Genomic DNA, 121,896 nt, shown 5'->3' on the forward strand with positions numbered 1-121,896 from the left:
TGTTAAAACAGTTTAGCTTGTTCCCCAATCTATACTTTTCCCTCCTAAGCAGGTTCCCTTGGCATAGCCTTCCCTGGAAGTCTAACAGTTATTGAAGCAAAAATCTTAGTCATTTGTGATTCCACCTTTTCCTTCATTCCTATATCCAGGTGACTATCAAGTCCTACTGATCTGTTATACACAATTATCTTGAAATTCCCATCTTCCCACCTCTGCACTGTTATCACGTTGGTTTGAGCCACAGTTGACTCTTTCTTAACCAACTGTAAGAGCTTCAGAGCCAGTGTCCATTTTCTTTCTTCCCCTCAATGCATTCCTCTTGGAAAAATGAACTTGACATTGAAATGATGTCACTGCACTCATTAAGGTCCTTCAGTGGCTTTTCTTCACACTTAAACACTAAATTTGTGGTCTACAAGGCCCCACCTTTTTCTCTGATGCCATCAAGCACCCCTCTCCCTCTGTACCCCCCTCAGAGGATCTTCTTTCTGTTCTTAACTGCTCAGAGTTCTTTCCACCTCAGAAACTTAGTACATACTGTTGCCTTGAGACAAGCCTGGATCTCTGAACTGTTTTTGTTCTTGGGTCTCCTTGTTACTAAAGCTTCAGAAAAACAGATATTAAGAACAGAGGTTGGGGGACTTCCCTGGTGGTCAGGTGACTAAGGTTTCAAGCTTCCAGAGCAGGGAACCAGGTTTGATCCCAGGTCAGGGAACTAGATCCTGCATGCTGCAACTGAAGATCCCTCATGCCACAGTGAAGACTGAATATCCTGCGTTCTGCAACTAAGACCCAGCTCCGCCAAATTAAAAAAGAGGTTGGGCATCCAATATGTGGATTATTGGCATGTCTAGATGAAAGTTCCAGAACAAATAGAAGACAAGCATTATTTATAGAATGACTTTTTCTTGAGCTAAAGGAAAATGTTGATCTTCAGATAAAAAGATCCCACTGTGGTCAAAACAAAAATAACAAAAATTGTTCAATACTCGGATGACATTTTGAATTTTAAAGATAGAGAACACAGATTTTCAAGGAGAGAAAGAAAAGATTACTTACAAAGGCACAAAATCATCTTAGTGTGTATCACACAGTAATGTGATACACTGGATAGTATATATAATATGCTGAGGAGAAAAGGACATACGTGTTCACTAATTTTATATCAGCCATATGTATGAGCCACAGAAATAATCCTTGTTTATATATGGGCTTTGAAGAGTCCAAAGCTCTGAAGAATTGATTTGATAGAAATAACTAAAAGATGATTCAAAATAAAAAGTTTTGAATTAGAGCTGCATGGTAGAAGTCCTGATGGTGAATATGGAAATAAAATACAGGAGCAAGTGTAACTATTTAAATAAGGCTCAAAAGCACTGCAGATGTTAAAAATAATTAAAGATTTAACCTACTTTATTTTTAAAAGATATCCTTTTCCATAAAAATTTTGTTCAGTAATCCCAGATAGTGTTACCATTAATAGGAAGTGGCTGTGGGAGGAATAAGAAAAACAAAACATGAAAGGAGGGAATCATTAGCTGTAGTTTTGAGATAATACTTGTTTAAATATTTTGGAATGCAAAAATGGCTATTAGAATTTAAAGGTCACTTTTCAAATCAATCAAAAGCAAGGCACAACCCCTAAGGCAGAGACAGAAAACATGAAAATGGCTATCAAACAAAAGCTTAGAGTAAGACAATTCACATAGAAATAAACATCAACCATGCTGATATGCAAAAATGGGTTAAATGTATTGGATGATAAGGAATCTTATGTTTTTAAATCTGATTATCTAGAAGAACTTGGAAAAGAAAACTAAATAAAGCCCAAATGTAGCAGAAGGAAGAAAATAATAATAGAAATTAGAGCAAAAGTAAATTATGTAGAGATAGGAAAACAATAGAAAAGGCCAACAAAACTAAGAGTTGGTTTTATGAAAAGATATTGAATTGAAAGTCACTCAGTCATGTCCGACTCTTTGCAACCCCATGGACTATACAGTCCGTGGAATTCTCCAGGCCAGAATACTGGCGTGGGTAGCCTTTCCCTTCTCCAGGGGATCTTTCCAACCCAGGGATCAAACCCAGGTCTCCCCCATTGCAGGCAGATTCTTTACCAGCTGAGCCACAAGGGAAGCCCATGAAAAGGTAAACAATTGGCAAACCATTAGCTAGACTAACCAAGAAAAAAAAAAAGAGGCAAATCAATAAAATTATAAATGATAGAGGAGACAATGCAACTGATACCACAAAAATAGAAAAGATCATAAGAAACTACTATGAACAACTATATGCCAACAAAACTGTGCAACCCAGAAGACATGGATAAAGTCCTAGAAATATGGAACCTACCAAAACTGAATCAGGAAGAGAGAGAAAATCCGAACAGGCCAATAGTGAGTAAGGAGATTGAGTCGAGGGGTGGGGGTTGGGGGGAATGCCCAAAAAAGAAAAGCCCAGGTCCAGATGCCTTCACTGGTGAATTTTACCAAACATTTAAAGAAGGATAAATGCCAATCCTCAAACTTCCAACATTTGAAGAGGAGGGAACACTCCCAAACTCACAAGGCCAGAATTTCCCTGATACCAAAGCCATATAAGGACACTGCAAGAATTGCAGGCCAATATCTCTGATGACTGGAGGTGCAAAAATTCTAAAGAAAATATTAGCAAACTGAATTCAGCACATTAAAAGGATCACACACCATGATCAAGTAGGATTCAGCCCTGGGATGCAAGAATTGTTCAAAGTCAAATTGATAGGTATAGAAGAAGCATTTGGCAAAATTCAACATCCATTCATGATTAAAAACTCAAATTAGAAATAGAAGGAACATACATAGTAAAAGTTATAAATGACAAACCCACAGCCAACATCATACTCAGTGGTGAAAGGTTGGAAGCTTTTCCTCTAATACCTGTATCAGGAATAAGACAAGGGTGCCCACTCTTAACCATTCGTATTCAACATAGTATAGAAGCAGTTAGCAAGAAAAAGAAGTAAAAAGCATTAGAATTGGAAAGGAAGAAGTAAAATTGTCTCTATTTTCAGAAGACATAATACTATATATTAAAAATTCTAAAGACTGCACCAAAAACCTGTTAGATCTAATCAACTAATTTAGTAGAGTTGCATGATACAGAACCAACATATAGAGATCAGTAGAATTTCTATACACTAACAATAAATTATCTGAAAAAGAAACAAAACAATCCTATGTACAGTAACATCAAAAACCAATGAAACACTTAGGACTAAATTTAACCTAAAAGAAGCAGAAGAGATTGAGAAGAGATGGCAAGAATACACAGAAGAACTATACAAAAAAGGTCTTAAAGACCAGGATAACAATGAGGGTGTGGTCACTCACCTTGAGCCAGACATCCTGGAGTGTGAAGTCAAGTGGACCTTAGGAAGCATTACTACAAAGCTGGAGGTGATAGAATTCCAGCTGAGCTATTTAAAATCCTGAAAGAGATGATTCTGTTAAAGCACTGCACTCAGTATGTCAGCAAGTTTGGAAAATTCAGCAGTGGACCCAGGACTGGAAAAGGTCAGTTTTCATTCCAATCCCAAAGAAGGGCAGTGCCAAAGAATGTAGAAACTACCATATAATTGAACTTATTTCATATGCTAGTGAGATTATGTTCAAAATTCTTCAAGCTAGGCTTCAGCAGTGTGTGAATTGACAACTTTCAGATGTATAAGCTGGGTTTAGAAAAGGCAGAGGAACAAGAGATCAAAGTGCCAACATTTGTTGGATCATAGAGAAAGCAAGGGAATTCCAGAAAAACATCTGCATCATTGATTCCACAATAGCCTTTGACTGTGTGGATCACAACAAACTGGACAGTTCTTCAAGAGATGGGAATACCAGACCACCTTACCTGTCTCCTGAGAAACCTGTATGCGGGGGTGGGTCAAGAAGTAGCTGTTAGAACCAGACGTGGAACAACTGACTGGTTCAAAACTGGGAAAGGATTATGTCAAGGCTGTATATAGTCACCCTGCTTATTTAACATATATGCAGTATACATCAGGAGAAATGCCAGGCTGGATGAATCATAAGCTGAAATCAAGATTGTTGGGAGAAATATCACCAACTTCAGTTATGCAGATGATATCACTCTAATGGCAGAAAGTAAAGAGGAACTAAAGAGCCTCTTAGTGAAGGTGAAAGAGGAAAGTGAAAAAGCTGGCTTGAAACTGAACATTCAAAAAACTAAGATCATGGCATCACTTCATTTAAAATAGATGGGGAAACAATGGAAACAGTGACCAGCTTTATTTTCTTGGGCTCCAAAATCACTGCAGACAATGACTGCAGCCATGAAATTAAAAGACGCTTGCTCCTTGGAAGGAAAGCTATGACAAACCTAGACAGCATGTTAAAAAGTAGAGACATCACTTTGATGACAAAGGTCTGTATAGTCAAAGATATTATTTTTCCAGTAGTCATGTCTGGATGTTAGAGTTGGGCCATAAAGAAGGCTGAGCACCAAAGAATGATGCTTTTGAATTGTGGTGCTGGAGAAGACTCTTGAGAGTCCCTTGGATTGCAAGGAGATCAAACCAATCAATCCTAAAGGAAATCAACCCTGAAAATTCATTGGAAGGACTGAAGCTGAAGTTCCAAAACTTTGGCCACCTGATGTGAAGACCTGACTCATTGGAAAAGACATTGATACTGAGGAAAATTGAAGGCAAAAAGAGAAGAGGGCAGTAGAGGATGAGATGGTTAGATAGTATCACTGACTCTGTGGATATGAATTTGAGCAAACTGTGGGAGATAGTGAAGGACAGGGAAGGCTGGCACGCTGCAGTCCATGGGGTTGCAAAGAGTTGGACACGACTGAACTATTGAACAACACGATTTAACCAAGGAGGTGAAAAATCTCTATTCTGAAAACTGAGCCATTGATCAAGGAAATTGAAGATGCAAAAAATTGGATAGATAGCCCATGTTCATGGATTGGAAAAATTGATATTGTTAAAATGTCCATGCTACTCAAAGCCACTTCACTTAAAGAGCCTCTTGATAAGGGTGAAAGAAGACAGTGAAAAAGCTGGTTTGAAACTCAACACCCAAAAAACTAAGATCATGGCATTGATCCCATCACTTCATAGCAAATAGATGGGGAAAAAGTGGAAGCAGTGACAGATTTTATTTTCTTTGACACCAAAGTCACTCCAAATTTCATGACTGCAGCCATGGAATTCAAAGACACTTGCTCCTTGGAAGGAAAGTTATGACAAACCTAGACAGCATATTAAAAAGCAGAGACATCCCTTTGCCGAAAATGTTTTTGTCCAACTCTGTGAAACACCGTAGACTGCAGTATGCAAGGCTTCCCTGTCCTTCACTATCTCCCACAAAGGTGTGCATAGTCAAAGCTGTGGTTTTTTCCAGTAGTCACGTATGGATGTGAGCGTTGGACCATAAAAAAGGCTGAGCATTGAAGAATGACGCTTTTGAATTGTGGTGCTGGAGAAGACTCTTGAGAGTCCCTTGGACTGCAAGGAGATCAAATCAATCAATCCTAAAGGAAATCAGTCCTGAGTATTCATTGGAAGGACTGTTGCTGAAGCTCCAATACTTTGGCCACTTGATGCGAAGAGCCCACTCACTGGAAAAGACCCTGATGCTAGGGAAGATTGAAGTCAAAAGGAGAAGAAGACAGCAGAGGATGAGATGATTTGTTAGCATCACTGGCTCAGTGGACATGAATTTGAGCAAACTCCAGAAAATCGTGGAGGACAGGGGAGCCTGACATGCTGCAGTCCATGGGGTTGCAAAGAGTAGGACATTACTTAACAACTGAACAACAACAACTGAAAGCCATCTGTAGCTTCAGTCAATCCCTATCAAAATTAGTACGTCCCTTTTTTTTGTTTTTTAATAGAAATAGAACAAAAAACCCTAAAATTCACGTAGAACCACAAAAGACCTTGAATAGCCAAAGCAATTCTAAGAAAGAAGAACAAAGCTGGAAGCAGCACACTTCCTGACTTCAAGCGTTATTTCAAAGCTATCAAAACAGTATATTACTGGCACAAGAACAGACACATAGACCAATGGAATAGAATCAAGAGCCCAAAGAATGAAACTAGACCCCCATCTTATACCACTCACAAAATCAATTCAAAGTGAATTAAAGACTTAAATGTTAAGACCTGAAACCACAAAAATAGGGGAAAATTTATTGACATGGGTCTTGTCAATAATTTTTTAATATGACAACCTAAAGCACATGCAACAAAATTAAAAATAAGTGGGACTCCATCAAACTAAAAACCTTCTGCACAGCAAAATAAATGATCAGCAGAGTGAAAGGGCAACCAGCTGAATAGGAGAAATTATTTGGAAACCACACATCTGATAAAGGGGTTAATATTCCGTAATATATGAGGAACTTAATAGTAAAAATTCAATCCAGTTTTAAAAATGGGCTTTTCTGATAAGCGGCCTGAGATCACCTCTAAAAATAGTGCACTATTCACTCCACCCAGAAAACTCCACAAAACCATGCAAATCAAGAGGTTCAAATCTTCGTATTCACTTTAAGAACGTTCATGAAACTGCCCAGGCCATAAAGGGTATGCATATCCAAAAAGTCACCAAGTATCTGAAGGGTGTCACTGCATCGTTACAACGGTGGCGTTGGTAGGTGTGCAGGCCAAACAGTGCAGCTGGATGCAGGGTTGGTGGCCCAAAAAGAGTGCTGAATTTTTACTGCACATGCTCAAAAATGAAGAGTGTAATGCCGAATTTAAGGGCTTAGATGTAGATTCTGTGGTCAGTGAGCACACCCAGGTGAACAAAGCCCCCAAGATGCGGCACAGGACTTAACAGAGCTCACGGTTGGACCAACCCCTACATGAGCTCTCCCTGCCACAATGAGATGAGATGAAAAAGAATAGATTATTCCTAAACCAGAAGAGGAGGTTGCGCAGAAGAAAAAGAGATCCCAGAAGAAACTGAAGAAACAAAAACTCATGGCCCGGGAATAAATGCCGCAAAAAATAAATGCAAATAAAAGTTTTAAAAAAAAGGGCAAAGGGCCTGAATACTTTTCCAAAGAAGGTATTCAGATGGCCAATAAATACATAATAAGGTACTAAACATCACTAATTATTAGAGAAATGCACACCAAAACCACAGTGAGATACCAACAGTTCACACCTATTGGAATGGTTGTCATCAAAGAGACAAGAGATAAGTTTTGGCAAAGTTGTGGAGAAAAGGGAAGCCCTGTGCACTGTTAGTGGGGAATGTAAAACAGTATGGAGGTGCCTCAAAAAGTTAAAAATAGAACTGTCATAATATATATACACACCCACATATAACTGAAAGCATTTATATAATTATCCTGAAGAGATATCAGCATGCCAATGTTATTGGAGCACTATCTACAGTAACCAGGACATGGACAGAACCTGTGTCCATCGACAAGGAATGAATGGATAACAATGGATGAATGGGTAGATACATGTTGAATATATATATATATGATGGAATACTATGTAGTTATAGAAAGAAGGGAATCCTGGCACTTGTGACAACATGGATGGACTTTTAGGACATTATGATGAGTGACATGTCAGTGAAAGACAAATGCTACACTATCTCACTTATATGTGGAATCTAAAAAATCTCATAGAAAGTGATCAGATTTGTTGTTACCAAAGGTGGGGAAATGTGAAAGTGGTCAGAGGAACAATCTTCCAGTTATAAGTTCTAGTGCTATAATATACAACATGATGAGTACAGTTAACAATACTGTATTGTATATTTCAAAGTTTCTAAAAGAGCCGATGGTGGAATTTCCAAGTGGTCCAGTGGCTAAGAGTCTGCGCTCCCAATGCAGGGGGCCCTGGTTCAATCCCTGCTCAGGGAATGAGATCCCTTATCCTGCAACTAAGAGTTTGCATGCCACAACTAAAGATCCTGCATGCCACAGTGAGAACTGAAGATCCTGAGTGCTGCAACTAAGACCTGGTACTGCAAAATAAATATATATATATATATTTTAAAAAGAGTGTATGATAATAGATAAAGAGAACAGACTTGTGGTTGTCAAGGGGTCAGGGAGGGAAAGATTGGGACCTTGGGATTAGCAGATGCAAACTATTATATATAGAATAAACAAGGTCCTACTGTATATAGCACAGGGAACTATATTCAATATACTATGATTAAACCATAATGGGAAAGAATATGAAAAAATACCTATTTCTAACTGAATCACTTTGCTGTACAGCAGAAATTAACACATTATAAATCAGGTCTACTTCAAAAATTGTTTAGAAGTCAGAAAGCTAAAAGTGTTTAAAATTCAAAGGTTGAAAAACAAAATACTAATAAAATTAGAATACAAACAATTGAAATAAATCTTTTTAAACTTACAAAAAAAAAAAAAAAAAGAGTAGGGATGTCCTTGGTGGTCCAGTGTCCATACTCCCAATGCAAGAGGCGTATGTTCAATCCCTGGTTGTGGTACTAGATCCCACGTGCTATAACTAATGATCCTGCACACTGCAAAGAAGATCGAAGATCCTGAGTGTTGCAACTAAGACCTGGTACAGCCAAATAAACATCTTTTTTAAAAGAAAGGAGTAGATAGTAAGTTTTTGTCTCTAGGGGAAAAACTTTTTTTTAACTATGTTATATAACTGATGGATATTAACTAAACATACATGGTAATCATTTTACAATATATACAGATATCAAACCATTATGTTGCACACTTCAAGTTTATATAATGTTATTAGTCAATTACATCTCAATTAAAACTGAAAAAAATTAAACCTAATTATAAGTTGCTTAAAAACAGTCCTGCATGAGGACTAAAAATAAAAAGAGAAACAAAGCGAGAGCTCAGAGAGTACTAATCAGATGAAATGAAATTCATCAGGAAGCAATAAAATTATTCAGGAAGCAATAAAAGTTAATTTTAGTTTCTGTGTACAGTTAGAAATGGCAATATGAGAATCTTTCAGTGAGTAACACAATGTTGAGCTATGGAAAAGCTATATTAGAAACAAGGGTAATCTGACAGATGTATAATATTAGTGGGAACCATGAAGAAGACCTTTTCTGATGGACTGAGCAAGTCCATCAAAGATAAGTGAGGTGTCTGGGGAAAAACCCTGGACAGGTACCAGGCTTCTGCTTTTGGGTTGAATGCCATAACGTCAACGTTCACTTCCTCTCGATTAATGCAAAATAAAAGAATTTTAAAAGTTCCAAATCATGTGACAGAGTAATGAAGCCAGCTTTTAAGGCCAAACTTGTTTTTCATCTCTTTTAAAACAAGAATATTTTAAAACTGGGAAAGTACACATTGCGTATGAGAACTGATGATTCAAAGGGTAAGATCATTTGAACTACATTTGGTAGGGGAGGGATCTGCCAGGGAGGGGAGGAAAGAATGTCCCCTTCATGCCCATTTTTTAGAATTATGTCAGTACTGGAAAGCTTAGATCAGCTTCTCCTGATACCTCTCAACCCACCATGAGCACACCGGCAGAAGAGACTGGTCTAGCATGACTACAGGTCCTGCTAACTCAGACTCCCCCCTGCCATTCCTAATGCTTTATCTTCTCTCCTTTTCTCCCTTCTCTTGGGGCTGGGGAGCAAAAAAGTCTAAGAACAGCTCACTCTCCACGAAGCCCTTTGCAGAACCAGGGTATCATTCCCATGATGGGGAGTCCCATCATCACCCCATGGTGCCTGCGAGAGCCCATCAGTTCATGACACCTTTTGGTTGCTTGCTGGGCCATGAGCTAGCCATGTTTGTGACTGACCAATATTAAACCTCCCTGCATTCCTAATTTTTTTTTTTTTGGTCTTAGGTTTTACTGGTAGCATTTTATTGGGATTTCAGTACCTTCATTAGTCTAGAGTTGGGTTATCTTGGTCAGGTTTGATACCAGAATTTAACCACTTTATAAAAATGCACCGACCTAAAATCTTTTTGTATTCATCTTATCTTTCCATGACTCTAAAAGTGCTTCCCATTAGCTGCAGGAAGGGGAGGCAGGTACAGATACTGACACCTTTCAGCCTCCAGAGGCCTGTGTGGCTGAAGCCCCACACAATGAGTTCCCACTGCAGCAGTCTTGATGCTTCAGCCCAGACTGATAAATATTTTTGTTTCTGTGAGCCATGCCGTGAAAAGTTTGCAAAACACCATATAGTAGCAGGGTATCTAATCAGTGATACCCACCAGGATTCTTGGCCTTCCCCAATCAATAGAAATTGACGAGAGAGGGCAGATAAATTCAAGCAGGGCTTTAATGGGGCCCCCGTACCCCTGAGTATGTGTGAGGCGGTGATCTCGTTTCTTATTTGGGGTCAGGCTAGGGGGTGGCTTAGGTGGTTTGCCCACCTCTCTGTGATGCTCAGTGCAGGTGGCATCGCAGTGGTCTGCTTTTGCTCAGACACCCAGGTTTTTGCTCCTAGCTTTTCAGAAATGACAGTTGGGTTTTTTGGTCTCTGTATCATTTGGGTCCAGAATTTGCCCCAACTGCACACAGTTATTTTTAGTCCCATATAATTTCTTTGTATTTTTTAGCTGGTGGGGAGGTGTGTTCACATGCAAGCTTTGCAGCACTGCAGCGAAGAGTCCCAGGCCTGTCTCAAAAAGTAAAAAAGCATCAACTGGCTGTACTCTGTATCTACTTTGGGGATTGAGAACTGCCTCTGGGACTTGCTATTTAAAAACACCCTCTTACACTGTTGGTGGGAATGTAAACTAGTACAGCCACTATGGACTACAGTGTGGAGAGTCCTTAAAAAACTGGAAATAGAACTGCCGTATGACCCAACAATCCCACTGCTGGGCATACACACCAAGGAAACCAGAATTGAAAGAGACACATGTACCCCAATGTCCATTGCAGCACTGTTTATAGTAGCCAGGACATGGAAGCAACCTAGATGTCCATCAGCAGACAGATAAGAAAGCTGTGGTACATATACACAATGGAGTATTACTCAGCCATTAAAAAGAATACATTTGAATCAGTTCTAATGAGGTGGATGAAACTGGAGCCTATTATACAGAGTGAAGTAAGCCAGAGAGAAAAACACCAATACAGTATATTAATGCATATATATGGAATTTATAAACATGGTAACGATAACCCTGTATGCAAGACAGCAAAAGAGACACAGATGTATAGAACAGTCTTTTGGACTCTGGGAGAGGGCAAGGGCGGGATGATATGGGAGAATGGTATTGAAACATGTAAATTATCACATGTGAAATGAATCGCCAGTCCAGGTTCAATGCATGAGACAGGGTGCTCAGGGCTGGTGCACTGGGATGACCCAGGGGGATGGGATGGGGAGGGGGGTGGGAGGGGGGTTCAGGATGGGGAACACATGTACACCCATGGCTGGTTCATGTCAATGTATGGCAAAACCAATACAATACTGTAAAGTAAAAAAAAAAATTTTTTTTAAGGAAAAAAGTTAATGTAGAAAAATAAATAAAACAGACCTGGCCATTTCCCGTCTTTTTTTGACAAAGTCTGGAGCTTTCAGGTGCTCTGGTCCTGACAGGCGCCTGATTGGGGGGTGGGGCCTGGTTAGCCCAATTCAGCAACAGGTGAACTTCATGTACTTCCTGTTGTGTTTTCCTCCTGGTTGGCGGCCACAGGCACAGGGCTCCTCTCCAGCTCTCCTGCTTGAGGCTTTAAGTGCATCTTTGCTTGACTTGTAAACTCAAGCTTGTATTTAAAACTGGAAGCTTGGGACTTCCCTGGAGGACTTTGCCTTTCAAGGCAAGGGGTGCAGTTTCTAATCCCTCATCAAGGAACTAAGATCCCACATGAATCCAGCCCAAGTCAACCAAAAGCTAAAACAGAGGCAATATTGTAAAAAGTTAAAAAAAAAAAAAAAAGACTTTTAAAATGGTCCACGGTAGAATAAATAAACTTGAAAGCTTATTGAGAGTGTTCTGTTTCCCAAATATATAACCCTGTTCTCTCCAAACTGGTGCATCTTTTGCCCTCTTATTGACACGAGCTTAAGAAATTGTTTTTTTCCCGCAACTGAAATATTAAAGAATTCACCTGTAAAATCACCTAGGACCCAGCACCCCCTCCCTTTTAAAAAGCTGTCGTTCCTTCGATATTTAAGTAATATTCTTTTACTTTCCTGTTTGTTGGCTTACTAAAGCCTTGGAGACAGATCCCTGAGATAGTAATAAAAGTTAATCTTCCTTGAGTGCTTCTTGGGTGTCCTTTGTTTCACACAGGGTGAAAGTGAAGTGAAAGTTGCTCAGTCGTGTCCGACTCTGACTTCATGGACTATACAGTCGATGGAATACTCCAGGCCAGAATACTGGAGTGGGTAGCCAGTTCCCTTCTCCAGGGGATCTTCCCAACCCAGGGACTGGACCCAGGTCTCCCAAGGGAGGCAGATTCTTTACCAGCCCTCACACAGGGTGACTTCATCTAATTCTGAGAACCACGGAATCCCAAGTTTCAAGTGAGAAACCAGAGGTTTCCAAACGTTGAAAACTTAAAAGAACCCTACGGCGCTTCAACGACAAAAAATTACACATCCGGGCCAAAACTTGGTCCATGACACCCCAGCCTGTGATCTGCGGTGATCACGAGTGTCCAAGACACGTGGGGAGGACTTCCAGGTGAGGGTCAGGTGGGAGGAAAGTGGGGACTAGGAGCCATACCAGAAGGTGGAGGTCGGAGAGGATGTGGTCAGGAGACCAGGACGGCGGGAGGCGGGGTGGGGAGGGAATGGGGGTGGGCTGGGGGATTTGGGGCGGGGGTGTGAGCTCAGGGACTCTTCCTAATCCTCAAGGCCATGAGATGGACTCTGGGCAAAGTGGGAGTCGGAGGACAAGGGCTTTCCAGGCGGCCACTCCGAGCCGCGCGGACTCGCTTGTGGGGTCTCCGGAAGCTCGCATGGACCCGGGAGCGAGCCACGTGACCCCGCAGCTCCGCCCCCCGACCCCCCAGCCCCCACTGCCCCCGCCTCCAGGACGCCGTGCGCAGGGCGGCGGCGGTTGTCCGGCCGTTGGCGTCCGTGTGGTTTTTGGAAGTCTCGGGGGTTCAGCGGTCTGGGGTTGGGCGGCTCGGGGCGGTGCGGCCGCCGGAGCGCGCCCCCGGCGGCGTCCGGGAGGGAGCGCGGCGTGTCGCCCGCTGTTCGCGGCGGTGCGTGGCCGGAGCTTGGCTCGCGGACTGCGCGGCGCTGACCCGGGAGGAGGCGCGGCCCACCTCGGACCCCAGCCCTGCAGGTTTTCGCTTCCAGAGCTCGTGGCGAGGGAGTAGCGACAAGGAGAGGAGGACTGGGGCGAGGCCGGGGCGGTGCCCGTTTCTCCAGGGCGAGTCCGCCGGGCGGCCGGCGAGGCGCGGGGAAGATGCTCCAGGTCCTGGTGCTTAAGGTGAGCGAGCGCGAAGCCCCGGGCCCGGCCGTTCACCCGCTCCCGTGCAGGGGCTGCCCCGTGGGGACCCTTCCGGAGGGGCTCCTCCTGGACCCTTAATTTCAGATTAACAACGAGAAATTTTCGTTCAAGGGTGCTCCATGCAATATTTGGGACGTACTTAATAAAGTTATTCGTTGTTTCTCCGAAATTCAGATTGAACTAGGTGTCTTGTATTCAGAACCTGGGGGGAGGGACGGAGTCTGACACCTTCTCCCACGCACCTGGTCCGGGATCGGCGCAGGGTAAGCCACCGTCCCCTCTGCCCCGCGTCCGCAGTGTGTAGACCTGTTCCTTTCCCGCCTCCGGCGGGCCCCCATCCCCGTTGGACAGGGGACTCTGAAAGCTGCAGGCTGTGACTTCACTAAGGTGATAGAAACAGCTCTTCTGCTGGCTGAGTGTATGACTTAAGTACTGTCAGTGAAATCTACAAACAATGTCAAGAGTAGTTTTCCTACTGTAGCTGCTTACCAGGGGCTTGCTTTGCCCACTGGAGGCTGGATTGAGATTGAAGCAATAGCTGTCCAGGGACTTCTCACGACAGCATGACCAAAAGTGGACCAAGTGCCATGTAGTCTGGCATTTTTATGATGTTTTAAAATTAACATCTTAATTTTTATAACATGTTGAAAAGTGAACTTGACCGAAACATCTGAAGTTATTATGCAACTACTGTATATACTCAGGGGAATTGAACATGAATTGATGATTAATGATGAGTCCAGTTACTGATGTTCTAAATTATGCTTAACCCACTCCTGTTACTGAATGTGGGAAAAGACACTCATTACATAGTTACTCAGATAAATGAAGGCAAAGGAAAACGACGGGTAGGAAAGATAAGTTACTATTCCTGAGAAATAATAACACACTTTAATTAAATTAAATCATATTAATTTAATGGTGTGAGGTATTTCTCATGCCGGGTAGCTAATTCTACTTTTACTTGAGTAAAAGCAAAGTATTCAAGTTTGAATGGTAGAGGTAAGGAGAAGAAAGTGGACCAAAATTTTACATAGATAATATTTTTTGAAGGGCTTCCCTGGTGCCTCAAATGGTAAAGAATCTGCCTGCAATGTGGGAGACGTGGGTTCAGTACCTGGGTCAGGATTTATCTAATGGAAATTATGTAGACATGCAAGGGAAAAAAATTGTGTAAGGTGATGATTGAGTTTGGGCAGCTTTGCCAGTGGCACTGGCGGGAAGCAGGAGGCCTTGACCTTGGTGTAAGAGGTGGATGGGATGACCCTGAGTGATGGGATGACCCTGAGGGATGGGATGGGGAGGGAGGTGGGAGGGGGGTTCAGGATGGGGAACACATGTAAACCCATGGCTGATTCATGTCAATGTATGGCAAAAACCACTACAATATTATAAAATAATTAGCCTCCAATTAAAATAAATTAATTCATTAAAAAACGAGTTGGGGGTGGGGGGAATTGTGAGCCCAGCCCGGAAAGTAAGCACAGGGAAAAAGTTGCAGTTTGATGCAGTTGTTCTGGCTGGTAAAACTGACCCTTTGTACATTTTTTAGGTTCTAGCAGCAGATTTTTTTTGGTTTATAGTATTTTATTAGTTTGCAGATTTTTTGTTTACATTTTTACACATATTTGCATGTTTCTTTATGCATGCTAAGTCACTTCAGTTATGTCTGACTCTTTGCGACCCTAGGGACTATAGCCCACCAGCCTCCTCTGTCCATGGGATTCTCCGGGCAAGAATACTGGAGTGGGTTATCATGTCCTGCTCCAGAGGATCTTTCCCACCCAGGGATCAAGCTCACATCTCCTGCGACTCCTGTTTTGCAGGCTTTACCACTGAGCCAATGGGGAAGCCCATATTTCTTTATTTTATAGAATTGTTGACTTCTTTTGTTGAACCATTTGAGAATTAGTTGTGAACTCTAAATACTTACGCATGTGTTTCTTAAAAACAGAAGAGTTTCTCTTACATAACCATAGTATAATTACCACACTTGAGAAATGTAATGTTGATACAACAATACTGCCTAATACAAAGTCCATACTCAAATTTCTCCAGTTGTTCAGGTAATATATTTTATAACTTGTTTTCTCTGATCCAGGATCCAATAAAATATTATACCTTACATTTAGTTGCCATGACCTTTTAGTCTCCTTTATTTAGGGTTAGTTCTCTGGCTTTTTTGTACCTTTGATGTCATTGAACCTTACAGAGTTACTCCTGCTAGGCTTTGCAAAATATCCTTCAAGTTGAATTTGTCTGTCAGCTTCCTCATGATGGTGTTCAGGCTGGACGTTTTTAGTAAAAAATACTGCATCACATCAGAGGATAAGAAGTTCTTTTTTATCATGAAAAAATCGTTGCTTTTCAGTAAAAATAATTTAAAAATGTAACTTTTATCAGGAAATACTTTAGACATATAAAAAAGCATAGAAACTATTATAAACACCTGGACATCTGCTTTGCCAAATTTTAACATTTTGCCATATTTCCCTTGCATCTTTTTTACTCGTAAAATGGTTTATTATTTTTAATGTAGAATTCTGTGATATTTTGAAGAGTGCATAGTCATGTAATCACCGCCCTGACCAACATGCAGAGCAGGTTCTTCACACGCTGCAATTGTCTCGTGCTCCTTTGTATCGTTCCTTTTCCCCACCTCTCGTCCTTGGCAACCACTGATCTGTCTTCTGTCCTTGTTAATTTTGCCTTTTTCAGAATGTCATAAAAATGAGATTGTGCACATGGAATCACAGTGGTATGTAACCTTTGAGTTCGGCCGCTTTGACTTACCGTAAGGCATTAGAGGCTTATCTACATTGTGGCACTTTTTAGGGTTGAGTAGTATTCTGTTGTATGGATGTGACTGTTTATATAATCACCAGTTGAAGGCTCCTTGAGTTGTTTCTAAATCATGTTTCCATGTGCTTGTTTTTCCCATGCATCTGTCTTTTTTTTGTCAAGTATCTGTTCAGATCTGCCCATTCTGACATGGCGGTTTGTTTTCTCATTGACTTTAAAGAGTTCTTTACGTATTCTGGATAAAGTTCTTTGGATATGTGACTTGTAAATATTGCCCCAGTTTGTGGCTTATCTCTTTATTCCTCTAACAATGTCTTTCAAAGAGCTTTAAATTTAAAAGAAGGTTTAAATTCGGATTAAGTCTAGTTTATCAATTTTTGCGTATACAAATTATACTTTTGGTGTTTTATCTAAGAAATCTTTGCCTAACCCACAGTCACAAAGATTTCACCCTATATTTTCCTCAAAAAAAATTTATAGTCTTAAGTTTTACATTTAGATAAATGATCCCTCAGAGTTAATTTTTATATACGTTATGAGGAATGGATCAAGGTTCATTTTTTTTGCATATATATCTAATTATTTCAGCATCATTTGTTGACAAAAGCTATCCTTCTTCCATTGAATTGCCTGTGTGCCATTTTTGAAAATCAGTTGAGCACATATGTGTGATTCTGTTTCTGTTCTGTTGATTTATATATTTGTGAATTCTCCAGTACCACACAGTTCTGATTGCTCCAGCTTTATATTAAGCCTCAAAATCAGATAGTGTGAGTGTTCCAACTGTGTTGTTCTTTTTCAGAATTATAGGCACTGTTCTAGTTCCACTGGCCTTTCAATAAGAATTTCAGAAATAGTTCATTGATTTCTTAACTCATTTTGAGGGGAAATCAGAATCTTAACATTCCACGAATACAGTATATCTGCATTACAGGCCTTCTTTGATTTATGTCATCAGTGTTTTGTAACTTCTAGCATACAAATTTTGTTAGATTTCTTTGTAGGTAATTCCTGCTTTTTGGTGCTGTTGCAAATGGCACTGTTTTTAATATTTAAATTTCCAGTTTTTAATGTAGACATACAGTTGCATTTATTATATGACCTTGTACCTTGAAACCTTGTTAAAGTCACTTACTAGTTCTAGTATATTTCTTGTAGGCTCCGTAGAATTTTCTCCGTATGTATTCTTATTATGAATAGAGACACTTATCTTTCTTCTTTCTGACTTCCCTAACAATGTTTATTTTGTAATTACTTATTTTTAGCTGTCCTGGGTCTCCACTGCTGCATGGGCTTTGCTCTAGCTATGGCGAGCAGAGGCCCCTCTAGTTGGGATACGGTGGCTTCTTTTGTTGAGGACCATGGACTGTAGAGTGCCTGGGCTCAGTTGCTGTGGTACATGAGCTCAGTTGCTCCACGGGGTGTGGGATCCTCCCGGATCAGGGATCAAACCCATGTCGTCTGCACTGGCAGGTGAATTCTTTACCACTGAGCCACCAGGGAAGCCCACGTCTTTTTCTTGTCTCACTGTATAAGTAGGACTTTCAGCACAGTGTTACTGAGTAGGCATGGTAAACACATCACTAATACATTTTTGTTTTCTTTTAATTTTCAGTTCTAAAATTGCTGTTTTCCAAAGGTTTCTTTAATTTTTTTAAAAGTTTTCTTTTGTGAGATTCTTCTTTAAATAAAAAAAACCTCTCTACAGCAGTCTTGTCTTTTAAGTCTTTGAACATGGTATTATAGTAACTGCTTTTAAGTCCTTGCCTATACAACTTCAGGGGCTTCCTAGGTGGCACTAATGGTAAAGAACCAACCTACCAAAGCAGGAGATGTAAGAGATGTGGGTTCGATCTCTGGGCTGGAAAGATCCTCTAGAGGAGGGCATGGCAATCAACTCCAGCATTCTTGCCTGGAGAATCCCATGGACAGGGGAGCCTAGAGGGCCACAGTCCATAGGGTGCAGAGAGCCAGACACGACTGAAGAGACTTAGCACTCATGCATGCTGTTCACTTTGCCATCTGGGCAGTCTTGGGTTCAGTTTCTGTTGGCTGCTGTTTGCTTGGCCTTGCAGCACATGCTCATTTCTTTGCTTGTCTAATATTGTTCATGCCACACTGGGGGTTGTGATAGGGAGCCGCTGTATAATCAGTCTTCGCTTTGAGAGGCTTGGTTTATAGTACTTTGGAGACCTCTTAAGATGAGCTTAAGATGGCGGAGTAGGAGGACATGCTCTCACCTCCTCTTGTGAGAACTCCAAAATTGGAACTCGCTGCTGAACAACCATCAACAGGAGAATGTTGGATCCCACCAAAAAAAGATACCCACTTCCAAGGGCAAAGAAGGAGGCCCAACAAGACTTTCAGTTCAGTTCAGTCGCTCAGTCGTGTCCGACTCTTTGTGATCCCATGAATCACAGCACACCACGCCTCCCTGTCCATCACCAACTCCCAGAGTTTACCCAAACTCATGTCCATCGAGCCAGTGATGCCATCCAGCCATCTCATCCTCTGTCGTCCCTTCTCCTCCTGCCTCCAATCCCTCCCAACATCAGGGTCTTTTCTAGTGAGTCAACTCTTTGTATCAGGTGGCCAAAGTATTGGAGTTTCAGCCTCAGCATTAGTCCTTCCAATGAACACCCAGGACTGATCTCCTTTAGAATGGACTGGTTGGATCTCCTTGCAGTCCAAGGAACTCTCAAAAGTCTTCTCCAGCATCACAGTTCAAAAGCATCAATTCTTCGGCGCTCAGCTTTCTTCACAGTCCAATTCTCATATCCATACACGACCACTGGAAAAACCATAGCCTTGGCTAGACGGACCTTTGTTGGCAAAGTAACGTCTCCGCTTGTGAATCTGCTGTCTAGGTTGGTCATAACTTTCCTTCCAAGGAGTAAGCATCTTTTAATTTCATGCCTGCAATCACCATGGGCAGTGATTTTGGAGCCCAAACAAATAAAGCCTGACACTGTTTCCATTGTTTCTCCATCTATTTCCCATGAAGTGATGGGACCAGATGCCATGATCTTACTTTTCTGAATGTTGGATTTTAAGCCATCTTTTTCACTCTCCTCTTTTACTTTCATTGAAAGGCTCTTTAGTTCTTCTTTGCTTTCTGCCATAAATGTGGTGCCATCTGCATATCTGAGGTTATTGATATTTCTCCTGGCAATCTTGATTCCAGCTTGTGCTTCATCCACCCCAGCATTTCTCATGATGTACTCTGCATATAAGTTAAATAAGCAGGGTGACAATATACAGCCTTGATGGACCCCATTCCCAATATGGAACCAGTCTGTTGTTCCATGTCCAGTTCTAACTGTTGCTTCCTGACCTGTGTATAGATTTCTCAGTCTGTTGAAGAATTTTCCACGGTTTGTGGGATCCACACAGTCAAAGGCTTTGGCATAGTCAATAAAGCAGAAGTAGATGTTTTTCTAGAACTCTCTTGCTTTTTTGATGATCCAACAGATTTTGGCAATTTGATCTCTAGTTCGTCTGCCTTTTCTAAATTCAGCTTGAACTCTGGAAGTTCACAATTCACGTACTGTTCATGCCTGGCTTGGACAGTTTTGAGCATTAAGTACTTTGCTAGCATGTGAGATGAGTGCAATTGTGCAGTAGTTTGAACATTCTTTGGCATTACTGAGCATGACCCCACCCATCAGAGCAAGACCCAGATTCCCCCACAGCCAGTCCCTCCCGTCAGAAAGCTTCCACAAGCCTCTTATCCTCTTTCATCAGAAGGCAGACAGAATGAAAACCACAATCACAGAAAACTAACCAAACTTATCACATGGATCACAGCCTTGTCTAACTCAGTGAAACTATGAGCCATGCCATGTAGGGCCACCCAGGACAGATGGGTCATGGTGGAGGGTTCTGACAAAACATGGTCCCTGGAGAAGGGAATAGTAAACCACTCTAGTATTCTTGCCTTGAGAACCCCATGAACAGTATGAAAAGGCAAAAAGACATGACACTGAAAGATGAACTCCCTAGGTCAGTAGGTGCCCAATGTGCTACTAGAAGGAAGAGTGGAGGAACAGCTCCAGAAGGAATGACGAGGCTGAGCCAAAGCAGAAACAGTGCCCAGTTGTGAATGTGACTGGTGATGGAAGTAAAGTCCGATGCTGTAAAAAACAATATTCCATAGGAACCTGGAATGTTAGGTCCGTGAACCAAGGTAAGTTGGAAATGGTCAAACAAGAGATGGCAAAAGTGAACAGAGACATTTTAGGATCAATGAACTAAAATGGACTAGAATGGAAGAATTTAATTCATATGACCATTATATCTACTGCTGTGGGCAAGAATCCCTTATTAGAAATGGAGGAGCCTTCATAGTCAACAGAAAAGTCCAAAATGCAGTGCTTGGATGCAATCTCAAAAATAACGGAATGATCTCTGTTTGTTTCCAAGGCAAACCACTCAATATAGTAATCCAAGTCTATGCCCCAATCACTAATGCCAAGGAAGCTGAAGTTGAACAGTTCTATGATGACCTACAAGACCTTCTAGAAATAACACCGAAAAAAGATGTCCTCTTCATCATAGAATACTAGAACGCAAAAGTAGGATATCAAGAGATACCTAGAGTAACAGGCAAGTTTGGCCTTGAGGTACAAAATGAAGCAGGGCAAAGGCTAACAATTTTGCCAAGATTATGCCCTGGTCATAGCAAACACCCTCTTCCAACAGCACAAGAGACGACTTTACACATGGGTCACCAGATGGTCAATACTGAAATCAGATTGATTATATTCTTTGCAGCTAAAGATGGAGAAGCTCTATACAGTCCGCAAAAACAAGGCCGGGAACTGACTGTGGCTGAGATCATGAACTCCTTACTGCCAAATTCAGAGTCAACCTGAAGAAGGTAGGGAAAACCACGAGGCCATTCAGGTAGGACCTTAATCAAATCATTTACGATTATACAGTGGATGTGACAAATAGATTCAAGGAATTAGATCTAACAGAGCACCTGAAGAACTATGGATGGAGGTTTGTAACATTGTACAGGGGGTGGTGATCAAAACCATCCCCAAGAAAAAGAAATGCAAAAAGGCGAAATAGTTGTCTGAGGAGGCCTTACGAATAGCTGAGAAAAGAAGAGAAGTGAAAAGCAAAGGAGAAAAGGAAAGATACATCCATCTGAATGCAGAGTTCCAAAGAATTGCAAGGAGAGATAAGAAAGCCTTCCTAAATAATCAATGCAAAGGAATGGAGGAAAACAGTAGAATGGGAAAGACTAGAAATTTCTTCAAGAAAATTAGAGATATCAAGGGAACATTTCATGCAAAGATGGGCATAATAAAGGACAGAAACAGTATGGACCTAATAGAAGCAGAAGATATTAAGAAGAGGTGGCAAGTGTAATTATTTTATAAAAGTCAGTCTCTAAGTCTTATTTGTAAGAGGACAAAGATCATGTTTATCTTGCTTAAAACTGCACCTTTCAACCAAGGGGTTGAGGGGGCAGGAGTCAATAAATACTTTTTGCATGAATTAATAAACTGAAAGAAAAAATGTGTCTTTAGATATATTTTCAACAATAAATTAACACTAAAAAAAAAAAAAAGAGGTGGCAAGAGTACACAGAACTATACCAAAAATATCTTAATGACCCAGGTAACCATGATGGTGTGATCACTCAGCTAGAGCCAGACATCCTGGAGTCTGAAGTCAAGTGGGCCTTAGGAAGCATCACTGCAAACAAAGCTAGTGGAGGTGATGGAATTCAAGTTGAGCTATTTCAAATCCTAAAAGATGATGCTGTCAAAGTGCTGCACTCAATACCTCAGCTAATTTGGAAAACACAGCGGTGGCCACAGGACTGGAAAAGGTCAGTTTTTTCATTCCAGTCCTGAAGAAAGGCAATGCCAAAGAACGTTCAAACTACCATGCAGTTGCACTCATCTCACACGCTAGCAAAATAATGCTCAAAATTCTCCAAGCCAAACTTCAGCAGTACATGAACCAAGAACTTCCACGTGTTCAAGCTGGATTCAGAAAAGGCAGAGGAACCAGAGATCAAATTGCCAACATCTGTTGGATCATAGTAAAAGCAAGAGAATTACAGAAAAACATCTACTTCTCCATTGACTACACTAAAAGCCTCTGACTGTGTGGATCACAACAAACTTTGGAAAATTTTTTAAGAGATGGGAATATCAGACTGCCTTACCTGCCTCCAGAGACACCTGTAGGCAGGTCAAGAAGCAACTGGTTCAAAACTGGGAAAGGAATATGTCAAGGCTGTATATTGTCATCCTGCTTATTTAATTTATATGCAGAGTACATCATGCAAAATGCTGGGCTGCCTAAAGCTCAAGCTGGAATCAAGATTGCTGGGAGAAATATCCATAACCTCAGATACGCAGATGACACCACCCTTATGGCAGAAAGCGAAGAGGACTAAAGAGTCTCTTGATGAAAGACAAAGAGGAGAGTGAAAAAGCTGGCTTAAAACTCAGCATTCGAGAAACTAAGGTCATGGCATCTGGTCCCATCACTTCATGGGAAATAGATGGGGAAACAATGAAAACAGTGACAGACATTATTTTCTTGGGCTCCAAAATCATTGCAGATGGTGACTGTAGCCATGAAATTAAAAGACACTTGCTCCTTGGAAGAAAAGCTGTGACAAACCTAGACAGCATATTAAGAAGCAGAGACATTACTTTGCCAACAAAAGTCCATCTAGTCAAAGCTGTAGTTTTTCTAGTAGTTGTGTATGGATGTAAGAGTTGGACTCTAAAGAAAGCTGGGCTTTCTTAGAGTTGGACTCTAAAGAAGAATTGATGCTTTTGAACTGTGGTGTTGGAGAAGACTCTTGAGAGTCCCTTGGGCTGCAGGGACATCAAATCAGTCAATCCTAAAAGAAATCAGTCCTGAATATTCATTGGAAGGACTGATGCTAAAGCTGAAACTCCAATACTTTGGCCACCTGAGGTGAAGAACTGACTCATTTGAAAAGACCCTGATGCTGGGAAGATTGAAGGCAGAAGGGAGAGGGGACAACAGAGGATGAGATGGTTGGATGATATCACTGACCCAATGGACAGGAGTTTAGCAAGCTCTGGGAGTTGGTGATGGACAGGGAAGCCTGGCATGCTGCAGTCCATGGGATCACAAAGTCGGACACTACTGAGCATCTGAACTGACTGACTGCTTTTCCCCTTGATGACAGAGCATGTTGTCTTTGTCCTGAAACATGCTCTTTATTTCTCAGGCCTAACACTTCAGGGGTTCTGTGAGGGAGCCTGAGGTGTTTACTGAGCCTCCTTAACTTGGTAGGACTCCTGCTCCAAACTCCATTTTCCTGTGATGAATGTCAGAGAGAATCAAAGCTTGTGGTTCTTCACCGACTCCGTTGTGTCTGACTCTTTGCAACCCCATGGACTGCAGCATGCCAGGCTTCCCTGTCCTTTACTGTCTTTTTCTTTTATTTCAATTTCATTTTATTTTCTCCTATTTTTCTTTTTCTCACAATTTCTTTTATTTTTCATCTAATGATGAAAATCTTGTTTTTTAATGACACTAATAGATGATATCTATTCTTATTCTCTGAACAGAGAAGTCTGACTTTCATTCGTATCCCTTCTACCCCATTCTTGGCTTCCTCTGTAGGTAATAATTTGTTTTTGTTTTTTTTTTAATTTGCCACCATTTGTTTCTTTGAAAGTGAGCAGAATATATATGCATTCGTATTTTCTTCTCTTTCTTACAAAAGAGATGGAATACCGAAAACATTGTCTTGAACCTTGCTTTTGTATTTTATTATCAATATTTTCAAAATACTGATCGAAGATTTTGGTCTTTGCTTTTTGAATCACAGTAGACAATTTAAAATTACAAAAAATCAATAGAGTTACTTACATATTATTGGTTACATGTTTTACATTTTTGTGTTTACATCTTTCATCTTTTTTTCCCAGTTTTATTGAAGTATAGTTGACATATCATGTTGTATAAGTTCAAGGTATACAAGGTGATAATTTAATATACATATATATTGAAGGTCTTTTATCTTCTGTCTAACCCTTTAAGACAGAGGTACTCATCAAGAATTTGTTAAAGGACTTAATTTTGAAACAGTTGCTGTGATTCTGAGGTTTTATAGTTCCACTTTTAAATGATGGATTGTTTTGTTTGTCTTTTGAAATTTTTACAGATTGAAGATCCAGGTTGCTTCTGGGTTGTTATAAAAGGATGTAATCCCTTTTTAGATGATGAAGTTGACTATCAAAAACTAAATAGTGCCATGAATGACTTCTATAATAGCATGTGTCAAGATATAGAAATAAAACCACTAAAGTTGGAAGAAGGGCAGGTATGTATCTGAATGTGCTTTGAACACTGTGTCTTGAAATACTACTCGAAATGTAGATTGTTTTGACAGCTAAGTTGGCATTTCAGTTTGCTTATAATTACTGTTTTGTATTAGGTTCTTTTGATTGCATAAGTCAGGCTAGTCACGAAAGGTAGCAGTTACATTAGGTTCACGTGGGGCAACAGGAGACGGAGTGTCATGTAAACCCAGTCATTGGGGCCACTGTCCTGGGGCTGGGAACCAGAGGATTATTCTAGATCCATCACGGGAACTTAGCGGAGACAGCTTGGAATTTCCAGTCTGGTGCTGCAGTGAACATTGGGGTACATGTATCTTTTCAAATTATGGTTTTCTCTGGATATAAGCCCAGGAGTGGGATTGCTGGATCATATGGTAGCTCTATTTTTAGTTTTTAGGGAGCCTCCATACTGTTCTCACAGTGGCTGTTACCATGTACATTCCCACCAACAGTGGGAGAGTTCCCTTTTCTCCACACCCTTTCCAGCATTTATTATCTTTAGATTTTTCAGAGATGGCCATTCTGACCAGGGTGAGGTGATATCTTACTGTAGTTTTGATTTGTATCTCTCTAATAATTAGTGGTGTTGAGGATCTTTTCATGTGCTTTTTAATCATCTATGTATATTCTTTGGGAAAAGTCTGTTTAGATCTGCTCACTCTTTGATTGGATTGTTTGTTTTTTGATATTGAGCTGCATGAGCTGTTTGTATATTTTGGAGATTAATCCCTCATCGGTTGCTTTGTTTGCAAATATTTTCTCCGATTCTGAGGGTCGTCTTCTCATTTTGTTTATGGTTTCCCATAGCTCAGTTGGTAAAGAATCTGCCTGCAATGCAGGAGGCCCTGGTTCACTTCCTGGGTCAGGAAGATCTGCTGGAAAAGGGATAGGCTTCTCACTCTAGTGTTCTTGGGCTTCCTTTGTGGCTCAGCTGGTAAAGAATCTGCCTGCAATGCAGGAGACCTGGGTTTGATCCCTGGGTTGGGAAGATCTCCTGGAGAAGAGAAGGGCTACCCACTCCAGTATTCTGGCCAGGAGAATTCCACAGACTGTATAGTTAACGGGGTTGCAAAGAGTCGGACACAGTGAGCAACTTTCACTTTCACTTTTCTTTGCAAAAGCTTTTACCTTTAACTAGGTCTATTTGTTTGTTTTTATTTTTGTTACTCTAGGAGGTGTATTAAAAAAGATCTTGCTGTGTTCTATGTCAGAGACTGTTATGCCTGTGTTCTCCTCTAAGAGTTTTATAGTATCTGGTCTTACATTTAGGTCTTTAATCCATTTTGAGTTTGTTTTTGTGTGTGGTATTAGGGAGTGTTTTAATTTCATTCTTTTACGTGTAGCTGTCCAGTTTGGCCAGCACCACTTATTGAAGAGACTGTCTTTCCTCCATTGTATAATCTTATTTCCTTTGTCATGGATTAGGTGACTAGCTGCATGGGTTTGTATCTGAACTTTCCATCCTGTTCCATTGATCTATATTCCTGATTTTTTCTTTCTTTCTTTCTTTTTGGCGCCAGTTCCAAACGGTTTTGATGACTGGCTTTGCAGTATAATTTGAAGTCAGAGAGCCTAATTCCTCCAGCTTTATTTTTCTTTCTTAAGATCGACTTGGCTATTCATGGTCTTTTGTGTTTCCATGCAAATTGTAAAATTTTTTGTTCTAATTCTGTGAAAAATGCCATTGGTAATTTGATAGGGATTGCATTGAATCTGTAGTTTGCTTTGGGTAGTATGGTCATTTTCACAATATTGATTCTTCTAATCCAAGAACGTGGCATATCTCTCCATCTGTTTGTGTCATCTTTGATTTCTTTTATCAGTATCTTACAGTTTTCTGAGTATGACTAGAGAATTTAACACTAAAGTTTTCTTTTTGTTTTGTAGGTTTGTGTGGTTTATTGTCAGGAACTAAAGTGCTGGTGCAGGGCAGTTATTAAGTCAATTGTGTCTTCAGCAGACCATTACCTCGCAGAGTGTTTCCTTGTGGATTTTGCCAGATACATTCCAGTGAAATCCAGAAAGTAAGTACATATTTATTTTGCTTTATGCTCTTTGGGGGGACAAATGTCAGTTTTGAAGGAGGGTGTTAATTTTCAAAGAAAGGGATGAGAGGTCATAAACTGGAAATTTGTAGCTTCAAGAAGAGCAGAATTGCAGGTTCCAGTTTTATGAGCAGTGAATGGATGAGCAGGTGGGGGGGATGAGGGGTCAGCAGGCGGCTCCGGCCCTCCTTCCACCATCCTTCCTGGAAAGGGCAGGTGCTCTTGGCCAGCCATTTGCCTGGCCTGGTGTGACCTGTCCCCTGCTCAAGTGATAGAGTGGGACCTTTAGGAAGACCTCTGTTTACTACACAGAGGATGGTTTGCTGGCACGGCTCCAGATTACAGAGAGAAGCACATGTGTCCCTGGTTGTCCCACTTAGCAGAGTGAGGGTGTGACTGTCACAGAGTGGCCCTCGCAGATTCCAGGACCACGCGTTGCAGTTCCCTAGAAAACACTCTCAGCAAGTCAGTCTTGGTGTTTTTGGTAATTTTTTCATGGTTCCTGCCCCAGTGTCAGCAGGTGTCAGTTTAATAAATAAGTAAACGTGAGGACTCTTCTTCCGAAAGAGAAGAACAGTCCCAGCTACAGGAGAGGTGACACCCTGACAGGGAGTCTGTACTAGGAGGCTGCTCCCAAACGGGAGGCTGGCCAGTGCTCACGGGAATGGCGATGCCTATCCGGCTTGTGGTTCTGCACCTTTATAACCGTCAGTTCAGTTCAGTCGCTCAGTTGAGGCCAACTCTTTGCATCCCCATGGACTGCAGCAGGCCAGGCTTCCCTGTCCATCACCAACTCCCGGAGCTTACTCAAACTCATGTCCATCAAGTTGGTGATGCCACCCAACCGTCTCATCCAGCCATCTCACTTTATAGCCATACTGGTTATTAAAAATAACGTGATAATTAACGGCTTGGGAGATTTCCTATTAGCATTTGAGTTTTAAAATTTAGTTTGCTTTTGGCAAGAGAATTGTTTGATTAGAGTAAGGAAGCCTGGAGAGGCAGTTAGTGCAGTCACTTTCTCTCAACTGTTTGAGACGAGGTGGCCAGGCTGCCCACACATGGCCCTGAGAACATGTTGATGTCGAAACTATATGCAAATGCTCTGTCATTTTCATGAAGGAGAATGGAAATAAAGACGTGCAACAACTTACTTAGCAAACTGTAGTCCATCAGCTCTTTCGTGCAGAGCTGACAAACAGTGATTCTGAAAACATCTGCTTATTTACAGAAACTTAAAGGTAATTCTGGTTGTGGATTGAAATTGAAAATTTTAAATCTTAAATAAAATTTGCTTCCAGGTTTGTTTGTAATTACCCAATGTTTCTCAATCTAAGGAGGCAGTATTTTTCTAATCCCTCCCTGCTGCCATGCCGTGAAATTTTAATGCCAAAGATTACTGAGTATCTTTTAGGTACTGTATGTATTTATATACTTCATGTATTTTTGTGCTTTATACATAGAAAAGTAAGGTTTTGTTCCCTTAGCCCCCAAGAACCAGTTTTCACCTTGTTGGGCAAATGTCTCCAAGCATTTGCTGTTGTTGGTGGCTGTATTAGAAATAGAATCAGATTTTGTGTGTTTTACATTAAGTATGTTAATTATATAGGTGGACTTTAAAGAAATATGTTATATATATATATTTTTTAATCATGAAACTGTTTTTGTTTCACTGTTAAGCATCCGAGTTGCCATAGAAACTTTTATGCGGCTTCCCTACAGAGCAAAAAAATTCAGACTGTACTGCACAAAACCTGTCACATTGCACATTAACTTCTGTGAAGACAGTGCTGAAATTGTGTAAGTACAGCTTCTAATGTATCCTGAATCATTAGTAAAAGTCTTAAATTGAGTGTAGGAAGTTTATGTGAAATCAAGTCTTTATGAGAAGTCCTAAAACGATTTCAAAGGTCTCTCTGTCCTTCAGGAGGGATCTTCTGAATCAACCTGTCAAACCTGGCCGTGCAGCCATGTCCAGAGGCTGCAGTGTAGCGGGGTTTAGAGTAAGACCCAAGCTCTGTTTCTTTTTTTTTTTACAAAAAAGGGCAAGTTAACTGTAAAGAGAAACATGGATACATCAGATCATGGAGCATTAGCGAAAAGTCCAGGCATCCTTCTCCCGCCCTGTTTCTTCCCTCCTGCCCTCCCTCCTAAGAAGCCTCTGTGACCTTTTCAGGCTCTGAATTGGCAGACCTTTGTTGGTGCTTTTATGCATAGTCACATTGACGGAGCTTTTAATGAAAATTAGAACGCACTGTCTTATTGGCGAATTTACCAGCTGGCTTAGTATCTTATTGGTGTGGATCCCAAGGCAGCTGCAAGAGTGATGTTTTCATCAGACCAAGGGAACTACAGGTGATGAGGGCTGGGGCTATGGAGATGGGCGGGTCTCCACAGACCTCACAAAAGCATTGGTAATGGAGGCGGCCTCCAAGCTGAGAGAGAACTTAGAACGCAGTATCACCAGGCCATGCAAGCTGAATCAGAACTGTGCTTCCTCCTGTAGCTTTATCCCCCACAAAGCCACAGTGATGGAGGAGGGGGGAAGACAGTGCAAGGGCGGGGGGTGGGAGGGTGCTGCCCCCAGGACCTCAGGTAGTGCCCATTCAAGACAGCAAAGATCACAGTCATAACCCTGACACAGCACTGCCCAGTGCAGGAACCCATCCCATACAAACACTGGCAGTGTGGGCAGAACACAAGATAGGGGGTGTGTGTGTGAGAGAGATACATGTGTACACATGCGCATGCGTGCATGTATATATCTCTACATCAATGTACAGTGCAGGATTGTTTGGAAACAACCTAGCTGGCTATCAAGAGAGGAATGGTTAGGGGCAGCTAATATGCCAATTATATGCCCCCAGGAGAAAGACTGAGAGTAGAAGGGAGTACATGTATTGGCAAAGAGCTTCAACAAACATTCTTAAGGTAAATTCACCAATAAGACAGTGCACTCTAATTTTCACCAGTTTAGTTTAGATGAAATAACTCAGGAGCAGCCAGATGGAAGAGATGCATGGGGCAGGGTCTGGGGAAAGGGGCTGCCTTCTCTCCAGGGACATCTGTTCCCCCACACTTCTAAGTGTTCACCAGCCCAGAAGCTCCCAACCTAGTCCATTTTTAGTGTTTATGGAGGCTTCATTACCTAGTCATGATTGATTAAATCATTGGCCTTTGACAGTTGATTCAACCTCCAGTACCCCTCCCCTCCCCAGAGGTCCAGGGAGTGGGATTGAAAGTTGCAACCCTCTAATCACACGGTTGGTTCCCCTGGCAACCAGCCCTCCTGTCTAAGTTATGTAGGCACTTTCTACAGGTCACCTCAGTAACATAGCAAAAGACACCTTTTATTACTCTCATCACTGAGCTCTGTGCCAGAAACAGTGACAGTGACCAAGTTAATATTTCTTACTATAAATCACAATATCACACAGAGAAAAGGACAAGATGATGGGGAGAGATGGGGCACAGTGAAAGGGAGTTGTCAGAGTGAGGAGTACTGTGAGACAGCAGGGCCTGGGCCCCCCATGGCCACTCTTGGAACTTTGGTTTAACCAACACGGAGGGAGCCCTCGCTCTGCCAGTGTGTGCTGAGCATTCCTCACCCAACTCATTCCCTGTTCCGGGGAGCTAGCACCCTGGCTGGGGAGACGGATGTTGCAGGTAAATGGGACAGTGGCGTTGGGATGGATGATGCCGTGGAGGTGGGCACAGTTGCGCAGGAAGCCCCACAAAGGGCCCATTCGCAGTGAGTCTCTACACTGGCGCAGGAGGTGGTGGGAGAGAAGCCTATTGCAGGGTGCAGCTGGGGTCATCACCCCAGGTCAGAGCTAGACTCCCCAGTTCCTGCATCATATGTTCCGTGTGTAATGTCCGAAACACCCACTGTGTAATTTCAAAGTGATGTCAGCATGACTAGCCTTGGCTTTAATTTAATGAGATTGCCTTTGTTCTCTTCCAGACGGGCCAAGAAGTGGGACAGTGCAGCTGTTCAGTACTTCCAGAACATCCTGAAAGGTAAGGCAAGCGCATGACCACAGCTGCCTGCTTTGAACTGACCCCCAGGGGGGTTTCACCCTCTGTCGGGGAAGGGGTTTGAGATGCGCATGTCTCGCTGTTTGACCTTCCCCCTCAGGGGGATTCATAAGTCACAGGGAGCTTTTTCCACCCCAAGTATCACAGTGACTCTGTACCCTTGGAACTTGAGCGATGGATGTGGACATCAGTAATTGGTAAGTGAAATCAGCCAGGAATTGTGTAGGTGAGGCACCCTTCCACGGTGATTGCCTTTTTCTTAGTCTGTATAAAACTGCAGCGCTGCAAAATAATATACATGCATTTCATTGAACCAGCAATGATGAAAAGCCTATTTTTTAGCAGGCAAAGGGTAGTAAGTGGGTACTTACTGTGTGATCCCCATCCTTGCTAATGAAGATGTATAGAATGTCTCAGCACCTGTTTAGTGTGCTCTCTGTTTAAATCGTTGGCTGTAAATTAGACTCTTTTGTGGCATCTGTCCTAAGCCCTGGCAGCCTGAGCCAAGTAACTGGGCGGCCTCTAGGGTCATGCTGAGGAGTAGTGGGTGTGCAGTGGCTGGGCTACATCCTGATGCCTGCTGGGGCCCTGGCCCCTCTCCTTCACTGCCCTGCTGTCCGGGTGAAGGAGCAGCCAGAGGCATTGTTCCTGGAGAAATGGGAGGTGGGGGCACCTCTGGTTTTGTAGTTCGGGCCCTTGTGAGCCCACAGGGGCCCTGAGAGACTCAGACTTGGAGGAGGCAGAGTACTGGTGTTGGGCACTGTTCTGCTACCTCTGAGCAGCCTTCTGAGAGCCTGGTCTCCTCGCCTGTAGAGTGATAGCAGCACCACCTCAAAGGCTTGTGGTGAGAGGGAAGTGGAACACACTGGTGGACTGAGCAGCGTGCCTGGCGGAACCCACACGCGGAGCTGCTCTTCAGGCGTTCGGAGGGTGGGATGACTCGGGGGGAAGACTCTGGCTGGGCCTGTGGGCTTGGGGATCACTGGAAAAGAAGAGGGGCCCAGAGCTGTGTTCGAGGTGCTGTCACACGGTGGCCGGAGGAGGATGGGGGCTGAGGGGACAGAGGACACTTGGCAGACTTTGCCTGGGGAGGCTTCACCGTGGCTCGCCTGCCGCCAGACCCCTTCTGAGGGAGGAAGCTGTCGGACATTGTGGCTCTGGGCAGTCATGAGTAGTTAACAGAGGTTAACAGGCGAGGAACAGTCACAGTCATTTCACCCATTCTTATTATTTTGGCCTTGAGGCGTGGCATGCGGGATCTTAGTTCCCCGACCAGGATTCAGACCTGCAGTGGAGGTGCGGAGTCTTAACCACTGGACCCCCAGGAAAGTCCCTCAAGCATGCTTTTAACATCATCTTCTTCATGTTTTCATTTATGCTATTTAGCAACTACCCAGGTAGAAGCCAAATTGTGTGCTGTGGAAGAAGATACTTTTGAGGTTTACCTTTACGTAACTCTGAAAAATGAAAAGGTAAGTGAAAGAATTGTATTTTTAAAGTACTTTATTATTATTAAAATGCTGTTTTATTTTTTTTTTTAATGCTGTTTTAATAAAACAGTGCACACAAGAAAAACAGTGTCATTCCCACTTGCTCTTACTGCAGGCGGTTACAGAGCAGAGGCATGCTCGGCAGAGAGGACTGACAGTGGGTGCGTGAGGCCAAAAGTGCTGGGAAGGAAAATGGGGCCAGCAGTTCTTTCCAGCTCCTAAAGGAAGCACAGGGATGTGTCCAGGGCGTTCTCTTTCTCTCTCTTTTTTAAACTTGTTTTCTTTCGCACAGAATTTTTAGGAGACATGCACGCTGATCCTTTTATTGTCAGTATCTGTTAGGTAGCTAGAACAGGGAAGAGGAGTCCAAAATGGCGGTGGCTACAGACCAGGGAGGGGAAAGCCGCGAAAATGACACAAACGGAGGTCCACGACCGGAGTGAGGACCTCAGGTAAAGCAGACACCACTCCTGGCTGGCCCCATTTACATAGAGCAGGCCCAGGGAGAGAGAAACATATAAATAGAAGAGCCAAAGCTAGCTCGCTCGCTCTCCCGCACTGGGGAACTCAGATGGAGCGGGTCGACGTGCCCTCACGTCTCGAATATGGGTTTTCCTGCTATCTTCTAAATAAAATAGAGCTGTAACACTGATTTGTCTAAGAGCTATAACACGGTCCATTTGAGACCTGAGAGCTATAACATGGTCTATCCAAGACCTGAGAGTTGTGACTCGCCGAGGGGGCTTTAATGTCCGTCACTCCAAATCTTTGTTGTGACTAGACAAAGAATTGAGAAACGTACACTTGCGGGACAGTATCCTTCCGTTGTCTGGATATACTACAGTGTTTATCCATTCGCTTGTTGATGGACATTTGAGTTGTGGCCTCTGTGGGGCAAGTGCAAATTAAACTCCTGTGACGATTCATGTGCAAGTCTTCCCTGGACCTGTGCTTTCATTTTCCTTGGGTAAATACCCAGGAGTCACCCTTCTGGGTAGTTTTATAAGTGTTAAGAGACTACCATACTGTTTTCCAGAGTGACCGTTGTACAGTCCCATCAGCAATGAGAGTTACGCTTCCTCCACGTCCTCTCCGTTCCTTTTATGGTCGTTCTCTTTGGTGTGTAGTGGTCTCTCATTGTAGTTGGTCTGCACTTCCCTAATGCACTTTCCTTCTTGGAGAAGGAAGTGGCAACCCACTGCAGTACCCTTGCCTGGAAAATCCCATGGACAGAGGAGCCTGGTATGCCACAGTCTATGGCGTTGCAAAGAGTCGGACACGACTGAGCGACTTGACTCACTCACTCAATGACGTAACGGTCTTGAGTGTCTTTTCACATGCTGTTTGCAATCCATATGTCTTTAATGAGGTATTCAGATCTTTTACCCATTTATTTTCATTTTCTCCTTTTTAAAATTTTTTATCCTTTTTTAAAATTGAGGTATAATTGATGTACAACATTATATGAGTTGCAAGTGTACAGCACAGTGACTTAATACTTGTACATATGCATTGCACAGTGTCTAGTTAACATCCACCACACAGTGACAGAACTTTTTTCTTGTTCTCATCAGAAGATTTAGCAACTTTCAATTATGCGATACAGTATTGCTAACTGTAGCCAGCTTGCTGTACATCATAGGCCCGTTTATTTCATAATGGAAAGCTTTCACCTTTTGACTCCCTTCTCCCATTTCACCACCTTCTCTCTCTGTTCCCCCACGCCCAGCTCTGGCAGTCACCGGTGCATTCTCTCTCTCTGAGCTTGCTTTGCTTTGTATTTAGATTCCACATAGAAGTGGAGATTATGTAGCTTTTGTCTTTCTCTGACTTATGTCATATAGCGTTATGTCCTTAAGGTCAGTATATGTTGTCACAGATGTAAAGATTTCATTCTTTTTGTGGCCAAATAATATCCCACTGTGTATATATGTATATACACCACATTTTTTTAATCCATTCATTCACTGATGAATACTTAATTGTTTCCATAATTTTGGCTATTGTAAATAATACTGCAGTGAACACGGAGATGCATGTGTCTTTTCTTTTTTTTTTTTTAATAGTTTTTTATTTTTTTAATTTTAAAATCTTTAATTCTTACATGTGTTCCCAAACATGAAACCCCCTCCCACCTCCCTCCCCATAACATCTCTGTGGGTCATCCCCATGCACCAGCCCCAAGCATGCTGTATCCTGCGTCAGACATAGACTGGCGATTCAATTCTTACATGATAGTATACATGATAGAATGCCATTCTCCCAAATCATCCCACCCTCTCCCTCTCCCTCTGAGTCCAAAAGTCCGTTATACACAGCTGTGTCTTTTTTCCTGTCTTGCATACAGGGTCGTCATTGCCATCTTTCTAAATTCCATATATATGTGCTAGTATACTGTATTGGTGTTTTTCTTTCTGGCTTACTTCACTCTGTATAATCGGCTCCAGTTTCATCCATCTCATCAGAACTGATTCAAATGAATTCTTTTTAACGGCTGAGTAATACTCCATTGTGTATATGTACCACAGCTTTCTTATCCATTCATCTGCTGATGGACATCTAGGTTGTTTCCATGTCCTGGCTATTATAAACAGTGCTGCGATGAACACTGGGGTACATGTGTCTCTTTCAATTCTGGTTTCCTTGGTGTGTATGCCCAGCAGTGGGATTGCTGGGTTATAAGGGAGTTCTATTTGCAATTTTTTAAGGAATCTCCACACTGTTCTCCATAGTGGCTGTACTAGTTTGCATTCCCACCAACAGTGTAGGAGGGTTCCCTTTTCTCCACACCCTCTCCAGCATTTATTGCTTGCAGATTTTTGGATCGCAGCCATTCTGACTGGTGTGAAGTGGTACCTCATTGTGGTTTTGATTTGCATTTCTCTGCTAATGAGTGATGTTGAGCATCTTTTCATGTGTTTGTTAGCCATCCGTATGTCTTCTTTGGAGAAATGTCTATTTAGTTCTTTGGCCCATTTTTTGATTGGGTTGTTTATTTTTCTGGAATTGAGCTGCATAAGTTGCTTGTATATTTTTGAGATTAGTTGTTTGTCAGTTGCTTCATTTGCTATTATTTTCTCCCATTCAGAAGGCTGTCTTTTCACCTTGCTTATATTTTCCTTTGTTGTGCAGAAGCTTTGAATTTTAATTAGATCCCATTTGTTTATTTTTGCTTTTATTTCCAGAATTCTGGGAGGTGGATCATAGAGGATCCTGCTGTGATTTATGTCAGAGAGTGTTTTGCCTATGTTCTCCTCTAGGAGTTTTATAGTTTCTGGTCTTACATTCAGATCTTTAATCCATTTTGAGTTTATTTTTGTGTGCGGTGTTAGAAAGTGATCTAGTTTCATTCTTTTACAAGTGGTTGACCAGTTTTCCCAGCACCACTTGTTAAAGAGATTGTCTTTACTCCATTGTATATTCTTGCCTCCTTTGTCAAAGATAAGGTGTCCATATGTGTGTGGATTTATCTCTGGGCTTTCTATTTTGTTCCATTGATCTATATTTCTGTCTTTGTGCCAGTACCATACTGTTTTGATGACTGTGGCTTTGTAGTAGAGCCTGAAGTCAGGCAAGCTGATTCCTCCAGTTCCATTCTTCTTTCTCAAGATTGCTTTGGCAATTCGAGGTTTTTTGTATTTCCATACAAATCTTGAAATTATTTGTTCTAGTTCTGTGAAAAATATGGCTGGTAGCTTGATAGGGATTGCATTGAATTTGTAAATTGCTTTGGGTAGTATACTCATTTTCACTATATTGATTCTTCCGATCCATGAACATGGTATATTTCTCCATTTATTAGTGTTCTCTTTGATTTCTTTCATCAGTGTTTTATCATTTTCTATATATAGGTCTTTAGTTTCTTTGGGTAGATATATTCCTAAGTATTTTATTCTTTTCGTTGCAATGGTGAATGGAATTGTTTCCTTAATTTCTTTTTCTACTTTCTCATTATTGGTGTATAGGAATGCAAGGGATTTCTGTGTGTTGATTTTATATCCTGCAACTTTACTATATTCATTGATGAGCTCTAGTAATTTTCTGGTGGAGTCTTTAGGGTTTTCCATGTAGAGGATCATGTCATCTGCAAACAGTGAGAGTTTTACTTCTTCTTTTCCAATTTGGATTCCTTTTATTTCTTTTTCTGCTCTGATTGCTGTGGCCAAAACTTCCAGAACTATGTTGAATAGTAGTGGTGAAAGTGGACACCCTTGTCTTGTTCCTGACTTTAGGGGAAATGCTTTCAATTTTTCGCCATTGAGGATAATGTTTGCTTTGGGTTTGTCATATATAGCTTTTATTATGTTGAGGTATGTTCCTTCTATTCCTGCTTTCTGTTGAGTTTTTATCATAAATGGATGTTGAATTTTGTCAAAGGCCTTCTCTGCATCTATTGAGATAATCATATGGTTTTTATTTTTCAATTTGTTAATGTGGTGAATTACATTGATTGATTTGCGGATATTGAAGAATCCTTGCATCCCTGGGATAAAGCCCACTTGGTCATGGGGTATGATCTTTTTAATGTGTTGTTGGATTCTGATTGCTAGAATTTTGTTGAGGATTTTTGCATCTATGTTCATCAGTGACATTGGCCTGTAGTTTTCTTTTTTTGTGACATCTTTGTCAGGTTTTGGTATTAGGGTGATGGTGGCCTCATAGAATGAGTTTGGAAGTTTACCTTCCTCTGCAGTTTTCTGGAAGAGTTTGAGTAGGATAGGTGTTAGCTCTTCTCGAAATTTTTGGTAGAATTCAGCGGTAAAGCCGTCTGGACCTGGGCTTTTGTTTGCTGGAAGATTTCTGATTACAGTTTCAATTTCCGTGCTTGTGATGGGTCTTTTCAAGTTAATGTTTTTGTTGTCTTCAGATAAATACCCAGAAGTGGAATTGCTGGATTGTATGGTAATTCTGTTTTTAACTTCTAAAGGAACCTTGGTACTTTTTTCCGGAGTGACTATGCCAATTTACTTTGCTACCAATGGTGCCTAAGGGTTCCTTTTTCTCCACATGCTTGAAACACCTGCCCTGGGTATTTCTTGTCTTTTTAACAATAGCCATTCTGACAGATGTGAAGTGATACCTCACTATGGTTTTGATTTGTAGTTCCCCCCCCGTTGTCTTCTTTGGAAAAATGTTGATTCAGATCCTCTGCCCATTTTTAAATTGGATTATTTGGGGGTTTGTTTGTTATTATTGTTAATGAGTTTTTATGAATTTTGGATATTAACCCCTTATATAATAAGTGACTTAACAGATATTTCCTCTTATTAAAAATCTTTTTGTTTTATTGGTGATTTTTTTGCTCCGAAGAAGCTTTCTAGTTTGATGTATGTAGTTCTGCTGGCTTATTTTCACTTTTGTTGCCTTTGCTTTCGGTGTCAAACTCCAAAAATTATCACCAAGACCAGTGTCAAGGAGCTTATTATCACCTATGTTTTCTTCTATGAGTTTTATGCTTTCAGATCTTATATTCAAGTCTTTAATCGATTTTGAGTTTGTTTGAATATGGTGTTTGCACAGTTTCATTGTTATGCGTGTAGCTGTCCAGTTTTCCCAACACAATTTATTGAAGAGACTGTCATTTCCCCATTATATATTCTTAGCTCCTTTTTAGTAATTTTATTGACCATATATATCTGGGTTTATTTCTGGGCTATCTTTCTGTTCCATTGAACTATGTGTCTGTTTTTATGCCAATGCTATACTCTTTTAAAAATTGCTATGTTTTGCCCATTTAAAAATTGGTTTTGTTTCCTTTTAATTGAGTTTTTTGAGAGTTCTTTATGTATTCTGGATACATGTCCATCCAAAGGTATTATCTAAAAATATTTTCTCCTGTTTTTCTTCTCAAGAAGGTTGGCCAGAAGTGTGTAGTTCACCATTACGAAAGCAGAAGTCACGAGATCAATTTCTGTCAAATTCTGTTCTATAAAATAATTTTTCTGAAGATTAATTTTCAGTTAAGTTCGGCATGGTTTTTGAAGTCACGTGACTGATCATGAAATGTTTATACAGGTTTGTGTTAACGATGACCTGGTTGCAAAGAACTTCGCTTGTTATGTGTCACCCATGGAGAATAAGAACTTTGATTCTTTGGAGAAGCCAAGATTGAATATAAAGTCAGCATCCTTTTCCAATAAGCTCAATCCAGCACTTACTCTTTGGCCAATGTTTTTGCAAGGAAAAGATTCTCAAAGGATGGAAAGTGAGTGGATTTCACCAATGTATGTTTCCCTTAAGTTGTCTTATTTATAGAAATCTTAGTGTATTAATATAAATTGTTGTATCGACTTTCCCCCGTGTGGAGACAGAGATTTTAATTCTGAATTTAATATTTTAATTTTTTTTGAAATATTTTAATTTTAATCCTAGTGAGTTTGTTAGGTTTGAGTTTTGAAGTTCTAAGAGAGCTGTTGTGGTTTGTTTTTATGAGAGCAGGAAAAAAGATTGTTATTAATTTCTTACTAACTTGGAGTTATATTTTCATTCTCTGGCTAGGTGGGTAAAGAATCCACCTGTCGTGCAAGAGACACAGGAGATGCGGGTTCAGTCCCTGGGTCAGGAATATCCCCTGGAGAAGGAAATGGCAAACCACTCCAGTATTCTTTCCTGGAAAATCTCATTGACAGAGGAGCCTGGTGGGCTACAGTCCATGGGGTCACAGAGTCTGACTTGACTTAATGACTGAGCGCAAACCCATATTTTCAGAAGTTTGTATGTTAGTAGTTTAACGATATTATCAAAACAAGTGTGTTTTTTAGAATTTTGAAAAAGAGCCATTTATTAGCATGAAAATATGAGAAGAGTCAGTCATGGGCAATGGGAACAACTGTAAATATTTCCTCTACACCCATGTTTCTTAGTCCCCTCACATTGCTCCCCTGCCCCGTGTTAGGTATTCTGTAAATCATACAGCAGAGGTGATTTACAACAAATTCACGTTTGTATTTTGGGTTTTATTTCATGCTTTAATCTTGAAATGGATTCTTTCTATCAGAGTCATGTAGTTTAACTTTTCTAGCGAAGTCTCGAGCATCTGTGTCCCCAGGGTGTGGGTGACCTCAGGCCAACCAGTAGGATCCTGGGTGAGTGTTCCTCTCTTGTTCCATTTCAATATAAAAGAATACTCTTAAATATCTTAGGACTGTAAGAGTTGTTTATAAGGGCTATGGTAATTCTGTCTCTCTTTTTCCCTTAATTTACTGGAACGAATTTATGCTGTGAAAGAAAGTGAAAGTGAAATCGCTCAGTCGTGTCCGACTCTTTGCGACCCCATGGACTATAGCCTACCAGGTTTCTCTGTCCATGGGATTTTCCAGGCAAGGATACTGGAGTGGGTTGCCACTTCCTTCTCCAGGAGATCTTCCCAACCCAGGGATCAAACCTGGGTCTCCCACATTGTAGGCAGATGCTTTACTATCTGAGCCACCAGGAAAGTTTATGCTGTAGATGCTGACAAAGATAATTTGCCTTGTAGTCTGTAGGATTTTGCTGAAACATAACGTAACAGGCACCTGTTTGTGTGTAGGACTGATTTATTCCAGCCCAGACATAGACCAGTGGTTATTATTTGTCGTCAGAATATACCTAAGGATTTGACTGGTTTTTATTTTTAGCAATAGGATGCATACAAATAAGAAAGAGGCATTTATGAAGTCAGAAATATCCCGTCTTTAACTCTGTTATCTCCAGGTTCTTGAATGAGTTGGAATTTTTGGATAGGGGTGAAACTTGCTCGGCTCACCCTCTGTGGCAACTGCTCTGTGCTCAGCCCTACATTGGGTGTATGTGTAGCTATCAGTACTTCAGAGAGAGCCATAGTAAGCCTCTAGTAAACTAAAACTGTAAGTGTGTGCCCAGTCGTGTCCAGCTCTTTTAAGACCCTGGGGATTGTAGCCCGCCAGGCTCCTCTGTCCATGGGATTCTCCCGGGAAGAGTGCTGGAGTGGGTTGCCACTTCTTACTCCAAGGGATCTTCTGGATGCAGGAATCAAGCCCACATCTCCTGCATTGGCAGGCAGGTTCTTTACCACTAGCGCCTCCTGGGAAGCACCACCTTTGATGCACCTACTTATTAAAATTTTACGGTCTTTTTTCTCTCAGTTTTTCAGGTGTGAGGGTGTGTCTGATTTCTTAAGAAATGAGATTCTACTGCACAAACGTGTATGTGGTGTTTTTCACCTCTCTCTAGGTTAGCTGCATCCAGTGTGATGGGGTTTGAGGCTGTGGGCTCTGCCACGAGACTGTCCGTCTGCTCCCTCCTCTGTGGCACAGGGAACATCATTCCCTGCTGCTGGGTTGGTGAGATAAGCTCTCTGCGTGCAGAGTTTGTGTGGCAGACATGGGCACTTGTGGCCCCACCTACATTCTGGTGTGCCTTATAGGAGGCATAGTGTGTCATAGGAATTCCTGCTGAATGGAGCCCATTACTTATGGGAATGTTATTTCCATTTCCATGGAAGCAAGAAAAATACCAGGCATTTACATTGTGTTTAACCACTGCACAGCTTTCCATTGTTTAAGGGCTTCCCTGGTGGCTCAGATGGTAAAGAATGTGCCTACAGTGCAGGAGACCTGGGTTCAACCTCTGGGTCAGGAAGATCCCCTGGAGAAGGAAATGGGTATTCTTGCCTGGGAAACCCCATGGACAGAGGAGCCTGGTGGGCTACAGTCCATGATGTCGCGAAGAGCTGGATACGACTGAGCCACGAACTCTTTCTTTCTAAAAAATACTTACTTACTTATGTATTTGGCTTTGTTGGATCTTTGCTGGGGCGTGCGGGATGTTGCTTTCTGGTGCTTGGGACTCCCTAGCTGTGGCACACAGGCTCTGGAGCACTTGTGCTCAGTAATTGTGGTATGTGGGCTTAGTTGCTTTGCGGTACGTGGGATCGTGCTTCCCTGACCAGGAATCATCCCATGTCCTCCGCATTGCAGGGAGGAGGACACTGGACCGCCAGGGAAGTCCCACCTAGTTTTATTTATTACAGTCAGTGTTGGAATTAACTCTGCATATCTTTGAAAAGGAAAAGGTTGATGGTGAACAAAAGAAAGCTCATAAATGAGATGTGACCAGACTATCATGCAAGAAACAAAATTATCAGATGCTACCTTCTCAGGCAAAGATTTCTTTTTTCTTTTTAATTTTTGTGAGAAGCTATTTCAATTTCAGTTGTCTGTTTATTAAATTCTGATGCTTCTCTTTGAAGTTCCTTACATTTTCAAAAATCAAAGTTCAGTACTTTCTAACACTTGGCTAGACAATCAAATAGTGCAGAAAGGCTATAAAGAAAAGGAATTTTTTCTTGTCCAGCTTCTTCTCACCCAGGCTTCTTGCTTGAGATAAACCTTTTTTTTTTTTTCTTAGCTATTTATTTTGGCAGTTATCTCTTAAGTTTTAAAATACCTGTGGTTATTTTATTTTGTCCATGCTTATGCATTCTGGATCCTGTCCTGATTTCTGCGGTGGTTAGCTGTCACACCCCTAAGCCACATGTCTTCAGACACTGTTCTAGGGATTCACCAGAAAAGGAATCAAAGTCTGTTTTCGTGGAGTTTTCTTCTATTTTCTCAGTAAACTTCTGTTTTAGAATGATCACAAACTTCCAAATAAGTTGGAAAGCATTATGGAGAACTTGATTGCATCCTAAACCACGTGAGAGTAAGTTGCCGACTGGAACGCCCCATCTCTCCCCAGTACTTGAGTGTGTTTTTCCTGGAAAGAAGAGTACTTTCAAAAGTGATCACAGCATAGCCATCTACATCAGAGGTTGCCGTTGCTACATTGTGATCGTCTGACTCTCAGATAACCCCTGTCATTTTGCCAGTCATCGCACTGAGTCCTCTGGGGAAGGAAGACACAGCTCAGCGTCAGGTGGAGCATCTCCTCGCCTCCCTGGGTCTGCAGCAGTCCTCAGTCTTCCTGGACTTTCTGGCTGTGACACTTGGGTGGATTATGGACCTGTTATTTCATAGCATGTCCCAGTTGTGGCAGATGATCTCCTGTTGCCATTTTCGTTGATTTTTGCTCTGAATTTAATTCTTTTTGTCTGCTTACTTTACATTTAATTTGCTCTTCTTTTCTAGTTTTCTAAGGTGGAAGCTTATCTTATTAATTTAAATTTTTTTTCTCTTCTAATACAAACATTTAATGCTGTCAACTGCCCGTCACTGAATCCCATAAATTTTGATAAGTTGTATTTTTATTTCCATTTGGTTAAAAACATTTCAGAATTTCTCTTGATATTTCTTCTAGGTCCATGTATTATACAGAAGTGGGTTGCTTAATCTCCAAGTATTTGGGGATTTTCCAGCTATCTTGTTGTTACTAAGTTCGTTTAATTCCGTTGTGGTCTGATAGTGTCCTTTGTACAATTTCCACTTTAAGTTTATTTAGATGTGTTTTATATGGTCTGTCGTAGTGTCAGTTCCACTTGAGCTTGAGGAGAAAGTATCTGCTGTAGGATGAGATTGTCTGTAAATACCAGTTCTGACCAGTTGAAGTGATGCTGTTGAATTCAGCTATACCCTTACACTGATTTTCTGTCTGCGGGGTCTGTTCATTTTTGGTAGAGAGCTGTTGCTGTCTGTAACTGTAGTGGTATTCTCATCTATTTCTCCTTGCAGTTTTATCAGTTTTGCCTCACATATTTTGAAGCTTTCTTCTTAAGCACACACACAATAAAGTCTCATATGTCTTTTTGAAGAATTGGGTTCTTTATTACTATGTGATGCTTCTGACCTTCATATTTTCCCTTGTTCTGAAGTCTATCTGAAATTAATACAGATACTTTAGCTTTTTTTTTAAGCTATAAAAATTTTACTGAGGTACAACTGATGTATAATATTATTTGTTTCATGTGTACAACATAGTGATTCACACTTTTTAAAGGTTATACTGCATTTATAGATATTTTAAAATTTTGCTTATATTCCCTGCACTGTACAATATATCCTTGTAGGTTATTCATTTTGTGCATAGTAATTTGTACCTCTTAATCCACTGCTGTTTTTTTGGAACCTCCCCCCTTCCCTCCCCACTACTGATAACCACTAATTTGTTCTCTGTATCTGTGAGTCTGTTTCTTTTTTGTTAAATTCACTAGTTTTATTTTATTTTATTTTTTTAGATTCCACATATAAGAGATATCATACAGTATTTGTCTTTCCCTGCCTGACTTAATTTCACTAAGCATGAATCCATCCATGTTGCTGCGAATGGCAAATTTTCATTCTTTTTATGACTGAGCAGTATTCTGGTTTGTGTGTGTATGTGTATACACACCACATCTTCTTTATTTGGGTATGGATAGATTGCTTCCGTATCTTGGCTGTTGTGAATAATGCTGCTCTGAAAATTGGGGTGCATGTTTCTTTCCAACTTAATGGGACCGCATTTCTTTCTCCGTTCATCTGTCAGTGGACATTTACACTGCCTCCATGTCTTGGCTGTTGTAAACAGTGCTGCCATGCTGGGTGCATGTATCTTCTCGAATTATGGTTTCCTCCAGATACACACCCATGGATGAGATTACAAGATCATATGGCAACTCGGCTTTTAGTTTTTTAAGGAACCTCCATACTTTTCTCCATAGTGATTGCACCAGTTTACATTCTGACCAACAGTGTTGGTAGGTTCCCTTTCCTCCATAGCTTCTCCAGCATTTACTGTTTATGGACTTTTAATGATGGCCATTCTGACGGGTGTGAGGTGATACCTCATTGTGCTTTTTTGAAATTCATTTTTAATTGGAGGATAATTGCTTTACAATGTTGTGTTGATTTCTGCTGTATATCAAGATAAATCAACCATAGGTGTACACATCTCCCCTTCCTCTTGACTCATTGTGCTTTTGATGTGCATTTCTTTGATGATTAGCAATGTTGAACATCTTTTCACATGCTTGTTGGCCATCTGTATGTCTTCTTAGGAGAAAAGTCTATTTAGGCCTTCTGCCCATTTTTAAATTGGTTGGGGTTTTTTGATGTTGAATTGTATGAGCTGCTTGTATATATTTGGAAATTAAGCCTTATCAAACATGATGTTTACAAGTATTTTCTCCCAGTTGTCTTTTTGTTTATGGTTTCCTTTGCAGTGTAAAACTTATAAGTTTAACTAGGTCCCATTTGTTTATTTTTGCTTCTGTTTTCCTTTGCCTTGGGAGACTGACTTATACAAATTTCTAGAATTTGTATAAATATTTGTGTTTTATTTGGTGTATTTAGACCAATACCATTTAAAGTGATGATTGATTTAGTTAGATTGATACCTGCCAAACTCGTTACTGTTTTCTGTTCATTGCCTTTGTTTTTTATTCTTGTCTTCCATTTTTTGTCATTTATAGCTTTAGTTGAGCATTTTACAGAATTCTGATTTCTTTCCTTTTTAGCACATCAGTTTGCTTCTTTTTTCGCTTTTTTTAAATGATTGCCTTAGATATTGCAATATTTACAACCAGTCCAATCTATTTTCAGATAACACTGAACCACCTTACAGGTAGTGCTAGTACCTTATAATAACAAAATATTCATAATTCCTCCCTCCTGGCCATAGTGTCATTGTTGTTATTCTTTTCATGCATATGGGTATATGTGTCATAAATGTCTGTTTACATATTTTATATGTATATGCATAAATAATAAAGTACTTTGTTGCTGTTATCTTGAACAAACTGTTATCTGTTATATCTGTTTTCAAAAAAGAAAAACTTAAATTTGCCTTGACTTATTCCTTCTCTAATGTTCATATCCTCAAGTTCAGTGATTCTTTCCACAGATGAATACAGTCTACTAAGTTCATCAAAGGCATTCTTCATTTCTGTTAGTGTTTTTGATCTCTGGCATTTCTTCTTGATTCTTTCTTAAAATTTTCATGTCCCTGCTTATATTACCCATCTATTCTTGCATATTGTTTGCTTTTTCTATTAGAACCCTTAGCATATTAATCATTTGTTGCTACTGTTGTTCAGTTGCTAAGTTGTATCCACCTCTTTGCAATCCGGTAGACTGCAGCACGCCGGGCTCCTCGGTCCTCCACTATCTTCTGGGAGTCTGCTCAAATTCATGTCCATTGAGCCTGTGATGCTATCTAACCTTCTTATCCTCTGCCGCCCTCTTTTGCCTTCAGTCTTTCCCAGCATCAGGGTCATTTCCAGTGAGTCATATCTTTGCATCAGGTAGCCAGAGTATTGGAACTTCTGTTTCAGTATCAGTCCTTCTAGTGAATATTCAAGATTGATTTCCTTTAGGATAGATTGGTTTGATCTCCTTGCAGTCCAAGGAACTCTCAAGAGTCTTCTCCATCACCACGGTTTGAAATGACTAGTTCTTCGGTGCTCAGGCTTCTTCATGATCCATCTCTCATATCTGTACATGACTTTCCATCCGTACATGGAAAAATCATAGCTTTGACTATATGGACCTTTGTCAGCAAAGCAATGTCTCTGCTTTTTAATATGTTGTCTAGGTTTGTCATAACTTTCCTTCCAAGGAACAAGTGTCTTTTAATTTCATGACTGTAGTCACTGTCTGCAGTGATTTTGAAGTCCAAGAAAATATGTCACTGCTTCTACTTTTCCCCGTTCTATTTGCCATAAAGTGATGGGACCAAATGCCATGATACTAGTTTTTTTAAAATGTTGAGTTTCAAGCCAGCTTTTTCACTCTCCTTTTTAACTTTCATTAAGAGGCTCTGTAGTTCCTCTTCACTTCCTGCCATTAGAGTGGTATCATCTGCATATCTGAGGTTGTTGATATTTCTCCCAGCAATCTTGATTCCAACTTTTTGGTTCATCCAGCCCGGCATTTTGCATGATGTACTCTGCATATAAGTTAAATAAGCAGGGTGACAATATATAGCCTTGTCATACTCCTTTCCCAATTTTGAACCAATTCGTTGTTCTATATCCAGCTCTAACTGTTGCTTCTTGACCTGCATACAGGTTTCTCAGGAGACAAGTCGGGTGGTCTGGTATTCCCCTCTCTTTGAGAATTTTCCACTGTTTGTTGTGATCCACACAGTCAAAAGCTTTAGCATAGTCAATGAAGCAGAAGTAGATGTTTTTCTGAAAGTCCCTCATTTTCTCCATGATCCAGTGAGTGTGGCAATTTGATCTCTGGCACCTCTGCCTCTTAGAAATCCAGCTTGTACACATGAAAGTTCTCAGTTCAACTACTGCTGAAGCCTAGCTTGAAGGATTTTGAGCATTACCTTGCTAGCATGTGAAGTGAATGCAATTGTATGGAAGTTTGATCATCCTTTGTCATTGTCCTTCTTTGAGGTTAGAATAAAAACTGACCTTTTTCAGTCCTGTGACCACTGCTGAGTTTTCCAAATTTGCTGACATGTTGAGTGCAGCATTTCAACAGCATCATCTATTAGGATTTGAAATAGCTCAGCAGGTATTCCATCACCTCCGCTTTCTTTGTAGTAATGCTTCCTAAGACCCCTTGACTTCACACTCCAAAATGTCTGGTTCTAAGTGAGTATCCACACTAGCGTGATTATCTGGGCCATTAAGACCTTTTTTGTATAGTTCTTCTGTGTATTTTTGCCACCTTTTCATAACCTCTTCTGCTAGGTTCTTAGCATTTCTCTCCTTTATTGTGCCCATCCTTGTATGAAATGTTCCTTTGATATCTCCAGGTTTCTTGAAGAGATCTCTAGTTTTCCCCATTCTGTTGTTTTCCTCTATTTCTTTGCATTGTTTATTTAAGAAGGCCTTCTTACCTCTCCTTGCAGTTCTCTGAACTCGGCATTCAGTTGGGAGTTCTCTGAACTCCTTACCTCTCCTTGCAGTTCTCTGCACTTGCATTCCTTTTTCTCCCTTGCCATTTGCTTCTCTTTCTTCCTCAGCTCTTTGTTAAGCCTCTGCAGACAACCACTTGGCCTTCTTGCATTTCTTTTTCTTTGGGATGGTTTTGGTCATTGTCTCTTGGACAGTGTTACTAATCTCTGTTCAAGTTCTTCAGACACTCTGTCTGCCAGATCTAATCCCTTGAATCTGTTTGTCAGCTCCACTGTATAATCATAAGGGATTTGATTTAGGTCATAACTTGAATGGCCTAGTGGATTTCCCTAGTGTCTTCAATTTAAGCCTGAAATTTGCAATAAGGATCTCCTGATCTGAGTTGTACTAAATTTCTAGTCTGACAGTTTCAACATCTCTGCTCTGTCTAACTCTGGTTCTGATTCTTGCCCTGTTTCTTCAAACTGTCTCTCTTTTTTTGCTTTTTGGTATGCCTTGCAATTTTTTTTTAAATTTAAAGTCAGACATGATATTCTGGGTAAGAGGTGGGCTTTTAGAGGTACAGTTGTAAGGTATAGAGCGAGGGGAAGCATCCTTAAAGCTGTGATTAGATCTCCATGTTTTTGAGCCTTTGCATCTGGTTGTGACCTTCAGATTTGCTTTTCAAACCTCCACTTCTCCTCTTTAGGAGGGCTAGGATGGCCTGAGGGGGTGGGGAAATAGATGGGCTATTTCCCTTCCCCCAAGGCTGTTCAGTTCAGTTCAGTCGCTCAATTATGTCCGACTCTTTGCGACCCCATGGATCGCAGCACACCAGGCCTCCCTGTCCATCACCAACTCCCGGAGTTCACTCAAACTCATGTCCATTGAGTCAGTGATGCCATCCAGCCATCTCATCCTCTGTCTTCCCCTTCTCCTCCTGCCCGCAATCCCTCCCAGCATCAGAATCTTGTCCAGTGAGTCAACTCTTCACATGAGGTGGCCAAAGTATTGGAGTTTCAGCTTTAGCATCCGTCCTTCCAATGAACACCCAGGACTGATCTCCTTTAGGATGGACTGGTTGGATCTCCTTGCAGTCCAAGGGACTCTCAAGAGTCTTCTCCAACACCACAGTTCAAAAGACTCTTGAGAGTCCCTTGGACTGCAAGGAGATCCAACCAGTTGGGCTATTTCTCTTCCCCAAGGTGGTTAGTCTCTGATAAAGCCTGGGTAGTTCAGTTCAGTTCAGTTGCTCAGTTGTGTCTGACTCTTTGTGACACTATGGACTGCAGCACACCAGGCTTCCCTCTCCATCACCAACTCCAGGAGCTTACTCAAACTCATGTCCATTGAGTCGGTGATGCCATCCAACCATCTCATTCTCTGTTGTCCCCTTCTCCTCCCACCTTTACTCTTTCCCAGCTTCAGGGTCTTTTCAGATGAGTCAGTTATTCGCCTCAGGTGGCCAAAGTATTGGAGTTTCAGCTTTAGCATCCGTCCTTCCAATGAACACCCAGGACTGATCTCCTTTAGGATGGACTGGTTGGATCTCCTTGTAGTCCAAGGGACTCTCAAGGATCTTCTCCAGCACCGCAGTTCAAAAGCGTCAGTTCTTTGGCACTCAGTTTTCTGTATAGTCCAGCTCTCACATCCATACATGCTGCTGCTGCTGCTAACTTGTGTCAATCGTGTCCAACTCTGTGCGACTCCATAGACGACAGCCCACCAGGCTCCCCCTCCCTGGGATTCTCCAGGCAAGAACACTGGAGTGGGTTTTCATTCCCTTCTCCAGTGCATGAAAGTGAAAAGTGAAAGTGAAGTTGCTCAGTCGTGTCTGACTCTTAGCGACCCCATGGACTGCAGCCCACCAGGCTCCTCCATCCATAGGATTTTCCAGGCAAGAATACTGGAGTGGGGTGCCATTGCCTTCTCCCCTTCCATTCATGACTACTGGAAAAACCATAGCTTTGACTGGATGGACCTTTGTTGGCAAAGTAATGTCTGCTTTTTAATATGCTGTCTAGGTTTGTCATAGCTTTTCTTCAAGGAGCAAGCATCTTTTAATTTCATGGCTGCAGTCACCATCTGCAGTGATTTTGGAGCCTCCAAAAATAAAGTCTCTCACTGTTTCCCCATCTATTTGCCATGAAGTGATGGGACCGGATGCCATGATCTTACTTTTCTGAATGTTGAGTTTTAAGCCAACTTTTTCACTCTCCTATTTCACTTTCATCAAGAGGCTGTTTGGTTCTTCTTCGCTTTCTGCCATAAGGTTGGCTTCATCTGCATATCTGATATTTCTCCCGGCAATCTTGATTGCAGCTTGTGCTTCATCCAGCCTGGCATTTTGCATGATGTACTCTGCATATAAGTTAAATAAGCAGGGTGACAATAAACAGTCTTAATGTACTCCATTCCCGATTTGGAACGAGTCCGTTCAGTCCGGGTAGTTCAGGCTCTGATTAGTTTCTCTGGAGGGCAGAACTTGCTGAGAACAGAATGCACTGGCATATTTCAAAAAGGTTAATTTTCCCCTCCCCCTACTAAGCCCCAAGGGGATTTTTATATGATCTTCACATGAGAAGCTGTGGAGTTCCAGTAAGTGAGAGTCACAAAGTGTTGGGGGTCCTCTTGGAATTGTTCATTTACTTTCCCACACTGGCTTCCAGTAGCTGGTCAATGTACAGTTCAGGTTTTCCTTCTCTGGTGCTAGGTTCTACGGAGATTTCTGCTCGCAGCAGCTGTGATTATCTGTCTCTCCAGTTGTAGGCGAGAAGGTTTGCCCTGTGGCCTCATCTTTTATGTCAGATATAAGAAGAGTTGTTATTTTTCACTTGGGTTAGCTGTTTACTGACTGTTATGAAGGAGTGGTGAATTCCAGCCTCCTTGCATGATGGGATAGAAACTGGAAGTTAAATTGAGTTTGAAATGTAAAATTGGTAAATATAAGATGACAGCATTATTTCTTCTTGGAGATTCTAATTGCTTTTCTTTTTCCTATTTATATTGTCTATCTCTGTTGACTCCTTAAGTTGTTCAAGATTCTCAGTTGAGTATTCTATATCTTTTAAAATTTATTGAGACTTGTATTATGACTCAGAATATGGTCTCACTTGGAGAAGGCTGTGTGTGTACTTGAGAAGAATGCATATTGTGCTGTTGATGGGGCGAGTGTTATGTAAATATTAGTTAGGTCATTGCCGGGGTCCAGCCCCGGTGGATGCAGGGAATTCGAAGGGGAGACAGCGTCAGTGATCAGAAAAACAATAGCTTAATTAAGTATTAATTAAAGATATAAAGAGGGGTTAAATAAGGATAGCTCAGTGAGAAAATTCAGTGGAGAAAAGGGGCTGAATAACTTGGTTTATGTGGAATACCAATAAAACCTCGAGACAAGAGGTTTGCACCACCTACATAGGCCGCAGGCGTCCTCCCGTTCTCCCGAAGGAGAGGAGACACTAAGGCCTCCCCGGTCGGATCTTAGAAGCCGAGGCATAATTAGCAGGCTTGGTGGGCATCCATGCTCCAGATGGGAATTCAGCCAGAAAAATGGAGAACAAGAAAGAATGACATGGGGGAATCAGTCTTTCCAGGAACTGATCCATTTTCTTTATTTTCCAGGTTTGCCTGTATGCTTTTTGTTATACATAGAGATAGAATACAAAGTCACGTGGGGTCAGCAAACCTGACCTTTATCAAAATCAGGTGCTTCATATAAACGTATACAAAAAGTCTTAGGTGGCTTTACATCATCTTCTGGCCAGGGAGCCTGCTAACATTTTATGACCCTTTCTTTCTGATAATGGTCAGTCAACCAGAAAACCTATTTTCCAGGGGTGATTTTTCTTAAACCAGGCACCACCCTCCAAAGGTACCAGATAAAGTTGCATTCCTATAGGGTGAGGGTGTAGTGGGTTACAATTAAGAAAGGAATTTACTTAGCCTAAGGTTTAACATGATTAATCTTAAAGGTTAATACTTATTTCTCCTATATGCTAGTTATATATTTGTAAAAGGGCAGAGGATATGGAGACTTAGCAGCAAACATTGGCCCAATAAATGAAAAACCTTTCACCAGTATAATTCCTAGTCAACCCACTATACTATACTAATAATTTTCTAACCTCTCAAAAGAATCTGTATTTAGAAAGTTTAAAGCATCTCGTGCCTCTCACGGTTGGGAGGCTGTGAACAATCACATGTGGCTGGACGAACCTGTTCAGGCAGGCTAGAGAACCTTCAGAGGAGTTTGTAAGTTGAAACACTCTTGACACGCCCAGGAATTTTTATTAACTGGAGCTGTAAGTTAACTCCTTCTCCAAGAGGGGTGGTGGGGGACAGCCCCCCGTAAAGTCAGAGGTGTAGGTGAGAGCATGAAGCAGTAAAGTAGGCAGACTCTGGTTTTGGGGGTAGATGCTCGGGAACAGGGGTCTCCTGAGGCTCGATCCCGCCTTTGTGCATGCCAAGCCTCCTTTCTCACGACCTTTGCCACGGGCGGAGTTCCTCACGCTGGCTCCTGGCAGGTCTTGTTGGTCGATACTCTTGTTCAGGTCTTCTCTGTGTTCATGATTTTTTTTTGTCTACAGGTCTATCAGCTACTGAAGGAGAGGCATTGATATTTCCAACTATACAATTGTTTTATTTATGACTTATTTCCGTTCTGTTAGTTTTTGCTTCGTGTATTTTGAAGCTGTCACTTAGGTACACGGAAGTTTAGCAGTTTTATGTCCTCTTGATGAATTGATAAGTGTCATTATTAAATGACTCCTTCTTTGATCTGAAGTGTACCTTGTCTCTTCTGGGCTGTCACCTGAAATATATGTAGTGGCCTTTCCATGCAGTTGCTTGGGCTTCCTCATAACACGACAGCTGGGTTACAGAAGTGAGCGTTTAAGAGAGCAGATCATAGGCGTGTGACTTTTTTGTGTTCCAGCTTTGGAAGTCACGTAACGTCACGTCTGTGTTTCTAAGTCCACCCAGGCTTCTGGGCAAGGAGGATGAGCCCACCTCTCCATGGGAGAAGCGTGGAAGTCACACTCTGAGAACAGCATGTGTGTTGGGAATCGTCTTCTGGCCTCCTTTGCAAAATAGAGTCTGCCAATTTGGGAATATAAATAATGGTTAAATTGTTAGTAAGCCAGTAAGGAATTTGCTTCAACATTTTTTTTCTTTTTCTTTTTCCCAATAAGGATTGACAAGATTTTTTAATTTAATCCCCTCAAGTAAAGTTTGATACAAAATCTTATGCTGTAACAATTTTATGTATTAAGGTTTTATTATGATAACACTTTTTTAGTAAGATCCTTTTGGTCCTGTTTTCTATTTATTTATAACACTTCCTGAGATAATTTTTATTATTATTTTTATTTTGCAGATAAGACTGTAAAATGTACTATGGATTCATTGAAAGGTTCACCTAAAAAAGAATCTGAAAAGAAACAACAGTACATCTCCTTGAAAGATGCAAATGAGGTGCTGTTTTTAAATATTCATTAAATATAAAGTTTATGTAGTGTTCATTTTAGAATATTCTCCTTTAAAATCTACCAGGAACCAAAACTGTGGCTGTGATAGTTTTATTCATGAAAAAAACGTAAGTTTACAAGTTTACTCTGTTTCAGATGAACAGGATAACCCTTGTTCCTCCCTTTTCAAGTCCTTGTTCTTGGCCTGCTGACCAGTTGACAAAATTGGGTGCATATTCTCACTTTAACAAGGGTATAAATATCTGGAATTATGGGACACTCTAATAGTTAAGGTCAACTCTTACTTGTCCCTCCAGTTCCCTTGACAAGACAAGTGAAAGTAATTCCAGGACATCTTAAATACTGACTGTCCGCAAGGCTGGCTGCCTGCTATTTGGACACTTCAGTCTAGTGTTTATAGTGGTGGCCTCTCCAGTTCTTGGTCTGTTCATATCTGTGTTGCTTGGACCTTATCTGAGATGGTTGTCTATGAGAACAACTCCCAAGGAATTTTGATGCCTCAAGAGCACGTATGTTGCTAGCATCAATATTCATCCTGAAAAAAAAAATTTTTTTTTACAGTGTGTTGAATCTTCAGTGTGCTGGCCAACGAAGAGAGGCATAACCATATATGCCAATCCAGACACACCAGCTGCAAGGTATGATCTGAAAATGTAGTGTGATTGGCTAGAGACTGAAGTATAACATTGTTTTATACAGTGTTCTGTAAGGTTGATGATGGCAGAACATTCATTTTCAAAAAGAGTGACCCTGGAAACTTTGATTAAGCATGTATTTAAAAGAAGTATGTTTGATAGCTGGCTAGCAGCACAGTTTTCCAAAAAGTGGTAGTGATTCTGGAGTCTCCTTGTTACCTTGTCAGACAGAACTGTGTCTGTAAGGCAGATGTCTTGATGTGAAGGGTGGGTATATGTGGGCCCGATGGCAGTTCAGCTTGGTGGAAGGTGAAGAATGGTTTCTTGCATTCTTGAAGATGAGCTTCCAAGTCTTTGCGACCCTGTCCTCAGCAAAATCCATGTCAGTGATATTCATGGGAAAATGTGATATTATCCGCTTCATATAGAGTAAAAGATCTTAAAATAGGAAGCTTCCATTTCTCCCCTCCCGGACTTTATGCTAGTGTTGCCATACATTGTATTTATACATTTGTTATAGATGCTGAATTCTGTTGTTCCTATTTAAACAGTTTTTCTTTGAGGGATTTAAATAAATAACAAGAGAAATTATCATATATTCACCTATGTAGTTATCATCCATGCTTTTTGCTTTTTGTGTAGATCCAGATTTCCGTCTGGTACGGTTTTCCTTTTACTTGAGGGACTTCCTTTGCTGTTTCTTGTATTATATTTCTTCCTTTACTGTTTCTTGGGTCTGCTGGTGATGAATTCTTTCAGCTTTTATATGTCTGAAAAAACTTTGCTAGGGTAGAATTCCAGCTTTAAATTGACTTTCCCCTGTACTTTAGCGATGTTGCTTCACCATCTGCCTGCTCATATTGTTGGCAATGCAAAGTCTACCATCATATTTTTCCTTTGTTCTCAGCTTGCAGCATGTCTTTTCCCTCTGTTTTTAGGGTTTTCTCTTCATTGCTGGTTTGAACAATTTAATTATTGTATGTCTTGATGAAGTTTCTCTCATGTTTCTTATGCTTGAGGTTCATTAGCGCTCTTCATTTGTAGGTTTCTGTCTTCACTGGGGCTTTCCTGATAGCTCAATGGTAAAGAATCCACTTGCAATGCAGGAGACCCGGGTTCGATCCCTGGGATGGGAAGATCGCCTGGAGGAGGGTATGGCAGCCCACTTTAGTACTTTTGCCTAGAGAATCCGATGGATAGAGGAGCCTGGCAGCCTGCAGTCCTTAGGGTCGCACAGTCAGATACAACTGTGCACCAGCTAAGCAGCAGCAGCCGTCTTTTCATCAGATTTGATAAGCATTCAGCTGTGTTATTCTATAAATATTTTTTCTGCACCTGCCATTTTCTTCTTTTTTGAGACTCTTATAAGACAAATGTCTCTGAGGCTCTGTTCATTTTTTCAATTTTTTGTTGCTGTTCTTCATATTAATAATTCCACTGGTCTCTGTTTAATTTAATTGACTCTTCTGTTATCTCCATTTTGCTATTAAGCCCATTCATTGAATTTTTTATCTGATGTGTTATATTTTTTGTTCTAAAATTTTCATTTGATTTTTTTATAGTTTAAATTTTTGCTGAGAAGAAAATAAAACTGTGTCATTTAAGAGTGCTCACCTTTCCTTCTCTTACAGAGCATGGTTATAATAGCTTCTCTAGGGTGTTTTATAATTCATGCTTCTGAGCTGTACTGGGGTTGGCACCTGTTGGTTATTTTTTCCCTCTACAGCTGATCTGATTTTCCTTATTCTTTGTATGTTGAGTAATTTTGGATTGTACTCTAGATACTTTGAATATTAGGGCATGAGACTTTGGTTTAGAATCTTCTGGAGAATGTTGATTTTGTTGTTTTAGCAGGAGGTCGTCACTCCCTTAAGGTTCAGACCTCAAACTCTGTCTCACTTGCCGTGGGTGGTGATTGTGGCACTGTTTCCAACTCTGTGGTCCACTGCTTTGGGTCCGTTCTGGACACACTCAGTTTGGGATCAGAGTGGGACTTGGGGTGGGTATGGGATTCCCCCCATCCCCGGCTCTCTATCTCTTTTTTTCCCAGGACTTTTCCTCACATCCACCGTTTTCTAGATGTTCTCGCTCCCTGTTCCTCTGACCAGATAGATGTTTTTTTGTGTGTGTATGGAGAAGCTACCATGCAGTTTGTGTGACTGGGGCTGCTTGTGGAATAAAATAGCAGTGGAAATAAAAGAAGAAAAAGAGACGGAAAATTTTCCTCATCCAGTCTCCAGACCACTGGGTCCCCATTTCCTGGCTCATTAGAGGGAGAAAGAAGTTCCTCTTGGGGCTTTAAGTGGCCATGTGTGTGGTTCAGCAGCACTGCGTGCAGCTCCATGACCAGAGCTGGCCTTGGGGTTAGACCAAGAGGAGAGAGGGCCAGGATTCCTCACACCCACTGGTCTCAGGCCCCTCTTTGCTGTTCTCTGGCTTGAAATATAGTCAGCCGTCCTCATCTGAAGCTCCTGCACCTGCCCTGATGCAGATTCCTTGATTGCGGAGGGTCCGCTGTACTACACTATCTTATATAAGGGACTTGAGCCTCCTTGGATCTTGGTATCCCTGGGGCTCCTCGGATCAGTACCCTGCAGATACTGAGGGATGACAGTAGAGACTTTCTCAGGTTTTTTGACGTCTGCACCATTCTGCAACTCGGGCCACCCTCGTGTCAACACCAAGAGTGAAAGCCAGGACATCCCCCATGATTCTGGTGGTTTCTCACGTTGGGACTTCCTCCCCTGTAGTTTCATAGTTCATCCCGAGTTTCTCGTCATAATCCATAAGGGAGAGAGGCTGTAGGGGGCTTGCTCCCTCTTGGCAGCCCGGGAACTGTCAAAATGGTCTTCATCCTCAAAGGACTCAGTTTCAGTTCTCAAAGAATTTACTTAAGTTGATCCGCTTATTCTGCAGTGGTACCTCTCAAATTTCCTCCCAGAAAATAAAGGTATTTTCAGATTTGGAGTAAATGGATTCAGAAATTTTAGCAAATGTTTTTGATTTTTAGTGCTTCATGTCAAAAGTCAAGTGAGAAGCCACTTAGATCAGCTGAGAAGAAAGAATACAATGAGAAGAATGGCTGTGTGAAGTATGGATTTTTTTTTCCTTGGCCTAAGTTTTTTATTGAAATAATTGTAGAAAAAGTATAAGCAGGAAGAATTTATATATGATTTTATGATTAATTTCAAACCTGCATTCCCAGTGACTCAGTGGGTAAAGAATCCACCTGCAGTGCAGGAGACACAAGAAACACAGGTCCAATCCCTGGTTCGGGAACATCCCCTGGAGGAGGGCCTGGCAACCCACTCCAGTATTCTTGCCTGGAAAATCCCGTGGACAGAGGAGCCTGGCGGGGTACAGTCCATGGGGTCACAAAGAGTCGGACACGACTGAAGCACCTGAGCACAGCACAGCACACACACACGGTCTTCTACAGGCTTTGAGGTTAGTTTTTTCTTTTTCATTTGCTAGGGCAGATTCTTCTGTTTAAAGTTTTGTTCTGCTATAAATAGTCATTCTCTGCCTCCCCTTCCTGAATCTCTTGTCAAGTGAACAATTTTATGAAACAAATTAAATATAGTTGATCTTTTGGGGGCTGTTGATTTTATATGGGTTGGCGCTTGCTTTCTTCCTAGTTTTCTGCCGTTAAATGGATCTACCACCTGCTGGAGAAAGTAGGTATTTACAGTGTGAAACTTGGGAAGTTTTTTTTTTTTTGTCCTGCCAGATTCACAAAGTACTCACTTGCAGGCAGGTTGTTAGCAGTAGAGTAATCTCTTCATTTTATACTTGTTTAATCCACAACGTATTTTTGTACCAGTTTTTATTATTTCTTACCCTACCAGCCTAAAAACACTCTCACATTCCAAGTAACTGTGGCTGCTCTGAAGCCATCAGCGTGACAAAGCGCCTAAGACAGTTCAGAAGCGGGCAGATTGTACAGTAGCCACTAACTGGGATGACTGGGGAGAGGGTCGTTGCCCCATGGCCATCTTGGTGTCCTGACTCCCTGGAGGCTGCTCTGTGGCCCTGTGATATCCCAGCAGGAGGGCCTCACGGTATCCATGGCCAAGGGCTCTGAACGCTGCCCCATGGAGCCCACTGGCCTTGGAATGGTTGTTAACACACCAGAGTTGACATCCTCCTACGCAGGCATCCCTCCACCTAACACCTGTGAGTAGTGATGCTCCAACCAGTTATTTTCCTTGAACCAAAGACTTTGCATTATCCATGTAGCTCATTTCTTTTAGCCTCATGCCCTTTACTTAGAACCCTCTGATGAAATGACATGAGTTATTCTATCAGTCTGTTGTGGGTTCCAGAGAACCTTGACGTGATTGAAGAGTAAACCGCAGAAAAGGATGGTGGCAATGGGTTTCTTAGAAGGAACACGAGTTAGTGATCATGCAGTCTTTCTCCTTGTCCAGAGCCAGTGGTCCTGGGATCGGCACTGCTGTGCAGAGCAGGGCCCAGTGGGGGAGGGAGAGGGGCTACAGGAGACTGGCAGACCCACCACAGCCCTTGTGTAGCAAAGGGCAGCGTAAAACAGAGCAAGCGGTAATGTCGTGGCCATCCCTATAGTTCATTTTACCTCTGTCACGGAAAACTAGAATAACAGCTGAACTGAAGAGCACTTCTTTTTCCTTCAAATGATCCTTTTTAATATTTTATAGATTACTGCAGTTTTTAAACCCTGATCCTTTGAGAGCTGATGGAATCTCTGATGTACAGCAGGTATTGCAACTCCCACCCCCCAACCCCGCCCCCACCCCCCCCGCCAAAAGAAAGAAAACTGTTCACTCTTTAAATCCCATCCCTCCTTTCCTCTAAATTTTAGATATAAACAGAAATTCCTTGCATGGAGAACTTTACGTGAAGACGTCCTTTTATAAATTACCTAATAAATTCCTGCTTTAGAGACATGGCTCTTTTGGCTCTCTTTCTGTTTGGGTAATAGATAATCTTCCTTTCATTTTGGTTATTTTGATGGGTTTTGATAAGCATATAAACCTAGGATTTTACACTGAAACCAAACTCTCATGTCCTCTTCATCTCCGTAAGGTTCTTGGTATTCTGTGCTAACACCATTGGGCAGAGCCATCTAACACCTGTGTTCTTAGTTGCAGAAGCTGAAATCGGGGTCTCGGCAGCCCATGGCAGTTTTGCGAAACAAGATTGAGCCCTGCTTATCTGTCGAGACAGCACCACTCTCAACAGACCTGAAAAAGGTGATGGGATTCATAAAGGAACTCTGACCTGTTGTAATGTAGAGAGATTTTTAATAAACAGTTCTGAGGTTGCATTTCCATAATTTCTTTGCTTTTGAAATCCCCTCTTAAGATTTTGTTATTAATTTCTCGTTTATTCTTAAAGTCCAGGTTAACGTCTTATAAGTAAATAATTCTTTTTGTGGGGAAACCTAATGCTTTTGTGCAGTAAGTTCTCAAATGAGCCTCTGAAAGGGAGCTCAGAAGGAGCACAAGCAGTCGGGGCAGTTAGAATGTTCTCCGCATTCTCTTCAGAATTGCATTCTACAACTGTGGTTTCACTTAGATCATCAATTTCGAGCATCAGTTTAGATCATTTTTATCTGCTTCCCTCTTGATATTAAAAAAAAAAAAAGTAAAAAGAGAAAACCCCGCAAGGATGAATAGAATGAGTGTGAAGTCTTTATTGGGCAGGAAGTTTCTTACAGGCTTTTGGAAGATGGAAAAGCATCAGCAGAGGGCGGCTGGCCACCGACTGGCCACTGAGGAAGGGGTGACGTGGGGAGGGCTCTGAACTGCTCCCCTTGTTTCCTGAGCACCCACAGCAAGCTTCTCAGGAAGGAGACGGAGGCTCTGCTTGGAGACACCGAATGACCCTTGAGAATAACCTTCAGGCAACGCTGTTGTTCAGTCCTCCCAGGAAAAATGCCTGCTTGCTGCCTGTCTCCCTTCAGTGATGGGACTCTGACGTGGTGCTGAGCTCCAGCCTGCCTACAGGTGTAGCCCAGCATTTAGTGTCCTCGGTGTGAGCAGCCTCCAGGGATCCTTGGACATTTTGAAGAAAGCCTTCACCTGGGCAAAAAGGAAAACAAACTCTGAAACAAATGATGTAGGGAGTGAAAGAAAACATGAGAAAATAGATATCCTCAGATAAGAGAAGATATTGCTTGACTTCAGTAATAATAAGGTGCTATAAAAAAGAAAAACAGATAAAAAGGGGTCTGAGGTCGCTAAGAGTCTGACATGACTGAGCGACTTCACTTTGACTTTTCACTTTCATGCATTGGAGAAGAAAATAGCAACCCACTCCAGTGTTCTTGCCTGGAGAATCCCAGGGACGGGGGAGCCCGGTGGGCTGCCGTCTATGGGGTCGCACAGAGTCGGACACGACTGAAGCAACTTAGCAGCAGCAGCAGGAATTAAAAATACTATAGAAAGAAAAAAACAGAAATGAGAGGTAAAATAGAAGTTAACATCAGAAAGTGGAACAGAAAGATGGAAATGGGGGGAAAAGAGAATTTGAGAATAAGTTTGAGGTCTCATATCTGAATAGGATTTCTAGAAAGAATGATGAAAGAGGGCAGAAAATCCTGGGCATAGCACATGGACACTCCCTAGACTTAATGGCTGTGACTTTCTAAATTAAGAGAGTTTGCTGACCCCAGACCCAGCACAACTGAGGAGCAAGAGCATAGACACGTTGCTACGAAGCATCTGAATTGAAAGGGATCCAGAGATGCTGAAAGCTTCCAGGGAGAAGAAACCCAGCCCTGGAAGGGTCAGAAACCAGGATGGCTTCAGACTTGTCCATAGGTCACCAGAGGAGCACTGACTCCAAAATATTGGTGAAAAGTGACTTCCAACATGGAAGTCTCTAGCCCAACCACTGGTGAAGAGTGAGGATGAAATGAGGCGTTTGCACATGTGCCGAGTCTGAAATTTCCTTCTTCTGTACCCTTTGTCGAGAAGCTGCCAAAATTTGTTCTCCACCAAACCAAGAAATTGACCTGAAAAAGTTACAGAGAAGAGGTGACGCTGCAGGAAGATCCCAGTCCCGGGTACAGCTGGGGCTCAGGGCTGGGGGATGAGGTCTTCAGAGAACTGACGGGCTGGCTGGCGAGTTCAGCCTTGTGGAGGAGTGCATCCGTGCAGCTGGAGAGCTCTGTGGAACATTTGGGGGGTTTCATCGACAGTTATATACAAAAATAAGCAAACAAAAGGCATGTTTGTTTTGGGGAATTAAAAAAAAACAAAAACCTTGCAAGTGGAGCTGATGCACCAGCAGTTTTTCAGAAGGAGGAAGAGAAACCACGTCCTTTCTCTGGTAAGCATTAAGTACCTGATCCTTCAACACGCTGCCTATTGGATCCTTTCAGTCTGAAGCCCAGAAAAGCAGAGACTCTTTGAGCAGGAGTTCACTGCTGGAAAATGTCTGGGGGGACTTACTAAGTTAGGTGTTGGAAAATACCAGATTGAGCAGTGAGTACTTGTTGGGGTAAGGTAAGCAGTGAGAGGGGTCTGTTAGCTTTCTGTACTTTATTGTTGTCTTGGTTGTCATTGATGTTTTTTAGGCTCTTCAAAGAAATAAGTTTCCCGGCCCCAGCCACACTGAATCTTACTCTTGGCCTCCCATAGCACGTGGCTGCGACGTGGTGGTCATTTCTCACTGTGGAAATGACCCTTTGTTGTACCTTCCACCAATGCTTACGATTCTGCAAACAGGGGGCTGCTACAAGTCATTGCCAAGTAGAAACGGAGTAAGTTGAAGACAGTTTTGTTTTTCAACAAAATGGATTAAAAGTTTATTTTAAACTTGACGCCTGACTTTTGGTTAAGTTTAGGTTACATTAAAATTGAGGACAGAGACTGTCCTGTGAGAAACTCTTCTCAACACAGATACTGATTCTTACCGAGAATCCCTAGTTGTTGGCAGTTGTCTGAGTCAGGAGAGTCCTGGCTTTTCGTGGTGAATGTGCAGTTTATAGAATTATTTCACTGACTGAATCTAATTGTCACAGCAGCCCCTTGAGATGGTCAGGCTGTGTGTTGTTTTCACTATTTTATAGATGAGAAAATTAAGCTCATGAAAAGTCCTTACCTGCTGACAAGTGTGACAAGACGTGGGAGTTGAATTTAGATTATTTTTTAAAAAGTTTTACTTACTTGGCTGCATGAGGTCTTAGTTGGGGCATGTGGGCTCTTCCGTCGTGGCACACAGGCTCTAGTTGCAGCGTGTGGACTCTGAAATTGTGATGTGTGGACTTCAGAGCACCAGGGCTCACTAGGTCAGTGTGCGGGCTTGGTTACTCCACAGCATGTGGCATCTCAATTCCCTGCCCAGGGATCAAACCCACATCCCCTGCATTGACAGGCAGATTCTTAACCACTGGACCACTGGGGAAGTCCCATGAATTTAGATTTTCTGTCATCTTGTCCCTATCACTGTTTTGTAATCCTACTCTATTTTTCCCAAGCATAAGAATCGGAAAATAGCTGAGAAGCCAGATGGAAAGGGGAGAAGGTGGATGTGAGGGTCCGTTGGTGGGGGTGTACCATCCGCTTTGTTGGGGTCTGGCTGTCAGGGAACTGATGAGTGTGATCTGTCTCAGTCCTTCTCCCCAGAGATACACTACTGGTGGTTCCATCACTCATTATAAGGTAAAAAATAGCAGTACAGATTTCATCTTAGAAAAGATAATGGTTTATCTAATTATGCCTTGTGGTTTGATGAGTTTTCTTTGCAAATCTGCATTGTCTGTGTTATGATGTATTGACTTAGTAATATTAAGTGGGTGCATTTATATCACTCAGCTAGCAGCTGACCCCACTGATGAGAGGCAGCTTGTGTTGAGATTGGCCTGGCTGGGCCAGGAAAGAATGTCCAGGTCTGCCGCTTGTGGCTGTCCTATTTTGTCCGTGTCTCCAGGGTCAGCCTGCATTTAGGTGTGAGACCTGGAAGCTGGTGCTTGCCTGGATCTGCATAAAAGAAAGAGCAGACTTGTTCTTGTCTTCAGTTAATTGAGGCCATGTGTTCAGGAGGGTGCCGGCAGACAGTGCCCCTTCGAGAGAGATCCCTGAGGCACAGAGGAGAGCAGGATTCAGGTGGTGCAGCAGGAATCTTGCTCTCCTAAGGAAGAGATGGTAACCTTTTTCACAGCCCCTTTCAGGAGGCTGTTAGTACATCCTTCTGCGGTCTGGAGCCAGACTGCCTGGCTTGAGATCCTGTTGCTGCTATACGTTTAGCTGCGCAGCCTTGGGCAACTGCTTCCACCTCTCTGCCCTAGGCTGCTCCTCTGTGAAATGAGATAGGACCTCGCCTGCCGGTAAGGGAACTTTGCAGATGAAATGATTTTTACTTGTGCACAAGTGATTTTTAGTTTAGACCCTTATCAGAAGCTGAGTCAGTGTGTCTGAATCCATTCTAAGGAGATTATGTTTTGGCTTTTCTGACCTACATGACAGTGATGATGGCAAAAACTTAGTAGTGCTTACTGCGTACAGAGAGGTGTCCTGCATGCTTTTATGTACACTTTCTGTGATTTTTAACCTTTGTCCAAAATTATATTGAATTTGTTTGTCTTTGCAGCCTCTGGCAGTCATCGTGTGCCCTGGTTGGAAAAAGGCCCAATTTATTTTTGAATTATTGGGAGACTATATCGCATCCTGCAGACCTCTTCATCCTGTGTTGTTAACAATCGGACTCCACAAAGATGAAGCCAAAAATATGAAGCTTCCAAGGGGGTGTAAGCAGCCTTTCCAGGCTATTTGGTTTTCCTAGAGCACACAGTGCAGCCCAGCTCAGGCAGACCTGGGAGCCACCCGGGGCTTGTGTGTTGGCTGGCCTCACTTATCAGCTATGTATCTGTGTAGGTAGTCAGGGTGTACTCTTGGCTTACATCTGTTTTACTGAGAAAGCTCTATCTTTTCATTGATGTATCAACTATGTAGTAAACACCTACTGTTTATTTAGTGTTGACTAAAACCCTACCCTGCCTTTCAGGAGCTCAAAACCTGGTGGACACCCAGGTATTTAATCAGAAAATACAGGGGCTGGCCCAGGCAGGCCTCTTGTGTACCCACCTGAGTAAGAAAAACAGGTTTTTATTTTATTAAAAGGCATTTCTAGAAAGTGTATGAAGTCTTAGCAAAGGAGATGTTAGAAACACGTGTGGAAAATCTAAAGTGTTAACTCTGTTTTCTTTTAAAATGTAGGCAATGTGATTGTTACAACACCACATAGTCTCCTGAGACTTCTCCAGTATCAAAGCTTATTGTTTCTTAGACTCTGTCACCTACTTTTGGATGAAGTGGAAGTGTTACTCTCTGAAGCTAATGAGCAAGTAAGTGTGTCACGTTCATTCAGATGTCGTTACTACTTAGAAATATTTATATATATGTGTATATATATATATCGGAGAAGGCGATGGCACCCCACTCCAGTACTCTTGCCTGGAAAATCCCATGGACGGAGGAGCCTGGTATGCTGCAGTCCATGGGGTCCTGAAGAGTCGGACACGACTGAGCGACTTCACTTTGACTTTTCACTTTCATGCATTGAAGAAGGAAATGGCAACCCACTCCAGTGTTCTTGCCTGGAGAATCCCAGGGACGGGGGAGCCTGGTGGGCTGCCATCTGTGGTGTCGCACAGAGTCGGACACGACTGAAGCAACTTAGCAGCAGCATATATATATATATAGAGAGAGAGAGAAAATTGAAAGTCTTTTAGAAATCAGGAAATGTGTTTAGTTGGGAAAAAGCTGGTTAATCTTAAAAAATTTTCCTTTTATCTGCTGTAGTTAAGATGAGAGAACATTTATCTGAATTTTCTACCCAATGTTAAAGTGCTTTGAAGAGCAAACATTCTCTCCTAGGGAGATTTTTCTAAAATACTTAATATTTTTCTGGTTATAAAATCAATAATTTTGTTTTAGAAAATTTGGGAAATAGAGAAGAACACTTGAAAAACCCCCACATGTGTAATCTTAATACTCACAGGTAATCAGTTGTTCCTAATTTAGAATATTTCTTTCCTTTTTATAATTCTGGTGTCTGTTGATACATAAAATTAATGTCCAATTCAGTTCAGTCACTCAGTCGTCTCCGACTCTTTGTGACCCCATGAATCACATCACGCCAGGCCTCCCTGTCCATCACCAACTCCCGGAGTTCACTAAGACTCACGTCCCTCAAGTCGGTGATGCCATCCAGCCATCTCATCCTCTCGTCCCCTTCTCCTCCTGCCCCCAATCCCTCCCAGCATCAGGGTCTTTTCCAATGAGTGAACTCTTTGCATCAGGTGGCCAAAGTATTGGAGTTTCAGCTTCAGCATCAGTCCTTCCAGTGAACAGCTAGGACTGATCTCCTTTAGGATGGACTGGTTGGATCTCCTTGCAATCCAAGGGACTCTCAAGAGTCTTCTCCAACACCACAGTTCAAAAGCATCAATTCTTCGGCGCTCAGCTTTCTTCACAGTCCAACTCTCACATCCATACATGACCACAGGAAAAACCATAGCCTTGACTAGATGGACCTTTGTTGGCAAAGTAATGTCTCTGCTTTTGAATATGCTATCTAGCTTGGTCATAACTTTCCTTCCAAGGAGTAAGCATCTTTTAATTTCATGGCTGTGATCACCATCTGCAGTGATTTTGGAGCCCCCCAAAATAAAGTCTGACACTGTTTCCACTGTTTCCCATCTATTTGCCATGAAGTGATGGGACCAGATGCCATGATCTTCATTTTCTGAATGTTGAGCTTTAAGCCAACTTTTTCACTCCTCTTTCACTTTCATCAAGAGGCTTTTCAGTTCCTCCTCACTTTCTGCCATAAGGGTGGTGTCATCTGCATATCTGAGGTTATTGATATTTCTCCTGGCAATCTTGATTCCAGCTTGTGCTTCTTCCAGCCCAACGTTTCTCATGATGTACTCTGCATAGAAGTTAAATAAGCAGGGTGACAATATACAGCTTTGACATACTCCTTTTCCTATTTGGAACCAGTCTGTTGTTCCATGTCCAGTTCTAACTGTTACTTCCTGACCTGCATACAGATTTCTCAAGAGGCAGGTCAGGTGGTCTGGTATTCCCATCTCTTTCAGAATTTTCCACAGTTTATTGTGATCCACACAGTCAAAGGCTTTGGCATAGTCAATAAAGCAGAAATAGATGTTTTTCTGGAACTTTCTTGCTTTTTCCATGATCCAGCGAATGTTGGCAATTTGATCTCTGGTTCCTCTGCCTTTTCTAAAACCAACTTGAACATCTGGAATTTCATGGTTCACATACTGCTGAAGCCTGGCTTGGAGAATTTTTAGCATTACTCTTTAATGTTATCAGGACCTTATTTTGTGTATTAGTTTGTAACTTGCATTCCAGTGAACAGCACTGTGCGTACTGCTACTCACTATTCCCTAGCATGATTGTTATTGTCCACCTAATATTGAATCCTATGGGCACAACATAATTTGTTTTATAATTGCTCTATATTTGGATATTTAGGATCATTTGTGTGTGTGGCTGAAGAAACACATCTTTTTTGCACACATTTTTCTTAGGATAAATTCCTAGGAAGGGGATTAATGGATCAGAGGCTGTGAATTCTTAGAAGGCATTTGTTGGAAGCAGTGACAGCCTGGAGCATTCCTGTGGGGGCAGTGATGGCCCCAGCGTCAAGTCCAGGCTTTGTTACTTCCTGACTGTGTGAGTCTGGGCAGGGTTCCTGAACTCCTCTAAAGTCTCAGTTCTTATTTGCAAAGTTAATATCTGGACCACTGCCTTGTACACTGGCCCTTCTGAAAGTGTAGATGAATTTGCATTCCACCAGGCAGTATACCAGAGGCCACACACGCTGGACCCCTAGCAGTAGGAGGCCCTCGTCCAGCTTCGTTTTCCAGGCTGATTGTTACACATGGAGTCTGATTTACTTAATCTCTGTGTCCTTGACAGTTTGTTGAATTGAGCATTGATTCATACTGGCCATATGTACCCAATCTTTTATGAGCTGCTGTTTCATTTCCTTTGATTGTTTTCTTTCAGTGGGATTATCTTTTTCTACTTAGTTTGTACAGTAGAAGTTTTTATATAAGGCAATTAATCCTTTATTACCTCTGTTAACCCCTGATTCTGGGAAAGGTTGAGGGCAAGAGGAGAAGGCGGAGACAGAGGATGAGATGGTTGGTTGGTATCACCTACTCAATGGACATGAGTTTGACTAGACTCTGGGAGATAGTGAAAGACAAGGAAGCCTGGCATGCTGCAGTCTGTGGGATTGCAAAGAGTTGGTTGTTTTAATTTTGTCTATATTTAACATTTTTCCTTTTTAGTCTTTTTTTCTTTTGCTTTAATGTTTAAAGACTTTCCCCATTCTGAGAACAGAAAATATGCACTCTTTACTGTTTATGTTCTGTCAAACTAATTCTTAGTTTCTTTTGAAATAAAAATGAAATTAATTATACTAATTTTTTAGATGTTTGCTATATTAGATAACTTTAAAAAAAACATGGAAGTTGAAGAAAGGGAATCTGCCCCACATCAGATTGTTGCAGTTGGAGTTCATTGGAACAGACATATAGAGCGTTTAATCAAAGAGTTCATGAACGACCCCTACATTGTAATCACAGCCATGGAAGAGGCTGCCCTCTATGGCTGCGTCCAACAGGTATTGCGTTGTGGGTGCGCATGGTGGGGGCTGGTGAGCACAGGCCAGTAACCTTTATTCATGGCTTAATATTTAAAGATTACTGCATTGATTTCATATACAAATCTGGAATTATGTATTTGAATTTCTATTGCTTTTTATACCTTCTCTATTAAAGTTACGACTTGCCTATAAAAAGGAAAACTGGAGCACCTTGAACATTATTAAAAGTCCCACTGTTTTTGCGTTTCTTTACCAGGTAGTACATCTTTGCTTGGAATGTGAAAAAACTTCTACTTTACTCCAGACTCTTGATTTCATCCCAAGTCAGGCACAGAAGACCTTGATCTTCACCTGTTCTGCAGCTGAGACAGAAACAGTGTGTAAGGTGAGCCCTGCCACGCATAGAATGTGCTTATGGCTTGTTTACACTGTGGCTGAATCCGCAGTCCTCAGGGAATTACTGGAATAGTTAAATATTTGACAAGAAAACAAAGGTTTATAAATTCAGCATCAGAACAGGCTCTGCCAGAAAGCAACACTGGTGGCAGTAAGAAAGGACAGCAGGGCCTGACACTGAGGCGTCAGAGCCAAGGGGGCCTGGCTGAGTGTGGGAAGGAGCCGGTTCATGCCCAGGTGGCGGCCTCCTCTGTCCCCTCTGTTTAAGAAAGTAGAGATGCTGACACTAACATGTATCACCATTTTAGCCAGAGAAGCCAAATAAATTGGCCAAAGATTTAATCTAGTTGTGTATGAAAACTAAAATGTAGAGACGAGGCCACACAGAAAAGGAGCAGCAGTGCATCCACATTTCAACAAAAACGCACTCGGTGGTGTAGTGGACAAACCCTCCTGACAGTAGTACCATAAACTTCATGTGTTCATGTACATACCCCTACAGAGGTGAGTATACATGCACATAAGTACACACACACACATATGTATGCACACATTATTTTAAAAGGAAGAAAAATAGTTTCAGCAAAATAATATTTGTTTCACTGAAGCAAGTTTTTAGATATAAACAATAGAATTTTGAAAGCATATTTAATTAAATTTACAACCATCTCATTAGAATTAGTGGATCAGTGAGGTAACCCCCTCACAGATAATTTTAAATGGTATATATTGATGTAATTGATAATTATTGATGAAAAATTATCTCTTAAGTTTATATTCCTGAGTGTGAACTGGCCCCTTTGGTTTCATCTTCAGGTGGTAGAAAGCAATTCCATATTTTGCTTGAAAATGCATAAAGAAATGATTTTTAATTTAAAAAGTGTTTCACAACAGTGGAAGAAGAAGTTAAGTTCTGGTTCTCACATTGTGTTAGGTAAGTATTTTAATTTCTACTTCTATTTAGAGAAGGCTGAACTAATAGGAATTATTCTTTGATTGATTTATTCACCTCTTTTCCAAATTTCTTATTCTCAGATTTATTGAGAATGTATTAGTAATGTTAATTTCAAAGTGAAAATTAACTTCAGTTAATTGATGTTGAGGTGAAATGCAGGTATCCCCAGGGCAGTGGTCAGCAAGCCTTGGTCTAGATGTGTGCCCTGGGGTCGAGTTTAAGGATCGCTGTCATATATGTGTATGCCTGTGATGAGACTTGTCATCCGTGATCGCTGAATTTGGTATTGGAAATACAAAAGTCAATTTGTATTAAATAAGTGAAAACATCACATGGGTAGCTTAGATTTGTAATAGAGGCATTTTTCAAGTTAAAAAGGAGACTATTTTTTCTGAAATTTAATTACTGAGTTTTGAAGTTTTGGGAAAAGAAATGGGAAAGAAGTTTCCTTGTATCTCAGCAGTAAAATGAAATAAATGTTTTGAAGTATGGTTCCTGGAATCTTCTCTGTGAAGTGCGTGTGGTGAAATTCCAGCCTCTTTTGAGATTGTCACTTCTTTTTCTCCAGCCCTAACAGATGATTGCATCCCACTCCTGGCCATCACCGATGCCACGTGTGTTATTCACTTCAGCTTTCCTTCCTCACCAAAAATTTTTGGTGGACGCCTATATTGCATGTCTGATCATTTTCAGAGTTTAACTGAACAGGTTTGACTAATACGCATTATTTAATATTTCACTAGCATTTTCTATGTAATGACAAACTTAGAGTCTGTAAAGTTTTATCATTTAGACTGGTATGGATGATTCACTTCCTTTATTCGCCCCCAATTTTAAGGGTTCTGCAGAACAGGGAGATAAAAAGACCAAATCTGTCCTGCTGCTATCAGAGAGAAATGCCTGCCACGCAGTTGGTGTCCTGCGCTACTTGGAGAGAGCAGATGCCAAGATCCCTTCAGAGCTGTACGAGTTTACTGCGGGGGTTCTGGAAGCCAAAGAAGATAGAAAAGCCAGAAGGCCTCTTTGTCCATATCTTAAGGCTTTTGGTTTTTGCAAGTAAGCCAGTCATCTTTTTTTTGAAATACAACATGCAGTAAACTGCACAGATGGTAAATTTATAGCTTGAGGGTGGTTATATAGGTAATGCAACCCAGGGGAACCACACCCAGCCCTGAGGGACCCTCTTAGAGGTCCTCTCCATCTCCTTCCCAGTTTGCTCCTCCTCCAGAAGTAACCACCCTCATTTTATCTACCAACACTGACTAATTTTGCTAGGTTTTGACTTTTATATAAATGGAATTGTGGTATGTTCAGCCAGCTATCTGTGGCATTCGTCCATGTATTGGCATTTTATTTATTTATTTTGTGGCTCAGAATTCCACTGTGTGATTATATCTACATTCATTCTCCTCTGGATGGGCCTGCGAGTTGTTTTATGTATAAAGCTGCTGCGAACACTCTTGTACATGTCTTTTTGTGGAAATGTGCACCCATTTCTCTTGGGTGTCTGCTTCGAAATGGGATTGCTGGGTCATGAGGCAGACACGTTTAACTTTGCCAAAGTGGTTCGTCACTTTAGGATCCCGTCAGTTGTTATGAGAGAGTTTGAGTTGCTCTGTATCTTCACCAACTCTTAGTATTCATGGGGGCATGGAGTAGATCACTGTGATTTTCATATGTGTTGCTCTAAGAATTCATGATGATGAATGTCTTTCCACACGATTGTGGGGCATGTGACTGTCCTTTTTTGTGAAGTGCCTGTTCAGGTCTTTCTCCCGTTTTTTAAAATGGGAAAGAGGTGTTTATGGATTTATAGGAGTAGTTTGTTTATTCTAGATATAATTGCTTCGTCAGAGATATGCAGATATGCATTGAGAATCTTCTCCCAGTCTGCGGCTTGCCTTTTCACCCTCTTTTAGTTAGTTAGTACGTTTTGGCTGCGCTGGGTCTTCGTCACTGTGCTCGGGCTTCCTCTAGCTGCAGTGAGCAGGGGGCTCTTCTCTAGTTGTGGTGCGCAGGCTTCTCACTGTGGTGGCTTCTCTTGTTGCAGAGTTCAGATTCTGAGGCGCTCGGGCTTCAGGAGTTGTGGCGCTTGGGCTCGGTAGTCGTGGCTGTGGGCTCTAGAGTGCAGGCTCAGCACGGTGACGCATGGCCTTAGTTGCCCCGTGGCACGTGGAATCTTCAGACCAGGGACTGAAGCTGTGTACTCTGCATTGTCAGGTGGATTCTTAACCACTGAACCACCAGGGAAGTCCTCACTCTTTCAAGAGTCTCAATGAACAGATATTTTTAATTTTTATGAAGCACTTTACAGTTACTATTTTTTGTGTGTTCTTAGATAAGAAATATATGCCTATCTCTAGATTATGACGTTCTTCTCTGTTTTCTTCCAGAAGCTTTATAGATTTAGCTTTCACATTTAGGTTTGTAATCTATATTGAATAAATTTTTGTGTATAGTGTTTGACATGAACAAGGTTTCCTTTTTTTCTGTATGGATAATCCCTTGCTCCTGCTTGCTTGCTTGCTTGCTTGCTTGCTTTTTTGCTTTCTTTATTTAGAACATCATTATGTTCTCACTGAATTGGTGCCTTTGACATAAATAGACAATAGTATATGTGATCTGTTTGTGGATGCCCTCTGTTACATTGGTCTACTTATTTGTTCTTAAACCAGTACTGCACTTTCTTAAGGTAGCTTGTACTGTAGTGGGTCTTGGAAAATGATATGTAAGTCCTCCGACTTTGGTCTTCTTAATGGTTATTTTGGCATTTTAATTCTAATGCATCTCCATATTCATTTTAGTATAGGCTTGTCAGTTTCTTCAGAAACATTGCTGGAGTTTTGACAAATGCGTTGATTCTGTGGATGAGTATGGAGAGCACAGGTCTATCTTAACACTCAGGAAGTCTCTTAGGGATCCAGACACGATGCCAGGAGCTGGTCAGTGGATCTCTGGGACTAGGTAGTAGATGTCTGATAGATATCCACCGGATGGAATTTAAAGATAACTGTTGAAATTAACTTTTTTTTTCGATTATGGTACATTATACACGTTATTAGCAACACTTTCTATAATGCTTTTAAATAAAATACTGACTTTTAAAACTGAAGCTTTAACTATTTCTCAGTTTAGGTTAAGTGGCTCCTGGTTTAGAGGTTCATTGGCCTCTGTTGTAGGTTATACTGGTGTGTTTCTGATTCAGAATCTCTATTTTGGAAGTATATTTGTTTATTTACATGTCACATTTAAGGCTGTCTGGAGAAATGATGTAGTAACTCTGTCCTTCAAGTTTACTCAGTGCCAGTTAATTTTTAGGATCCCTTTCCACTTATTTACATACTGTTAGTGCCTTCTAAAGGATTTAATATGGTTACTTTACAGCATCTCTGATTTCAGTTATAGATTACTTTTCTTAAAGGATACTTTAAAATTCATGTTGAAAATTATTTTTTTTTTCTGGGCTTAAAATCCTGTTCTTTTTTTTTCAGAGACAGAAGGATCTGTCCTGACCGGCACCGTGTTAATCCAGAAGTAGACATACCAAGGAAGTTATCCAGCCAAACTCTACCGGTGCTTGGATACATAAAAGTAAGTTCTGTTAAAGATCCTTTGTCCAACGATTAATGGTTAGTTTTAATGAACAAGTTTCATTTTTGAGTGGTAGAATTTAATAGAATGTAATTATGACAGTATTAATATACCTCCATTTAATCTGACATTAGACGTGTGTTCTTATATGGTGCCTTATTTCAAGGTACCAGTTTGTTCAGAAAACGAAGATTAAATTGGGAAGATAGATAAACCACTTAAACAATATAAGGAATTTTTAGTTTCATATATATATATATATATACTTTAAATTATATATATATGAAATACATATTTTTTATTTTTAAATATTTTGTTTTATATAAATATAAATAACTTCTATTTAAGCATTTTAAATACATGTATATTTATATATAAATATTTTATATTTAAATTTTTTTAATATAAACTTTGTTTCTTTATTGACTGACTGCACTGGGTCTTCATTGCTGCACATGGGCTTTCTCTGGTTGCAGCGAGCGGGGTCTGCTCTTCACTGCCGTGCATGGACTTCTCATTGTGGTGGCTCTTGTTGCGGAGCACGGGCTCAGTAGTTGTAGGGAACAGGCTTAGTTGCGCCACAGCATGTGAGACATTCCCAGACCAGGGATCAAACTTGTGTCTCCTGCATTGGCAGGCAGATCCTTACCACCGGACGACCAGGGAAGTCCTCGGTTATATTTTAAGAAAGAAAGTCGTTTACCTCTGGGGACTATTAAAACTAATGTGATGATTACACAGCCCTTTTCAGAACGTCTATGAATGTTCCTTTGGGGATATTCTGAGGTGCAAGTCGAATCACTGAGTTGAGCTGTCACTTTGCTATGACTCTGTTTTATTGCTTCGCTTCTTTCTGAGTCTGAGTGTTCTGTCCTCGCCTTCCCTTTTCCCTAAGGGGCATCTGTTGGGTTCCTTCATGCTCGTGCTCCCCTCTTGTGTGGCTGTGCTATATTCGTTTCCCAGGGCTCTTGTACACAAGTTTATTCTCTCCGTCCTGGAAGCCAGAGTCTAAAATCAAGGTGCCAACGGGGGGCTGTGCTCCATCAGAAGGCTCGGGAGGACCGTCCTCTCCCTGCCTCTCACAGCGTCTGTTGACTCCAAGTGTTCCTTGGCTTGTCTCAGCTCGTACTGCGTCCCTCCAGGCTGTGCCTTCACCACCTCACCGCTTTCGCCTCTCTCTGTGCCTCTTACAAAGCACACCTATTGGTAGATGAAGGGCCCAGCAAGATAATCCACAGTAATCTCCTCACCTAGAGATGCTTAATTACATCTGCAAAGACCTTTTTTCCCAGTGAGGTCACAGTCACAAATCCTGGGAGCTAGCACAGAGACAGTTTTCTCTGGAGCAGATTGGGCGGGTGGGGTGAATCTCCATTCAACCCCAATACAGTTTTTATTGCTGAAATGATTTTTTTCTTTAATTTCTAATTGTTTCCCAAGTTCTGTCCCTTCATTCCTACAGTTTAAAATTGTGGTTTATGTTCACTTTATATCATATATCACTTTTCTTAATTAATTAATTTCTTAATTAACAAGCTGAAAGGCAGCTTGTTTTGAAAGCGGAGGTTACGGTTTCCATCTGTTTTGTGGGCACACGTTCTCAGTGGCTTGCATTGTGGCTAGCAACTTATTCGGCTGCTTATTCTTTTTTATTTTATGACTTAATATGGAATTTGACTTTGATACGTTGCTGTTGTTCATTTTTAGATAAAATTCCTTTCCCCTAAATTTAAGGAGGCGATGTGGGTCAGGATTCTATAATTTCACAGCGTTTTCACTTCTGTTGTTTCCATGTCTTGTTGAAAAAAAAAAATGAGAACAGTTTCTGAGATGTTTGAAATGCCCTGGCTCTGTGTCCCTCCCCCGAGGTGTGTCTGGCCTTTCTCCTCCTTCATCTCTCTTGTCCCTGGGTGGACAGTGTGGAAATCTCATGGGCCCAGCCTTCCCCCACTGTCAGAGTGCATGGAAATGTTCCAGCGTCAGCTGCCCTCGTCACCCAGGCCCAGTGTGCTCTCAGTGACTACCTGCTGCCCTGTGGGGTCTTCCTGTTCTCAGTCCTTTGGGCACACTCTTGCCTCCCAGTGTGGCTTCCTGCACGGACAGGGATACCTTGCAGCTCTTGTGGTGTGGGTGGTTGTTACGCATCTGCTCTTTTGTTATTGTTATTTTAATTAATATATTTTATTTTTCAAGCAGTTTTAGTTTTACAGAAAAGCTGAGCAGAAAATACAGAATTCCCCTTTCACTCCTTCCTACCCCGACCCCACCAGTTTCCCCTATTGATAATATTTTTCATTACTGTGGTACATGTGTGACATTGATGAGCCAATACTGATACATTATTATTAAGTGAAACCTATCCTTTAAGGCTCACTCCTTGCAGTGTTCCTTCTGTAGACTTTGCAAATGTATGGTGACACAGGTAACCATTGCAGTATCACACAGAGGACTTTCGCTGCCCTGAAACCCCTGTGTGCTCTACCCACCCTTCCCCAGAATTCCTAGCAGTCACCTATCTTTCTACTGTCTGTATAGTTTTCCCCTTTTCAAAATGTCATATAGTTGCTGTCGTAGAGTGTGTAGGCTTTTTGAATTCACTTTTCATTCAGCAGTTTGCATTTAAGATTCCTCCTTGCCTTTTTATGGCTTACTAGGTCATTTTTATTGCTGAGTGTGCTACAGTTTATCCATTCACCTACTGAAGGACATCTTGGCTGCCTCCAGCTTTTGGCAATTATGAATGAAGCTATGATTAATACTCAAGTGCAGATTTTTGTGTAGGCAGAAGTTACTTGGGTAAATACAAAGGAGAGTGACTGTTAACCTGTGATTGTATACAGTAAGACCATTTTGCTTTATAAGAAACTGTAAAACTTTCTAAAGTGACTGTACCTTATTGCATTCCTACCAACATCTAATGAGTTTGTTTTCTGGAAATGTTTACTGTTTATGGGCTTCCCTTGTGGCTCAGCTGGTAAAGAATCTGCCTGCAATGCAGGAGACCTGGGTTCGATCCCTGGGTTGGGAAGATCCCCTGGAGAAGAGAACGGCTACCCACTCCAGTGTTATGGCCTGGGGAATTCCATGGGCTATATGTATATAGTCCATGGGATTGCAAAGAGTTGGACACGACTGAGCAAACTTCACTTTCACTTTACTGTTTATATTTCAGATAATACCCTTTTATGTTTTGAATGCGACAAATTACTTTGGTCGTATAGTTGATAAACATGAGGATCTTTGTGCAACTCTTAATGCTGAGATGAAAGAATATTTTGAAGACTCCAGTAATAAAGCAATTGTTGAAAAGGTGGAGAAATTTGGATTATATGGGTTAGCAGAAAAATCAGTTTTTCACAGGTAAAATGTCTCTCTTTCATCTCTACAAGTTGTGAAGCATAAGGTAACATTAAATGGTATTCAATCCCTATTTTCATCTCTGTGCATCTGACCGGTATGCATATACTGAGCCTGGCTTCCTCCCAGGAGGGTGGTGGCAGGGTTGTGTGCTCACATGCCCAGCTCAGCTCTACTCCCAAGCTCTTCGGCCATGGGACTGCTGCGCACAGAGCATGGATGACAGGGTGGTACTTATATGTGACCGTCATCGAGCTATCACTGTCCTGCACACACGTGCATCTTTAACTCATGGAATTCTTACAAATCCCCATAAAATGAGCACAGTTCTCATTTTACAGATAAGCTGACTAAGTCCCGGGCTTCCCTGGTAGCTCAGCTGGGAAAGAATCCACCTGCAATGCAGGACACCCTGGTTCAATTCCTGGGTCGGAGAGATCTGCTGGAGAAGGGATAGGCTACCCACTCCAGTATTCTTGGGCTTCCCTGGTGGCTCAGCTGGTAAAGAATCTGCCTGCAATGTGGAAGACCTGGGTTCGATCCCTGGGATGGGAAGATCCCCTGGAGAAGGGAAAGGCTTACCCGCTCCAGTATTCTGGCCTGGAGAATTTCATGGACTGTATAGTCCATGGGGTCACAAAGAGTCGGACATGACTGACCAACTTTCACTGTGTGTGTATACTAAGCCCTGGCAAAGTTATGTGAGCTGTCTAAGGTCAGCTCAGGAAGCAGCAGTCTGCGTTCCATCCTGCCTCACGTGGTGTATGCTCCCATGTCCGCTGAATGCCACACCTGTCCTCTCTTGATGATAGCCCAGATCGAGAACCTTGGAACATTTAACTTGTCAGATAAAGGAATTTCCTCTTTTCAGAATGCTACACTGTCTTTTATACATAGGTATGAAGTGAAAGTGAAAGTGTCAGTTGCTCAGTCATGTCTGACTCTTTGTGACCCCATGGACTATAGTCTGCCAGGCTCCTCTGTCCGTGGAATTCTCCAGGCAAGAATCCTGGAGTGAGTTGCCATTTCCTTCAACAGGGGATCTTCCTGAACCAGATATCAAGCCCGGATCTCCTGCATTGCAGGCAGATTCTTTACCATCTAAGCTACTAGGGAAGCCCTTATACTTGAATTAAATAAATAAATCACGGCCAAGTGCTCTTGCTGACTCTAGCTGTTTTATTTCTAGTATGGAGTTAAGCCATGCAGTTTAGGGGAAACTGCCGTGTGGTTTGCTTTTAGCAAGTAAGTTGAGGTGACATTAATTTCCCTTTGGGTCTCTGTGTTAGTCTGAGGCCACTGTTGTTCTGCAGGGTTCAGGTGTTGGAGATGAGTCAGAAGGAGGACACATGGGCCCTGGATAATGTCCTTGTGAAATTCATAGATGAAGGCAGGACTGGACTCGTCACAAGAGACCAGTTGCTGCACCTTCCAGAAAGTTTCCACACACTGCCCCCACAAGCTGTGGAGTTTATCGTTTGTAGAGTGAAACCTGCGGACAGTGAAATTGAATGGAATCCAAAGGTGGGTTATTTGGGCTTTTTGTATTTGTTGACTTCTAGAATATATTTAACCCAGAATAAACATGGAGTTGAGGTATATTTGAATTTGGAGTACTGGGTTTGGGTGAAATGCTTCGTATTTCTTGGCAGGGATGCACTTCCCAGCGCTGTGCTCTGAACGTTGCTCTGAACCCTCAGAGGGGTGCCAGACATGATTGGCCATCATTAGCAATAGTGCTTCCAGACTTAGAATTGTTATAAAATATGCACTGTGCTAAAAATAAACTGACTGTCACTTAAAGAGAATAAACAGTGCAAGTAGCTACAACAGTGGATACCCCTGTTACCTCTCTGGAGGGACCAGGTAATTCCACTGGAGTTGGGAAGATGGGCAAGGAAAGAGAGAGAGTCCAGAAAAGCTTCCAAAGGAAGGGACGTTTCCCCTGGGTCCTTCAGGTAACTAGGATGTCACCAAGTAGACCGGATAAGGCATTGAAAACGAAGAAGCCCACCTGTGCCAAGACACGGAGCCCACGACTGTCCCAGGTAGCCAGAGAGACCAGGTAGACAGTCTTGCTTGTCGCCAGAGCAGTGATTCCTGTTCATAGCAAGGCTTTTAACTCCTCAGGGGAAGGTTACGTTTCCTACAGTCTGATTAATAGGATATGAAAGGAGCCACTGTAGATGGCAAAGTAAAAAGCTTGGGTTGTGGACAGGGGCACTGAGAACAGATGCAGGGGGCATCCTGAGTGCAGGTCCACACTGTGGACGCCCCACGCCGCCTGTTTCCTAATGCGGGTGCACAGCTCTCATTCCTCTGTCAGCTGTCAGCCTGTCTCTAAACGATGGCTGTTTATCTCTTGAGAAGTTGGACGAGAGTGAGAGAGAGAGTCCCACTGGTAGGGGAGACCAGGGCCCCTCAGCCCCAGCGTCGCTGGTGTGAGCAGCCCCAGCGTGTGGCCTCCTCCTGGGGAGCAGCAGGAATATTGTGTGCTTGGGACTTGGCACCTCTCCTCGCCCTTCTCTGCTGGTGGTTACCCATGTTGGTGTCAGGGCATTATGGCCTCCATAACCTGCTTCATGGGGTGGTCGTGAGGCTCAAATGAAAGGCGTGGAAAAGCTTCTTGTGAAACTGTTGAGCACATACAGAATTAAGTATTTCCTTAAAGCTTCAGATAAATTTACTTACGTGTATTATTTTTTCAGGTTACTAGGTACATTCATCATAAAATTATTGGAAAACTGCATGATGCAAAAGTGATGCTGGCTTTAGGAAATACAGTTTGGATTGATCCAATGGTAAGAATACCGTTTTCTTGAAAAGAAACGTGTTTGAATGTGCTCAGTCCCTAAGTCATGTCCAACTCTGCGACCCCATGGACTGTAGCCTGCCATGGGATCTTCCAGGCCCCTGAAATTACCCAAATTATTCTAACCTGTTGCTTAAATAAATCTTTACCTCACATAAATGGAGGCTTACTTGATAAGGAAGGGCTCTGTGTGAAGGAGAGCTTGTCCCGTGTTATTTGCGTCATGAATGTGTGGTCATGGGTTTTATGGTTAAGGGAATCTTTTATGTCGCAACCCAGCACTCACAGGCATGTGTGTATAAATCGCATGTACTCACATGTACAACCAAGAGAAAATTCATGGAACTGTTGTTAGTACATGCGACAGTCTCTGCCGTTACAGTTCTTAGCCAGGCATCAGTTGTGCACCATTAGTCCCCTTTCACAGCCCTCTGCCCACAGCGGTGGGAGACCCTGGGGCAGTCCCTGCCCCGCAGGAGCACAGCCGTGTGCTGGTCTAGCTGTGAATGATCTTAAAAGTGGTCAACAGTGTGGAGGATTCCATCCTCAGGCTTTCCAAGACAGGTTTTATTGTGTTCATGGTTTCTACCTCATCCATTCACCAAATACTTATTGAACACCTCCTGTGTACCCGGACCTGTATGGGGCACTGGGGTTCCACGCATAAACAGACAGCTGCCCTGCGGAGCTGCTGTGGGGGAGGGCAGCGAGACAGAAGGCGAGGCCAGGGCCTCGGGCGTCCCCTCTGAGATCCGCGCTCAGGCCAGCAGCGTCTCTACTCTGCTTGCACCCCGGGTACTCTACTTTTCATTTCAGAGTTTTGGTCTATTAGACTTAAATCTTAATTATTATGATTATTTATAAAGTTTAAAGGAATTCAGTTCATAAAAGCTGTTTTGTTAAAAGTTTTTATTTTTCCCCTAAGAGTGAAAAAGACTTAACATTGAAAAAGATGAGCTTGGGTATAAGATTTACAAGTAAGAGGAAAAAATGAATTTTTTTTTCTTTTCTTTTTTTTTTATTTTTATTTTTACTTTATTTTACTTTACAATACTGTATTGGTTTTGCCATACATTGACATGAATCCGCCACGGGTGTACATGAGTTCCCAAACATGAACCCCCCTCCCACCTTCCAGAAAATGATTTTTAGAAGGGAAGGTAGAGACCACCAGTGTAGGTAAATGAAGAGATAGGGTGTGGGGCGGTTCTTAGTTGATGTCGTAATAATATTGTGGTGGTTCTTTATTATAGAAATAAAATGGAAACTTTATTAATAAGCAAGGATTTTTTAGAACTACAGCCAAGAGAATGAAGCAAAAAAAAAAAAAGAAAGAAAACCCACGTGGCAAATATGCTTCCTCAGCTCCAAAGTGTAACTGTGTCAGTGGCACCTTGGAGGGGAAACAGACATGCCCCACCGCCTTCCCCCCCACAGCAGAGTGGTCCCCAGCCTGAGAGGGGAAAGGTTCTTCCCTGTTCCTGGATGGGAGAGCGTTCCCAATTCCTGGTCCCTGGGGGGGGTGCGCCTGGCTTGCTAGCCTGGTCTGCTCCCCCAACCCAGGAAAGTCCTGGGGCCACACCTCCAGATTTCCATGTTTTACTTAATTTTGTGTAAACTGAAATGGATGAGAATATTTTGGTTGCAGAAAAAAAACAAATGGAGGAAACTGTCCAAGATACAGGATCTAGAGCCTTGGCATAGGCCCTTTCTGGGCCTCTACGGAGCCTGAGCCTTCTTGTTAGGAGAGATGAGAGTATGCGAGGGAAAATCAGAAAGATCTAAGAGTTGTGTGTGTGGTTACAGCATCACGGATGGGTCTTGTCTGGGGTTTTTACCCCAGGACTTGATCTTGGCCCCTGCTCCACACCTGGTCCTGTTTCCCCAGCACGAGGCTGGGTTCTGGAAGACTCTGATGAGGAGACCCTTGCACGTGGTGGCATGCGCCCTGGTGCATTGAACACTGTGCAGTGAGATAGGGAGGCCAGGAGAGAATGTTTGTGACTCATCTAAAGTTCTAAGTGTGGTTCTTGTAAACTTTGTATTTTTTCTTTGATTCAAGGTGCACATTACAAAACTTTCAAACTTGAAAACTTCTGTCATTGATTATAATGTCCGAGCTGAAATTTTGTCAATGGGAATGGGCATTGATAACTCAGAACATGTAGAACAACTGAAAAAATTATACAAAGGAGCTAAAATGCCATCTTTTGAAGAAAGCCTGAACCAGACCCTGTAAGTGGATTTTTGTCCCCCTTTGGAAGAGCTGTTTTGTGGAAATAGAACTCACAAGTGGTATGAACATTTTTGCTGAAAGTGGAGTAGTCTAATGAGTCTCTGTGTTCCCATCACTCAGTAATTACCAACATTTGGGGAGTCTGATTTTATTCACACTCCAGCCCACACTTTTGTTTTTGCTTGACTATTATAAAACAAATTCCAAATATATTATTTCACCATATTGCTTACAGAGGGAACTTTTGTTAGCTTTTTATTGACAGCACACATCCTGAAAGGTACACACGTAGCAAGTATGGCTTAATGGTTTTCTGAGCATGGAAACTAGGCCAGATCAGAAACAGGGTGCCACTCAGAGCTGCCTTCTGGTTCTCCCCAAGGGCAGCCGCCTTCCAGATACAAAACAAGGTGGATGACTCCTCCCTGGCTCGCTCTCTGCGTGGAGCCATGCAGTGTGTCTCTTGTGTCTCCTGGCATCTTTACCTGCTGCTTGTGGCAGCCATCCATGCCGTGCGTGCAGCTGTAGACCATGTATTCCCACTGCTGTGTCATGTTCCGTTGTATGGACACAGTGTGGTTTATTTCCCCATTCTGTTGGTGGGAGGAATTTCCAGGTCTAGGCCACTTCAGGTGGCACTTTAAACATTTCTTCGTCGTGCGCTTTGGTGCACTAACGAATGTATTTTTGACGAAATGGAATAGAAACCGCTCAACGGTTTTCCAGATGGGTTGTACCAGTTTCATGTCCACAGCAAGATGAGAGACTTCTGAAGTCTCAGAGAGAGTATACGGGCAGCCCCGCAGGAGGATTGGACTCAGCATGTGTGTCCACCAGGACTTGCATCAAGAGCTCCTTTCAGTTGAAACAGCGGACACCTAGTAGAAAACAGGACCAAAGATGTGAACAGACACTGCACAGTGTCCAATCCATTGATTAGCTGTCCAGTAAATAATATGTGAAGGGTCCTCAGGCTCATTACTCATCAGGGAAATGCAAGTTAGAACCACAGTGGAGCAGCACCGCTCCATAGCCATGGGAAATGAGAGAAAGGAAATACCAAGAGTTGGTGAGGATGTGGAACAACAAAAGGCTTTAAAAAACTTGACTAAAGTGCTGTTAGCACAGCTAGCAAAACTATCGGTAATTTCTTAAATTGCATTTTAATTGTGTTAAAATAGACATAGCAGAATTTCTCCCTTTTGTTTTTTTCGAAGTGTGGTAAAATACACAGAAAATCTATCACTGTAACTATTTTTAAAAAATTTTATTGGAGTGCTGCTGCTTTACAGTCTTCTGTTAGTTTCTGCTCTACAGCAAAGTGAATCAGCTACGTGTACACACATATTGCCTCTGTTTTGAATTTCCTTCCCGTTTAGGTTACCACAGAGCACTGCGCAGAGTTCCCTGTGCTACACAGTAGGTTCTCATTAGTTACCTGTTTTGTACATACCAGTGTATGTATGTCAGCCCCATCTCCCAATTCATCCCACCCCGCTTCCACCCTTTGGTGACCGTATGCTTTTTCTCTGTGTCTGTGTCTCTATTTCTGCTTTGCACATAGGTTCGTTTATCTGTCCCATTTTTCTAAGATTAATACATATATATGTGTTACTATACGATGTTTTTCTCTTTCTAACTAATACGAAGTGTACAGGGCAGTGGCAGTACGTTCATGTTGTGTAACCGTCAGCACAGTCCATTTGCAGACGTTTCAACATCCCAGCCAGGCACCCTGTGCCCAGTAAGCCGCAACCCCCTTTCTTCTGTCCCCCCGGCCCCTGGGACCCTCCTCTGTGCTTCGTTTCCAGTCATTTACCTGTCCTGGGCACCTCACACAAATGGAAGCATACAGCATTCGTCCTTCTCTGTCTGGCTTGTTTCACTTCGCATGATGTTTTCAAGGTTTATCCATGTTATAGCAGATGTCAAAATTTTGTCCTTTCTAAGGCTGAAAAATCTTCCGCTGCATGGCTACACTGGCCTTCCCTGGTGGCACTGCATTTTGTTATCCATTCAACTGTAGAGGGTATTTGGCTGCTGTAAATAGTGCTGCTGTGAACACTGGTGTGCAGCTGTCTAAGTTCCTACTTCCAGGCCTTGTGGAATTTCTGGATCGTACGGCAGTTCTGTGTTTCATTTTTTAAACTGACAACCTGTTTCCACAACAGCTAAGTGTTGTGTTCCCAGCAATGCACACGTTTCCCGTTTGCTCCACATTCTGGCCTAGAAATCAGCCTGAGGTGAAAGCTTAGGGTCGTCTTAGGACTTTTCTGAACGAGTGTCTTGTCTTGGCTCCAGACAGCTTAGAAAGGACTACACACAGAATTCACAGGGTCGGCTCTGCCCTCTCTGGCTTCAGGGGTGGAGCTGGGGGAACAGGAAGTTCTTTCAGTGTTATCTAGAGGGAAATAGGAACTTGGAGCGTCCTAGTCCACCGTTTTGGATGCTGGAATATTTCTTCAGTCTAACTTTGTTTCAGTTGACCTGATTAACAGATAAAAACTCTTCATTGAAGTTTCCAATAGGTGAAGTTGAGACTGTAAAGCTCATTCATTCATCCAGCAGACATTTATTGAGTGCCTACTAGGCATGCAGTAGTGAACTGAATAGACGAAGGGCTCACATTTTAATGGGGAGAGAAAGGCGATAAAGATGTTACAGAGGTACATACGGGATCAGATGGTGGTATGTGAGATGGAGCAGGTTAACACAGAAGGGAAGGGAAGGTGGTCTGGGGTCTGAGATGGTGAGCCGAGACCCTAGAGCTGAGTCCTGACCCAGGCAGATGTCGAGAGGCGAAGACTCGAGTGGGCAGGAGAAGGCTTGGTTGTTCCTTGGTTCCAGGAACAGAGAGGGAGGTGCAGTGATCAGAGGAGTATACAAGGGGGGAGTCTGGGTGTCCAGGGTGCAGAGGTACCGGAGTCGGATTTTGCTGGGCCCTGTGGCCAGTGCAAGGAGTAGGCTCCTCGGAGGATGAAGTGGAGCCGTGAGAGAGTTTTGAGCAGAGGAAAGACATTAATCAGAGCACCCTGGGCTGCTGTGTTGAGAAGAGACTGGAGGGGACAAAGCCTGTGCCCGGAGTTTGGGACAGGATGACTGTGGCTCAGACTGGGATGGTAGTGTGGAGGTGGGCGAAGTAGCCAATGTCTGAATGTACCTGTATGAGAGTGTGGTCTCAAGGGTGTGGTCAGCAGACGCTGGGTGTCCAGAGCCAGCTGAGGGGCCTCTAATGCTGAGAAGTGGCCGGCAGTGGGCATCTGAGAAGACGCAGCCTGGAGCCAGCTGGGGTCAGGGGGAGCATCAGGATGGCAGTGAAGAAGGAGTTTCACGGAGCAGGGAGCCGTGAGCTGCATGGTGCTCCTGAGGCCACGTGAGATAAGGACTGAAAACTGATGGGTGGATTTAGTGCTGTGATTGTGGGAGACGTTGATGTGTTCCTAAATTATTGCTCAGAGTAGGGGAATTTCAGAGAATATGGCAAAGATGAAAACTGAAGTTTACAGGGTTTTCTGTCTTAATAAAATTGGGTGGGATTAGAATATGTTTTGGTTTCTGTATACTTTCAGGAAACAAAAATTGATCCATGCTTGCTTGCTTTTATCTTTTTTTCGCTGTGCTGGGTGTTCGTTGCTGCTCGGGCTTTCTCCAGCTGTTACAGAGCGCGGGCTCCTCACTGCGGCGGCTCCTCTTGCTGCAGAACACAGACTCTAGGCACACGGGCTTCAGTAGTTGTGGCGCACGGGCTTAGTTGCCCTGCAGCTTCGAATATTCCGGACCAGGGATGAGACCCATGTCCCCTGCACTGGCAGGTGGACTCCTATCTCCTGTGCCACCAGGGAAGTCCTCCCTACTTACTTTTGAGATGTCTTTTCAAACTGAAGATGCCACTGCAGTTGAGTAGGTTTACTCAAGACAAAGGTGGATCACTTACAGGAAGCCCCACAACTGCTGTTGAGCCCCAGCTCTGAACCAAGCACTTTACTCAGTGCCTGGGCACAGATCACTCTGCAGTCGCACAGGAATGCTGGACACCTGTGGTCATAAGCATGGAGGGAAGTGCAGAGACCACGGGAGCTACAGAGGAAGCTTGCCTCCCAGGAAGGGACTCCGTTTCAGGAGATGAATGGCAGCTGTGTGTTTGCTGGACCAGAGTCGAGGAGCATGGCGCCATTCTTACAGCAGATTGGAAAGGGGGACAGAGTCTGGGGACCTGAAAGGTTGACAGACACAGGGGAGTGTGTATAATTGTGTCATTCTGAGTCCTCAGGACTGAGAAGATAGTGGCAGGGTTGGCTGCCCAAGGATGTTTCTCAGAGAGCAGCCAGCTCAGAGGGGAGGAGACACTGAGTGGGTTTTGGACTTGAGTTTCAGGTTATTGAAGGTATAAACCTAGAGTGCAGGAAAGTGGATGGGGAGGCTCTGGTTTGCTGGTGTTTGAGGACAGTCATGACTTGTGTAAGTGTGGGAGGAGGAAGGAACTGATCCCCAGTAAAAGAGGGCCAGGAGGGGGAGGTCAGAGCAGTGGTGGAAGAAGAGGGTGGGCGACAGAGGGTCTGAGGCTGCACAATGGTGAGGGGAACAAAGCCTGAGAAAAGGGTCCGTGCCTGAGTGGTTGGACCATGGGACACTGCCCTCCATGCCACAGGCTTCATATGTGTCAGTCAGACGTGTCCTTGGAGACACATATGCACACTCCCTACCCATAGGGGTGTGTGTACGTGTGTTTCTATAGGTTGCTCCTTTAGGCTTCAGTTAACTCAAAAAGGATGCACAAGAAATGATTTATGTTTTCTCCCTTGAGAAAGGAAATTGGTGACTGGCGAACAGAGGGGAGGGGAGAGACTTTTCACTGTGTAGACCTTTCTATCTGTTTCTAAAATACTGAACCACATGTATGTGGTTACCTGTTAAAACAACCAAAAGAAAAACACAATTTTTTATAAGAATGAGATTGCCCTCTATATATTGATATGGTGCAATCACCACTTACTAAGTACAATAAAGTAAGGGATAGAAAAGTGAATGTAATGTAGTAGGTTCCCATGTGTTTAAACATGTGTGTGTGTTTCAGATAGAAAGATACAGAGGGCAGTATTTGCTTTTTCTTGCAAAGAATGTTCCTAGCAATAGATCCAGAGTGGTAAGAGGGTGTCTAGGAAGCTGGGACAGGAGAGGAAAGGAGACGGCCTGTACTTTCTGCTCTTTTATCCTCTTTGAAGTGGGCAGCAGTGCATACAATTCTCAGAGTTACATGATTTGAAAAGAATTTTATTTTGGCAAATGAGTTCCTGCACCTGTTGGATGATGTATGTCGATCAGCCACTCGGCACCTGACGCCAGTTGTGCCCGGAGCTGGCTGACCTGCCTGTCGCCTGTCAGTGAGCCGTAAGTTCTGTGCAGGTTTGACTGCTGTAGGAGGCATTTCCAGCCACATGTGGCTGGCCTGCCTCCCTCTTCTTGCTGGAAATCCCTGTAGGGAGCCAGATTCTTCCTGTCTCTCCGTCTCACAGTTCACCTCTGCCTTTTCCGCCCAGGGTACCTTCTTCCAGAGAAGACAGTGCTTGTCTGCCAAGCACACAGCAAGAGGACAAGGGCTCAGAGAGAGGAACTGACTCCAAGACAAACTCAGAAAACCAAAAGCATGGTTGGTTATTTAAAAGATGGGTAATTTAAAATCACTAATGCTTGGAAATTTTCTGATGTTTAGGCTTTCCACTTTTAGATGAATTAGAAGGTGATATAAACTGATGTTACCTAACTTTCTATTTTTGACAATTCAGCTTCCGATTTTTTTTCTGTAACTTTTTTCCTTTTTGTTATTTGAGGTATAGTGCTCATCCAGTAAAAGTGCATGGATCTTAAACATACAGAATTTTCCTGTGTGTACATGTCCATTACCCCACCAGGTCAGGCTATTGGCCATTCCCAGAATCCCAGTGGTCTCCCTTATGTACCCTTCCTGTCTGTAGCCCTGCCCAGGAGCCCCTGTTCTTACTTGCGATACCATCAGTGTTGCTGAATTGGAAGCACATGGTATACACTCGCGTGGCTTCTTTCATCAACATTATGTCTGTGAAATTCATCTAGATTATTGTAAGTAGTAGTGGTACTTCATTGCTGAGTCGTATTCTGTGATATGGGCTTCCCTGTGGCTCAACTGGTAAAGAGTCTGCCTGCAGTGCGGGAGACCTGGGTTCTATCCCTGGGTTGGGAAGATCCCCTGGAGAAGGGCAAGGCCACCCACTCCAGTATTCTGGCCTGGAGAATTCCATGGACTATGTCCATGGGGTTGCAAAGAATCAGACATGACTGAGCAACTTTCACTTTTGCTTTCATTCTGTGATATGAATGTACTGCAATTTATTTCCCCATTTGCCTGTTGAAAGACATTGTTTTCAGTTTTTGACTATTGTTAACAAGCCCCTCATAAACATTTTTGCTCAAGTCTTTGAAAGCCTCAGACATTTTAGGTTGAGAATTTCAATTGCACTGATTTACAAAATGTTATGTGCTGCAGTGGTCCTTGCACGTACTGACTGCTGTTCTGGAAATTGTTCGGGGTGCTAGCAGGCTGAAATAGCAGGGACATTGGAGCAGTGGTGTCCTATGGCCAACAATTACATGTGGTCCTTTTTCACAGAGTTTACATTCCCGATTGTTTAATCTTAATACTGGTCAGTGTAAATAGTTCTTTTCTTAATCTAGTTTTTGTTTTATTAGTTACACTAAATGATGTACATTTTTCTTTTTTTAAATTGTTCTTTGCAGCTGGATACTTCAGTTACTATGAAGTTTATGCTCATAGTAGTTCAACGAAAAGTTGCATAAAATGCCAAAAGTACATATAATATATATATATTATATATATAATGGAGTCATATACATGTTATTTGTAATATATATGTTATATATAATATATATGTATAAATATTATGGAGTCACATATAAATAACCTATAGGAAAATTTGACTTTTTGGACAGAAACTTTACCTAAAAACACTGGAGGTGCTTCCATTAACAAAACTACAGAGCCGCCGAAAAGGTATGCTCATTGTTGGGGTCTGCTTTCCTTACTTGCCTAGCAGATACACAGAGATGAGTATATAATCCTCTTCCCTTTCTTCCAGCTTCCACCCACAAATAAAATGGTTCCAAAAAGAGGATGTGGTCATACTGAAGATAAAAATAAGGAATGTGAAAGATTATAAATGTAAATACTTTAGAGATAGAGTTGTCTTCAGGTGGGTTTATGTATAGCTTATAAAACCAAATAGAAATAATTTCTAATGTTTTAAGAGGCTGACTTTATTTCTTTTTGTAAATCTAGTGCCTGGGTAGGAGAGAAATTTTACTTGGCTGATTTGGAGCTGCAAGCCAACATAATAAAAGATGATTGCAAATGCATAATTAAATATGACGAACCTGTAATCACTCTTGCAAAAGAGCAAAGGGAGTCTTGGTGTGGCTTACTCAAACAGAGGGTGAGTAGAAGTCAACCATGCTTGGTCTTAACACCCTGAGTTTGTTTTATTCTCTCAAGTAATGTAAATTGTTATGTTGAACAGAATCCCAATGTGGCTTTTGATTTTGATCACTGGGAAGACTGTGATGAGGATAAGGAGGATAGCCACTTTGCCAAAGGTAAGAGGAGGTGCACCCACTCCCCAGGAGAATCGAGAATCGTAGGACCTGAGCATCATGGGGGTGGACGCAGATTCCAGGAATGCAGCTTTTGTAAAAATGGGCCATTACTGTAAAGCCCTTAGGTGTTAGTTTTCTCCTTGTGGTTGATCTTGGTGCTAAATGTTCTGCTTTGAGGAGTATCAACTCTTGGTTATAAACATACTTCCTTATAATACTTGTACAAATATTTCTCCTAGGAAAATAACTTACCCCTATGCAGGCAAATTGTTCTTGCATGTTTCTTGCTTAAAATCATGAAAACTTGAGTCACAAAATACAGAGCTAGAACCCAAGGGACTTTTTCTGCAATGACCAAAATAATGGGCATGGGGGAATATTTGCTAATGAATCTGTAATTATTAACATATTTTTGATAATATCTACCTCTTTTAGTTGTAAATTCTAAAAACCTGTCCTGCAGCATGGCAGGCTTGGTTGAGACCAGTGACAAAAGTTCGGATGAAGATGAAAGTGAGAGTGAATGAGAATGTGAATTAAAACCTGCAGAGCGGCCAGAGGCTTCTGAACAGAAATGGATATTGCTCTGTGACCAGAAGCTAAGAAGACAGGAAGTCACATTCAGACCTTTTTTCCCTCAAGGATCAAGCATTACTAAGTGTTAGCTTGTGGCACTGGGATTAGTAATGGTGAGAATTCTTAACTGATAGAAAAATGAGTTGATGATGAGACTCTGGAAGGAAGGTGGGAGCAGAGGCACTGTGAGTGCTGGGCTGTCCTGCTGGCCACCTGCTGTGAAGCCCGCCTTGACACTCAGGTAGAGTGATGCAAGCCAGGCATTCAGGTAACGAACTGTACCACCTGGAGTTCATTGTTGTTTTTTCATCTAGACCTGTGTTTGGTACATTCTTAAAACCTGATCTTGCACATATAAATTGAGATTTCTTAAAATACACACTCTGCACTGCTTAAGAGACCTTTTCAACGGCTTCCCTGGTAGCTCAGATAGTTAAGAATCTGCCTGCAGTGCAGGAGACCTGGGTTTAATCCCTGGGTCGGGAAGATCCCCTGGAGAAGGAATTGGCAACCCACTCCAGTGTTCTTGCCTCGGTTCCTAGGGTGGAGGACCCCGGCAGGCTACAGTCCATGGCGTCGCAAAGAGTCAGACATGACTGAGCAACTAACACTTCACTTCACTTTCAGCCATGAGTTAGTTGGCATTCAACATAACTGTGTGTGCTAATGCTCCTAGTAGTCTTTACATAGTGATAGCTGGTTACCCAGGGTAAGCTGATATCTTGCGAAGAGACAGTCCAAGGGCGAGAATGGGCTTGCCTCAGCAATAGCAGCCTGACCCAGGGCTTTCTGGAGGTAAAGCTTCCGAAGTACCCTCAGAACCTGCAGTGTCCGGGACAAACGGGACACAGGTCTCTCTCCAGTGGAAACTGAAGAGGATTTGTGCCTGGAGGCAGTGCTCAGAATACCTGCACATGGTGAGCCCTGCAAACATTCATGGCCTCGGCCTGGGGCGAGGCTGCAGCACCCACAGTCATGAGGCCGTCAGGAAATGTGCATTTGCCTTGAGCACTTCCGTGTGGGACTGCCCAGAGCCTGGCTCTCCAGTTAACTGGAGAGTTAGACGGCGAGCCGCTGGCCAGTTCACACCTCGTGCACTGCTTCAGTGTGGGCCTGGCAGCTTTGCCTAGAACTGGAAAATAACATGACAGAACATGACTGTTAGGACAGCCCCCCAGAATCTTTATTCTTTTTTACACATCAGAAAGCACAGGTGCCCACGTTTCTATCTGCCCCACGTACGAAGCACCACCTGAACGGGAGGTAAACTTTGTCATCAAGCTGTCTTGTCGTGTCCCATGAGCAGGCGTGAACCGTCCTCTTGCTCTCAGTTTCCTCATCTGTAAAATAAGACGGTCTGCTTCTTGGTGGGCATTGCCCAGCTGTGGGGCCTGGAGTGCTGCTGGGTGGAGTCATGCCGCTGCCCTCTGGGGGGCGGACGTGGTGTCCAGCCTGGACAGCTGCCAGGATCTCATCCTTGCTGCCACTGTGAGCCCGTGGTTGACCGGCAAGTGTCCGATTGGCACATGAGGTGTACTGGCGGTCCTTTTTCCTGGCTAAACTGGGCAGGCTCTTCGGGAACTTGTGGTGTCTTTGCTGGCAGAGGTTCTGATTCTGTGCAGCTCTTGTAACATTCTTACCCTGTGTAGTTTCGGTAAATACAGCTTTCGCTCCCACCGGGGAGGCCTCTGGGTCGGTGGCCAGGCCTCCCGAGCTGCACTGGCTTTTCCCTGAGGTTGCTGGCCACCTGCAGTGTACGCGCCATTGTATTGTCTCTCGTAAAACACAACACATAATAATAGCAAGCAGCAGAGCTGCACAGATGTGTGCCCAGGTGAAAGCGATGGGGCTTCCTGTTCTCAGAGATGTAACATTGATTCTCTCCTGTGGTTCACTAACAGCTGAGTGAAAGTATTGGGCAGAGGACGGCTACATGTTTAAATTTCAATTTCTTTTTTCAGACATTTAAATTTATGACTATTTGAAGTTCTGAATTACGTCCTGTAAGGTACGGGACTTCTGGCTTGTGAAATGTAAACAATTACTCATTGGGTTTTTTTTGTTGTTGTTGTTCTCTACTATTAATATGTACTGATTTCATGTTTTGGGAAATTTTCTGAAATGCATGGTAAAAGTACATTTGCATGCTTCTAAAATTGCTCATTTTCTTTGTTTTGGTGTGAAAGTCTTTTGCAATATATTAATAAAATTTCAGTGTTTTCACGGAAATGTTACTTTTTCCATTCTTTTAAACCATATTTTGTCAGGAATATTCCTGAGTGCCAAATGCAATTGAATTTTATACACCATACTTCCTGGTTTGACTGAAATACCAGTGAAGGTTATCAGAGGACCTGTGACACTGAGCTTCTTGTGGACACAGGCTGTGGGTGGTCCTGGGTAGTCAGCTGTGCCCTGCAGGCCTTGACGCCAGCCTGGGACGGACCTGCCCCATGTGCCCCGGGTGAAATACAGGAAGGGGTGGGGGTAAGTAGGAAAGCATTCGTACTTGAGTATTTTAAAAATCTATTTCAATCAAAGCAAAGTTTCATCAATTTGATATTTAAATGTATATGTGTGTGTGTGTGTGTATACATATACATGTGTGTGTATGTGTGTGTGTATATATACATATATGTACCTTGCTGATGATGGAGCTGAAAGAACACCCTTTATTGAAGTAGGTGTGATGTGCCCCTTGCTAGAGTCACTCTGTGGTGCCAGTGGCTCTGATTTAGTCCTTCCCACCACCACCATTCTTCTGGGTTATCTCCTTGCCTGCTGATTTCAGCCAGCACCCACCCAGGGAATTAAGGATAGCTAAAAATAATAGTATCATACACGTGTGAATATGTTTGTTTTTTTTTTCCTTAAGAAAAACATCAGGAAGAAATAACCACAAATATTGCTTACAAAAATAAGTTCATCACAGCTTGGATTTGGCACAAGAGGCCGAGCTTGTTACTCTGGAGCTTCCTCTGGGGGGACGACTTCCATCAGCATCTGAAGGTGCATGGTGAGAGGCTCTGTGGGGGAAGTGCAGTTAGAAAAGCGTCATTAAGAATCAGCTCCACCCCCCTTATTGGTGAGCAGTGATAGTGTTACACTCCTTGGTGATGTGTCTCCTGTTAGAGCCTGTGCTTGGGAGACATAGGTAGGTAGAGATGGGCAGACCCATCCTGGGAGCTATGGTGGTTCTTTGGAGATAAGTTATTTCCCATTAAAGCATTAGGAACCTGCTAAATATTTCACTGCCACCAAATCATTTATAGGAAAAATGTGAATGACTCAGTTATTTGTGTATATTTAACTGTTTACCACTGACCAAGGCTGACTATGTAGTCTGAAGTCACTTAGTTGGCGTCTCCTTTAAAATACAGATGGTTCATTCTCTTCACTTCCTTAATTCTAACTTAACAGTTTTTGTTGGGAACAGCTTGGCTAAACACTCAAAGCTGAGAAATAAGGCATATTTGGGTGGGGCCTTTAGGGTGTAAGTTATCCTGGCTAGATTCTCTGTCAGTATAATCAAATGCAAGTCCGTTTTCAGAGGCATAGGCAAGTGTGGCCAGTTTTCTGATAGTTATTAACCTTTTCTTTCATTTTCACCTCAGAGCACCAGCAACCCCTCAGCTTTAGGCTTAGATCAGCGTAAAGAGGTTAGAGGCAGGAGGAGCTCTTTCAAGAAAGGAACAAAGTCCTTGGGAAATAATAGAGGCCACAGGTGGACCCCAGGGGTGTCACACTGAGGGGAACAGGTCACATGTCCTCCCAAAGAGGAGATGAAATTTTGTTAGCTGTGTGAGACCCTGTGACAAGAAAGTCCTGGTAGCATCGGGACAGATGAGGCTGCGGGGTGTTGGGCTTGCCTTGCTTCACTAATAGCACAGCGGTTCCCCGGTTGATACTTACTTGAGATTTTCTGAGCCCATCCAAACTTATAGTGGACAAAAAGGAAATAAAATACAAGGCCGCTCAGCATAAACAACACACAGTAGAGATACTCCCACGCAGGTGCGCTGATGATTGGGGCCAAAACCAAAAACACGGATAAGAGAGTCACCAAGATGGGGATGAAAATGGGCACCTGCAGGCAGAACAACATGGAGTCACGACTCGGCCCTGAGCACTTGTTTCCCGTGTGAAATTTTTCATACCCTTGATAGAGAAAGAAGAACATAGTTTCGATCCCTTGTAAGTAAATTTGCCGACCTCATTTCACTTGTTCTTTCCTTTTCCCTAGAATATAAAGAAAACGCCTTCACGTCACTTTTAGCTGTAAAGTACACATCATGCATTTCTCACCGACAGGGACTTGGATTTTAACCTGTTGGTTCCCTCCTTGCTCTGTCTCGCCATTAATTTGTTGCCAGAATCAGATGGTGTGTCCTACACTGTCTTCATCTGCTAAGTCGCTTCAGTCGTGTCCGACTCTGTGCAACCCCATAGTCGGCAGCCCACCAGGCTCCCCTGTCCCTGGGATTCTCCAGGCAAGAACACTGGAGTGGGTTGCCATTTCCTTCTCCAATGCTTGAAAGGGAAAAGGGAAAGTGAAGTCGCTCAGTCGTGTCCGACCCTCAGCAACCCCATGGACTGCAGCCTTCCAGGCTCCTCCATCCATGGGATTTTCTGGGCAAAAGTACTGGAGTGGGTGCCATTGCCTTCTCTGAGCTCTGCTGATAACGTGCTCCTCTGTCCCTCTTGTTTGTTAAAACCGGGGGCTAGACCTGGAGGCAGGAGGCTTTTGTGGTCGAGTGGTGCACTTCCTTTCGTCACCTCAGGAAGCACTTAAGGTCTGACTGCCACACTTTCGAATCCCTGAAGTCAGTCAGTGAGTTCAGGGGCCCAAGAGACATCCAGTCCAGGCAGATCTGGATGCACCCATTTCTCCAGGGAGCTGTTTCTTTTCAGTAGGAAATGGACACTTAGAAACCATCATCTGGGTGGTTGGGGTATTCAATGTTCTTTCACCAGGACAGAGAAAAATCATTTTTTTTCACGAAGGGGAAAACATTGCACAAATGATTCTAATAGTTTTGATTCACATGTAAGATTGCACTTTTTTCCTTAGTTTACTCTAGACTTGCATTTTCTTTCCTAATGCTTCTTTTCAGAAATCTTCATAATGGCTTTCACATGATTACTTGTTTTCTTTATCTTACAGTGTGTCTGTAATAAAATAACTATACCAGTTCATTTCAGTTCAGTTGCTCAGTCTTGTCTGACTCTTTGCAACCCCATGGACTGCAGCATGCCAGGCTTCCCTATACCAGTACTAGCATTGTAAGTAGCATGAAGTTTAAGACTTTTTTTGCAGTTCTTTTGAACAGAAGAGTATAAGCCACAAGGGAAATGCAATTAAAAGTCATGCACTTTAGTATCAGTTCTGGTAATTCTGCTCTGCGTGGTTATGTCATCTTTTTATAGAGTAATATTTTTTTTATCTCCATTTGTTTGGAGTTTTCAGGGATTTGCTCTTTCCCTTTTCAGTGTTTAATTTTTTGATATTATAAATTTTTTCTTGAGTTTGCTTTGTTCTCCCGTTATTTCTTTTTGTGAATAAGCACATGTATATGCACAAACATGCGTACACCTGTTCATCTTCCACTACCCTTACATAAAAGGCAGCAAATGCATAAAACACAGTGTTACACCTTGGTTTTTTCCATTAATATACTTCAGAGATAGCAGTGCTGTATAAAATTACTTCTCCATTTTATTACTGCCTACCACTCTATTTGGTGGATGTTCCAAACTTATCCAGCTAGTCTTCCACTAACTGACATTTGGGTTGTGTTGAGGCTTTCGCTTTTACAGTTAATGCTGCAATAAATGACCTTGGGTATGTTTCATATTTTTTGTCACCTTCACTTTGGGATCCGTTCAGTTCAGTTTAGTCGCTCAGTCGTGTCCGACTCTTTGCGACCCCATGAATCGCAGCACACCAGGCCTCCCTGTCCATTACCAACTCCCGGAGTTCACTCAAACTCATGTCCATCGAGTTGGTGATGCCATCCAGCCATCTCATCCTCTGTCGTCCCCTTCTCCTCCTGCCCCCAATCCCTCCCAGCATGAGTCTTTTCCAGTGAGTCAACTCTTTGCATCAGGTGGCCAAAGTATTGGAGTTTCAGCTTTTAGCATCAGTCCTTCCAGTGAACACCCAGGACTGATCTTCTTTAGGATGGACTGGTTGGATCTTCTTGCAGTCCAAGGGGCTCTCAAGAGTCTTCTCCAACACCACAGTTCAAAAGCATCAGTTCTTTGGCGTTCAGCTTTCTTCACAGTCCAACTCACATCCATACACGACCACTGGAAAAACCATAGCCTTGACTAGACTTTCGGATAGATTACCTCAAAACAGGATGACTGGGTCACAAGGTAAATCCATATGTAATTTTGCTGGATATGGCCAGGTTTCCATCCATAGCGGGCATATCATTTGAATTCCACTAGCAGTGTTGGAGAAGGCTGCTTCCCCATGGCCACCTCCATGGATGTGGCCAGACTCTGGGATTTCTGCCCCATCTTACAAGCATGAAATGGTAGCTCGTTAGAATTCTGGCATCTGTCTCTTGTTAGGAACAAAACTGAGTGTGCTGGGGCCCATGTGTTTCATGTTTAAGTGTCAATGCGTTGTTCTCATTGAACTTTGTTGACTTGTGTCCATTTATATCTTTTGTCCATTCAGTTGTTAGTAACGCCCATCTCAATTTTAGGCACTCTTTAAATGCGGGCTGTTACCCTTTGTGTGTGTGTGATATTATTGCAGATATTTCCAATATTGTATATATGTGCTTTCAGTTTTCTTCTCCTTATTTCAATGCATGCATTTTTATTTTGGCCACGAGATACGGTTGCCCCCTTTTTAAAAATTACTTCTTGATTTTTGAGTCATTGGAAAGGTTTTCTCCATTCTTGGATTACAAAACAGCTTATGTTTTCTTCATGCATCAGTACTAGGATATTTAAATTTTAGAATCTATATTTTAATTTTTAATATTTAATGGCCAGGTTTTCCCTGGCCATTCTTGCTATTAGTAGTTTGTTCTTCAATATGAACTGTATAATCAGCTTGTCTAACTCCAGAGAAAAAATTAGATGGTGTTTTTTATTATAGTTACATGAAATGTCTAAATGAAGGATGCTGAGTTTCCCTATCCAAGAAGATGATGAATTTCCATTTGCTCAAGTTACTTTTTTTGTCTTGCAGGAGAATTTTACTTTTCCACTGAGAAGTCTAACCTCTTGTTGAAGTTCATGGCTAGGTTTTTGTTTCGGATGGAGCAGGGGGAAGATGAGGTGTTGTCTTTCATTTTCTTTTAATTGGACATCATTTTTATAAATAAAGGCTATTGATTTCACTCAGTCATGTCAGACTCTTTGTGACCCCATGGACTGTATAGCCTACCAGGCTCCTCTGTCCATGGGATTTCCCAGGCAGTAGTACTGGAGTGGATTGTCGTTTCCTTCTCCAGGGGATCTTCCCAAACCAGGGATTGAACCCTGATCTCCCACATTGTAGACAGACACTTTACCGTCTGAGCCACCAGGGAAGTCCTTTTAATTGGGCATCATTTTTATAAATACAGGCTATTGATTTCAGTGTCTTAATTTTATGTCATATTACTTTACTATATTTTCTTGTAGTTTTTTCTTTGATCCTTTTGGGTTTTCCAGGTGTACACTTTTATTTTCTTTGAATTTAGAAAGACTTTCAAAAAATCTTCTCTAATCCTTATGCTCCAAATGGCTTTCTCTTACTCTTGCTGCTATCTTCAGAACAGTGTCAGCTGATAGTAGAAATCAATAGAAGGAAGGCATTCTTGTCTTAGACCTAGCAAGGATCTCTCTAGTATTAAGGTTATCAGTTAAGCTTATCAATTAAGGTTGCTTTTTGCCATAAGGTGTGTTTGTGTGTGTGATCATACCAAGGAAAAGATTATGCATTTCTATTTGTGTTTCTGTCAGTGATGTATGTTGAATTTTATCTGGTGGTTTTTGGCATCTGTGGGAGGTGATCACAGGGGTATTCACCATAGGTATATTAATATGATGAATTATATCCCCCATGAATTAAATCCAGTTCATTCTAATCTTCAGCCACGCTTGCACAGACTTGACTTAGTCATGGTATATTTTTAATATAATTGGATTCTATTTGTTAAATTATTTTATGATTTTTCTATCAATATTCAAAAGTGAGATTGGCCTGTGATTTTTCTGTACTGTCTTTGCAAGGTTTAGTATTAGTGTTACAGTCCATAAAAATAATTTGAAAAATCAGTAAAACAACCTGTGAAGTGAAGTCACTCAGTCGTGTCTGACTCTTTGCGACCACATGGACTGTAACCTACCAAGCTCCTCTGTTCATGGGATTTTCCAGGCAATAGTACTGGAGTGGATTGCCATTTCCTTCTCCAGGGGATCTTCCCGACCCAGGGATTGAACCCGGGTCTCCTGCATTGTAGACAGACGCTTTACCGTCTGAGCCACGCTTACCTTAAAAAGAAAAGGTTTATCTATATCTTTAATATATAGATAAACAAAAATGGAGAAATAATCTCCAGAACATAGGAAGTTATTTTTTTTTAATAATAAACTATTTTGTATAGCTATATACAAATAAATTCAAACATCTACATGAAATGGATAGTTTTCTAGGAAAATACAGCTTACTACCCCAGCAGAATCTGAGTTCATGGTGAAATTCTAAAAAATAATCCAGTTAAGAATCTTAAGTTCTTTCTTTAAGAGGTTTATTGATTCCTTCTACATTCTTCTGGTTTTCTTTGTTGATTCTTCTCTTGCTTTTTGAGTTGTCTATTTAATTTGTTTTCATTTTTATTGATGTAAGTAATATAGCGGAACTTCCTTAAAGCACTGATCATAGATGTCTTGTTTTCATTATTATTATTTTTAGGAATTTATGTACTTTCATTTCCTGCCTCCATTTGGATCAAAAAAGATGTTAATTTTTAAAATCGATTTCCTGTTTTATTGCATTATGGGCAGACAATGTACTTTGTAACATGTCTGACTTTTTAATCAGAGTTTTTCTTGGTGGCATTACAGATTCAGACATGTCCCGTCTTCACTTGAAAAGGTGTGATTGCTATTTGGGGAACTCAGAATTTGATAGGAATCCCTAAAATGTACCTGTTACATTGTTTTATATCTTCAGTCGCTTTTACTAGTGATGTGCCTGGATCTATCCTGCTCTGAGGGAGATGTTCTGAAGTCTTCTGTTTGTGTGTGTCTGTTTCTCCTTGTGTTTCCTGTAGTTTGTTTCGTAAAAGTAATTACGTGGTGTGGTAAATAGGTTTTCATAACTCTTACCTCTTTAGCCATTATTACTTAATGGTCTTTGTCTTGTGTTCTGGGTCTGAATGCTTGTCTGATAAGATCACAGCCCCTGTTTTCTACGTATTTTCATTTGCTTCGTTTTTCTTTGCCTGTCCTTTTAATCTTTCACCACTTTGTAAACCTGCCTAAAAATTATTTTTTTCTTTTAATGGCCAATTTAAACTCTTTAGGCTGAATAAGCCAGTTTATTCATGCAGCTGGCAAGTGTTGTCTTCATATCATTTCACATGTCTATATAAAGTACCTTCTACTTAACTGTCATTTTCTTGCCCTTTAAAGAGTAACATTCTGTGGGAAGACTCTCACCAGAGGCTCCTTCCTTTATTGTTAAAGTGGGGAAAATTACCACGTATCAGGTGAAATCTTAAACTTCTAAGTAGAGTTTTCAGATATAACTAAAAGACAGTAAATGCATATATATATATATATATATCTCCAACACATGCTATGGGCTTCCCTGGTGGCTCAGTGGTAAAGAATCCACCTGCAATGCAGGAGACAAGGGTGCAGTCCCTGGGTCTGCAGGGTCCCCTGGAGAGAAGGAAATGGCAGCTCATTCCAGTATTCTTGCCTGGAAAATGCCGTGGATGGAGAAGCCTGGCGGGCTGCAGTCCCTGAGGCCGCAGAGAGTCAGACACGAGTTAGTGACTACACAGCAACAAATGTGTTATACCTAGAAGTTAGCTGCTTTAAAAAAATGATTTCCTGGGCACCAATTGGTATGACTGTTAGTAAATGGTTGCCTTTAATGCAATAACATGTTTCCCAAAGCCTGAGATACGCGTGCTTTTCCACACTTTTCAGTGCACCTACACGTGATGGCCGCTTGCGTCGGGTTTGGAATATCATTTGAAACTTTTCACACACATGGATTAAAAATACTGTAGCGGGTTTTGGAAATTTAAATACTCATTTTTTCCCATATACCTATCAGTTAGACATAAGACTATTAAGAGATTCATAGATTCTGTAAAGTTTGGGAATGTTAAAAAACTAATAAGCAAAAAAAAAAAGTAACAACAAAAAACCCTAATAAGCATTCTACTGAGAAAATGTCAACCAGGAAGATATTCTGATTTGTTTCCCTGTTTGAGTCTTCATGTATAGATTCTTTCATGATGTGGTTTCATGGGTGTGTGTGTGTGTTGGATATATTTATCTATAAACACTAATTTTCTTAGTTCTCAACCCAGGGATCGAACCCAGGTCTCCCACATTGCAGGCGCATTCTTTATCAACTGAGCCACCAGGGAACCCCTTTCTTCTGAGCATTACCATTATAAAGAGGTATAATAAATACCTTTGTCTCCCCCTTTTAAGATATTGTTCATAATAAGCAGTAATGAAGTAAGCTAAAGATTTCTTCTCCCCCCTCCAGCATCTAATTTCAAATGGTGCCCTAAAGCAGTTTCTCTGACACACTTCCCTTGAATACTTTCCTGTGCTTTCTCTTCCACTTTTGTTATATTGTCAGTGCTTCATAATTTACATACTGTTTTGCCATCCTTATCTCCTGTCGTTAAGTGTTGGTTCTTAAATATATTCACCTTATGCCCATGACTTTTTGGTTTCTAAAGCTCATTCTTTAGTGATTCCAAAGGAAGGAAGGTTTCATATAACAATGTATGCTTTGAGTTCTCTCACTGGTAACTTTATTCTTCAAGGTCAGTTTGAGTAGATATAAAATATTTGACTTAACATTTCGCTTCCTTGAATATCTTAAATAAGTTGCCTACTGTCTTATGGCATAAAGTGTAGCTGGTGAGAAGTCTGATGCCTGTATATTTCCTTTTCTTTCTAAGTGAATTGAGGTGGAGGAGGACAAGAAAGAGGATGTGATATACCCAAAGCATTAAAACAGGAAAAACTCCATAGTTTTATCAGAATGTATTTATACTCTAGTTAGGCTATCTCAGTTGTACTGTATGACTTTCAGTGTGTTGATTCAAGTCCCTGCCTCCTCTTAAGGTCCCCTCTCCTCCTTTTCTTCCAAATTCAGGAAAGGTTTCTTAAATCACAGCTTTTAAGAATTCTAATACTTCCATTTTCTTCCTCAGCGACTCCAGTTACACGTATGTTGATCTCTCTCATTTTCTTTCCTGCCTCCTTCCATATTTTTTCTCAAATCCTTTTCATTTCAGTTTGAGCAGTTTTGTGCAGATTACAAATCTGTGCTACCATCATGATTTTGCATGCTTGATTTCCTGATTGAGGGGAGCTGCCTGATCCCAGCAGGCCACTCTATGCTACTGCTGTCCTTAGCGATTGGGTAACAGTCAAGCTACCGTTCCAGAAAGACATTTAACCAGATTTATGAAATGAAATTCCAAAGCTAAAGACACTATTTTTATTCTTGCTATATAGTTTCTGAAGCCCTCTTTTTGCCTACCTTTTTCTTAAATCTGTGCTTGTTATCATAAGAATGTATGTGCTAAGTCACTTCAGTCGTGTCCAACTCTTTGCGACCCTATGGACTGTAGCCCACCAGGCTTCTCTGTCCATGGGATTCTTCAGGCAAGAATACTAGAGTGGGTTGCCATTTCCTTCTCCTAAGAATATATACCATAGGTTTTAATATAAAGAAAAAAAGAGCCCATAACATAAGCAAAACACAATACATTCTCCTTCCCTATCGGTATATGGACCCACACCAGCCATGGAGGCAGGTAGGAAGGAGCCTCAGACAGATTGCAGAGGTGGACTGTAGGTGGCTGCAAGCACAGGAACAGGTCTGGGTCTGAATCAGAAGTCCCCATCAGTAGACAAGAAGTGTATGCTTGAGAGATCCTAGAACTGCCAGAACTGGAAATCTCCCTTTGCTTAGGTCACAGGTATTGCTGATAACTTTAATAAATTAATGAGATGGCCAACTGGATCATAATAAGAGATGAAAAGGAAACTCCACTCTTAAGTATGCCATTCAGGAGAAAAGGTTGAAAATAGAAAGCAGGCTCCTAGAACTCAAAATAGTTACATCTAAATAAATAAATTAGTTACCGCTGTCTAGCTCACTTCAGGAAAACAAAGCCACTTGTGACATTCAGGGAACTAAACCTACCTTGATAGGTCTTTTCAGCTCTTTCCTTGTAAACCTCATCACAATGAGTCCAGTGATCGTCAAACCATAAAACAGCCATGCAGCAAAACTGAAGTAATTGACTAATGAGTTTATGTCACCAGGGATGATGTAAATGATCGCGATCATGCCCTAGAGGAAAGAAGAACGAATCCTTAGGTCATCAGTACATGAAAACATTACCCTTATGACTTCACAAAAGACAAAAGAAGCAGTGGATAAGCACTGTAATGTGAAAGAAAACTTCTGTTTATCCCATTACATTTGGAATCAAGATTGGTGGAAGCTCTTTTCTTTGAGGTGGGATGGAAACTTGGAAAATAGGTGGCTCTTTTAAACAGGAGAAAAACAAAATGTATATTGCACCAGCTTCCCAATTATTAATTTTCCTGCAAAGAGTTTTCATTGGAGGAAAGAACCCTGCACTAGAAAACCCAGGCTGTCTAGGTCTGGTATTGACTGCATTTACTGCACTGTCCTGGACTTGTAATTCCTGTAATTCTGGGTCTGTTTTCTCATCTCCAGAGGGAGTAGGTTGACAGAGAACAGGGGCTGTCAAGCTAGGGTGTGGGTGGTCCAAAGTTGCCCGTAATAGTTGCATATAACCAAGGACTACACCTCACTGAGAAATTCCAATCAGAAAATGTCAAAGGGCCTTTAATTCACAAGCATCCCATGGTTTACAAATTATTGGGCCACAATGAGAAGCTGTTGTCATTAGCCACCTTGTAAAATGCCGTATTCTCCTTCCCCATAAGCTAGTGGGGTTTTGTACAGTTTGTTTCCAGGGACCTAGAGCACACAAATGTGCATGTAGAACATGTGAAGGGTACAAGCTTGGAAAATTCAAACAGTGTCTTTCATAGATAAATTCAGAACAAGAGGCAGAAATTGGGTAAATTATTTTAATTGTTTTGAACTATTTTATATACCTGAGGACTGGGGAACCTGGGTCATTTGAAAATCACTGAACTTAGTGATCAGCTTTATACTTTATCATCCAGACTGGGGGACTCTCTGCCTTAAGAGGGTGTTTTCATGGCAGAATTCATACTTACATGAAACATGATGGCAGGAGCTGGAGTGAGGCGCTTGACGCTAATGTAAGACAGCACTTTCAGCATGTGGCCTTCCCGGCCTGCAACGAAAACAAGTCTGCAAGGGCAATAATAAGGAAGTCAGTCGATGAAGGGGTGTAGGCTGCAGTATGAACACAAAGCAAGTGTGTCCTAATCTCACTACTGAGGCCACAGAGCAAATGACTGAGCTATGACCCAGGTATTTTCAGATAGGAGTCCAGTCTCCTGAATAACTGAGCTTTGCACAAGTAAGCTGATTAAATGCATCTTAGACAAATGCCTTTTCACACTGTTCAAGCGGTTCTCAAGGACAGAATACTGAAGTGGTTTGCCATTCCCATCTCCAGAGATTTCTTTAAGAAAATTAGAGATACTAAGGGAACATTTCATGCAAAGATGGGCTCAATAAAGGACAGAAATGGTATGGACCTAACAGAAGCAGAGGATATTAAGAAGAGGTGCCAAGAATACATGGAAGAACTATACAAAAAAGATGATAATCAGGCAGATAACCACGATGGTGTGATCACTCACCTAGAGCCAGACATCCTGGAATGCAAAGTCAAGTGGGCCTTAGGAAGCATCACTATGAACAAAGCTGGTGGAGGTGATGGAATTCCAGCTGAGCTATTTCAAATCCTAAAAGACGATGCTGTGAAAGTGCTGCACTCAATATGCCAGCAAATTTGGAAAACAGCAGTGGCCACAGGACTAGAAAAGGTCAGTTTTCATTCCAATCCCAAAGAAAGGCCATGCAAAGCATGTTCAAACTACCACACAATTGCATTCATCTCACACACTAGCAAAGTAATGCTCAAAATTCCCCAAGCAAGGCTTCAACAGTACATGAACCTAGAACTTCCAGATGTTCAAGCTGGATTTAGAAAAGGCAGAGGAATCAGAGATCAAATTGCCAACATCTACTGGATCACAGGAAAAGCAAGAGAGTTCCAGAAAATAGCTACTGCTGCTTTATTGACTATGCCAAAGCCTTTATGTGGATCACAGCAAACTGTGGAAAATTCTTAATGAGATGGGAATATCAGACCATCTTTCCTGCCTCCTGAGAAATCTGTGTGCAGGTCAAGAAGCAACAGTTAGAACTGGACATAGAACAACGGACTGGTTCCAAATTGGGAAAGGAGTACATCAAGGCTGTATACTGTCACCCTGTTTATTTAACTTCTATGCAGAGAACATCATGCAAAATGCCAGGCTGGATGAAGCACAAGCTGGAATCAAAATTGCCGGAAGAAATATCAATAACCTCAGATATATGACTTCCCTGGTGGCTCAGATGGTAAAGCATCAGCCTACAGTGCAGGAGACCCAGGTTCGATCCCTGAGTCAGGAAGATCCCCTGGAGAAGGAAATGGCAACTGACTCAAGTACTCTTGCCTGGAAAATCCCATGGATGGAGGAGCCTTGTAGGCTACAGTCCGTGGGGTTGCAAAGAGTCAGACAGGACTGAGCAACTTCACTTTTGCTTTTTTCAGATATGCTGATGACACCACCCTTAATGGCAGAAAGTGAAGAGGAACTAAAGACCCTCTTCATGAAAGTGAAAGAGGAGAGTGAAAAAGCTGGCTTAAAATTCAACATTCAAAAAGTGAAGATCATGGCATTTAGTCCCATCACTTCATGGCAAATAGATTGGGAAACAATGGAAACAGTGACAGACTATTTTGGGGGGCTCCAAAATCACTGCAGATGGTAACTGCAGCCATGAAATTAAAAGATGCTTGCTCCTTTGAAGAAAAGCTATGACCAAGCTAGACAGCATATTAAAAAGCAGAGACATTACTTTGCCAACAAAAGTTCATCTAATCAAAGCTGTGGTTTTTCCAGTAGTCATGTATGGATTTGAGAGTTGGGCCATAAAGAAAGCTGAGCGCTGAAGAATTGATGCTTTTGAACTGTGGTTTTGGAGAAGACTCTCGAGAGGACTGCAAGGTGATCAAATCAGTCAATGCTAAAGGAAATCAGTCCTGAATATTCATTGGAAGGATTGATGCTGAAGCTGAAGCTCCAATACTTTGGCCACCTGATGCAAAGAACTGATTCATTGGAAAAGACCCTGATGCTCGGAGAGGTTGAAGGTAAAAGGAAAAGGGGATGACAAAGGATGAGATTGGTTGGATGGCGTCACTGACTCGATGGACATGAGTTTGAGTAAGCTCCAGGAGTTGGTGATGGACAGGGAGGCTTGGCATGCTGCAGTACATGGGGTCACAAAGAGTCAGACACGACTGAGTGATTGAACTGAACTGAGAGGAATGCAGCTGGTACAGAGGGATCATCTGGGGGAGGGGTAGGTGAAGTGGGAAGGAGGAGATAACTGATCTGAGTCCTGAAATTTGTGCAAGAAACAAATGTAAAAACTAGTCCAGGGCCTATGAACCACAGTGCTTGGTGCACTTGACAGATGCCAACACAGATGTGCCTTGCACTTCTTAAATCCAGTTTGGTACTTTTCAAAAAATCAGAAAATTAAGGGTAAGTCAGCTGATGCAAACAAGTGGCTTAATAACCCCCACCCCTGCCCAGAACTCCTGATTATTCAAGAATATGAAAGGCAGTGTCTAAAATGGTAAATTAAAGGTGAAGGAGAGCTAAATGGAATTCCTAACAGAATAAAAAGTTATTGTAGTTAAGAATTTAATCAACAGAAAACTACAAGTTAAAAAAGTACTTTGGCCACCTGATGCGAAGAACTGACTCATTGGAAAAGACCCTGATGCTGGGAAAGATTGAAGGCAGGAGGAGAAGGGAACGACAGAGGATGAGATGGTTGGATGACATCACTGACTCAATGGACGTGAGTCTGAGCAAGCTCTAGGAGTTGGTGATGGACAGGGAAGCCTGGAGTACTGCACTCCATGGGGTCGCAAAGAGTTAGACACGACTAAGTGACTGAACTGAACTGAGACTGAATATGAAGCATAGAGAAACAGAAAATATAGCCAGGAAATTAAAGAAACACAGGAATACGCTTGAATATATTGAATGGGATAAGAAAATTCAAAGAGCAGAAACGGACTTCCCTGGTGGTCTGGTCCAATGGCTAAGACTCCGTGCTCCCAATGCAGGGGACCTGGGTTCGATTCCTGGTCTGGGAACTAGATCCCACATGGCTGCAACTAAGAGTTTGCATGCTACAACTAAAGATCCTGCATGCTGCAACTAAGACACAGTGCAGCCAAATAAATAAACCTTAAAAAAACAACAAAGAAGAGCAGAGAGCCTTTACACAATCGAAACATTCTGAGCCTTCAGACTGAACCCAGTTCAGGAAATAAAACATAACCAGATATAAACATAGTAGAAGGGAAAAAAATTTAAGCTACCAAATTTAAAAGATTAACTACAAAATTAGGACAGCCAGAACAACAGCCATCTCATGAGAAATAATACTTTGAAAGTGATAAGGGAAATTGATTAGATTTTCAGATTAGAATTCTGCATAGCCAAATCATCATTCAAGACTACTGGCAAAATAAATGTTTAGATAAACAATAGCTATGAGACATTTACTTTTCTTCCGTCCTTGTTGGAAACTATTAAAAAGTCTACTCCAACAAACGAGGACATTGAGCTAAGTTTATTTAAGAAGCAATGTTAAGGCAACAATAGTAAAACATATTTTGCATGTTTGCAAGTATTGGGTTTTTTATTTCTGTCATGATAGACTTTTTTTGAGGATTGTTTCCCTTTACAAACACGGTGTAGCTGATATACTAGATGATATGAAAGGGAAAGCCCTTGCAAGAGAGGAAAGAAAACTGAGATACTGATAGACTCTAGTAGGGTATTCATGTTAAATTTTAAAGGTAATTACTAAAAGAATAGAAATATAACTTCCATCTATATCAATACAAGAAAAAAAAGGAATAAAAACATTTCAGTTCACTTCAGTCACTCAGTCGTGTCCGACTCTTTGCCACCCCATGAATCCCAGCATGCCAGGCCTCCCTGTCCATCACCAACACCCAGAGTTCACTCAAACTCAGGTCCATCGAATCGGTGATGCCATCCAGCCATCTCATCCTCTGTCGTCCCCTTCTTCTCCTGCCCCTAATCCCTCCCAGCATCAGGGTCTTTTCCAATGAGTCAACTCTTCACATGAGGTGGCCAAAGTATTGGAGTTTCAGCTTCAGCATCAGTCCTTCCAATGAACACCCAGGACATTTAATGGTTAATAAATCAGGGTAAGATTTTTTAAGCCAAGAAAACACAAAGGAATATGATAGGAATTAATTTATCTGTAGCAGTAATCATATCCAATATAATCAAATTCCACTTGCTCAGCTGGAGACTCTCAGGTTGGGTTTGATGAAAGAGATGCAAGCCAGAACCCGTATCACTGAGAGGTAGACATTTAAAAGGGGCAAAGAGTTGGACACGACTGAGCAACTGAACTGAACTGAACTGAGACATGTTACTAAAAGCAGAAGTCTGAAAGACAGCTGATTCAGCAATATCAATATCAGAATATAATTTCAGGCAAAAAGAGCATTCCTACTGAAAAAGGAAATAATCTACCAAAAAGATATAAAAAAACAGGAGCCCTTGCAAATAAACACTAAAGGTAGAAAATCAATCACATACAAAGCTAGAAAGAAGGTTAAAAGAAGGTAAAAAAATCATCTATATATCACAACAAGCAGTTAAAGAATAGGAGAAGGCAATGGCAACCCACTCCAGTACTCTTGCCTGGAAAATCCCATGGAAGGAGGAGCCTGGTAGGCTGTAGTCCATGGAGTCGCAAAGAGTCGGACATGACTGAGGGACTTCCCTTTCACTTTCATGCATTGGAGAAGTAAATGACAACCCACTCCAGCGTTCTTGCCTGGAGAATCCCAGGGACAGGAGCCTGGTGGGCTGCCATCTATGGGGTCACACAGAGTCGGACATGATATATCACAACAAGCAGTTAAAGAATACACAAAACAATTAGATACAGTAAAACATGTTGTCAAAAACAGTACTCATAAGTGGAGGACAATACAAATGCAGGGTTGTTAATTGCATTTGAAATTAGATCAGCAACTTAAAACAATAATGTTTTTTTTGTGTGTGTGTATATATATATATATATATATATATAGTTTGTTATATATAAACTTCACATAAACCAAAACTGTAATAGTTACAAAAATAAAAAGGAATTCAAACATAACATGAAAGATAGCCATCTAATCACAAGAGAACAAAAGAAGGAACAAAAAAGACCTATTAAAACAACCTCAAATAACAAAATGGTGATAAGAACATACATTTAAGTAATTAAGTGGACTAAATGCTCAAAAGACATAGAGTGGATATAAAATGGATGGATATATGAGTGGATATAAAAATAAGACCTGTATATATGCTGCCTACAGGAGATTCACTTCGGATCTAAAGATACACATAGATTGAAAGTGAGTGGATGGAAAAAGTTATTCCATGGAAATGGAAATCAAAACAAAACCTGCATAGCAATACTTATATCAGACAAAATAGAGTTTAAAGACTTACAAGAGGTGGGCATTATATAACAATCAAGGGATCAATCCAAGAAGATATAATGATGGTAGATATAATGATGGTAAATATAATATGTGCTCTCAATATAGGAGCACCTAAATATATAAAGCAAGTACTAACATGTAAAGGAGAAAATATAAGTAACACAATGATAGGAAGGGACTTTAACACCCCCACTTATATAAATGGACAGATCAGACAGAAAATCTATAAGCAAATGCTGGTCTTAAATGATCTATTACACCAGATGGACTTAACATATATAAAACATTCCATCCTCAAACAGCACAATACACATTCTTTTCAAGTACACATAAAACACTCTTTAGGAGAGATCACATGCTAGGCCACAAAACAAGCCTTGGTAAATTTAAGAAAGCTGAAATCATAGTATCTTTTCTGGCCACAATGCTGGAGGAATCAACTACAAAAAGAAAAACTGCAAAAAGCACAAACACGTGGAAGCTAAACAATATGCTACTAAATAACCAATCGATCACTGAAGAAATCAAGAGGAAATTAAAAGGTACCTGGAGACAAATGAAAATGAAAACACAATGATCCAAAATCTATTGGACATAGCAAAAGCAGTTCTAAGAGGGGACTTTACAGCAATAAAAGCCTGCCTCAGGAAATAAGATTCTTTCATCATCAATAAGATGGCTTAATCTTTCACCTAAAAGGACAAGAAAAAGGACAAACAAAACCCAAAGTTAGTGGAAGGAAATAAATCATAAATATAAGGGCAGAAATAAATGAAATAGACAAAAATAAAAAAGATCAATGAAACTAAAAGCTGACTCTGAAAAATAAAATCAAGAAACGTCAAGAAAAGAAGAGGGCCCAAATCAATATCATCAGAACTGAAAAGGGGAAAGTTATAAATAACACCATAGATATACAAAGGATCTTAAGAGATTACTGTGAACAATGATATGCTGATAAAATGAAGAACCAAGTAGAAATCAACAAATTCCTAGAAATGTACAATTTCTCAAAACTGAATCAGCAAGAAACAGAAAATATGAATAGACCAATTCCCAGTAGTGAAATTGAAACAGCAATTTGAAAACTCCCAAAAAAGAAAAGTCTTGGTCCAGATGGTTTCAAAAGTGAATTCTATGGCATTGAAACATGTATAATATCATATAAGAAATGAATCGCCAGTCCAGGTTCAATGCAGGATATAGGATGCTTGGGGCTGGTGCACTGGGATGACCCAGAGGGATAGTATGGGGAGGGAAGAAGAAGGGGGGTTCAGGATGGGGAACACATGTACACCCATGGTGGATTCATGTTGATGTGTGGCAAAACCAATACAATATTATAAAGTAAATAATAATAAATGATAAATGGTTAAAAAAATTAAAATTTTGGTACTAAAAAAAAAAGTGAATTCTACCAAATATGTAGAGAAGAGATAACACCTATTGGTCTCAAACAATTCCAAAAAAATGCAGAGGAAATGCTTCTGAATTCATTCTGTGAGACCAACATTACCTTTATACCAAAACCGGACAAAGATACTACACAAAAAAGAAAATTACAGGCCAATATCACTGTTGAACATAGATGCAAAAATCCTGAAAATATAAGCAAACTAAAGTCAGCAAATGTTTAAAAAGATCATACACCATGATAAAGTGAGATTTTTCCCAGGGATGCAAGGATGGTTCAGTATCTGTAAGTCAATCAGTGGAATACATCACGTTAACAAATTAAAGAATAAAAACCATATGATTATCCCAAGAGATGCAGAAAAGCTTTTGACAAAATTCAATATCCACTTATGACAAAAACTCTCCAGTGGGTATAGAGGGAATATAACATAATAAAGGCCATATATGATAAGCTCCCAGCTAACATCATACTCAATAATGAAAAGCTGAAAACTTCCTCTAAGATCAGGACCAAGACAAGGATGCCCAATCTTGCCGCTTTTATTCAATGTAGTATTGAACGTCTGAGCGACACACTCAAACCAAAAAAAGAAGAAAGAAAAAAAAATATAAGAAATCCAAACTGGAAAGGAAGAAGTAAAATTGTCGGTCTTTGCAGACAACACAATACTATACAGAGAAAATCCTAAATACACTACAAAAAAAAAAATACTAGAGCTCATCAATGAATTTGGTAAAGTTACAGGGTACAAAATTAATATACAGAAATCTGTTGCATTTCTAAACACTAACAACTGCCAGAAAGAGAATTTAAGGAAATGTCAACCCACTCCAATATTCTTACTTGGAGAATCCATGGACAGGGGAGCCTAGTGGGCTGCAGTCCATAGGGTCACACAGAGTCAGACATGACTAAAGTGATTTAGCATGTATGCACAAAATTAATATACAGAAATCTGTTGCATTTCTATACAGTAACAACTGTCAGAGAAGTTAAGGAAACAGCAGCATTTACAATTATATAAATAACATACCTAAACATACAGTTAAACTTACCTAAGGAAGTATTAATAGAAGACCTACACTCAGAAAACTATAGCACATAGATGAAAGAAATTGAATGTAACATTAACAGATGGAAAAATATACCGTGTTCATGGATTGGAAGAATTAATATTGTTAAAATGACCATACTACCCAAGGCAATGTACAGATTCAATGCAATCCCTATCAAAATACCAAAGGCATTTTTCACAGAACTAGAACAAATAATTTTAAATTTTGTATGGAAACACAAAAGGCACCAAATAACCAAAAGAATCTTTAGAAAAAAGAATAGAGCTGGAAATATCACACTCCCTGACTTTAGACTACAAAGCTACAGTTATCAAAACTGTAAGGTACTGGCACAAAAACAGACACAAACACACAGATCAATGAAACAGAACAGAGAGCCCAGAAACAAATCCACATACCTATGGTCAACTAATCTACAACAAAGGAGGCAGAAATAATACAATGGTGAAAAGGTAGTCTCTTCAACTAGTGGTGCTGGGAAAACTGGACAGCTACATGCAAAAGAATGAAATTAGAACATTCTGTCATACCATATTCAAAAATACACTCAAAATGGATTCAAGACCTAAATATAAGACCCAAAACCACAAAACTAGAAGAAAACATAGGCAGGATACCCTTTGACATGAATTGTAGCAGTATCTTTTTGGATCTGTCCCCTAAAGAGAAGGAAATAAAAGCAAAAGTAAATGAATGGGAACTGACTGAAAAGCTTTTGCACAGCAAAGGAAACCACTGACAAAACAAAAAGACAAGCCACTGAATGGGAGAAAATATTTGCAAATGATATGGCCAAAAAGGGGTTAATATCCCCAATATATATAACTTATACAACTCAATATCATAAAAACAAACAATCCAATTAAAAATGGGCAGAAGAACTGAATATATTTTATGAAAAAGACACAAAGATGGCCAACAGACACATAAAACAATGTTCAACATCACTAGTCATCAGAGAACTGCAAATCAAAACCACAATGAGATATCACCTCATATCTGTCAGAATGGCTATCATCAAAAAGACCATAAATAACAAATGTTGGCAAGGATGTAGAGAAAAGGGAACCCCTGTAAACTGTTGGTAGGAATGCAAATTGGTGTGACCACTGTGGAAAACAGTATGAAGTTTCCTCAAAAAACTAAAAATAGAAATACCATATTTACGTGTTAGTTGCTCAATCGTGTCCAACTCCTTGTGATCCCATAGACTATAGCCCACTAGGCTCCTCTGTCTGTGGAATTCTCCAGGCAAGAATACTAGAGTGGGTAGCCATTCCTTTCTCCAAGGGATCTTTCTGATTCAGGGATTGAACTCAGGTCTCCTGCACTGCAGGCAGTTTCTTTACCACTGAGCCACTTGGGAAGCCATGAAATTAAAAGATGCTTGCTCCTTGGAAGGAAGGCTATGACAAACCTAGACAGCATATTAAAAAGCAGACATCACTTTGCTGACAAAGGTTCATATAGTCAGAGCTATTGTTTTTCCAGTAGTCATGTACAGATGTTGGTCCATAAAGAAGGCTGAGCACTGAAGAACTGATGTTTTTGAACTGTGTTGAAGAAGACTCTTGAGAGTTCATTGGACTGCAAAGAGATCAAACCAGTCAATCCTAAAGGAAATCAACCCTGAATATCCATTCGAAGAACTGAAGCTGAAGCTCCAATACTTTGGCCACCTGATGTGAAGAGACGACTCATTCAAAAGGACCCTGTTGCCTGGAAAGATTGAAGGCAAAGGAGAAGGGGGTGGCAGAGGATGAGATGGTTGGATGGCATCATCAACTCAGTATGCATGAATCTGAGTAAATTCCAGGAGATAGTGAAGAACAGGGGAGTCTGACGTGCTGCAGTCCATGGGATTGCAAAGAGTCAGACACAACTTAGTGACTGAACAACAAACAAAAACAGTTGTACCTGCAACAGACTAATTAGAAACTGAAATTTTTTGCATTTTTGAAAATACCATTTATAATAGCATGAAGAAATATGAAATATTTCAGGGTAAATCTGACAAAATATGTGTAAGAATTATATACTGAAAACTGCCACTCCAAAAAATAACTGAAGAAAACCTAAATAAATGGGGAGAGAAATCCATGCCCATAAATTAGAAAAATCAGTACTTTGAAGCTGGCAGTCCTCTCCAAATTGAACTATAGATTCAGTAAAGTTCTAATCAAAGTCCCTAAGGTTTTTGTGTAGAAATTGATAGGGTAATTCTAAAATTCAGAACAACCAAGACACTTTTGAAGAAGTCTTAAAGGAGTAACACTAAGGCATGATTTTGTGGTATATGTTTCATTTTTTAAAGTGTATATCCATATAACCTTTGGCAATTTCACTCTCAGGACTATACCGCCAAGAATGCTGGAGAAATGAACAAAGACATGCTCAAAATGTTCCCTGCCAATGTTTGTGAAAAACTGCCCAACCCAGCCCACCAGTGGAGGTGATGTGAAATTATGCTACATTGGTTAAGAGAATTCCAACATAACTAACTGTGTCTAGACCAGGTAGGGGCCAGAGGCCGGGCTGCTGCTGCTGCTGCTAAGTCGCTTCAGTCGTGACCGACTCTGTGCGACCCCATAGACGGCAGCCCACCAGGCTCCCCCGTCCCTGGGATTCTCCAGGCAAGAACTGGCAAAGTGCCTGGTTATCTAAATAAAGTTTTCCAGGACCATAGCCACAGCTGTTGGCTTTCCTACTGCAAAGACAGAGCAGGACGGTTTTACATGGCCTGCAAGCCTAAAATCTTCACTATCTACCCTTCAGTTTACCAATTCCTGATCTAGCTACTGCTGCTGCTGCTAAGTCGCTTCAGTCGTGTCTGACTCTGTGCGACCCCATAGATGGCAGCCCACCAGGCTCCTTCGTTCCTGGGATTCTCAAGGCAAGAACACTGGAGTGGGTTGCAGCCTACTAGGCTCCTGATCTAGACTGTGTATCTATTAACATGAAAAGGTGTTCCAGAAAGCTCATTCCGTGAAGAGTCCCACGAGTAAACCTCGCTCACCCTGGTTGCCAAGCCCTGCCTTGAGCTGGGGCTTATGGCACTATCCCCACTCACTCTGGACCACTGGGACCAGCGCCACGTGCCCCCTCGCTCCACGTGCTCCCTCCCACCCCGTGTGTGCTTTCTGCTCGGTCACTGGGGACTCAGGCCTGGCCCTGGCGCCGCCCCGCGTGCGTGCGCGTGCTCCACCCCAGGGGAGGTGCTGGGCCCTACCTGCCCGCAGTAAAGCACGACCCGTTAGCGGCACCGATGGTTGAAAACGCCACGAAGAGCGGAACGATCCACGAGGCGGGGTAGAGGACACGGTCACCAAACGTCTGGGAGAGAAGTGGGTGCGTCCTGAGACCGTGCGCCCCCAAGAGCCACCGGCCCCACAGGCTGCTGAGCCCTCCCAGCGGCCCCACTGAGCTCCAGGACGCCTCCCTGAGGAACGGCGGGCAGCAGTCTCGAGAAAAAGACGCGCCCCCCCACCCCCAACCATGCCCCACCTCTGCGGATGGTGAGAGACAGCTCTTCTCCCCTGCTGCCTGGCGTAATTCTCGGTGTTTCCACATCCTCTGACGCCCTCGCTCTCCCGTCCTCGGAATGACCAGGTCTCCCTCCCACCTGAGCTGTCTGGTCTCAGGGTCAGCGGGCCGGTCACCAAGCCTGCCTTTCTCTGCTCCCTGTCCATGTCACCCCATTGCCTGTTTTCAGCTTCGTTTCTTGTCCTGCCCCAACTCCGCAGGTCTTCTCCAGCACGTGGACCCCGCACACCTCTCCCCTGTCCCTCATCCCCGTCCCCCGTCCTTGCTTCGCTCCTCACCCAGATGAATTCCACAACCCATTATCATCACTCCCTCCTACCATGACTCCCCTGATCTTGCTCTCCCCGACACGTGCCTGTCAAAGTCCCAACTCTGGTGAAGTGGAGCCCTGCGCTCTGTGTTGAGGAGGCAGGTAGGGTGTGCTGGGAAGGCAGGACCTCCCAGCTTCTGGCCACCTGGAAGGTAGGACCTCCCAGGCGCTGGCCACCTGGAAGGCAGGACCTCCCAGCTGCTGGCCACCTGGAAGGTAGGCCAGGTCTCTGGCGCTGCCCTATCCTGCTCATCTCCCCGTGTCTGGTCTCCTAGATGAGTATTCCGCCCCGCTACACACACAGGGTCCTTCAGCTTGAGCATGTATCCCTTGCCTGTCCCCTCCCACAGAGACCCCGGGCACTCACCACGGCCACAGCCTGGGACTGCAGGAGTTCGGTGGCCGTCATCACAGTAAAGTAGGACACGTTCATGAGGATGTAGCAGCCTGTTACCAGTGGGATCCCAATGATGATGGCCAGGGGCAGGTTTCTGGGAGGGGCGGGGACCCAGAGACTCAGCCAGACCAGCGCGTCCATGACAGACTCACAGGATGTTGCCTTAGTCCAGTCCGTTCTTCCACCTGCGCAGCCGGCCCTCTACCTGCTCCCTGGGGAACTGCCCTTCCTGAAGCTTCCTGATGCTCACCAAGAAGCAGGGGGCTAGAGGGACAGCAGAGCCCCAGTGGGGACATTGACATTCTCTAATGAGAAAGAACTCTCTCTCTCCTTAGACTCCAGGGCAGTAAAACTGAATTTGGTTATAATGCAAAATAAGCTAGAGTTCTTCCTTCCTCTTAGCAACCATTCTACTACCTCAAACAAAACCAAGCTCTAACGGATGTCAATGAGCTGATAGGAAACCACCCACTGTCTGGAAGTGGGTGGTGGGTGATTGGGGGAAGCAGTTCCACCTTATGTTTGGGGGAGAGAAGTATGCTAACCTGTCCACTGTCTCCTGCTCTGACTCAGCTTTCTTTTTTCTTTTTTTTTAATTTTTTTTTTAGTTTTTTATTTTTTTAATTTTAAAATCTTTAATTCTTTCTTACCTGAAAGGGTTTCTAAGTTCTTCTGTGATGTAGTTGAGTTGATTCCTACCGGGAAAAAAAGTAACATGAGTAACATAACTTTGACTTTCTTTGCTAAGATTATGAAACACAAAATAATAAGTGTATGCCTCATTTAAACTGTTGAAATGCTGCACTCAATATATCAGCAAATTGAGAGAACTCAGCAGTGGCCACCGGAATGGAAAAGGTCAGTTTTCATTCCAATCCCAAAGAAGTGCAATGTCAAAGAAGGTTCAAACTACGATACTAGCAACTGTATTAGTTTGAGCTAGTAAGGTTGTGCTTAAAATCATTCAAGCTAGTCTTCATCAGTGAACCGAGAACTTCCAGACCGACCAGCTGAGTTTAGAAAAAGCAGAGAAACCAGGGATCAAATAGCCAACATTCGCTGGAACATAGAAAAAGCAAGGGAATTCCAGAAAAACATCTGCTTCATTGACTATGCTAAAGCTTTTGACTGTGTGGATCACAAAAAAAACTCTGGAAAATTCTTAAAGAAACGGGAGTACCAGACCACCTTACCTGTCTCCTAAGAAACCTATATGTAGGTTAAGAAGCAATAATTAGAACCAGACACGGAACAATGGACTGGTTCAAAATTGGGAAGGGAGTACATCATAGTTGTCATTCAGTCACTAAGTTATGTCTGACTCTTTGCAACCCCATGAACTGCAGCACACCAGGCTTCCCTGTCCTTCACTATCTCCTGGAGTTTACTCAAACTCAGGTCCATTGAGTCAGTGATGCCATCCAACCATCTCATCCCCTGTCACCCCTTTCACGTCTTGCCCTCAATCTTTCCTAGCATCAGGGTCTTTTCCATTGAGTCCACTCTTCATATCAGGTAGCCAGAGTACTGAAGATTCAGCATCAGCATCCATCCTTTCAATGAATATTCAGGGTTGATTTCCTTTAGGCTTGACTGGTTTAATCTCCTTTGGTATATTGTCACCCTGCTTATGTAACTTATATGCAGAGTACATCATGCGAAATGCCAGGCTGGGTGAATCATAAATTGGAGTCAAGATTGCCAGGAGAAATATCAATAACCTCAGATATGCAAATGATACCACTCTAATGGCAGAAAGTGAAGAGGAACTAAAGAGCGTCTTGATAAGGGTGAAAGAGGAAAGTGAAAAAACTGACTTGAAACTCAACATTCAAAAAACTAAGATCTTGGTATCCAGTCCATCACTTCATGGCTAATAGAAGGGGAAAAACTGGAAACAGTGATAGATTTTATTTTCTTGGGCTCCAAAATAACTGCGAATGGTGTGACTGCAGCCATGAAATTCAAAGATGCTTGCTCCTTGGAAGGAAAGCTATGACAAACCTAGACAGCATATTAAAAAGCAGAGATATCGCTTTGCCAACAAAGGTCCATATAGTCAAACCAGACTATTGGTTTTTCCAGTAGTCATGTATGGATAGGAGAGTTGGACCATAAAGAAGACTGAGTTCTGAAGAATTGATACTTTCAAACTATGGTGCTGGAGAAAACTTTTGAGTGTCCCTTGGACAGCAAGAAAATCAACCCTGAATATTCATTGGAAGGACTGATGCAGAAGCTGAAGCTCCAATACTTTGGCCACCTGATGGGAAGAGCTGACTCATTGGAAAAGACCCTGATGCTGGGAAAGATTGAAGGCAAAAGGAGAAGAGAGTGGCAGAGTATAAGATGATTAGGTAGCATCACTAACTCAATGAACATGAATTTGAGCAAACTCTGGGAGATAGTGAAGGACAGAGGAGCCCGGGGTGCTTCAGTCCATGAGGTCACTAAGAGTCAGACATGACTTAGCAATTATACAACAACATCATAGAGAAAATTCCCCGGTAGGAATTGTTTTCCCCCTGTAGGGCTTCCTCTTTTAAAGAAAGCCCTGGTGGTGGTGGGGCTACTAAGATCTGCACAGTCTTCAGTTGGTAAATCTTTGTACTCCATGGGAATTTTGTAACTTTTCAACAATTATTGGGAGTAATGAGTCCCCAGCGTGCTTTGGAAAAAAAATGCAAGATTCGTTGTCTGAAAAGAGAATGAAGCCCGCAGATTCTCTGCACAAGGGAAAGGCCAGTGTTCTGGATGGCCACATGTATTTGTGAAGTGGAAAGAAAAATGCTACAGAACAGTCTTGCCTTGCCCCATGCCTGGCAGCCCTCATTGCTTCCAGTCCAGCTGAGCCTGTGTTTGTCTGGTGAAGTTTCTGGCAGGAGGCCCCACCACTGGGGGCTCACGGGCCACTGTGTCCAGGTCTGGTGCCAGGTGAGTGGCTGGGGAAGGGGCCAGTGCCTCTGGGGTTCAAGAAGAACTGAAGGGTGAAGGGTAGGGTACTTAACAAAAGGGAGACGTGAAGGTACATGTTAGAGTACCAAACCCCCCAAAGGAGAAGTTATTGCTTTCCATGTGGTTTCAGGAAGATAGCCTAATGAAACCCACTGGCAGACGTGTGCTGTCTTAGACTGAGTGCCTTACCATCCATCATACGCCCAGAGTCCATTATATAATGCCAGACTGATGGAGCCCACAGACAATGATGCGCCTTCAAAAGAGTTTTCAAAATTCCTCGTATTTCCTGTAATCAAGCCAGATAGTTATCAGCTGACCAGACTGGAACTGCGTGAAGGAAGGGGATGACTAATGACCTCAGGTTATTAAACAAACTCTGAACAACTGGGAAACTATTTCCGTTGAATTGCTGCATGAAATGCGTGCTTAGCAGCAAGACCTCCAGGTGGCCCCACCCTCCCCTCCAGCCGAAGGTCACCTTGGGCCAGGAGGACAAGTCCGCTGATGATGATAATGACCACGATCACCATCTTGGCTGCCGTGAACACGTTCTGGACGTAGCTCCCCAGCCGCACACTCAGCGCGTTCACCGTGGAGATGAGCACTGGGAAGTCAGAGGTGGGCGCTGTTCTGTGTCTACGGGCTCAACACCTCCCTCCTTTCTTAAGGCCCTGGAAAGAGTCTCCTTTCCATTCCCAGGCCCCGTTCCCTCCCAGCCTCCCCTCTCCACTGCCATATCCATGCACCTTTGAAATCCAGCCAGGGCTGTCCACCCCCCGCCTCCCAGAGCAATGGAGACGCAGCCAGACTCCAGCCAAGTGCTGTCCTGTGGGGCAGCCTGCAGCCAGCCCTCCCGGACAGCTCTGATGGCCCCGCAGAGCGGAGACTGGACAGCAAAGGCCATCAAGCTTGGGACCAAGGCCAGCCCTGGCCCTGCTCCCTGCCGGCACCTCCAGGTCCACCCGGCCTCTTTCTGGGTGTGCAGGAGCCCGGTTTCTCCACCCCGCAGCTGTGCCAGGTCTTTTCTGCCCCCTGCCTGGTGTTCCTCACAGCTACTTACAGATGGCAGCGGCAGCCAGGGATTTAATGACAATTTGGGGAGGGCTGCAGCCGGAGTAGAAGGGCGCACAAACGTACTCGGAGAAGCTGAGGCAGATGATGGCAAAGGATGAGGGCTTTATGACGAACAGGCTGCTCCAGGAAAAGAGGTAGGCTGGAATGGGGCCAAAGGCCTCCATCAGGTAGGGGTACTCGCCCCCCGACTTGGTGATCATTGTGCCAAGCTCCGCGAAACACAGGGCACCTGGAATACAGAGAGAAAGGGGGCCCCGGAACCCTCGTGAGGTCTCGCCCTGGTCAAGGGAGCCCCTCTCCCCACTGGAGGTTGTGCTCCCAGGGCCGACCACGGTGCCCCTCATCCTGAGCTCTGGCCTTTGGACATTCCGTAAACCCCAGTTTACACACATCTGCACACAAGCATTGAGGGGGATCCGGGTAGCGACACGACCCTGCACAGACAGAGCTCCAACATCCTGCCCCACATGCAACAGGGGGTCTTTGCCAGGGTGGGCATCTTTGTTACCCAGTGTCGCAAGAACCCCACACATGGCCCATATGATGAGACAGGGTCCCACGGCTTCCATGTTGCTGAGCACAGACTTGGGGGAGATGAAGATCCCAGAGCCGATGATGGTGCCCACGATGATGCAGGTGCCACTGAACAGGCCCAGCTGGGTTGTAGAGCAGGGGAGAGAAGAGTTAGTGCTTTTACAGGGTGCAGCTCAGAAGGCCGGACGCAGTCCTCTTCCTTCCATCCTCCTCCCCTCCCACGCTGGCTACAGCCAGGCAGCCCAGAGTCCCAGGCACCTCCACCCTGTGCGGTTACAGGGAGAGCACCGGGGTGCTGCTCCTGGGGATTTGTGTGTGCATGTGCGTGTGTGCATGTGTGTGTGTGCACACACGCTCAGTCATGTCCAAACCTTGCAACTCCACCAGGCTCCTCTTTCCATGGGATTCTCTAGGCAAGAATACTGGAGTGGAGTTATTTCCCCCCTCTAGGGGTACTTCCTTACCCAAGGATCCAACCCAAGCCTCTTGCATCTCCTGCATTGGCAGGCAGATTGCTTATCACTCTGCCACCTGGAAAGCCCCTTGCTTGTGTGGATTAAGTCTGTTAATCCTCACAACAACGAGTCAGTTATGCCATTATCATATCCATTTTCAGAGGAGAAAACAGAGGAACAGAAAGATCCAGATGCTGCCCAGGGTTCACAGCCGTGCAGTTCACAGGCCTGGCTGAGGTTCCAAGTGCCAGCCCTTACCGCTCTTGACAAAGAGGCCCAGGTGGTAAAGCCTGACAGTCACTCACCACCCTGAGTGAAGTCAGGGCTTGGGGCTCCTGGCCGGGGGCGTGGGGGTGAGAGGTGAGTGACGAGGCCTCCGGGGACAGAAACACACAGGGGCTGTGAACTTTCTCTGATGCCCTCTTTTAGAATATGACCTTCCTACCAATGAGACCAGGCTCAGACACACCCAATATGATTCCATTCCCATGAAATTCCACAACAGGCAGAACTAATCTGCAGAGATAGAACATGGAGGGGTGGGGGGGTTGCCACCTGGAAAGGGGCAAGAGGGAAGTTTCTGGGGTGACCACTTTGTCAAACTCATCAAACACTGAAGATCTCTGTGTTTCACTCTGTGTAAATCCTACATGAATCAAGAAAAAAATTCTAAAGAAAAAAATGGTCTGTTTCATGTTCCTACTTATAACATCAGCCCCCCGAAGCCACCAGCCTGATTTCTGGAGCTTGAGTTGAATGTCCGTGTGCCTGTCTCTCTGGGCACAGGCTGCACTCAGAGTTCCAACTCAGAGAACATGGAAGAGCCCAGCTGTGACCAGCCTCCAAGGGACACACTATTGGAGGAGTGGAGGTCCAGAGAAGTATCAGCTTCTGTTTCCCATGACCATCTCAGATTTCCTCCTCTGATGGCCCAGGTTGACTCACTGATGGCTTGGACCTTCTACTGAGCTCTGCATTCACCCTGAAGCTGCCTACCCAAGTTTAGGACATGCTGAGGGTTTGCTTGGCTGTGCTTCTCTCACGGTCAAAAGGAGGGTGTTGCTGCTCATCAGCCAATTCCTGGGGCCCTGGGATCCCAAGGTGACACACAGTCAAGCCACATCATTTCCCCTGTCAAGCCCCTGGTCCCTCCTTCATCTCTTCTGCAGTCAGACATGGGAGCTCCAGAGGCTCTGCCCAGAGCCTAGCCCACTCGTCCTGCCCTTGACACCATCCCGACCTCACTCTGGGCGCCCTTGCTCCTCATCCTCTGAGCCTGAAGCTTGTCCATTCACTCCCCCACACCCCCAAACCTCTCCCTCCTCACAGGTCCAGTGACAACCCCATCTCACCCCTCTCTAAGCTGCAGGCAACTCCAAGTTCAGCCCTGTGTGTGCTAAGTACTTCAGTTCTGTCCAACTCTTTGTGGCCTCACGGAGTGCAGCCCTCCAGGTTCTTCTGTCCATGGGGATTCTCCAGGCAAGAATACTGGAGTGGGTTGCCATTCCCTCCAGAGGATTTTCCCAACCCAGGGAGCGAACCCACGACTCTTAACGTCTCCTGCGTTGGCAGGTGAGTTCTTTACCACTAGCGCCACTCGGGAAGCCCTGGTCCAGCCCTTACTACATTCCAACTTAGAGGGATCACCTATGTCACTCCCATGCCGGACTCGCCACCTCAGCTACTGGCTAAGAAGAAATGGGATTTCCTTATTGCCGGAGGAATTCAAACTTAAGAGGATACACGTGGTGAAGGTGCTGGAGCAGGGATCTGACATCCAAAGTTGTCTCTGACTACCTGGGAAAAGACTGCTGGCCTGAGCAAACACCAGCCCTCTGGGTGCTTACCCAGCACATACAAGCACACACGTATTAGCCTCACGAGAATATGCTGAGTTCACTGGCAAGAAGGAAAGGGGTGTGAGTGTGAGAAACTGTTTAATCAGAAGTGCTGTGTGTGTGTGTGGTGGAGGGGGAGGATGATTTGGTTGTGCACACCCACCCCTCCTCGATTGGACCGGGGAAGGGCCTGCCCCCAAGGATGGCCTTACCTCCTTTTGGAGACTCGTGGTCTTGGGTTCGCTGCTCTGGATCGACTTCTCATCCCCCCTCCTTTTTCTCAGGCTTGTCTCTTCCATTTTCCCCTCCCACCAGTTCTAGGAGGCTGCAAGGAGGCCACCGGTGTTCTCTCAGCAAATACTCTAGCACACAAGGTGCAAATAGAGTCAGCTGTGGGTTGTGAGCACTGATTCACGAGCAGATAATTATCTACAGTTTTACAGCTGGAAAAGTGCAGCTGTCGACTCCGTAGGCATAATTTGCTCGGGTCCAACAACATCCTGACTGCCCTTCAGACCCTGGGGCAACTGGGGTTCCAGGCTCTTTTCCAAACTCCTCCAGTGCCCCGCGTTCCGTCTCCCATCCTCTGAGTCCTATATCTCAGCAGTGACATGCCTGAAAGTCATTCTGCAGCCCAAGCTCATTTTTTCAAAAGCTTTTAAGAAGAAATATTTTAAAACATTCTAGAATCTACTTAATGGAGTCAAGTCTGAGGAAAGAAAGCTTTTTTCACAATTAGTTTCCAAGGTTAAGCCCCTTGCACGTAATAGATCCACAGTACAGATATTTTTTCATTGAGTGATGCAAAGAGCATTGATGAGAAAATAAAACAGTACAAGGCTGAACTAGTTGGTGGTCATTTCCTGTTCCCTTTCTCCAGATAAAGGCCCTCTCGGGTCCCCAGGCCAGGGGCTCTGCCAACCTTCCCATCACCGATGGCCTTACCTTCACCTTGACCTCGAGGAGCCCAGGGATCTCCCCTGGGTGTCTGACCACCTTCCTCCACACAGCTGTGTCCTAGGAATGGCCATGTCTCATGCCCAGGAGAGGAGTAA

General features: G+C 42.4%; 3 protein-coding genes across 3 annotated transcripts in view; 2 read left to right on the forward strand and 1 right to left on the reverse strand.

Annotated features, from left to right (window-relative positions):
* NUDT19 (nudix hydrolase 19) overlaps positions 1 to 791 on the forward strand; it is a 10,080-nt gene extending 9,289 nt beyond the window's left edge. Inside the window, exon 3 of the mRNA XM_052656742.1 lies at positions 1 to 791. This exon is cut by the window's left edge and continues 2,318 nt beyond it. The gene's annotated coding sequence lies outside the window, so the exon portion shown is untranslated.
* A 15,637-nt stretch (positions 792 to 16,428) lies between these two features.
* Positions 16,429 to 88,159, forward strand: TDRD12 (tudor domain containing 12). The gene is made up of 31 exons (XM_052656758.1): positions 16,429 to 16,434; positions 24,416 to 24,574; positions 26,481 to 26,617; positions 28,319 to 28,438; positions 30,603 to 30,658; positions 32,063 to 32,148; positions 38,182 to 38,371; positions 52,266 to 52,363; positions 52,939 to 53,015; positions 56,023 to 56,103; positions 57,689 to 57,749; positions 58,136 to 58,243; positions 60,574 to 60,759; positions 62,589 to 62,745; positions 63,215 to 63,342; positions 66,468 to 66,659; positions 66,898 to 67,026; positions 67,854 to 67,971; positions 68,561 to 68,700; positions 68,831 to 69,048; positions 71,484 to 71,583; positions 74,756 to 74,943; positions 76,254 to 76,464; positions 77,649 to 77,741; positions 79,815 to 79,987; positions 85,526 to 85,635; positions 86,973 to 87,033; positions 87,119 to 87,232; positions 87,319 to 87,472; positions 87,557 to 87,632; positions 88,068 to 88,159. The coding sequence occupies exons 1-31, from the start codon at positions 16,429 to 16,431 to the stop codon at positions 88,157 to 88,159; spliced, it is 3,819 nt and encodes a 1,272-aa protein (XP_052512718.1).
* Positions 88,160 to 91,169: 3,010 nt separating this feature from the next.
* On the reverse strand, positions 91,170 to 121,140 carry SLC7A9 (solute carrier family 7 member 9). The gene is made up of 12 exons (XM_052656740.1): positions 121,054 to 121,140; positions 118,523 to 118,670; positions 118,001 to 118,243; positions 117,419 to 117,544; positions 117,127 to 117,226; positions 114,633 to 114,677; positions 113,953 to 114,076; positions 112,962 to 113,065; positions 101,706 to 101,802; positions 100,630 to 100,779; positions 92,121 to 92,295; positions 91,170 to 91,234 (listed from the first exon to the last, which is right to left on the reverse strand). The coding sequence occupies exons 1-12, from the start codon at positions 121,138 to 121,140 to the stop codon at positions 91,170 to 91,172; spliced, it is 1,464 nt and encodes a 487-aa protein (XP_052512700.1).
* Positions 121,141 to 121,896: the final 756 nt, after the last annotated feature.

This window comes from Budorcas taxicolor, chromosome 18 (assembly GCF_023091745.1).
Source record: "Budorcas taxicolor isolate Tak-1 chromosome 18, Takin1.1, whole genome shotgun sequence".
NCBI classification, from domain to species: Eukaryota; Metazoa; Chordata; class Mammalia; order Artiodactyla; family Bovidae; genus Budorcas; species Budorcas taxicolor.

Excerpts from the sequence above, each read along its gene's own strand:
- TDRD12 (XM_052656758.1), top strand. Across the intron at positions 53,016-56,022 it reads CCAGACACACCAGCTGCAAG|TGCTTCATGTCAAAAGTCAA; the intron begins GTATGATCTGAA and ends TTTGATTTTTAG. Across the intron at positions 87,034-87,118 it reads ACTACAGAGCCGCCGAAAAG|CTTCCACCCACAAATAAAAT; the intron begins GTATGCTCATTG and ends CCTTTCTTCCAG.
- SLC7A9 (XM_052656740.1), bottom strand. The coding sequence starts at position 121,140 with ATGGAAGAGACAAGCCTGAGAAAAAGGAGGGGGGATGAGAAGTCGATC. Across the intron at positions 118,244-118,522 it reads TGGGGTTCTTGCGACACTGG|GTGCCCTGTGTTTCGCGGAG; the intron begins GTAACAAAGATG and ends TCTGTATTCCAG. Across the intron at positions 100,780-101,705 it reads CTCCTGCCATCATGTTTCAT|GGCATGATCGCGATCATTTA; the intron begins GTAAGTATGAAT and ends TCTTTCCTCTAG.